This window comes from Porites lutea, chromosome 8, assembly GCF_958299795.1.
Source record: "Porites lutea chromosome 8, jaPorLute2.1, whole genome shotgun sequence".
Lineage (NCBI taxonomy): Eukaryota > Metazoa > Cnidaria > Anthozoa > Scleractinia > Poritidae > Porites > Porites lutea.
Genome location: NC_133208.1, coordinates 5,578,825 through 5,723,003, shown reverse-complemented (window position 1 = coordinate 5,723,003; position 144,179 = coordinate 5,578,825). Strand labels below are relative to the sequence as shown.

The following is a 144,179-nucleotide window of genomic DNA, read 5'->3' as shown; positions in this document are numbered from 1 at the left end:
CCGTTCAGGCTTTCACGGCCATTTTTCCTTCAATGGAACTGAGGTGTGCATGGGGCATGAAGGAGGGGGGGGGGGGGGGGGAGGTAGGGGAGGTTTTTATAAATTAATTTTCTTGGAAGTTCTTCTTTTCAGAAGCTAAAGAGAATTGAAGATATTTGTGGCAAAATTTGGTGAAAATTGGTTGTTATGGTTACGAAATATGACGTCAAAGTGACATAAGTTTCGGCCATTTCGCAACGAAAATACACGTTTTGCACACTTTTTATTGTGAAACAACAACAAAAAATACGAAATAGCCCCAACAACAGGAAATGTTTAATGATAATGCTCCAATGTGAGTAGTCTGCCTATCTGCTATTAATAGTGAATCTAATACGATTTACTCTCAAAACTCATTTCTCGGCAGATTTCAAGTATCGAGAACTAGAAAAAGTTGCTCCGAAGATTGAACTGACATATGACGACATAACCGAAGAAGGTATCCATCAGAAAAAACAACATCCACAGCAGAGGAGAAAAAAGGGAAAGGTAAAGCTCACCCTCGGAGTTGTGTCGAAATTAAGCCAACTTGCAAGAAAGAAAACTGCTCTAAATTTAGGAGGAAGGTTAGAATAACACAGCAAATGTGCAAGAAGACATGGATGGTAAAAAAATTAAAAAAGATTACAACCCATAATGCACCAAGATCGGAGAATTTGAGATATAATAATGGTTCGGAGCACAAATTTTAATGTCGCTGAAGGCCTTGATTTTGCCATTTACTAAGCAATTTCTTCACTGGTGTTTTGTCTCTCAAAGTCATCGACGATCGCATTGCCATTCCGATCAAGTCTAACATGAAAATGTTAATCGAGCGATGAAGGCAAGGAAATCTGCTGAAAATCTGTTCGGTTTCTTTTCTCTCTTTTAGCCAAAACCTTTTCCAGGTGACCATTTGAAACTTCTCCGACACCACAACACAATCGGCGGTTTCTACAATCACATATTAAACGCTCTAGGCTACCTCACAAATTGTGGAATGGACAACAGTATCTTCACCGGAAACAAAAACAAACAGGTTGATTATGGGGAATGGTCTGTGCACGGCCACACTCTGAAAGTGTACGACTACCATACAGCTGTGGAAGCCATTGAAAATATCATTGAGCAAGGCGAAGGTAGCTCTCCCTGTAACCCAGTTGCTTGGGACATCGGAAGTGCGATGGGATTATCGCACTACTTCCTGTTTAATTCAGTGGTCGAGGAGCGCGAAATTATTGTGGCCGCAACAGATGAAAATAGGGACACGTTGGTAATTAGATTTTTGATTGATTCATTTGATTATTCATATACTTGGACCAATTTTGGACCGCATTGACTAAATAGCCAAGACTTCAAGGGAGAGGATTCCACTCACTAGACTGTCTGTGGGGGGGGGGGGGGGGGGAGGGGGGAGAGGGGGAGGGTGTTTTCGATTAAACTGGTAAAGCATTGGAATAACACTGAACTGTTAGTGTTCAGTTGAACTGTTAGATATCCAGTGAGGACGAGGTTATCAAATGAAAAGAAGGGAGGAGTTCAGTACAAGAAAGCGGTTTGGTTAGACCCAAGAGCCACAATAGGACTATGGCTCTTGGTTAGACCTTATTCACCAGTAACAGCCATCTTTGAAAGCGCTTAAAAACTGATAAGATGAGAAACACATCACGTGGTTTCTCAATAGGTTGAACTCGTCCCTAGTCTTGGCTTGGAGCAAGGGTGGCGCAGTGGTGAGAGCACTCGCCTCCCACCAATGTGGCCAGGGTTCAAATCCCGGCGTCGATGCCATATGTGGGTTGAGTTTGTTGTTGGTTCTCTCCCTTGCTCCGAGAGGTTTTTCTCCGGGTACTCCGGTTTTCCCCTCTCCTCAAAAGCCAACATTTCCAAATTCCAATTCGATCAGGAATCAGGTAGACGAAGAACCACTATGTGGATGTGCTACCTGCAAATCGTTATTTTATTTAGTTTCCACTCCTCCAATTTTCTAAGGGTAAACAACATAGCAAAATTTGCAGACACAAGACAACCTGATCTGTGCATTTTTAAGGGGATTAACAAACTCGTAATATTGGCAGCTGTTATCATCTGTTTTCCTCCTGAGAAACCACGTGACATTGCTTTAATTTATCCCGTCATCAATCCTAGAGCGTGCGAAAAGATGGTGGCTGCCGTGAATAAGGTCTATAAGGGAATCCTTGTTTACATCTTATTTGCTTCATTTGAACATATGCTTTTCATTATCTGATGAGGCTAATTAGATGAAAAGGGAACTCTATTTGCGCACTTGAATTTCAAGGCGAGATCACATGGAAGAAGCTCATGTCGTGTTGCTGTCAGTGTCAAACTGTTACTCTTATAAATTCTTCAGGAATGTAGTGAAAGATTCTACTTCAACGGTTCCAAGATACCTTTTGACCCAGATGGCGTTTGGCCGATGGTTTCCAATCCCCGGATGTCTAAATACAAACCTGGCTCTAAAGCCTATCAACGGGCAGAGTCATTCAACAAGGTTTACACCAAGCTGATAAGAACTCTACATCACGTGCTGAATGGGCATCCCGAAGCACTCATTGATTCCATTGGCATTATGTACTCCGTGAATCTTCAACTAAAGAACCTTGTGCAGACGCCGATTGACGATAGTGGAGACCCTGAAGTAGGGCCAAATGCTGGTCCTACCTTTGACTTCACACCATAACTTACTGCATATCTTTATTGTGTATCCAATAACCCCCCAACTGCTAGACTTAAGCTTTGCGTTCACTCGGTGCCTGAGCACTGGCGCCATGGTAACAGCTGAAAATGGTATTGTGCTCACACCTATTGGGTAATATGTGAGGATGTGAGGGTGTAGATGTTAATGAACCAGTTATGCAAAACAGTTGATTGCCTCGGAACTAACAGAGAGCCTGTACACGAAGGGACCCGATGGGTCGGGTGTTTAAAATAGGATTGTGTTCACATTAGTGCCTGGTGAGTACCGCAGTCGGGTAACGTGCCCGCGCAACAAGTGTAAACGTATCCCAAGTTATGGCCAGACTATTTGTCAATCTTTCACTGAATTGTGAAAGAAATTCTATAGTGTAACCATCCAGTTGAAACCTCCTTGGCGGAACTCAATTGCAAGGTGTTATTTATTTCTTGTTTTTGTTTTTTTAAGAAGAAATAATATTTTTTTAACGTTGTTAAATGAGGAGTAGAAGAGTTATTCCTGAGATCACAGATTAAAAAGGCTAGATATGGCTATTTCAAGCAATTAGGACACGTACCTACCCAGCTATCACAGAATCAAGTGATTTATCAACTGCAAAAAACTACTTTAAACCTGTTTAACAGCACAAAAGAAATCCCGATAAGCGAACAAAGAGGACTAAGAGGAAAAATTAGGGAAGATTAACGGATTGCATTGCACTGCGTGGTTTATCTAACACCTGTAAACAAATTTACAGCTTCCAATTAAAAACTAATCCTCGGACTTACACGCAAAGTCATATTCTCACCGTGGTACAAGGGGCGGGGTTGATGGCACTCCTGCCTAGGGTTTTTGATATGTTGCAGTATTTCGAAAGGATTTTACCTTCAGTTGAAAGCCTTTGATCTTCTCTACAAGAAGAGGTAAATTTTATGCGTGGTCGCGCTGCTGGAGGCCTGTAACGTCACCAAGAATTAGAAATCAGGTAAAAAACGCCAGAATTGGTGTTTTTTTGTGCCTGCGAAGATAACACATTAATAAGTACTTTGCTTCATTTTAATCTTTTATAGGTGAAAGAAGTTGAAAAAAACATGCAATTCCACTAAAAAATGGCTTGACCACCTGGTACTTATGACGTTATATCTCGTAACCATAGAAACCGATCGTCACTTAACTTGTCTCAAAATGCGCGCAAGGGATAAACGAACAGCTACTGAAAATTTCAAGCGCTAACGTGTAATCGTCTTGAAAAAACTCAGAAAAACCTCAGGGGAGGGTGGCAACCTCAACCCCCCCCCCTTGCTTGTACGTCTCCATCCAAAGGTTAACAAGAAACCATCATCATCATCATCATCATCATCATCATCTTTATTTAAAAACACGGTAAATACATCAGGCATTAACAATTTAATATAACGCTACAACTTAAATACGAAACTATGTATACAGATTAATATTCTATAATTTAAAATATTGCTAACTATTAAGGAAAAGTAAACTAAATTAAAGCCTGTTTTACATGAATGCCGTGTCGGAATTAATTAAGAATCGTCGGAAATTAGTCAGAGATGTTGCTTGCCTAGCAGCTGAGGGTAGACTGTTCCAGAGGACTGCACCACTATAGGCAAAGCTATTTTTGTAATGGTTAGTACGCGGCAATGGTATTGCAAGCTTATTATCAGAATCGCGCAAATTGTAAGAAGTAATCACATCACTCCGTTGAATGAATTTCGAGGACAAATAATTCGGTGCGAGGCCGTTTAAGGACTTGTAGACCATCTCAGCCTTTAGTTTTTGACGTCGAGTTTCTAAATTGTCCCAGCCTAATTCTTTAAGCAGTTGGTTGGCGTCAGCATCATAACTAGAATGGGTAAGGACGCGGACAGCACGATTTTGAAGTCTCTGTAATTTGTCAGATAATGTTTTGGCACAGTTACCCCAAACAACACTACAATAGTCGAAGTGTGATTGGACTAACCCATGATAGATATTATGTAGAGTTGCAGGAGGAACACAGCGACTTATTCGTTTAATAGATCCAATACCAGAAGAGATTTTTTTAGATATAGCGTTGATATGATTACTCCATGTTAGATTTTCATCAATTAATACACCAAGAGACTTGGTAAAATCGACTCTGTTTAACTGAGTATTGTTTTCAGCACGGTTGCCAGTGTTTTGCACTTGAGTTATCCATCTATATGAGTGAATCCATCCAAACTCCCATGAACCACCAATGTCTAACTGAAAGATAGCAGGTCAGATATAAGCTTGCCACAGCAGACGGGACGCGGTACTTCGATATGTCACTTTTCGGTTGTTTCGGTGATTGTTTCGGTTTTGTTTCGTTTTAGTGTTTTCTGGTATAGTGTGAACAAAGGCTTGTAAAATTTTTCACCTAATTACAAGTAGGTTGGTTTTCAAATGGCCAAATCTCTGTGCTACACCCTCCCGGTCAACACTACATAATTTTCCTACCTAATTGGGGTCCCTAATTTCTTGGAGGAACAAAGATATTAGTTGACGCGACGGCGCGTGCGAAAAGACATTCTTCAATCCCCACAGGTCTTTTTGGTAGACCAATATAGCCTGCGCTACTCGCGACGCAATCTTTGAAGGAGTATTGCATGACAAGCCGAAAGTTAGATCCTCAACCGAGACTGGCTTGTTTGCCCTGCCTGACTGTGTGGACCTGCTATTAAACCGGGCGTTTTGATACGATTTTATGTTATTTTGGATAGCGGCCTGAACTACTAAAATGTTCATCCACAACATTTCCGAAGTGTTAAAGACGTGAAATCAGACGTTGACTCTGTCCAGAGTTTTGTGGACCATTCCGACGCTGACGCGGTAACGAACATTCGTTTCGATTTTCACATCCGATTGTTCAGTTCCGTACCGTTATTCGCGTTAATTCAGTTTGACTGATTATCCACTCATCATGCTTTTCAGACCTGTTGTTCGTTTCGGAAAATTTCCACTACAAAAACATCCGAAACGTCGTGGTCCATTTTAACTTTCCAACATGATTTACCAAAAACTTTGTGTAAAAGGTACAGATCCATGTTACTCGCTCTTTCTCAGAAAACACGGCGTGATTTTGCCTGCTTATTTTATTTGTTTGCCAAATTTGGATATCCTAAATCTGATAGGCCAATTAGTTTTCCGGGAACTGGCTCAGGAAGAGTTATTGTCCAGGGGCTCTTCCGTTATTCTTGGAAACATTCCTTGCAATTTGGACAGTTAATATTTTGTCACGATAAGTTCCTTACTGGGTTTTCGAGGGTTGTCCAACCATACAATAGGCAACCGAGTTTCTGAACGGAGTCGACCAGCAACATTCTTTACAATTCTCTATTTTCCAATTCCCCATAATACACTCTGTTTGCTCCCCAAATTTTGCATAAACCATTGTTTTTAAATGCTCCTGGGAGTATTGCATTTTCCCAAGAGCATTTTAAGACAATAAGTTATGCAAAATTTGGGGGGCAGACAGAGTGTATTATGGGGAATTGGAAAATAGTCAATGCAAGAAATCACTAACTCTTGACTCGCGGCATATCTTTCAACAGTATTCTCAATATCAATACGTTTTGCGCTTCACGTAACATGCAGAGAACGTGATGAGATTCGAGATTAAGCCGATACCTGTATCTGTCATCAGCTGCAGAAAGGGCGGGCGGGTCAGAGACAGGAATAGAGCCTTATATGGCACAGGAGGGCGCGAATAGGCGGAAATAAACCATTATTATTCGTGTTTATTCATTTTCTTTGTTTGTCTTCTAGGACGTGCTAGACATGCTGAATTTTAATATATCGAAAGTTGCCTATTAATTAGTTTCTTGCGAATCTGCCCATAGCGGAAAGAGCGAGTATCTGTACTTTACTCATTCAAAGGTAAGAAAATTGAAATAGATTTCCCTAGATAATTGCAACTCCTTAGCAGCAAATGAATGTAACTCGGCAATTGTAACTTTTTCGAAATCATTCTTTTATTATTCTTTCGTTTTCCACTCAACTTCCGTGAACTAGCTGGGCCGGGTGAGGTAGTTGATGAGATTATAATATACCATGCATGGAATTAAGGTGCAGCGCCGTTGAGATAAATTCTTATCCGAGCCTTAAATTTTCTATTCAGATTTGTAACTCACATGAATTTCAGTTGAGAAAAGATAGAAGTGCATTAATTTTAACGTTCGAGTTTCATCTAATATGTACATAATTGTCCGTTTTGTTAAAAACATTTCTCCCTTACGAAAACAAACATGTAGATCTCGAGGGTAGATTTAAAGAGACAGTGAAGAGACATAGAAAACGTTCTGAAATAGGCCTGCGAACTATTAGTTTCTAACTAGTAATAGTTGACACTACAGCTGCCACCGCTCTGTATATTGTCAGTTAATAGTATTCTTGCTCGTTGTGTAGCTCTTTGAAATATGCCGATTCATAATGAAGATGTTCACACATATTCCATACAATAGGTGAGATAAATACAGGAAATCAGTTTGGCCATGATATGTAATCTTTCTGCATGATCAGACGGTCAACTCAATTTCGCGTGAAACATAATTTTGCCTGAAACTCTGGCAAGTGAAAGGCTTTATCGTGACTATAACTAAAACAGGTTTGCTATTTGATTCACAATAACTTTCTTGCCGCGCTGGCGGCGCTATAAAGTATTTTGTCCCGCCAAGGCCAATTTGCATGTCTTGAAAATTGAAAATTAGCCATTTTTGCGGCGCTGTTAAATGTTTGATTTGCACCATCTGCCAATGAACTTTATATCTATTAATAGGTAAAAACCTCTAGTTTTTCGGGAAAGTAATAGCTATTCGCTAAATTTAGGTTCAAAAGCTTATTTCTGACGTTTGGACCTAGCTGAAAGCTCTAGACCAAATAGACGAAAAGATTTTGATCATCTGTAACTAAAAATTTAGAAAAACCCCTGTACGATTTCAGTGGCATATGATAAAACATGGACAGGACTGGACTGGTAAAACATGGAAAGGCTACTCTAAATTAGCAGTCCGTTTAATTTCTGTTTAGTGTTCTATTAGCCAACTTGACAGAAATACGCTTTGCCGCACGTTGACAAAAAAAAAAAGAACAACAGTTACCGGCAAAAAGTCTAAAACAAAAGGCCCAGCCTGTTGGCAGCCATTTCTTTGTACTCTGGCGGAAGGAATGGCAGGAGGTCAGAAGGCACTTGGCAAAGGTTGGATTGAAAGCCAGGAAAGGCTGTGTTGACACAGTAAAGGTTGACGTGGTAATAAGACACATCAGAAGAGATATGTTGTCGGCCATCTTTAAAATACTTGCGATGCGGTCTTGTGGTAACAACGAGGTCATCAGGCGCATGTGGTACCAGCCGTCCTGGTTTTAACGATTGCCCGCAGCCATAACACCGGGACACTCGAGCTGGTATCCAGAAATGGTAACCTGGCAAGGACAAAGATGCCTGGGGGTGGTTTTGGACGCTGTGGATAATTAAGATGCAAATTTTCGTGGTTCTGTGCAGGGAAACATGACGATGATTGAGCGGTAACTTCAGCACATGGATAATTGCAGAAATATTGCATGAAACCAGTGCCGTAGCCAGACCAAACGGCCAACCGAGGCAGGCGGGAGTTGCTAGGGGGGTTCGGGGGCATGCCCCCCCCCCCCCCCCCCGAGAAATTTTGAACTTTAGTCTCTCGGAAATGCGATTTGCAGCGTTTTCTGGGCCTTTCGGTAACTTTTTTTCGAGTTAATTTAAGTGGAATTTAAAAAGCAATAATCAGAAACAAGCTACATAATCTGGGTGACCGTTAACCTCGCCAATGGTTTTGATCAGTATTTGTTCAAAAAAAATTTGAGTTAACGTACGTAGCCCCTTGAGATCGATGATATGGTAATTTTTTCATAGTATATTGACTGAATTGCTGAATTCTTTGTAATATCATGATGCGTTAAAAATATCCGATGATCGCTTATGTAAAATAAAAATGATCGGCGAAATTCGTCAAAATTTTACCGAGGCGAGTGCCTCGGTTGGCCTCATACTAGCTACGGCGCTGGAAACATTGGGTGACAAAAGGAAGGGGCCACTGGAACATCACTGTACCTAAGTCATGTTTGTCATATTCAGATCCTATGAAACCAAGGAAAAAACCCTTTTCTTACTTGGTCATAAAGCCATGTTTTATTAATCCATGTTTTATCAATCCATGTTTTATTAATTCATGTTTTATTAATCCGCGTTTTATTAATCTATATTTTATCAATCCATGTTTTATTAATCCATGTTTTATCAATCCATGTTTTATTAATCCATGTTTTATCACTCCATGTTTTATCACTTCATGTTTCATTAATCCATGTCTTATTAATCCACGTTTTATTAATCCATGTTTTATCACTCCATGTTTTATTAATCCATGTTTTATTAATCCATGTTTTATTAAGCCATTTTTTATCACTCCATGTTTTATTAATCCATGTTTTATTAATCCGCGTTTTATTTATCCATATTTTATCAATCCATGTTTTATTAATCCACGTTTTATTAATCCATGTTTTATTAATCCATGTTTTATCACTCCATGTTTTATTAATCCATGTTTTATTAATCCGCGTTTTATTAATCCATGTTTTATCAATCCATGTTTTATTAATCCATGTTTTATCAATCCATGTTTTATCAATCCGTGTTTTATTAATCCATGTTTTATTAATCCATGTTTTATCACTCCATGTTTTATTAATCCATGTTTTATTTATCCATGTTTTATCAATCCATGTTTTATTAATTCATGTTTTATTTATCCATGTTTTATCAATCCATGTTTTATTAATCCATGTTTTATCACTCCATGTTTTATTAATCCATGTTTTATCACTCCATGTTTTATTAATCCACGTTTTATCACTCCATGTTTTATCAATCCATGTTTTATCAATCCATGTTTTATTAATTCATGTTTTATTAAACCATGTTTTATTAATCCATGTTTTATTAATCCATGTTTTATCAATCCATGTTTTATTAATCCATGTTTTATCAATCCATGTTTTATCAATCCATGTTTTATCGATCCATGTTTTATCAATCCATGTTTTATCGATCCATGTTTTATTAATCCATGTTTTATCAATCCAGTCCATGTTTTACCAATCCAGTCCAGTCCTGCCGATTTCAGTTTTTTTAAAAAGTCATGACCGTTTGTATCAACCTATATGCGAGCTTCTGCGATATTTTCAGCTCTAGCGTCAAGGATCTATCACAAGCAGATTTTGTCAAAAGTACGGCTTACCTAATTCATTTCTGCAGGGGTGTAGCGTGATCATTTTGGCAGGTACGCACACCGATCCATATTCGTAGAAAATAACGTTTTTGCATTCCTTTGATATATCTTTTGGCAGCTTGTTTACGATAGAACGTGACATTAAAAAAAGCTTTTAAAACGTTCTCCTTTGAGCTGGTACTGGAATGCTTACAAGCACAAGGCGAGGCGCCTCCCCTCAATAAACTTCCAAAGCGCTGAATACAGTCGAACCTCTGGTAAGCGACCACCCAAAATGCCAAGACTGAGTGGTCGCTCACGGGAGATGGCCGTTTACAAGAATCAAATCACAGGGGGTCTCTTCCGAGAAGAGACGACATCTGTAGTTCCATGTTGTCATTACAGTTTTTCGTATAATAAAGTAGCATAGTGGACACAGCGAACATAGAGATCAGAGAATACGTTGCGTGGTCCCTTACTACAGGTTAAAGACTACGAAAGATCATTAACCGCCAGGCCCAAAAAGTGGTCGCTGTCGCTTACAGGGTGTGGTCGTTTACTAGAGGTTCCAACTGTAAGGATTTGACCGGGGAAATTTTGGTGTTTTGGAATGGTAGTCGTTTACGGAAGGTGGTCGCACATGGAGGTTTGACTGTCAAAAAAAAAGAAAGATGACGGGAATGGCATCAGATGGCCCCACTTTTTTTGCAGAGCTTCTGATATTCTGCGATGTTGCGATTTCGCATAATTGACCTCAAGTCGCAACTTTTCGTGAAATATCGCACAATTCGTAAAAGAAATTGACAATTTGAGAAAACGTCTACTAAGTGGAAGTCCAACCTTCAGCAATTTAAAGAAACAAGAAGACACCCGAAGGCGTTTACGCGGGATGTGTTGGTGTAAGAAAGAATTACCGTTATGTTGAATGGCAATGTAAAATTGAGTAGTGTATGCAACAAATGTGTGCAGGAGAGACGGAGATGTTCTGTTAAGGACTAATACACTAGAAGATGAGTAACACACAAGGGTTCCTTTGCTACTCAAAACAAAACTTACATCAATATTACCACCATATATGTTAAGAGTATGGGGTAGTTCACTAAAATTTGCATTCCTTTACTAATGTCCTCAAAAAAGGCACTTCCACATTCAACAATAACATGTAATGTATCATACTTCCAATAACTACAGGGCTGCAAGGCTGTGCTCTAGGGAAGATTTCAGAGAGCCCTTCGGGCTCCCCTAGCATTTTTAGCTGGGGTGCCCGGGCCTCCAAGTTGGTCGCCCAAATTAATAACCAAGGAGCTGTTGGTTAATTATTTAAAATTAAACAAATTATTTTCTTAACCAGTCAAGCAGAATTTTGTGAAAATTTTTTCATGAAAAATCACATCCCTTTGACCTCCTGAGCGTGCGAAAAAAAAAACCCGCATGTTGTCATATGAAAGTAACTTTTCGTACCATGAGAAACATGGGCAACGCCGCCGAATATTTCATGTTTTTTAAATGGAAAGTAAGATTCTGGTCTGTTTATGTATTTTTTATAAAAAAGAAAATTGGGGTAAAAAAGAAGGGCACCATTCTTTTTACTAATCATTTTGATTTAAGTTGAAAAGAAAATTTGTTTATTAAGATTGACTGAGATCCCGTGGAGCTTTCCAGGAAAACTGTTATGATTTCAACGAAACCGCGGTCCCCCCCCGGGGGGTTACGTGGGGTATCTTTTGCTGCGTATGTGCCGCTGGCCTCTCAGAGCCCCTAGACCCCATATTAGTCACTCTTGGGCAAATATGTAATTTTTGCGATCCCAACTTAGTCACTTTCTATTTATTTATCTGCCTTATCAATCCTTTAAATAGGTCATCAAAAAATGAATTGACCCTTTTTTTTATAAATTGAATGAAGAACACTTTACTTTTCCCCTACAGTACAAATATCCTGGTACGTTTGCTAACCGTAAATATGAACAACTCTCTTACCCCAAAAATCCGAAAATGTGCGGCCCCATTCTAGTAACTCTTTTGAAAATGCAACCCCATTATAGTCAATCCAGTCGTGAAAATGCGACCCCATCCACCGGCATATCTCCCCATTAGCCTCTTATAAGGAAGTGCCCCCCCCCCCGCCCGCCCCAAAACTATTATCTCTTTTGAATAGATCATCTGGTTGTAAAGTCGTCGTTTAAGCGCATAAACGGAAGTATTTTCTTTCTATATTATCGGTGAAATGTTCAGGACAAATGTGGATTCGGTTAGCTTTCGCGTATTTATTTTTAGTACGTGATACGTAATGCCTTGTCACGACACGAGAGACAATGCGGGATTTTATAGATTTATACCCCCTTTATACCCGATTCTAGAACAATCACAATAATAGTCGTCTCTTTTCTTTTTTATACCTCGTATTTTACTGGAATAACAATCTTAGTTATTTTTTAGCCTCGCAGACACAGCAGTAAAAAAAGGTAAAAAATATTTAACTTACAGAAAAGACCAACTCCCGTGTTTATTCAGCGATTTTTCAAAATACAAAACTATTGTTTTGCGTCGCCGACCGTACTTTACGCCTGTCAGAGCAAAAGTAACAAGGAAAAATGTCAATGTTATCATGAAAAGCTGTTACTATCGAAAACTGTGCAGCTTGTCACGTTCATAGGCAAGGATTATGTTACATGTGAATTCACGTGAAACGACCTTTGAACATCAATACAACGCGTGCCCGCTGCCCGATTTAACAACATTTTCTTAAAGCTTTTTGATAGACATGCTACTTATTGCTACTTACAAGTCGACTTCAAGAGTTTCGTAGCGAGCTGAGCGTTCTTTTTGAGCCGTGAAGCCACCGAGCGAGCTACGATTTCGCAAGTAATAAATTCTAGACATTCTTAGCTGTTTGACTGTAAATCAACAGAAACAAGAAACCAACACCAGCAAGTCGCCCGGCTGGGCCGCCTAGACAATATTTTCAGTCGCCCAAGGCCAAGTCTTGCCGTGCGCCGTTTTAGATCTAGTGCACAGCCTTTACTCGTCGTCCTCCTAAAGCTACGCTGTAATCTTACTTTTCCCTTCTTTGCTGACTCAGTATCTCTTTTCTAATTGTGCAATCCAACCTGACTTGCACGTGATTCGAAGTTGCAGCCAATAAAAATCACACAATTTTTTCGGGACGGGCTCGGGATACGAGAAAGTTAAAAAAACAAGGCAATTTTTGACTCCCAAGACGCCGGGGAATGCGCTACCGAATTTTTAAGGCTGGCTGACTACGTCATCCCGCGTAATTACATCTGACCAGGTGGATACTATAGTTGAATTGGCTCCGGTTATTGTAGTCACACTGTAATAGGCCACTTCCGAGTTCCAAAAACCCTCACTTTCAAAATGAGGCCAAGAGCACAACTTTTCTTGGGAAAATGAGTTTTATTTGCATGCGAATGAAAAATCATTTCCGTATCAAAGGCTGAGCACTTAACCTCGTTTTGATACAGAGGTCTCGGAAATGGCCCATTGTTTGTGCGCGTAATTGTTCTTTCATATCCCAGCATTGAACAGGGAGGGGGGAGGGGAGAAAATATTTAGCAAGGATATTACCATATTTTTGAAGAATAAAATGAACTACTGCTGAACTTGAACAATCGTCCTAATTAATTTTGTCCGGGATCTTAGCTTATACACTATTCACTATACAAACGGTAGTACTTTTATGAACTCAACTGTGCGATTATTTTTAAACCTACCTTTCCAAGGCCTAAAATGTATCGTTCAATAAATGATAAAAAAGATGCATGTACACAGCTACCCGTTCCTACATTGAAATGCATTTGCGCCGTTTTGCTTTCAGGAAAACACAAAGGCAGGATGGCTCAATCCAATAGCGTCCTTTCTAAGATGTTAGAAGAATTAGAAGGAACACCGGAGCTTATCGACAATGCGGATAAAATTAAAAAGGATTACATTTCCCTCATCAGTCAAATCAAGGAAAAGAAGAACCTTGTCTGTTACAAGCTGTCTTGTGCATCGGGCTGCTTTCTTGATCCAGAGGAAGGGTATATCGTACTGGCAATAGAATTGGCAGGCTTATCCCTTTTGGTAACCGACATTCTAAAATTAAAAAGTGAAGTTCCAAAACATATGGTGCCGCAGATTGAAAGATTGGAGGAATGTTTAGACAAGGCCAAACATTTTCTTCAGGAAATGAGGATCAGATTGGAGCCACTTGATAAGGTTTAAAGTAATATTACTTTGTACATTACTATCTTATTAGTTACTGTACAGAAAACGAACGAATCAAGAACAAATATCAGCCATTGGTAAAATCCAACTGGTGATCTATTATCAATGCTGTGTTCTGGTAGGTTAAGCTACTACTAGGCTATATGTTATAGCCCACTAGTAGCGAAAAGCGACGGCTTTGAAAACCAAAATAGTGGCGGCTGAATCGCGTTTTGCTAGCTAAAGTTGTTTTGTCTCGATATTTTTGACCAACTGGTTGGATTTTAGTAAAACAATTATTCCTCTCGCCCTCATGGTCTCTGAGTCAATAGCCCATTCGGGCTTCAGCCTCATGAGCTATAGTCAGAGCCGATTCGGGCTCGAGGAATAATTGTTAATTATTATTCATTCAAAATATTTCGCAGTTTCTGATTGGCTCTAATCCCCCGGCTAATTCTTTTTAACCACCTGATGCTTACAATATGAGAGAGATTACAAGATGAGAGAAATATCCCATCGATTCGATGATACATTTGCGTGAAAACGAGGTTGATTGATGGTATATTCGTCTGGAAACGAGGTGGCTAGGGCAATAGTGAAATGAAACAAATGGCGTTCATAGCTATCCGAAGACGAAATAGCTGAATATTTTAGTAAAACTGAACAAAAAAACGGCAAGAATACGCAAATGATAAACACTTAATGACAGGTCCAGAGGGAAAAAGTTAATTTTGTTTCCCGAGGTGGAGCTGAAGGAAACACTGAGATGAAAGAGAAAAAAGAATAACTGTTTCCCACTAACTTAAATTTAAGTGATTTGTTATATACAGGAGCGAGGGATGATCTCATGTGTTTGGCTGTGACCGATTCATCACAGTGACTGCCAGTGTGACTTCGCATAACAACGGGCGAAAGCTTCGGGTTTGCAAGGGAAACCATATAGGCATTCGAATAAGAGAGGTTTGGGAATAAGATTAAAAGCTAGGCAAATATTGCTATCAGAGAAAGTAAGCTGGCTCGATGGGATTTTTCTCTGGCGTACGATCCCCGCCAAAATTCATGGTTTTGTATTTTAAATTGCTCATTTAAATTTTCAACTTCAAAACTTGATTTTACAGCTGAATTCAGTATTTTACACTCTTCCTTTAGAATTCACATCATTTGAAAACGTTTTTACACTTGTCTTTTAGCTTTTGAACCCAACTTTTTTATTTGACCTTGTTCGCTGTACATTTTCAACTCGACAAACAAATTTTTATACACTGCTACTTTTTATTAGTTTTGATGCCTGAACCAGTACCATACATTTGACTGAGATGCCAATTTTGCATTCGATACTCACTCGCCGCATTTTGCTAGTCACCGCGTCAAATTTCAGACTCAACGTCGTATATTTTCAACTCAACTTTTGAATTTTTGTTTACGCTTCAGTGATCATTGGTTGAGACAAAGGAAGTCTTTGTGGGGGACAGAGATGGCGACCTATCGACCTCCTCCCCCGGCTCTTTCCCTAGGCAACACACGACTTCCATCTAAAGCCAAATTACTGCTTGCTCTGTTAAAACGTAAAGCTTTTTAACTCAAAGATTTTCTTTTGTCCGTCAATGCAATGATTTCCGTCAATGTTTTGTCACGCCCAGATCGGTAGTGTTCTTTGCAGAATGTTAAATTCTCAAGGAGAGTGATTTATAGATCTAAATTTTATATATAGAAGCATGAATGTACAATATGGACAATATGCATTATGTAGTTTAAAAAAATATCCATACCTCCTCGCCACGACGGAGGGCTCTATTACTTTAGACCCCTCCACCCCTTGGAATTTGCTTTCCGGGGGCCTCTTGTCAGAATGCCACACCCCCAGGAATTTCTGTAATTTTCCAACTTGGTTAGGCACCCCTGGAAATAATATTTTCGCTGTTGTACACCATACTGCTATCCGGTTTTCCGACAGAACAACAAATATCACAAAATTCTGATGCTTTTTAGTTGGAGACTCCTGTTTCGTTTTAAAATTTTCGTTGTATTTCAGTTGCTGTAAGAGTTAATTTGTCAGGTACTAAACAGTGTGCAATACAATCAGCTGGACAAGCTTGGGATGTTTAGCTTGACCAGCAGTCTGCTACACGGCCGTTTTTAGTGTCGTCGGGGACTCCCCGACGACACTAACAACGGCTGTGTAGCAGAGTACTTGACCAACGGGTAGATTATGCTTTGGGGAGAGGGTTTTAATTTTGGTCTTTAATAGCAAATTTGATTTTGGCCGCTTATCTCACATTGCCAGTTCTCAGCGTCGCGTAGAATTCCGGGTCCATTGAGGTCAACAAAAAATTTCCCGTCCGCGTAGGGGTTAGTATTTTGCCGTTTTTAGCCGTGACACTTCTGAATGAAGCAAACGGAGAAATTTCATATATCCCATGATGCATCGCTTCATACTATATTATCAAGCTTCAGAACGCACGTGATCCTATCAGTTCAACAGGGACGCGACAGTTGATAAACGGTGGAAAGCGACTTCTTTTGCCGATTAAACCTACTGTACCTTTGCTGTGTCGATCTATTTACGATTGTCGTTTTACTATTCCCAGTATATCTCTTGTTAAGTCAAAGAGAGTGTTTTGGCCGCCGATTATTAGTTAACTAGCCTTACGATCGCAACGCAGTCCACACAGATCATGTTCTTGGAAGCTAGCGAGGAAGGTCTTTGCTTCAGTACGTCCTGTTTTAACGTGCGTTGATAAAGCTCTCCAAGGATTAACAAGTGATTTCCACGTACTTGTCTTGAAATAAATACATATTCTAGGTGTGAGATTTCTCTTCGTTGCTTGTTTGTGATCGCGGTGCTCATATAATGTCAGTTCAATAATTCATCGATGCACTATATCAACTGTACGGTGACCGCACATGCTTCTACTTCAACAAGCTCGGCTTATGCAGTCGAAAATTACCGAGACCGTAGTACAAAAGTAACGTCTATCGGAGATAAAATTCAAAGGGGGGCGGACAGCTTCAACAAACAATAAAAATAACAAAGACGTCTTTATATTTTTCATCACACAACACCAGCTAAGCATCATTGTCAAACTTAAACAGAAAAAAGCTTTATTAAGAAATGGCAAAATACATGTACAAAAACACCCACTTCTTCGCTACAATAGATCCTAAAAGAACTATCAAAATTTCTTTAAAGGTTTTATACGGCGGATGAGGTCCTACGGCATGCTATTCCATGACATTTGCTGCCCTGTATATCTCAAGTTCGCCACGCTCGGTAGCGACCGGAAGCCACCATGAGAAACCAATTTTACCTAAAATTATGAGACAAAAAAGCTTTAATACTATAAACCATTGAATTTAAAAAATCATCATACCCTCGCGAGCTAATATTTGTGTTTTGATCAGCGAAGAAAGAGCGAATTCAAGAAAAATGTCTTATCTTCGCAGGACTTAGCAAAAAGAAATTGAAACCTTCTACTTGCCTCTTAGCGGGAGGAAGGGACGAAAATGGGATATTTCAAAACGTTCAAACCCATAAAAATCTCGAGGTCGAAAGAGGTCGGAGCGTGGAACTTATATCAAGCACCCCTTGTTGGCCGATATAAATAATTTATTAGGGCAAAACCTTGCTAGAATAAATTGATAATTGAAAGTCATCTAACTAAATATTCACTTGCGAAGTTAAAACAGCATGGCTTAACAGGGTCGTAAACGAGAGCAATAATGCGTGAAATGACCATGGAAACATTTTACATTATCAATCACATACCAAAGATTAACAGGGCTCATTAACACATACCTTGGATGAGCTGCATCTTGAAATTCAGGTCGTTGAAAATCTCCCTCGAAACCATCGAAAGCTCTTTCAACCCCGGATTAGCCGCGAAGCATCATGGGATATGTGAAATTGCCCCCTTTGAACTTTGAATGAAGCATACATGAGGTAAAAACAATAAAACGGTCAAAGAGTACTGGAAACAAGTTTGAAAAATAAAAAAGATGGCCGCCGAAACGCGGAGAATTTTTTCTGGCTTTCAAAGACGTTTTCTGGAAATTTTCTTCGCGCTGGCTACCCCTCACGGGTTCATGTCAAATTCAAAGGAAAACAAAAAACCCAGTTTTTATCACAATCTTTGGTTTAAAAGACTGTGGTGGTTTTAAAGGCAGGCAAGAGATGTCACGATATCAGGTGGTACCGTTCGCGATTTCTGCAAACTTTGGTTGTAATCTTTCCGCGAAAGTCTACGCTGGTGAAAATCCACACAAAAATTGTGATTTTTTTGGTTGGTTTTTAGCACGAAAAACCCAGTGAAATTCGATAAGCTGGCATTAATCGAAGGTAAGATCTTGAATTTGATGTTTCTTGATATAAATATTCCGGTGGTACCCATTGAGATTTGGTTACGATTAACTCACAATCAGAGACAAAAAACTCCGAAAGTCGCTTCAGTCTTATTATTTCGCCATATTTTAAAGGCCAAATCGTGGCTCGAATGCGGCTCTAGCCTGTTAAATTCCCGGATGTGACCGGGCATTCTACGCGATGGGTCTTCTCCATTTGAAAGCCTTGGAGATATGTAAACAACAAAGACCCATGCCGGAGTTCAATACAGACGACCTCATTGCAGAAACCGCCGTAATCACATGTATTGTGTAGCCTGCGAGAGCATCTGGTTTTTTCGGCTCTAGTTTCTAGTTTCACCCGCGATAAGAGACGACCGGAAATACGTCTGCGGTTCGCAGGCTATGTATTGTACTATTTAGTGACATTTTGATCTTATTTTTAGCTTACCAAGAAATAATAAGCCCGGTGTTCTAAGCGCATTCACATTGTCCGTAGCCCTCGTTTTGCACCGTCGGAGTGTCCATGTTTTATAACGCAGTCCGCAGTGCGGTCATTAGGGAGTTTAAGATACGGGGACTACGGACTACGAACTACGGCTGGACGATCGTTGACATTTGTTTGTAGCACTGGGTTGAGTCGTGCAAATATAGAACGTTAAGATTCCACTACAGACGGTAGACTACGAGAGAAGAGGCGGAGAGGGAAACAAAACGCAAAGATTTTCTTGTTTTCATCACAGTTCACAAAAATGCAAGTCAGTTTTGCACGTGATCTCATCTTTACAACAATGAACAAATTCTTCCATACTTGAAGGAAGCAATTACGTACAAGTCGATTCGCGTACAAGTTGATTCGCCGACAAGTTTACTCCTTGTTCCATCACCGTATCTCGGGTGAAATTGGTAAACAAAGTTTTGGTTGCACAGGTTTTATTTTTTTCGCCCATGAATACTTATGTAAAATATTAAAGAAATAGACAGAAATAGTAATAGCTCATTTATTAGATTTAGAAGATGGACTTCTCCGACTACTGATCTGATGTAGTTTGAAGTATTGAAATGCCGAGTTTCGATTGTCTCGAAGATGTTTTCATTCAGCAAATGCGATTCAAAAACTCGCATAAACAAAGGTCACACAAGTAGAAAGACACACTAATCAGTTCGAACAAACATTGAAACTTTTCAAGTGTGAAGAGAAAGTAAATTACCTGCATGATTTCTCTTCTCCTCGGCCATCAATCTGAATTCTTCGTATAAACAGCTAAGCTTCTTTAAATATGAGCTTAGCTAGATAAAAATGTAGTCACAACGGTGGATTAAAAGCGTAAATCTGAGCAGAAATTAGACACAACTTACATAACTCGCTTTCCCCTCACTTAAAGCAGGTGAATTGAAAACTTTCTTACGAAAAGACGAGATTCTTGAATTACCGAGACGGCAAAATAGGAGCAAAATGTTCTCCGTAGTCCCGACTACGCGAAACAGCTCAACAACTCACCGTAGCCGCAGGACTACGCGGGAAAAATGAACAGTCACGTTGTTTTGATCATGCGCAGTAGCATGTTTAACCGTAGCTGTAGTCCGTAGTCGTAGTCCGTAGTCGGCGTATCTTAAACTCCCTATTATACTGACCAGGCTATTCTCCCTGAAAAATATTTCTCCTTCGAAATTTGTCACAAAAGCTCTATCATATCATTCGCATAATCTTAGAAAAACAAGCTGGAGTTTATCATTGCTTAAAGAACAATCTTGAGTAGCACAATGCAATTCTCCATAGTTGATGTAGCTTCATTTTGAGCTTCAGCGTGACTAAACATTACTGAAACATTGCAGGAAATCGTCGCATTCACGGACAAACGAAAATCTTTGAGTTATTCAGATCCAGAAGGCACTTTAGAGTAAATTACAGAACTTAAACCCTTCTTTAGCTACAATAAAGAGCTTTACGTTTCAACGGAGCAAGCAACATTTTCAAACATTTTGGCTTGAGCTAGAAGTCTTGTGTTGCCTACCGACTCCCTTTTTCAGAAAGCATGATGGACGAAAGAGCTGGGGGAGGAGGTCGATAGGGCGCCATCTGCGACCCCCACAAGACTTCTTTTGTCTCGACCAATGATCACTGAAGCGTAAACAAAAATTCAAGAGTTGAGTTGAAAATATACGACGTTGAGTTTGGAATTTGATGCGGTGACTGGCGAAATGCGGCAAGTTAGTATCGAGTGCAAAATTGGCATCTCAGTCAAATGTATGGTACTGGTTCAGGCATCAAAACTAATAAAAAGTAGCAGTGTATAAAAATTTGTTTGTCGAGTTGAAAATGTACAGCGAAAAAGGTCAAATAAAAAAGTTGAGTTCAAAAGCTAAAAGACAAGTGTAAAAACGTTTTCCAATGATGTGAATTCTAAAGGAAGAGTGTAAAATATTGAATTCAGCTGTAAAATCAAGTTTGAAGTTGAAAATTTAAATGAACAATTTAACATACAAACCATGAATTTTGGCGGGGATCGTACGCCATATTTTTCAGGGTCTCCTAAGTTTGAGCATAAAATATACGTCACAATTAACAAGGATTTGGAAAAATAACCACAGCTGTATATTCACAAGAACGTGGCCAACAGTTTTAATAAGTATTTCGCATCGGTTGGAACTTTAACAGCTCTTTAAGGCAATCAGTTAGCCAAGGACCAAAATCAAACGTGTATGCAATCCCCTAGCGTTACGTTCCTGCGCTGAGTGAGCAGTTTGAATTTCAGCCTGTATCAGCGAACGATGTGGCGAATGTTATCCTAAATTTGCCTTCTGATAAAGCACTTGGCTTCGTTTTACCAGCTACTTTGCATATAATCACATCCCTGATGAATAATTCCTTCAAATCTAATACGTTTGCACGTGTGTGGAAAATTGAAGAAGAAGTGACTTGTGTTCGTAAAGATGGTGATGCTGGAAACCCATGTAACAATCGGCCCATGTCACTTCTATTGGTATTATCCAAAGTAAACGAAAGGTTGGCTTACATACAATTCGTCACGTTCTTAGACAATAACAACAAGCTATCACAATTCCAAAGTGGCAATCGTAAATATCATTCCACTGAAACGGCTCTTCTGTCTGTTACTGATGACCTATAAAAGCTATAGTGAAAAGGAAATCTCAATATTGGTGTTGATGGACGTGTCAAAAGCCTTTGACAGTATAAACCACGACATAAAAACATTGTAGCCTTGGTGTGTCTCCACCAAAGCTGGAATGGTTCAACAGTTACCTAAAAGGAAGGTACCAGTAGGTTCGTATTGGGATGTGGTTTCGCAGTCTCTCCCAGTTGATTGTGGAGTTACACATGGGTCTATTCTTTGCCCCGTTGTGTTTACTGTTTGTACAGATGATAAATTAACTCTACCTAAATTTTGTCAAACTGCTACTGTTACGTTGATGATTCTAAACTTTACTTGAAATTTAAACCAAATATGGGCTATGTAACGCAGTCTCCGCCGTTAACTCTGATCTTAACGAAATCTGTAGGTGGTGTTGTCACAATTCACTGTTTATGAATCCAGATACAACTAAAATTCTTGTGATAGGCGTGCCGCAATTGCTACAACAGTTACCTGACTTTACAATAACACTTTGTGGCAAACGAATATTATCGACACCTAAAGCAAAGGATCTTGGAGTGTTTTTAGGTCATGATGCGCACATACGTATTTTTGTTGCTAGTTGTATGAATAAACTGATCCAGATCAAATCAATAGAATTAAGCATTTACTTGATAAGGAAACCCTTCTGTTAATCATTAATAGCTTTGTGTTTAGCAGGCTGTTATATTGCTCCTCACCCGTGCGAAATGATTCCCGTGAATTCTCGGGAAAAGGGTAAATCTCAAGAATAGAAAATAGAAAAAGTAGAAAAAATAAAAATAGAAAAAAATAGAAAAAGTTCAATTCAAGCCTTCCACCCTTCATAACTTTATTACTGGAAATAAATTGTGCTAGTTCTTTGAAAATTTAGGTAGTTACAATTAAATTAATTTCTGACATTCCTGAGAATTCTCGGGAACTTGTCAATGTTCCTGTTCCCGGGAATTGCCGAGAATTCCTAGGATCAAGAGTGAAACCATTTTATTCTCAGGAATTCCCGAGAGTTTTTAGCCTGTTTCTGTTCCAATATAATCCCGAGAATTCTCGAGAATTCTTAGGAATGTTGGTGCAAATTAACGCGAAAGAATTTTCCGGGAATTCCCGGGAATGATTCTCGGGAATTCTCGGGAAATCCTAGGATTTTCTTGAGAAATTTCGAGTCTGGAACAATACCACGGTGACTAACGTCCATAAACTTCAGCTTGTTCAAAATTTTGCCGCCAGGAGAGTATCTGGGACTCCGCAAATATGACCATACCTCTGCAAGTCTAAGATCACTTCGATGGCTAAATGTCTGCAAACAGACTTACAGTCAATGATGCAGTTATGATGCATAAATGTCTCAAAGGTCTGTCACCTAGCTACTTGTCAGATAAATTTTCAACTCGAGCTATTATCCATGATAGACAGACAAGATATAGAGATAGCCTCAATATTCCATCTTGTAGAATCAATGCTGGCCGATGCGCTTTTTAATACCGTGGTGTAAAAATATGGAATAATTTAAGTAAAGAATAAGGGGTGTCATAAATACTAAAGTTTTTTAAGAGACGTCTTATTAATAAACTGATTTGTAACTTGAACTAGGTTAGATGTTTTTTCTAAAATAATTAATTAAATAATTTATTTATTCCTCTCTTTAATTTATTCAATTTGTTTTTATATTAATTCTAAAAAGCCCTTTTTAGGGATGCTCAACAAAGTGTATGTATGTATGTAGATATAGATGACAATTTTTTTATGATCAGTGTGACAATGACATCGGAGTAGTCATAGCAACGAAATGACGCCTTTCAGGCTTATTTTATTTTCCTTTATTGGGAACTGTTCTTCCAAAATCGTTCACGAGAGCTTTTTTCTCTCCCTCTTTGATGTTAGTGAAATTCAAGCGAAACCTATAACAGCGTTATCAAGATATCTTGGGATGAATTTTTCATGGTTAGAAATACAGTAAAAATTGGACAATCTTGATGTTCGGCAGTTATATATAGTCTGTAGAGAAATTGAAGCTCTTTTGGAATGCAATCAGTTTTACCTTATGGTAGTTTCTATTTTTTAAAACAACGTGTGTGATGAAGATCATGGAGATATATAACTTTATTTTTAGCCGATTGCTAGAAAGAAGGATTTTCCATCGAGGAGCTCTTGTTAGCGGTTTTGCAAACGTTTCGGTCTACTTAAACATATAAGCCAATCATTTGAAAGCCGCGCAATAGATTAAAAAAGAAAACCGTGATTCTTTAGACTAGTCGTCGTTTATATGTCACCTTTGAGCGATTTGAGTTCTAAGATTATTGATATCTTGAGGTAGTAAAGTAAGGGCTACAAATCGCTAATTTTATTGTCGGAAATTTTGTGTTTACAAGTGAGCACTTCTCATTATTCAGGGGTATTGTCTTCAAGTTTCAGTTTCACTTGACAGCAGTAGGTAACAATCCATTTGAAATATGCAGAAATGTTAGCTACTGTTGTCCACGAAAATATGAAACTTGGAGAAATACGGCTGCAAGTATAATAGGTAATGGCGTCATTTCGTTGCTACGACAAATCCGATGTCATTGGAACCCTGATCGTAATAAATTTTCTTCTGTATCTAATACAGCTGTGGTGGTAATTTTTCATGCTCAAACTTGGAAGGTATAAATCCCTGTCGAGCCACCTTAATTTCAAAAGATTCTGAGTAGTATACTGCGCGCGAGGAAAAAGGTTTCTTGAAGTGATATGGTTTTCAAAGGCAGGAGTTCGAAATAACCGATAGAATCTTGTTGTAAGTAGCCTGGGACCAGGCTTCGCAGCAGGGGAAAAAGGTGAAAAAGAAAAATCTAGAGGGCGAAAAAAAATCGGCTCACTTCGCTCGCTGACCGGTAGTCGGGGAAAGGGAAAGGGCAATGGAAGCGGAGCCTTGAAACATGCCTTCGGATGCCACCGATCCGCCCTCCTGTCATTGATGTATGTCATTGCTGCGAAATGCAGCTTGAGCCTATAAGTGCTTTTGTAAAAAAAATGTTATAACTCGCCTGGATGAAATAGAGTGCAAAAAGATCTACTTCTCTTCCATCGACAAATCGAAATTTCTCCGTAAATATGCATAAACAAGTTACTATTTTTCTGACGATTCCTTTGAATTCTTAGACGCTCATTGCAACTTATTGGAGTTTTAAAAATATCAATTGTTACTCGAACCCTGCGGTCTTTTTGTTTTCTTTAGTTCTTTTGTTTCTTTGTAACGAGTTACCTTTATCTCTACAGTTACTAACTATTATTAAGAGCAGAAAATGGAACAGTCACAATCATTGCAGTTACTGTAGTAGGACGTAACCTACGTACGAGTGGTATAGTGGCTTGAAGATAGTGCTGGTTCTGGAGTTCGATGTAGTTGCAGTATATATTAGCACGAATTGAATCAATGCCACCTTTATACTTTTTTGAATCTTTGTAGTATGTGGAGGACTGCATTGATAAAGATGAGCCCATCAACGCAAATAAAGTGAAAAGAAAACTTAGAGTAATAATCAGTTCTCGGGATACTTGTAAAGATTTCTTGGAAAAAGCTGACAAGGCGATCAGTGACCTTAACCGCATGGCAGCGGGCAGATTGTTGCTTTGCTTAGGTAAGTTATATCCATATTTATTTACTTTTGGGATGTACAATCATTATACCGTTTATGAACACAATCCTTTCTTGAAAAGAATAAAGATTAGGCTGTTGGGACATAATATTAAAGAGAAATATTTTTCACCATTGACAATTTATTCTAATAAGTTGAATACAGATAAAGGTATTTGGATGGGTTTCATCAGGTAATTGTAATTTTCAACAGTTTATTAGTAATAAAGAATATTCCACTGTAATAATCTTCCTTTCTTGGTCAATTTTTTTCTTTTCTTTCATCTAATTCACAACCACAACCATTTTTCATTCACAACCTCAACCACTTAAAACAGACACCACCCAAGTTTTTCCCGACTATATTCTTCCAGTTTAGCTTCTTATTGTGCGAGCAAGCTGTCCGGCGCGCTCTGGCGGCGGGACGAAAAAGGATTTTGAATATCTGCATCGATTTTTTAGATGAAAACCTCCACAAAAGTGAGATTTGAAGTGTTAAAATGTGACAAGCATTCAAGTCTAGTATTTTCGATCCACGACACGTATTTGTGCAAGGTCAAAGCTCTGCCAGACAGAACGGCTTACCGTTCTCGCCAGGGCACAGACAACTAGAGTTGCTCTTGTAAAAGCATCTAAGAACAAAGCTAACCCGGCAACTGATGAAGTTCGTGTGGAGAACCGAAACCATCAGGGTCTTGCGGTCTCTTGCCTGATCAGAAAGGGCAATGCATGTGACAGAACAGTCGCAATTCAAAAGTTATTACCAAGCAATCATAATATTGCTTAATCAGCAATCTTGACTAAGTCACAATGCAGTTCTCCATAGTTGATGTAGCTTCAGTTTAAGGTGCAATCCATTCTTCGAAATTTGAATCTGAAATCACTATCCGAGAGAATTAAACATCCCGCAAAAAACACTAAAGAGCTGGGCCCAGCACGACAAAACATAACAGGAAACCATCTCATTCGCTGACAAAAGAAAATTGCCTTTAGTTATTCACATCCAGGAGGCACTTTGGAAAATAAATTAAACGACCTGAAACCCTAGTTATTTAGTCGCAAGAAAAGCTTTACGTTTCAAAACAGGTCAATGAAAATGCTCTTGCATTGGAGGGCAAATCTTGCCGACCAGAATAAACAACAACCACAGAACAATGCGTGTCACGTACCATCCATGACTTCTCAATATGAAACAAACCTTTGATCGACACACGTCAATATTGTTCGACTAACCAAGCCAATCAGGCGCTGCGTTCGCCGGCGAACGCAGGTTTTCAAACTCGAGGGGTTTGTCTGCAAGTGTTTCCTTCCTTCCTTCCCCTCCCCCTCCCCCTCTTCATTTTTTCGGCGCGCGTTTCATTTCTCGCGCAGCCAAAACCGAGAATTTCGTTCCTCGGTCTTTCTTTGCTTCGAGACCAAATGGAAACGCTTGCGACGCAGGCTATGGGTACCCCCATTAGCACCCTCACATAACAATCTGCACAATAATTAAAGAGGTGCAACTGTCGAAAAACTGAAAAACCTGAATGCCCTCCTGATGGTTACTGCTTGCAACATCCTCCCGACATGCGAACCGAAGAACTGTCCAAGCGTTCGAAACGATTTCTTTCATCCCGTGCAAGGTTAATGTTCTGCAATGTTCTTGCACAGCCTGTGATGGATTACGGTGCCTGCGTTTGGGGAGATAGCTTCATTGCTCATCTCAATACCATGCTCCGCCTTCAGGTGCTCGCTGCTACTGGGTGCTCCCTGGGACGCTCCTTCTACCGCTCTACTCAAGGATCTTAACATTCTCCCATTTCAAGAGCGAGTGACGAAACTAAAGGCAAAGATTGTTTTTAACGAATTAAATGATTTGCTGCTCAGTTACATTGCTGAGAAGTTTTAAAGATTCAGCGCAGTCCATTTCAGGCAGGAAACAAGAAACTGTGAAACTGTTAAAGTTACCTAGATTAAAACAGTCATACGGACAGCGCACATTTATGTTTAGTACTGCAAGCTTGTGTAACAGTCTACCTGAAGAGTTAAAAGACTGCCCTTCTTCGAAAACAAACTTAAGCATATTGGAATTTGTAAATTGTAATGGAAAATCTTTTTTTACTTAAAGGTCCATGTTCACCCTAGATGCATTGCGCGCCCTGTACTCCAGAAAAAAATATTTCGCGTAGTTGATATTCGCTACCTTCATTGTGTAGAGTCAATCTTTGTTAATCTTCATCAGTTCGCTAAATCTGGTTTAAAAGAAAGTCTAAACAGGTTCTTTTAGTATTTTTCTTTACTTTTTTGTGGATATTTTGGTTTGGTATCGTGCCTTTTTATTTCTGTGAGTGTTTGTTTCACTTCAGCACTTTCGATGGCGGCGCCATCGAAAGGTACGGTTGGAAGACCGCGTTGACGGGGGTCGCCGAAGTACATTCGTCTCCGTGAATCCGTCTTTTTAATCTCTGGAGAGATGGGAAAGAAGCTGTTGTCTGTAAATTCTACAGACAGCCTGTTTGCCGAGTTCTTTCTACATCGAATGTTCAATTATGAACAAAGGTCCCGTTGAAATTAGTTGAAAGCAAAATAAGCGAGTCAATCTTACATGAACAATGCTTTATTTAATTACTATGCAGCGAGTGATATCCTTAACGTAATCTTATCGTCTGGCGTATGACGATTAAAGCTCTAAAGTAGCAAAAACTATTATTAGCTAGCTATGCTAGTTATGCTAGTAACCTATACATTACTACTGTTAAAATACTAACTATAAATGGATCTGTCGGAACTGTTTCTCAAGACAAACTGACGCTCACAATAAAGAACAGAACTGTTTTAGTGCATGTGCGTTTTCGCTGATCGATCACTTCTTGAAAACGACATCCTATAATATACATAATCCTAGCTACCAGGCCCCAACGACCTTAGGGTGCGCCTGACTAGTTTACAAAGTAAAAAAAAAAAAAACGCGAACGAAACATTCTTAACATCCCAGTATCAACCTACGAATTCTCACAGATCTACAAAATGGCTAAAAGCAGAATCTAATACTAAGCTATTTACAAAATTTACAAGCACTACGCCCTAAGCCACGTGAGCTTTATGAGATCGCTTAAATGACGCAATGTCTTGTGATTCTCTGACTTTTGGAGGTAACGCATTCCGAAGTTTGCTGGCTAAAAATGTAAAGGATCGATGCATAAACTCCAGATAAAAGGGAGGTAGATCTAGCCTTGTGCTAAGCCCACGTAAGTTGTACCGTACATCCTTAAAATTAAAAAGTTCACGGATATAAGGTGCCCCCTTGTCATACAAACATCTGTATAACATAACTAAAGATTGAAATTGCCTACGTTTCACCAAGGACTTGATATCAGCCATCCTGAGGAGGAACTCATATGACACAGACTTCGAATAGCCTAATATAGTTCTTAATATAAAATAATCAGTTGTTTCTATTTTGGTAGTCTCCGTATTGCCCACTCCCAGTAAAAGGGGACTCAAGTACTCTAGGTGAGGAAGAACATAAGCCTTGTAGAGACGAACTAATACGTCCTTAGAAATGAACTTACGTATTCTCCGCAGAGCCGAAGCCTTTGCGCAGTCCTTATTCAGCTGTTCCCTTATGTGCGCTTTGTATGTGTAATCAAATGGTGACGAGTGAAATTAGGGAATAATTTCACGCGCGTTTTGTCCAAATTCTAGTAATTTCCCGATCCTTTAGGCGAGGGAAATTATAGGATTTGGACAAAACGCAAGTGAAATTATTCCGCCCTAATTTCACGAGTATACCATTTGATTACCTATTAATATCATGGGTGACGAATTACGTTAGCAATCTTGGATTTTTGACATGTTTATCCTGGATCACATCGATCGAGAACTCCTCTCTCTCAAATGTTTAGACCTTAAATTTGGCTTATAAAGTTCAGAATTTTTCAGACTTTTTCTGCAAAATACCTGTTAGAATCCTTCTTGATGTTCTCTTGTGTGTTCAGGTTTTCTAAAGCGTCTTTTTGTGCCCTGACATCTTCATTCACGGCATTTTAAAACTTCGTCGCCATCTTGACACTGAGACGTACGGAAGGGTTGCCATGGCAATTTTGTAATTTCACATGTAAATTTACAAATTAACGCTGGAATTTCGGGCCAAATTTAAGAAGTAATTCGTCACCTATGATATTAAAATGTTAATTTACTATCTAGGACCACTCCTAGGATTTTAAGTGTATCCTTCGTATGGACATTAGAATCATTAAGATAGAATTCGTGATGGTATGATGACGGACCAATAGCAATAGCTTGCGTTTTAGCGGCATCAAAATGTAAAAAAATTTATTCTGAACCATCTCGATAGCACACTCAGATCGGAATTGCAAACTGCAAAACCATTGGTGAGACATCAGAGGCGTATTGAGTGGTGTCGTCAGCATACAGCCTCAAAGACGTATTAGTAATAAAATAATTAAGATCATTAACTTACATATTAAACAAGAGTGGACCTAACGGGGACCCCTGCGGTACACCAATTTTTATGGTTCTCCACGTAGAATGTACACCATCAAGTTTAACCCTCTGTCTCCGTCCAATAAGATAAGCGATCATAATTTCCAGCGTATCATACGAGAAACCATATGCTTTCAATTTAGCTAGCAGAAGTGGGTGGCAAACAGAGTCAAATTATTTACTTAGGTCGATAGCCACTCCTGCAACGGCTTCTCTTCTGTCTAGACAGGCTCTCCAATCTTCAGTCAATTTCACTAGCGCCGTACAACACGAATGATCCTTGAGAAAGCCTGACAGATTCGGCGAGAGCCTCCAGTAAAAGGCTTGATAAATTTGATCGAACAACACCTTCTCATATAATTTCGACAAGGCAGTCAGAACAGAAACTAGTCGATAGCAGGTCTTATCTGTCGCACTTTCCTTCTTAAATACTGGAACAACATCGCCGCTTTTCCGAACCATCGGCCATTGTCGATTAGTAATAAAGCAATTGATCATACGAGTGATCTGTTCAGCAATAACAGGTGAGGATAAACGTAGCAACCTCTAAGATATTTTATCGCAACCAACAGCCTTGCGAGGGTCTAGAGTAACCAAAATTCTCCTTATGTAGCTGACATCAGCTGGGACACAGCGATTACAGCGACAAGACTGTTCGCAGTCCTGATTCGACGCTTTGCAAACACAACTTCTCGCTTATTTGTTCGAGAACACATACCTAAGCTTCCAAAGAATTAACACAAAATAAAAGATTGAGGAATCAAAACATTTCACGGGCGAATCGGGCTTTAGGAAAATCTCACCTGGTACTTAGACGTTTCGTAATTTTATGATCTTCACTGTGTTCATCGGACTCAACAAAGCATCCATACGCATTCACTACCAGTCTAGAAATCGATGTAAGTTATAATTTATTCAGGTTTTACTACAGTGCATGGTTTTGTCATGGTTTTTATATTTTTTATACCTTAGCTTTTCAAGCATGTAACGTCGACTGTCATCCGAAAGCTTTAATAAGCTATAAACTTCAGTGGTAATTTAAGCTGTTTCATTATTTTGTATCGCATGTCAACGGCCTTTGTTCGTTGAACACGGATTGAATATTCGATGGAATAACGAGACTTCGTGCATGACTACATACCTTCATTACTTGTGTCACGCATTACTGTTTCAATGTATCTTTGCCGGTGCCTAAAATACAAACGTCTTTCCTCGCATCGCTGATCGCTCCAGTAATATTGCAGGCTAATTGATCTAAGCAATTGCAAATAAAATTGTTGAATTAAATAATTATATGAGTCTTGTTTACTGTGTTGTTCAATCCAGTTTTAATGACCAGCAGTAAAAGGAATTCACCTTGTAGTACATATGAAAGCGGTTTCGCCTGCACTTTCTACTTCCGCTACTGCTAGTTTATTGTTATTATGTGTGGACTCTCAAAGATGCCAACAGATCCTCTCGTGTACAGTAGAAAGTACTCAGGAGTTGTAAACCGTTTGACAATGTTAGCAAAAATGTAATCTATGTTTCCAAGAATTTTTTTATATATATCGGGTTTTGCAAAAACAACTTCTTTACTCTGAACAAAGGAAACGAATTAGAAAGTTCATGCCCAAAGAAATAGGATTTAGAATAACGTAACGTAACGCAACCGTGTACGCTACCTAGCAACATTTGTTTATTGGTCGTTGGCCATGATCGCCAATTTAAAGTCAGCGGTAATTTGCCAACGTAGTTTATATAGTGATGTGAATGTCACGCGTGCTGTGATTGGTAGTTGCCCATGGTCATATTTAACAATCGAATAGATTCCATGCTGCCTGTGCGTTTGTTCAGTAATAGATCACAGATGACGTCAAAATGTGGTAAAAAAAAAAAAAAAGAAGTGGCACACTGGCCGCAGGCGATTGTGTCGCTGATGTTTTCTACTGTCCAGGAGGGCAGCCTGGATGCTTCGGAAAATAGCTTTTCACCTTGACGTCCATGATAAAACAAAATGGCCTCTCTATTGATGTGACACGTGATTCAGGGTCGACTTTCTTGGCTGAGCTCTCCGCAGGAACATTAAATGAAATTTGGTAGAATTCAAATAAAATTACTAAAAGTTTTAATAAATCTCCAGCTCAGCGCGATAAAACCAGACTCGGAAACAACTCACTGCCAACTTGCATTATATTCCCGAGCCGAATTCAAATAACTTCGTGCTGTCAACCAGACTGAGTTGCATTATCTGGTAACCTTGATTGAACCAAGGTGATGCAAATGCATATATTACGTAATTCAAAATGGCGCCGAAAATGCAGACGCACTACGAAGAAAACTTACTGAAAACCAAATTTTTTTAAAAATCAGCTGTCTTTCGAACTTCTAAAAACACAATTACGCCGCATACTCCCGAGTTTAAATCAATATCCAAATTTTGAATTATAGACTTTTCGTTTTTAAACCTTTGAAAAACCTTCGCTTTTCTCTTGCGCTGTATGAACTACAAAATGGTCCTGTTCACTTTGATCCCGATAGATTTTCTAGCCTACGTAATCCAATTTTTTCAAAACGCTTCTTTGACACAGTCTGGCAGTCTTGATCCTGACATTAATTTTAATGCAGATGAGACACCCTGCGACTATTTTATTGAAAATCAATTTAACAAAATGCTCAGACGCGAAAATTATTCTGATGCCGATTTCTCTCTCCTACATCTTAATATTCGTAGTCTTCCTCATAATTTAGTAAACCTGACTGACTATCTATCATGCTTAAAGTTAAAATTTTCTGTAATCGGAATTTCTGAGACCTGGCTAAACGATTCTTCTCAGTCGGTCGATATTAATGGTTTAAATTTCTTCACAAGTATAAGCAAAATAGAACTGCAGGTAGGGTAGGTCTTTATATTTCAAACGATCTAGAGTTCAAGCTTCGAGAAGATTTGTCCCTCCATAATGTTGATATTGTGGAATCGCTGTTCATTGAATTAATAAGACCTCAAGAAAAAAAATATAATTGTTGGTATTGTTTACAGACCGCCAAATCACAGTGTCTACAAACAATGAGTTGTTAGGTAATATCTCTAGAGAAAATTAAGAATTTGTTCATGCTTAGCGCGCGTATATCGAGTTATGGATGCACGCGGGAAGTTTGGAGAGCACGAAAGATGCGTAAGAGTTGCACGAGGCGATAGCCGAGTGCAACTCTAGCTTCTTGAGTGCTCTCCAAACTTCCCAAGTGCATCCATAACTCGATATACGCACAGCTAAAAGCATGAGCAAATTCTTTTATAACAAGGCTCACAATAATGCTTGCTTTTTGATTAACTGCAAAATTCTCGTAACGCGCGACACAATAACAAACGGTTCTATTGGCTGATTACGAACACGCCACAATCGTCTAGTTTGAATGAAAATATTCTTTCTGTAAAAGTGAGAAGAAAATTTGCTTCTTTATTCGTTAACGATCAATGGAAACTAAGCAGAAACAAAGGTAAAAGAGTCTTAAAGTTCACCTAAAGTTAAAACTACCATGTTCATAAGAAGTCGTGGAGTATGGTTTGGATTTGCTGAAAAGATGTTTACGTTTTGCTCGGCGAAATCCAGAAAACATGTTAGCGAAGACGACTGCCATCCTTCTTTAAACTTATATTCATTTACGAACATTGGCTGGTCATTACGGCTTCTTGAGAAAACCTGGCAGCAGTTGTTTTTGTGAGTAATAAATTTATGTCTTCTTGTGTAATTTGTGTTGTTATTACCATAGAAATTTTCCTGCTTCAGTCGAATTGTCCAGAGATAACAAAGTGCACAACAAATTTAAAAACAACAATAAAAACGGAAATTTTGCCTTTAAGTGCTGTTGATGACCAGTTGGTGTCTGTTCTGTTCCCAGTGAATGTCTTTCGGCCAAAATTTGCTGCAGCTGGTCTTCGACAAATTTGCGAACAGCGCGCAACTTGCGAGTTTTTTTTTAATTCGGCTTTATTTTTGCTGCTTGTTGGATCAGGACCTAAAAGGTCAATGCCGATAGAAAAATTGGGCAGTTCTTCGCTGGTTTCTTCCATATTTTAAAGAGAAGGAAAAGTGTACTACAGCTTGAAAGACGACAACTTTGCAGCCAGGTAAAAAAAAATGCTTACGTCATCTTATTTACGCACGGGCGTGCGTAAATAAAGATTTTGTTCATAGCGGCTCAATAGGACTTATATAGGGCAAGCACGCGCGCTATGTTATAACAAAATATGCTTCCTAATGGGGCACTTTAATATTAATTTAATTAACTACCAAAATCATCACCTCACAGGCCAATTCCTTGATGGAATGTACTCTAACATGTTTTTTCCTTTGATTACACGTCCCTCGAGAATTACTTCAAATACTGCTACATTAATAGATAATATTTTTGAGAACAAATTAAACGTTCGAGAAGCGGCCTATTATTTACTGACATTTCAGATCATCTACCCGTCTTCTCAATTCATTTAGATAACGTTAACACGTCGGTAAACCGATGTCGACAAGACCCCTTCTTTATTAGAGATAAGAATCCGAATAATATTCCTACTTTTGTTGAAAAACTAGAACTTGTTGATTGGTCTTCGATTAAAGCTTGTGATGAGCCAGATATTGCGTACAAACGCCTCCATGAAATGTATACAAAGATTTATAACGATTGCTTCCCTCTCGAGAATGCGACTAGAAAGCAGAGGCGCTTTAAAAACCGTGGTTAACGAAAGCTCTTCTTAAATCCATTAAAACAAAGAATAAAACAAAAAACATCTTCAAGTTCTAACAGTCGACAATTCTTCACTCTACAAAAGATACAAGAACAAATTGAATCACACCTTACGTTTGGCTAAGCGTCGGTATTATGAAAAGGAATTGGAAGATGCTAAATCAAATACACATGCGACCTGGAAAATTTCAAACGAAGTCTTAAATAGAAAAAAGCAAAGGCCTCAATTAAATACAATATTTAAGTCAGACGGTCAGGAGATTTCTGATACAGTGGAAGTAGCAAATAGGTTTTGCAGCTACTTCTCTAGTATTGATCCTAACCTCGCAAAGAAGATACAGCCTCCTCCTTCTTCACATAAAGATTTTTTATCTGGATCATTGCGAGAATCAATCTTTTTTAGCCCAACAACAGAGGATGAAATAATTACCATTGCTCAATCTTTTGCTTCCGGGAAAGCGGCTGGAAACGATAATATTCCAATGTGTATAATTAAGGAATCCATTCAAATCATTTCACCTCTAGCTCACATTATGAATTTATTGATCGCTCATGGCGTTGTACCAGATCTCGTGAAAATAGCTCGTGTGGTACCACTGTTTAAAGCTGATGACCAGTCACTATTCACCAACTATAGGTCTGTCTCGGTTCTACCAAGCTTTTCAAACTTTCTAGAGACAATGATCTATAATCGCCTGTATGATTATTTAACTAATTTAGATATTCTCTGTGATAACTAGTTCGGCTTCAGGAAAAACCACTCCACGACGCTTGCCTTGATTTGCATGAAAAAATTTCATCTGCTATTGATCGTGATGAATTTGCGGTTGGTGTCTTTTTAGATCTCTCGAAAGCTTCCAATACAGTCAATCATTCCATCTTATTTGATAAACTTGAACACTATAGCATACGTGGCTTGGCTCTGAAATGGATTATAAGCTATTTTTCCAACAGACTTCAATTTGTAGAATACAATGGTTATGTTTCGTCTCGTGCTAATATCATGTGTGGCGTTCCCCAAGGTTCAATACTAGGGCCTTTGTTTTTTCTGCTCTACATCAACGATTTAATCAACACGTCAACAATATTACAACTGATATTATTTGCCGATGATACAAACGTATTTGTATCTCACAAGGATAAAGACTGCTTGACTAATATACTGAACGCTGAGCTAAATAAGTTGTCAATATGGTTTAGAGCTAACAGGCTTTCATTAAACTTGAAAATTTATTGTATTTAAACCGTGTCAAAAGCGTACAAATCAAACTATTTAACTTTTAATTGATGGCCAAAAAATTGATCAGGTAAAAGAAACAGTTTTCTTGGGAGTAATCATGGATGAAAATTTAAATTGGAAATCTGAAATCTCACATGTCGCCAATAGTTTCTAAATGCAGAGGAATTCTTCCTAAATCCAGTTTCTATTTATCAACGAAAACTTTACGAACACTATATTTTTCTCTAGTCTATCCATACTTTTTTTTACTGCAACTTAGTTTGGGCCTCTACTTACAGAACTAACCTTATTCGTCTTGAGATTTTACAGAAACGAGTGATCAGAACTATATCTAAAACTACTTTCGATGCACATACTGATCTAATCTTTCAAAATCTTGGTCAACTAGGCTTATTCATGTACTCCTATCAAAAGCATACTCTACCTTAAAATTAATTTATCAAGGACCTAAATTTTACAACACCTTAAACACCGGCATCATCAATGCTTCCTCCCCTTTTTCCTTTAAAAGAGCACTTAAGACATTTATTTGTAATAATTATTAGTATACTCCAACAAAAATCTTGGGAAAAAGCCTTTTAATATTCAACATTTGTAAACTTCCGTAATATTGATTGTATTTTAATTTTCCACCTGATAATATTTTGTATCCGTCGCCGTAATTTTTATACCATCTTCGAAAAATTGTAATTAAGGAGGCCTAATTAAGCTTTATAGTTTCCTTTATGTCTCCTCAACATTTCTTCCTACACTTTTTTTTGGGACCTTTTTGTAATTGTAATCGTGTGGCAAATAAATAAATACAAATATATAATTGAGGCAGGCGAACTCAAAAGTCACAAAATATATACGTTGTGCCATTTGAGGTATCTGAATAAGGTCATTAAGGACCAATATACACCCTTTAACAGCTGCATCGAATCACATTACTCAGTGTTTAAGGAGCGAAAGATATTTATATCTTATGCTTCTAAACCTGGCACCTTTAGCCATAATAAAATACAAATCAAAGAAAGACTATCGTCAACTCGTGGGTACGTTGTTTAGAAAATAATCAAGTAGTTATCACCTCTGGTTTTCCCACAGTGAATTTTAGGAAATGATAGAAATTCAGATTATAAATATACTAACCTTGTTCTGGAAACACAATACTTTTCTTGCTGTTTATTGCACTTTAGTAACAGTTATTTAAGTATATATTTAAAAACAAAAAAACACAAAAAACAGCAAAACAAATAGACAAACAAGACAAAACAAAAAAGAAAAAAAAAAGGGAAGAAAGGAAAAAGAAGGTCCTTAGCAGAATTTGAACCCGGTACCTTCGGGCTGACACGACCTCACATAGCCACTACGCCATCGAGGATGGTCACGTGATTTAGCGAAAAGTCTCAGTTTTAATTCCTTTTCCATGGAACTTCCGCCGGCGAACGACCGGGGCAAACGATCGAGCCATACTTAACCGATTGAAAAAACGACTCGAAGCAATCGGATGAAATTAAGGCTAATTGAAACCAGGCTACTGACAGTAAAAAACAATGTAAACGCATTTCATACGCATTTCATGGCAATGAAAGAACATAAGCGATACAAAGCCGACACAAATCCTCCGCGAAGTAGGATGCAAAACATTAGCTTATGTTTTCTTATCTCGATTTCCGCTGTTATTTTAAAGGTAATGCTCAAACTCACATCCATTTCCCCCCGTGATCTTGGGGAGTCCTTAAGAAGAAGAAGAAGAAAACGAAGTGCCTTTATTTACCATACATTTCACCAGTCCGTATTTCATAGTCCGTATTTTATACCCAGTCCGCAGTCCGTAGTCCGCAGTCCGTGTTTTATACTGACCGCCATAAATTCATTCATACCCATAACCTACTACACTACTACAAGGTAGGAGATCAAGCCAGCGTCGAAGTTGAAGGAGTCGAGGAGAAAATGCTCATCTTCTCGTCAAGTTTAACGCCTGGACGGATCAAAGGCTTTTGAATCGTACTAATTTGAAAGATTCCTGCGTGTCTTAAATTTGGTAAGAGCTCTATCCTAACCGTGCTGTAGCGCACGATGCACGCTTTCAGCGAGGAATTTGATGCTACCGAACTTCGGCGAGCGCGTGCTTCTTTGGAAACGATAGATCTTCGCGCTCTCGAGTTCGGACCCGATTAATTACGAAGTGCGTCTACTACGAGTGAGCGAGTGACTCATTTGCATATCTCAGTCCCTGCAATAACTCGTGGTACGCTCGCGCCTACCCACGAGTTAAAAAGGGGGAAGAACCTATATAGCAGTCTCAAAGTATTTTTGTTGGACCTTCAGCAATGTCATTTCAAAAGGCAAAATCTCATTGGTTCCTAGTATAACTTACATTTACCGACCACTGACTTTTAAAAAATTGCTCAAAACCACCTAGAATTACGGGAACATAGCATGTTGGCCCCATCTTTTTATTGCAGTTTCCAATGTCAAATTTATGGTTGTCGTCCGTGGTGCCAAGTTTGAAAACAATCTGGATACTACATTCAGTATGCGTGATCACCCCTCAATTGCCAACACTTTAGCTTTACGTTGACGCTGCTTATCCATTCTTTCTTTTTTGTTTTCTACTAGGTTACAGTAGTTCCACAAATCCATCCTTTCTTTGTTTCCACCCATTTATTATTCTGTATCCATTCTCTTCCGCTACAGAAGAGCACCACTAACTGTTATTTGAATTCGTAGGATGTACCGTGGTAACAGTAGCAGCAGCAAGTGCATTATTGGCATACCTTGCAGGGGCGGCAGCGACTGGGGCTGCGACTGGGGCAGCAGCGACTGGGACTGCAGCGGCTGGGACGGGAGCGACTGGGGCAGCAGCAGCTGGGGCGACTGGGACTGCAGCAGCTGGGGCTGCAGCGGCTGGGGCGGCAGCGACTGGGGCAGCAGCAGCTGGGGCGACTGGGACTGCAGCAGCTGGGGCGGCAGCGGCTGGGGTGACAGCGACTGGGGCAGCAGCAACTGGGGCTGCAGCGGCTGGGGCGGCAGCGACGGGGGCAGCAGCAACTGGGGCAGCAGCAGCTGGGGCGACTGGGACTGCAGCAGCTGGGGCTGCAGCGGCTGGGGCGGCAGCGACTGGGGCAGCAGCAGCTGGGGCGACTGGGACTGCAGCAGCTGGGGCGGCAGCGGCTGGGGTGACAGCGACTGGGGCAGCAGCAACTGGGGCTGCAGCGGCTGGGGCGGCAGCAACGGGGGCAGCAGCAACTGGGGCAGCAGCAGCTGGGGCGACTGGGACTGCAGCAGCTGGGGCTGCAGCGGCTGGGGCGGCAGCGACTGGGGCAGCAGCAGCTGGGGCGACTGGGACTGCAGCAGCTGGGGCGGCAGCGGCTGGGGTGACAGCGACTGGGGCAGCAGCAACTGGGGCTGCAGCGGCTGGGGCGGCAGCGACGGGGGCAGCAGCAACTGGAGCTGCAGCGGCTGGGGTGACAGCGACTGGGGCAGCAGCAACTGGGGCTGCAGCGGCTGGGGCGGCAGTGACTGGGGCAGCAGCAACTGGAGTGGCAGCAACTGGGGTGGCAGCGACTGGGGCAGCAGCAACTGGGGCTGCAGCGGCTGGGGCGGCAGCGACTGGGGCAGCAGCAACTGGGGCTGTAACGGCTGGGGCAGCAGCGACTGGGGCAGCAGCAACTGGGGCTGCAGCCACTGGAGTGGCAGCGACTGGGGCAGCAGCAACTGGGGCTGTAGCGGCCGGGGCGGCAGCGACTGGGGCAGCAGCAACTGGGGCTACAGCGGCTGGGGTGGCAGCAACTGGGGCAGCAGCAACTGGGGCTGCAGCAGCTGGGGTGGCAGCGGCTGGGGCAGCAGCAACTGGTGCTGCAGCAGCTGGGGCAACAGCGACTGGGGCAGCAGCAACTGGGGCTGCAGCGGCTGGGGCGGCAGCGACTGGGGCAGCAGCAACTGGGGCTGCAGCAGCTGGGGCGGCAGCGGCTGGGGCGGCAGCAACTGGGGCGGCAGCAACTGGGGCTGCAGCGGCTGGGGCGGCAGCGACTGGGGCAGCAGCAACTGGGGCTGCAGCAGCTGGGGCGGCAGCGGCTGGGGCGGCAGCAACTGGGGCTGCAGCGGCTGGGGCGGCAGCGACTGGGGCTGCAGCAGCTGGGGCGGCAGCAACTGGCGCAGCAGCAACTGGGGCAGAGGCGGCTGGGGTGACAGCGACTGGGATTGCAGCAGCTGGGGTGGCAGTAGCTGGAACTATAGCTTGTTGTTACCTCTTTATCCGTTTTGCCAAATATGCTCATTGGTTCAACAAAGTCCAATGTGAATGTGAGAAGAAACTGAACTTCGTACGAGATAACCTCGACGAATTGAAAAGAAAAGTCAAAGTGGTTGAGGAAGAATTAGAGGATTCGGCGCAGTAACTCTCTATTTGAAATAAAACCCTGGAACTTTTTGTTGTTTAAGTAGTTACTGCTAAGAACTAATCACAATTAAGTTTAGCTAGTATTTACTAGTAATCTTCCATTTAAAAGATAATATTAGAAGTGCGTGTTTTTGCATCACCCATGAGATTGTAAAAAGTGCACTCCTCTGTAGTTGGTTACTTTAACCAAGGACAGCACCCTTTCCTATATTACAATATCCTTAGGTTATATATTTCTAATGAATCTTTCGAGTTCAGCACCACGAGAAAGCCAAGAATTTCTCTTTCCGGGAGTGAAAACAAATAGGGTTAAAACAAATGAGTGGGACTTCGGATGTTTAGCATTTACACAAACCACCCGGGTGGAAATCTTGTATGAGCAAAAACATAAAAATATAAAATATGATATGGTGGGAGAATTACAGCCCTTACAAAGTACATCCAAATCAGCTGAACAGACCAAAAAGAGCGGAAATGTTGATTCGCCTCAAATCACAGTCCATATTTTCCGAAGTTTTAATTCCTAAAACGGAATGGCGCGAATTGTGCCATTTGATTCTCCTACAGAAATTCCAGGTTTTCCCTGGTAAATGTTAAGTTTTCTCGTCTCCAATTCTTCCTCCCTGCATACACTTGTCAATCAGTTTTTAATCCTATTCAGTCCTGGCTACATTATGCTTCTTGAGACCGGGGGGGGGAAGCTATGACGGTCCCCTCCCTCTGTAACTTTAACCGCTTATGGTAGGGACATCAAAATTACTAAGTCAGAATAATTAATGTACTCTTCATTTTTAAACTCTAGGTGTAATTTGACTGACATCATGACCTAGTTTGACGTTACTATGACGTCTTATTGTTAAATGTACTGGCAGATCCCAATTTGTGTTTTGAACGATTACCTTTCTTAACTTTTGCTTGCATTTTAATTGCTGGCTGGTGCGTGTTTCCGGCGGTCTGTTATTATTACAAGCACTCCTTTGTTCACATATTCTTTAGCTAAGCTTTAAAAGGATATTTTCCATACGTCATGTTTATTACGTTAGCGTTGTTGTTATTGTCCATACTACTTTTCCAAGGTTATACATGACTTGTAACTCTATCACCTGGTTTACGACTTTTTGTAAGTTTTGATATTATGAAAAAACCCTTGCACGGCATCTGGTGCAACGGTTTTTTTCTCACACTGAAGAAGGGTCATAAACCTGAAACGTTTGTGTTTTTTAAAAAATATTTGACACTTGTGGGTATTTCTTTACCGATTATCACCTAATCAGCGATTGAAGTACAAGTGTCACGCATCCCATTCATTTCGGGACCTGGACTATATAGTTTTACGACTTTGATTAGCGTTTACCCCAACCCGAAATCAGTGGCACGCATCCGATACTTAACTTTCATTTGATCTTCGTTTCGATCTTTTACTGAAAACCTGTACATGTTCGTAACTTTTTTAGCTCTTTGTCTCATCCTATGAATTATTTCATTATATTTGCATAAAAATAAGTATGGATCACAGTATTGTATCTAATGCGCATGTGCATCAGTTGACAGTGTCACTTTATGAATAATAATAATAATAATAATAATAATAATAACCATTAGAGAGCTAAAAAGACAGCTTTTAAGTCGGGAAGAGTTAGCGGCAAAGCACGGGTAAATCAGAGGTTTGTAAGAGGCAGTACTTATAGTGTAAGAGAAAAAGAAGGACTGTGTGGCGGCTGGAAATATACGTGACAGAAAAGACTGCTTCAGAAGCTTGTATCATTTAGTTTTAATCTGTAAATAAATTGCTACTGAGCTCTCGTTTCGTTGTAGTACACGTTTTTTCCAGCGTGTCTGCTCCCTAGTAAGTCCTTCAAAGAGATGATCATCATCTGTCTCTACATCGCAACGTGTCCGAGACTGGTTGTTAGTTAAAATTGGTCTCTCTGGGGATATGCAAAATAGTTTTTGGACTTAACCCTCGGGCGTACACGCAAATTCATTCCCCCACCGTTGTACAAGGGGGGATGGACCCCCCCGCCCCTAGAGTTTTTGATATGTTGCAGTATTTGGAAACGATTCAGTCGAAAGCCTTTGATCTTCTTAACAAGATGAGGTATATTTTATGGGTGGTGGCGCTGCTAGAGGCCTGTGACGTCACCAACAGTGGTGGGAATCTTGGCCGCCATCTTGGATTTTACCAAGAATTAGAAATCAGGTTAAAACCTCGTGAAATGGTGATTTTTTTGTGCCTGTCATGAAAAATAACATTAATCAGCACTTTGTGTGATTTTAGCCGCAAGATTTAATTTTATTGTTGAAAGAAGTTGAAAAGACATGTATTTTCACCCAAATGGCTTGACCACCCGCTACTTATGAGGTCACATCTCGTAACCATAGAAACTGACCATGACTAAACTTGACTCAAAATGCGCGCGAGGGATAAACGGACAGTTACTGAAAACGTTAGGTGCTGATGTCTTACTCTCTAGGAAAAAACTCAGAAAAACCTTGGGGTAGTGAAAAAGGCCTATCAAACTTATTTTTCGGAAAAAAAAAAATAACTCCTCAACCGCGGGACAATCTTCGCTGTAGAGGTGTCGAAAGAGCCTATGAAAGTGGAAAATCGAACCTAGAACAGTCTATGAGTGCCGGGTATTACATCAAGTAATAGTACGTATTTCAAAGATTTATAGCTAGGATTCTTTAGAAAAGGAAAAAATGGAATACGACCACCTTATCTCAACTTATTGTAAAGACGTTTTGTTGAATTGCCGTTTTAAAACCATTTGGGCTTGTTTTGCGATCCTGTTTTAACCTTCATTAAAATTTGCCAAAGGACTAACGGCCGCACACAATCTTTGGCAATACTTTTAACTGGTGCTATTTATTTCTTTTTTAAAATATTTTTCAGTTTGTTTCTTGGGAAACAATAAGGAGTCAAAGGTTTATGAATAACAGTTACGAAACACCTATCAAGCTATCGCAGTAAACTGCAAAAACCTATGAACCGTAGAGCCAATCTCAGTTACGGAAAAAAGAGAAAAAACGAACAGTCAGAACTAAGCAAGAATATCAACGCCTTAGGGATTGCATGCATTTAGGTGAATTTGACTAATGATCGCCTTTTTTGTTGTTAATTAATTTTGCCCAATTTTTCATAAAAAAGTAACTTTCGAGAATTGTCTTTATTTGTTATTTTACTGTTTGTCAATAACATAAATCTGCAGCCACCATAGCTTCTAAATGTTGTCACAGATCCCAGCGACAAAATATCCCATCATCAATTCGTATCATCATGGAGAACTCAACAAAGACTATCTTTTAAGCATTTTTTCCCATTAGTTTTTAATAGTTTTTCATTATTTAACCCACCCTGGCGGTTTAAAATAGCAATAGTGAGCTTAAGCAATAATGACGATGACGGCAACGAGAGCGGCCAAAAAGCAATAGGTTCGGCAAAACCATAATTTTGCACGTGTATCACGCTGTTTTGTATATTCGATCGTTACTGTTGTTGCACGAATACGATGGTCAAACGATCCTAGTTTCACATTTTATTGAGGACATTAACACAAGACAACAGCTTTCCTTTTCCTTTTCTGAACTTAGAGACAGTTATTCGGAGTCAACTCCAGTAAAAGCTCCAAACAATTGACAAAATGAATGACGAAATGGAATAAGAGTAATGAAGTTTGAAGCTCGAATTCACTTTTCAACTGACGTTTTCGTTGCCGTTGGCGTTGTTGTTGCTTAAGCTCCCCTTTTCACAAAAAGACACTAATTAATCCTTAATCTTTCCATGGTCTCCAGTATCCCTTCATACGAGCAGTTATCCTCGCTAAACTCTCGGAAGGCTTGTTCTCGGGGGGTACAGCACTCTGTCTGTAGAACTCCACCCTGGTCATCAATGCCTCCACAATATCCGGGAACTGCTTGCTAAGGTCAACTATCTCATATGGATCGGCGGTAATGTTGTAAAGGCCCACATCAATAACTTTTTTGCAACAGTGTCCCTGGAGATAGAAATTGCAACAAAATTGAAAATTTGAATACTTAAAAGAGGTTTCAAAAATGGTTTAGAAAAGCTGCTTTATCTGCCATAACCCAAACTTGTCACAAAATCCACGACAAAATCATTTGCGACGCAACGACATTTTGTCCCCAGTATTTCTCTTTCATTCCACAGACATAATATTAAAGCTAGGTGGAAACGGACGCATCAACTCCCAACATAGTTGGATCAACTTTGTTGGGAGTTGTTGCGCCTGCGTTCGTGTTGTCAGTGTTGTGGAAATGGTGCAACAACTCCCAACATAGTTGGCCCATCACGGGTGTGGGTCTATCACGCGACTTCATTTAGTTACTATCTCCAAGGAGACCAAGTGTAATGCACGTGCATGGCCCCAACAATGTTGATGGAAGAGCTGTGCAAACGGATCAAGGCTTGGTTTTTATCTCACTCTGCTCAATTTACGAGAAAACAAAGACAAGCGACCATGTTGAAAACAACGAGGTATAGGCATCAAGGGTGCACAATTACCTTTTTTCCTTGTTCGGCTGGAATACTTCCAACCAACTCTGGTGGGATATACCTCTCTCTATCGGTTTGATTTAATATCAGCTTCATGTCTCCAACGCGAATTGCTGCCCATTGGTCGATAATGTTGTGTAGAATTTCCTTTCTTGGCGATGGAGCCCCTTCAGATATACTGCGCCAAATATTAAAGCCATCCAATTGTGGAATAGTTGCGTGAGTGCGTCTTTTTCCAAGAGATCGTTCTACAGTTATTCAGAAGAATAAAATACTGATTAAACTGAAAGAAAGTGAAGCTGAGGGTAAACATAAATCTGCAACCGTCCCGGGTTCGCCCCATGCAAAGAAAATCTAAGACAGTCTTCGATTCCGGATTCCACGCTGTGGATTCCAGGTACCGATTCCTGATTTTTTGTCAGTGGAGTTTGGATACCAGATTCCAATCCTTAACCGGTTTGACTGTTACCCGGAAAGTGGGATTTGCCAAACTTGGGGAGAGTAATGTAGGATTGGGAAAGTAAACGATATTTGTGATACCAATGACCGATATTTGAGACGCGGAAAAGCGAGATCAGGATCCCCTTTCCAGACCGTATTCAAAACGGCAAACTTGCACACTGAAACTGGACCTTTTGAAACTGCACTGTTAAGGATAAAATCCATGGACAAGATTTAGTCGTTTTGGAGGTGAGAGATTGTAAAAATAGACGCCTTTAGATTTTCAGTAAAACGAGAACGACTACAAGTAGGAGATTTTCTCAAGCGGATTTTCGGCTCGCAGTTGGTCAGAATTTCCAAAATAAGGTATCTGTGCAAAGATTCTACCAGAATTCGCTGCTTGCCAACTTCATTACTTAACCTAAAATCTATGTGGGTTCAGAATTGCATAATCCGCATAGTTCCATATTGTCCCCAACCTTAGCCAAAGATTCAAAAATACGCAACTGTTAGTTAACAAATTTACCTGCAAGATTAACGAGAGTCGGATACCAGTCAGTTACATGAAGTAGTTCCTTGCACTTGACCCCAGTCTTTTGAAAAATCGTTCCATGGACTAGACCAACTCCCCTGACCCCTCCCTCCCACAAGTCTGTTTTCTGTCCCCGGAGGGGCCAGTTGTATCCACCTTTATCAAGATTGCCTCCATTATCAGTAGTTATAATCGTCAAGGTTTCGTTCCATAGACTGAAATCAAAGCAAAAAAGTACGTACAACCTTTTCATAATAAGTGTTGTTTAGGGGACTATGTCAAGCTATCTGCTATCTTTCTAAAAAGCTAAAACAACAAACGAAATTTCAATCACAGAATGAAATTGAACCCTACTAGATGCAAGGAGATGCTAATTAATTTTATGAGTAATCATAATTGCGTTCGACGTTAGGAGAACGCTTCGTAATCTTTGGGGATCCTGTGGTCGATGGGATACCTGTGCATGCCAGGCGTGAAGATTCGAGATTTTTGGTTACTTGGACGGGCGATGTTCAAAATCTGCGCCATTTTGAATAATTATTAAGCGCGCGCACGAATTTTAAGCCCAATAGCCGGCCAAAGAAATTGCGGGCTCACCTGGTGGACATGCGCACACAACTATTTTTATGCGCAAGCAACTATACCTCGTGCGAGTGCGCACGCAACTATACCTCGTGCGAGTGCAAGCTGCTCGTGCGTCCGTGTCGCCTCCGTGGATATCTTTGGATTATTCGGTAAGTTCATTTATTTTTCTCAAACTTCATGCGATGTTTCTTAAAAAGTTCATCGCTTCAACTTGTCAAAGCCTTACCAGGAAACTTTTTAGTACTCCAAGAGCATGTAGAAAGCCCGATGTCGGCGTTGTCCGAACTACAACAAACCGAAGACCTTCGCTGCTCTCCTGCTTTGAATTGATGTCCTCGAATTTGCCGAACAACAAAGCAAATCAACCGATAACTCTGACACAAAGTTGTCTCAAAGCAAATCTACCAAGCCATTGTGCTTTGACCCATAGCGGTCACAAATACAAACCAAACAAACCGAGTCATTGTACTCGGTGGCCATTGCGCCAAATGACCCGTTGTGGTCACAAAGCAAATAAACCGAGTCATTCTGCTCGATGGCCATTGCGCCAAATGAAAAGTGACAAAAGTCAAATGGTTACCGGGCTGATAAGTGGTGATTGTAGTTCACAAGATCATGATAAGGCTTTGACAAGTTATTCTTCTGAGAAAATTGAAAATCATAGTGTAACTATTTCTGAAAATGTTGAAGTTCGTAAGAAAAGAGTGAATTGTCAGAGGAAAAGGGACAGGGAACCATCTCGCGTTCCTGTTAAAATAATTCTAAAGGCACTAAGTAATACGAAGTCTAGGAATAGAATCAAGTCTTTTGTAAGACAACATCTTCCAGACAGTTCTTTTATCACTAATTTATGTAGAAATTACATATACATCCTTATTTTTTTTTTTTTTCAACAGACAAGACAGAGATCTAATATGGCTTCAGGTATGTATCTCCCGGTCATACTTAAATATTATGGTTATACGTTCCTTTCTTCTATTAAACTAATGCTTCTTGTTTTAAAATCATTTTATAACCTTACCTGCTCTATATGCTCTCATTAATAAAACATATTATTTTGAACATCTAGGTATTAGATGTACACTGTTTCCTATCACTTTTGTCACCCTTTAATGTTCTCATGTAGTTATATGATACAATTTATTTTTCCCACACCTCTTGCATGTTGGTGGCGAACTTTGGCCAAAATATCACTGTTATTTGTACTAAAAATAATCTTAATTACAGTAATTAATGAGTGGTGAACTGCTCCTGTTTTGCTAAATTTTAACACTTCCCCTTCTATTAAGCCCTTCCTTTCTATTTAGCCCCCCCCCCCCCCCCCCCCCCAATGCGCCTTAAAACAATAAGCCCCCTGTGGGCTTAATAGAGGATTTACAGTACATGAAACAAGGAGACTAATATTTACACATATGTTTTTTTCAAATAACACAAGCTACCTTATGCAGTAATCCCATCCATGCCAAATTTATTACATTAATCTAAATATCTTTTTACCTCCTCCTACAGAAAAACAAGACATAACTTGCTTTGTGCATAATGTCTCACCAGTAAAAAAATCTGGACCAACAAGCTACTTTAACTGCCACCTTCAGACAGAGAAAGATCTCATTGGCAGTGTATGCTTTGCAACTGAAAAGAAGGAAACTCTTGATGCAATGGCCGCACAAAGATCACCGGTTAAAATTTCAAATTTTAACATCAGCAATAAGTATGGACGAAGTGATGTAGTAATAAACAGGAACACAACCATCACTTCAACAACAGCTGATTTTCCATACAAAGCACAAGATGATGTCACATCAATTGCATCCTTGTCAAAAGTAGCACCACAACAGCTAGTGTCAATAAAAGGAAAGATATCACATCTAAGTGCGACCAAAACTATAGTCATCCAAGATTCTCCTGTCAAAAAACAGGAAGGCTATATAGTTGATCCATCTGGTTACATAAAAGTTATTTTCTGGGGTGAGCATGTTGACAGCGTCACACCACAGTCCACCTATTTCTTCAACAACTTGAGAATGAAAGTATCTCAGAATCAAAGATACTTGAACACACCAAAACAAGATAATTTATACACCATCAAGGACGCTGAACCCTTTAAACAAACATTACCTGAAGTCAGTGACATCTCAACAACAACAGAAACCATTGGAGAAATACTAGGAATAAGCAGTGTCACCAAATACAACTGTTGTTGTTCATGTTCAAAAAAAGTTACAATCAAGGGAAAAATTGCAGTCTGCGATAACTGCAAAGTAACACAAAAGGCAACCAGCTGCAGTGTAAAGTGGACACTCAAGATCCATATCCAAAACTCCAAACAACCACTGCAGAAGCTTCAGCTACAGGTTTATCAAGAAGCAGTGCCAAAGTTGTTTTCAATTTGTCACTTAATTGCAAATGAAACAACAGAGGAGGAAATCACAGAGGCTGTCTTAAACCTAGACACAGTTAAAGTATGCTTTGACACGCAAACGCGAAAACTTGTGGACATTGAAAAAATTGCCATTTAACATGTTTTGTTGCATTTTCCTTTGTAACAAACCAATCTCTAGTAACTATTTAAGTTACTAATAATTCATGCTATGAGATACAAACACTAAAACTTTTAGATATCGCAAAAACTTTTATAGCACTTAATTTTTGAATTTCATATTAAACTTTCTTGAAACTATTCCATTTACTATTATTCATGTTACTGTTAGAAAAATTAGTGTCGCTCATTTAGTATCTAAACTACATTGTAAATGAGTAGATTCTCATGTTTTAATTATTGCATTTTACCTTGTGACTAATCGAGTTAGTATCATCCAGGGCCCAGTTGTTCAAAAGACGATTACTGCTAACCCACGATTAAAGCTTAATCAAAGATTTAATCTCTTTTGTTTAAAAAGATTTCAAAAGCTAATTATAAGCTGCACATGAAGTCAAATCGAAAAATAAAACTAAAGAGCAAGAATCCTTAAGAAAATCTCTTTTGGTTATTAATTTAACTGGAATAAAAATTGACGCTAACCCTGGGTTTGCTTAATCGCGCTTTGAACAACCCGGCCCTGGTTACTGTTAAGATAAGAAAAATAGTTAAACAATGCTATGACACACAAACACGAAATATTTAGACATGGAAAAAAATCTAAGTTTCATAGCATTTTGAACTTCATCACAGCTTCATGTTCCAGTTCTTGTTATAAAATTTAGTCTATCTCTTTCAGTTTTTCAAGATACTGAGTAGATTGACATGTTTTTTTACATTTTCTCTTGCAACTAACCAATCCCATGCAACTATTCAAGTTACTATTCATGTTACTATTAAAATTTTTTTGTTAAACTATGGTATGACATGCAAACACCAGAACTTTTAAACATTGCAAAAAGTTTCATAGCATTACCAACTTCATAACTTTCTTGAAACTATTCAATTTACTATTATTCATGTTACCGTTACAAAAATTAGTCTCACTCATTTAGTATCTGAACTACATTGTAAATGAGTAGATTGACATGTTTTAATTATTGCATTTTACCTTGTGACTAATCGAGTTAGTATCATCCAGGTTACTGTTAAGTTAAGAAAAATTGTTAAACAATGCTATGACACACAGACACGAAACGTTTAGACATGGAAAAATCTAATTTTCATAGCATTTTGAACTTCATCATAGCCTCATGTTGTTGTTATAAAATCTACTCTATCATTTTCAGTTTTTCAAGATACTGAGTAGACTAACATGTTTTGTTACATTTTCCCTTGCAACTAACCAATCCCTTGTAACTATTCAAGTTACTATCATTCATGTTACTGTTACAAAAGTTAGTCTCCCACAATCAGTATCTAAACTACATTGTAACTAAGTAGATAAACATCTTTGGTTACATATTTGGGTTTCACTATTAAAGTTGCTATTGTTCATGTTGCTCTTTAAATACTTCGTCTTTCTCATTTAATCTCTCAACTAATTTCCTCCTCTGTTTTTGTATGATTTTAGCTAAATTCATTGAACTTCGAACGCACTTATTAATCTTTGATTACTACTAGTTTTATTGTGAATCCTATGGTAATTGGTAGTAACACAATTGAGATGGCCATGACATATAAGTTACTAGGCGTTTATGTAAGCAATGACCTGAAATGGAACCATCATGTAGAAGTTATAGTGCAAAAGGAAAACAGGAGGCTTTATTCTTTAAGGGTCGTTAAGCAATGTGGTGCACCTCCAGCTTCACTGGCTAAGGTTTATACAACCATTGTTCGTCCTGTTCTAGAATATGCTGCCCCTGTCTGGCAAAATATACCAGATTTTCTACCTTATAAGATTGAGAGCATTCAGAGAAGTTTGGGCATAATTATAATCTTAGATCTGGCATTAGCCGCTCCACGCGTCCTACCTGTAGGACCAAGCGCACGCAAGAGTTTGTCACGCATAAGTATACCTAGTGGCTTGTACAATTATATTTTCTAGTATTTATTGGATTTATTGTATTATATTTTAGTATTATATGTTTTGTAAATAGCTCTGTAATTCAGCCATTCTGTATATTGCTGCAATGAGTCTTAATAAAAAGTCAGTCAATTTCGCGACGCTATCACTGGTTTCCCCACGAATTGACGTTTGAGGAGCAGTGACGGAAGAAATTCCATACTGATGACGTCATACTGATGACGCGTTACTACCCATGCAAATCTGGGTAGTGCTTCTAATTGGTCGTGCCGCGTGAGAAATTTGCTTGAACCAATCAGAAGCACTTCCCTGATCTGGGTAGTAACACGCCATCAGTATGGAATTTCTTCGCTCGTTTCTCAGAAGTCATTACAGTCATTTAACGGAAAAACCAGTGGTGACGTCGCTAATTGCGGCTGTCTTTTCATTGTTTTCTAATTGAAGACTATGTTCAGGCATCGAGATTGTCTTCTGTCGACTGTTGCTACGGATGGCAAGAATAGACGTGGACTGGAACTTGAAAATGTTGAACCAAATTTTCATGTTTATCTGATGCTATTCCGCCCTAACACCAAACATTACCAGGCCTTTCGAGAACCGGGTCCCTGGTTATAGCCCGGAATGAATTTTGCAGCTTTTTGTTTTCCGCAGAATTGCAAACTTTAGCTCAGTACACTTCGTAAGAGAATGACGATGGCTATCAAGTTTTCCAGCCACTCTGGTTCCTGCGCGCGCAGTAAAACCTTGTCCTTGTAGGCGACTTTGCCTTAGAATATGAAAAGTCTCTATTAACGAACTTGTACCGTTGACGACTCACCCAGCCTCTTTCATAGCTTCTGTGACGTTTCCTATCGCTTCGTCCATAATGTCGACCATGCCAGCATGAGTTCGCCTCGCCTTGTTGCGAATTCCTCGATACTTCTCTTCGTATTTTAGATCAACGCTTAATGGTCCATGCACACTTTGAAATGGAAGGTATAAAAACAAGGGTTTGGATGTATTGTGCGATAGGATCACTCTTCTTGCTTGCTGTTTAATAGAAAAAGAAACCAAGTCATAAACTGATTTGGAAATGTTCTTTTAACTTGATTTTCGCTTATATTTCGAAGCCAACAGGACGGTTTCTTAGAAACTCCTAAGAGTTTCGTGGGTAAACAAATTACTGACCAGTTTCTATGTGAAATACTTCTGCCATCGAGATTCATCCCCAAGCATTTCTTGATCACCAATACTGGCGCAAAAAGAACAGACGAGTTTGTCAAGGTTTTTTTTATATACAGCTATTTCGAGAACGGTTGTCGGAAAAAATGTGCACGCGACAATCCCGAAACGTTATATGGGATATGTTCAATACACTGTTGCTTTCCTTTAGCACTCGCAGACATACGTCCATGGCATCTCCTGCCATTCATTCAAATTTCTTTGAAAAACAGTGCACTCAAAACCACCCACAATACCTTTCGGAGTTGTCGCGTGCACTTTATCCGACGACCTTTCTCGAAATAGCTGTATATATCAGTAGGGAACTGTAGGGCACGCTATCGTCATATATTTATGCATAAAGACAACCTGAGTACAACGAGCTTGCATTGCGTTCGGTCTGGATGCGAACTCAGACAATAGAGAACTTTAGATTCCAGGACGAGAACGACTACGAGTACGAGATTTAACGAAAAGTTTTTTCGCCTATCCTCAAAAAATAGACACCCCGGAAAGCTTCAGTTTTATTTTTTTTTTCGTTAGAAAAGATAGCACTGCGGCTATATTGAAGGAGGTTAAGCCCTCTCTTGATCGTAAAATGATAAATCTTCTACCATTTGACAACCTAGTTTTCTGATTGCGACATTCTCGCTAAAACTCGTAGTAGAATGACGACGGCTACCAAGTCTTCCCGCCAAAATGACGCTGGTTCACGCGCGCGCACTACTTAGTATTGAGGAAATTTCGTTCTCGTAGTCGTACTAGCTTTTATAATTCAACTCCAGCTCGTCATAGAATCTAAAGCACTCTAATTGTTTTAGGCCTCGCAAAAATTGAGCCTTACAGCCCTCGCCTTGGAGGGAGATAGGACACTAAACCGGTGACTACGGTCAAATTTTCATGGAGGAAAAGTCATATTATTGGGTTCTACTGTATTTTGGTAATGAGTACTATTTAACAATCTCAGGAGCCCATAACCTGAGGCGAGCAACTTCCATGTACTCGTGTCACGGCGTTTTTATGGACCAGTTTATTTTGAGAACGGTTTTGCTGGGAATTCAGGATATCTTTTAAGTCCCACAAAGCAATCGACAAAACCTACAGACTTAAAAATGATAATTTTTGCCTTTTAATGACGTTGCGTATTCCTTTTGGTATCTTGTTCTTCGAATGTTCATAGACGTGGCGGAGACTCCATTTTCGCAGTAAAAAGTGCCCTACGCAGTAAAAAGTGTCTTAAAATAAACTGGTCCGTAAAAAAGCCTTTGCATAGGCCTAGTATGGGAGTTGCTGTCTCCGAGTTATAAGCTCCTGACAATCTGGAAGTCTGTAAGTACCTCAGCGTACAGCGTTGCCGAATAAACTCCACTCTTATCTCTTACGGGTTTTTTGTTGTCAAGCAAATCAAGGATTCCCTCATTTTCATGGCTGTAGTAATCTTCATATCCACCGTAAAAACCGTAAAAGGAGTCGAAGCCACGGTATAACGGGGTGTAAGGCCAACGAAAGAAGCCAAGGTGCCATTTGCCAATAATGTGCGTAGAATATCCTGGAATGAAAAGATAATTTACAGGGGCAATTGGTTAGCCTGAGATCAGAAAACAGCTGAAATTTCGCGACATCACCGGTGGTTTCCTCGCGAAATGATGTCGAGTTGAAATTCCATACTGATGACGTGTCACTACCTTTACCCGATCTGGGTAGTGCTTCTGATTGGTTGAAGCCAATTTCTCTCCAGGCACAACCAATCAGAAGTGTTACCCAGATCTGGGTTTTGAGACGTCATCAGTATGGAATTTCTGCGCTCGTTTCTCATACGTCATTTCGCGGGGAATCCAGTTGGTGGCATGGCGAATTTTATCGGCCGTTTTTTTTTTTCAGGCTAACAGTTGGTTAGTATACGTTAAATAAATTTTACACCATTCCAGTATAGTATATTTCAGTATTCTCTCTACCAGGCAGAGTCGCAGTCCTAGCTATAAGATAATATTAAACAAAGATCAATAAAGCAAAAAAGATACAGTCGAATCTCTTTTGTAATTACAACGTTGTATACACTGTGGAGGGAAGAGGGGTGGGTGTTAGTTATTGTAGGATACTGTACCGGGGGTGGAGAGCAGGCTAATTTCCCGCTCAACGGCTGTGATCGAGGCTAAGTATTCTTTCAGTTCCATAGCTTGTAGAACTGATAACGGTTGTGGGATCTTTTTATTTGCTTGAGAACGTTGTTTCTACAGAGTAATTATAGTCTTACCTGCTTCTTTGAGTTTCTGTAGCAAAGTAGTAAACCTAAGGGGCAGTCCGTATGGCTGGTCATGAGTTATGTATCCCTTTTGCATGCCTAATAATGAAAAAAAATAATAATAATGAGTGTTTGGACCTGAAAAAGTACATGTAGACCTACATTTAGCGTGCATTTACAACGGTTCAGTTCAATTCACCGACTTCACATGACCAACTTATCAACAGACTCTTCCGAGTGAAACTTATCCAGCGGGCCCCATCGAAGTAATCTGAGTAATGAACTACCAACGGAATTTGAAGAGACTGTTTCTGATTAATTAATGCAAGAGTGCTAGTCTTGTCGAGCACACTTACGAATGCTTCCATATTTAAGCATAGTTGCTTTACAGAAGAAGAAACAGAAAACGAATAGACCTTGTCACGGTTTTCAACGCCATCTTGACGAGTAGGCAAACAGGTGAGAATTTACAGTGTTTGTATGAGAATCTAATGTCGATTACTTTCCGTAGAACCGCTGGTCTGAAAAAAATATGAATTGTAAACTAAAGCTTCACTACTAAGGATTCTATTGGAAAAAACTGAGGGCGTTGCATGCGTTAGATACCTAGAACCACTTTTTGTAAATCTTCTATACATTTGTCTGTAAGAAAGTCCCGGGAAAAATTACCGACAAATATATGGAAAATCTAAAGCAAGCCTCTGGAGAAATTTAAGCACAGGTAAGCCCCCCAAATTTTTTAGTGCAATCCTTTGCTTTGTAGCTTCTTTTACAATTCAGTTTTTTTACGGAAACTATTCGACGTTAAATTCTCATACAAACGCTGTACTCGGCAGTGCCTGTAATTTCTCACTCGTTTGCCTACTGTCAGTCATGGCGTCAAAAACCGTGACAAAGTCTTTTGAGTACTTTAATTACTTTTGGTGTGACTATATTCTTGCTCTTCGCTTTTATATTGATGCTACTGATTTTATCTCGCGTTTTTATCATATTCATATGACCTCTACTAGACAATTATATAGTGCAATTCAATATGTTAATGACATAATCATGGGGCAAGCAAATGAAAAAATGAAATTAACCTGTTTACTTGAGACCATATTTCACGACGTTTTTACAGGGCACTGTTTAATTTTCCCGTCAGAAATTCTTAGATGTAAGAAATGCGGACTGTTTTTTAACTTGAAAACGGGCCGTTAATGGTAATGTACCGAGTTTCTGGTAGGTTCTGGTAGGCTTAAGGTGATTCCCTGGTTTTGCTCTGCGCATCTCTTACTGCGCATAACAAGATGGCCTCCGTAAAAAAGAGCATGTGAAGTAACATTATTAAAATGAAGTTGACCGAAGAGAAACGCTATTGCAATTTTTGCTTGCGGGTGTTTCTTGCCGAGTTGAGACTCCATGTGGTGGAAATGTACGTAACGTAAGCAGTACGTGTGTTGCTGAGTTCGATTTCCTCACGGAGAACCTCGATAGTGGATGTTTAATTTGTGCTTATTCACTTTAATTTTCATTTAAACGCTTTCTTTATCACATTGTGTCCTAAATGTAATATCTCGATGTAAATTCTGTAAAAACGGATTTTTTAATACTTTCTCCCCCCTTTCGCATACATTCTATTTTGAAACTCGCCCCAGTCCTCTCTCAAAAATCAAGGAAAATGCATTTGGTGCGCACTTTCTACAGCTCTACAGCAAAAACGAGTACGGTGACTCCCATTTTTTATTTCATGATTTTAATAAGGACAGTGCTTCCTTTCGGTGAGAAAGAAATTGGCACAAATCTATGTTCAGTTTTTTGGCAATTTTACTAAATTGTAGTGATTGAGCTATCACGTGTCGAATAGCGCGTGTCCAATTTAATTCTACTTTGCAGCGTAAAGTAAAAACAAGGGCATTAAAAGGCATTTTTCTGGTACGTAAGTGGATAAACAATACGTTAAAGTTAAATTCTGTGCGATACCACATACATCATTGAAAAAATCTTTCCTTTTTGTCTAGTTTTGGGCTGCGTGCGGTTTTTTGTCAAAGGGTCCAAAATGGCCGTATTTGTCAGCATTGTGACGTCAAAACGAGCACGGTGACCCCCACTTTTTATTACCTTTTTATCATCTTCTTGACTTGTTACACCAGTGTACTAAGTTTCATCTACAATCTATTTTAGGTTCTTTTACTAGGGAATCACCTTAAATACATAACTATGCAAAAATTTTGAACATTATGGCTGGGGCCGGGAAGACATGGCAATACGTTCAGCTGTACGTTCTCAATTGCCCTTTATAACGTAGGTAACTCAATTCATGGCGACCTTGCCACTATCTTTATTGTATCCCACTATTAGGAGTAAAACGGATACAAATCCAACAACGCGGACGGTAGAGAGAACGCCAAAAAAATAATAGGTTTTATCAGCAAAACAAGAACTTTGCACGTGCACCACGCCACTTTTGTACATTTCTCTCTGCCCGTTTTTGCACGACTACGACGTGAACATGCCTAATTTCGCCGCGTTTTATGGACGACGGCGAACATAACGAGAACGGCAAGAAATTAAAAGCAATCAACTTTGCACATGCATCACACGCTTTTTTGTACATTTCTCTGCCGTCGTTACATGACTATACAACGTGAGACTGCCTAATTTCACGTTTTGTCAAAGATGGAAAAACAAGACAACAACTTTCTTTTCCTTTTCCTGAACTTTGAATGTTATCCAGGAAGATCCTAGAAGGCGGATCATCCTGCTAGCGACATTATGTTTCACGCTGTATTCAGTAGTGTTAGTAACGGGTTGTACTTGTTCCTAGCTATAGTATTAGGGACTTCCTAGTACTAGGGTCTTCGTAGCTAAAAGGCAGGAAGATCCTAGTTCTAGGAAATTGCTACCACCATGTACACTGCTTTCGCAAGGAAGATCCTTAGGGACAGACCTGAGAGAAATGGCGGGGGGTCGTCGTTCAGTGGGTAATCACGGCGATAAGGGCCAACCATTTCGTTTGGCTTCGTTATATTTACTAAGAGCTGATAATTCTGTAATCAGGTGATAATTCGTAATTGTAAAACGCCCAGTAAAGAGAGAAGACTTAGCACCACAGGGATCAAAATTGCTGCATGTAAACCCAATGAGAAGTTTTTCCGCCCTTTAGGATCTTCCTCCCTCCATGTTAACAGTCCCTGAGTCTATAAGCAAGTATTTCCTTTGATTATCACTGGAGTTTTGAAATTAAATAAGAATGGCCTCTACGTACGTCAGCTGCTTTGGAGTCTTAGTTTTGGACTCTTTCATCCTCGGAGACCCAGGGGCAGTCAGTCGGGCCGGGAGAAAAGGCGCGACGAAAGTTTTCAAGCACAGGCGGAAGAGCCCCTGGGTACCGACTCTCACAGGGCCATTTCCAAACGGTGAAGCGAATGCTGGCTCCTGATTGGGCACAAAAAATGCTTTGTATTATTGTGCGCAATCGGCGAACAGCATCTCCTGAGTTCTTTTCGTGAATTCGTACACGACGGCTATCGACTCGATTACGGCTTGTCTGGCTCATGTACCAAAGAAATGAACGCAGTCGGGAAACTTTCAGTTTGATATAAACTCTCCGGCATCATTTCAGAATACTGTCAACCTGAAAACTAAAGACGCTTTTCCACAAATACAAGCTTGAGCTTACAACAGGTATTCATGCTTGCATCCATCACGCCTTCGTAAATATTAGGGAGTTTAAGATACCACGATAGCTGACAGCCACGAAAACGTCGCATGAAAAGTGAATTCACATTTTTTCAGTCTCTATCGTGATTATTCCAACCCTCGCTTACTTTGTCAAATGCAACCGAACTCTTCTGGAGCTGAATTTCTATCGACCATATCCAAGTTCATAAAGAGAAATATAATTTTGTCATTGCTTGCTTACGTCCTTCACAAAACGTGAAATTATATAGGCATTTTCACGCGGTATTCGTGCAGTGACGGCAAAGAAATGTACAAAAAAGCGTGATGCACGTGCAAAGTTGTTTTTTTGCCTTATCAAGCTATTCCTTTTTTTACTTTCTCGTCGCCGCAGCATCTTACACTTGATATTATTTACGATACGTTGTGATCCGTCAGAAACAGAATTTTCTCAGTGCAAATTGAATCGCTCCTGCTGATAGCATCCGAAACGTTTTTCGACTCATCTGTAGTTCCTTCGTTTCTTGTTTGGAAACTTGGTGAACGAACCGAGCAACTGTGGCGAGATAATAGCTGTCGTGTATGAACTTACGAAAAGAACTCAGGAGAAACTGTTGTGCCGATTGGGCACAATAATACAAAGCATTTTTTGAGCCCAATCAGGAGCCATCATTCGCTTGACCGTTTGGAAATGGTCCGGTGAGAGTCGGTACCCAGGGGCTTTTCCGCTTGTGCTTGAAAACTTTCGTCGCGCCTTTTCTCCCGGCCTGACTGACTGCCCCTGGGTCTCCGAGGATGGGACTTTTTGAAACCATGGTAATTTCTAATTTGAGAAACAATCCCTCCCCACTCTCGCACAATGCAACGTTTTTTTTACCTCTCTATAATCATTTTAATATTCACGGTATTTTTAAGTTTTGTTTTAACTTTTTGACTGATCTATTTTGAAACTGACGCAAGGCAAACAAATTTACTTACTCTGTTAACGTTCCTTTTTTGCCGTTCTCGGACAACCATTTGAGCGGATTTAAATTTAAGAAATTTTTTGGAATCCGCGATATTATTATTTCCGAATATTAGAGATCCCCGTAGAAATTTCATGTCACACAGAAAAGCAAAAAATTTGAATATCCGTCGTACTAATATTAATTAAGGTCTGGTATAATGGATAAAGATTGCTGCTCTTTCCTCTTTCATCTTTCAAATAGTTTTTCATCATTGTGCCCTCCTGTTTTAGAGATGGAAAAGTTCCTTGAAAACTTTTTATGTTTATTTCGCATTGCTCAAAAAATTCAGAGAAGGAAGAGATAATTCTTGACAAATCCAAAATAATGATACCGGGCCTCGCCACAAGTATAGTTGATGGGCACACGAGAGACAACAATGGTCTGTTATCTAAAAACTTATATATTGATTTGATTTAAATGCACTTAGTCGCATCCAGCTTTTGGAGGAGCAAATGTCTCACTTCGATAATGACTAGAAACATAAGCATTTTTCATAACGTTAAAAAAACTTTTGGTCAACATTTTTTCTGACAACGTACGTCAATTACCCTTTTCTTCATGGTCACTAAACTCATGGCGACTCAATTTGCTCATGTTGCAAGCAAACAATAGGAATTTAGAGGTTCAACTGGCCGAATGAAAACCAGTTAGCGATTTAAGAACTCATAAAAGAGGGAGTTTTGAGAGCTACCTAGAAGAACCCTAGCGAAATGAAGCAGTGCATGGCGATACTATTGAGAGCCAGCGCCCTTGAACTAGCTCTCAGTCAAAATAGATTATTTAAAGTTAGAAAACTTTGAGTTTTAACCTTACTGATTTGAGTGACTGATAAGCAAGTATGTTCTGTGATCGCGACTGGCGTCGGTTTTGAAATTAAAATGAGAATTACTTAAGTTCCTCACCTCAGCTAAATTTATTAAACTACCAACACAATACTCAATGTATATTTACCTGTGTGTATGGGGTACATCCCGGAAAGAAGAGCTGCTCTGGTTGGCGTACAAAGAGGTTGTACATAGTAATTATCCAGTATTACTCCTTTAGAAGCAAGGTGATCTATGTTCGGGGTGTTGATCTGTGGGTTGTGAAACCCTACATCGCTCCACCCTAAGTCATCCACAACTATCAGCAAAATATGAAAAGGAGCAGCAGCAGCTGGACGGACGGATATGATGAGCATGAGATATAAAACTTCAAAACATCTCGAATTCATTTTCTCCTTGCTTGTGATTTTGCTTTTGCTTATTCTGCTGATTGTGGTTTTGCTTAAATTGCTAAAGATTTGTGTGTATCAACTAACGAGAACTGAACAATATTGATCTGATATACTTAATTGGATGCAACCAATGCGTGTTAGTCACGTGTCTTGTGTGCTTACAATTTTTCAGAGGAAAAGAGCAAATATCCTTGAGAACATCACATGAACATCACATGATCTACTGAGGTGGGAAAAAGCTCTGCTGTCTATCAAGAAAATTAGCTAAATGATTGTCAAATATGATACTCTCATGTATGTGTGTTAAGGCTTGACTCAGCCATGAATTTACTGTCTAGTATGGAAATTTTGCGAATCATCTGGTAGCAGAAAGATCGAGCGCATCCAAGAGCGTCCCCTGCGCGCAGTGTAAAAATCAACTGAAACATGCAAGGGACTCCTCACTAGCGCCAAGCTGCCTTTTTTGGCAAAAGTAAATAAGTATTATTATAACCTGTAAGCTAACTGAAGGAGAATGCGAGTTTTTCAATACTATATAAACTTCCGCTTTATAAGCCCTGCGCTTATACAACTTCGTAAGCGGTTTTAGGTCTTTAAACCGGACTAAAAAAAAGCGCGATTTCAAAACAAGTTACATAGCAGTGCTGACTCAAATAGTTTTTGAATTGATACCCCTTTTTAAAGCTCATTCACAACGTCGTAAAAAGTCGAATACAAACTAGAGTGGTGGTGGGGGGGGGGGGGGGGAGGGTGGGGGGGCTTATAATGGGACGCATTTTTTTATTTGCTGGTCGATGGGCCTATGATTGGGGGGCCCATTGAATTCTGCAAAGCTTATCGTGCTACTTGAAAATTAACCTTCCAAGACAATAACGCGACAGGTGTAGACAGCTGTTTCGCCATTCTTGTGGCTCATCAGTACGGTGAAATAAACAGCGAGGCTCTGCTGAAAAATAAAGCGCACTCTGGTTTAGAGCCGCTCTGACATTTAACTCCAAGGCTCACAGAATCACGCCATCTCACGTGTCTCCGAGAGGACAAGAGTCCAAGTGTCGCGATGATGTCTCGCAAAGAAACTATAAGATGGACAAAACCACAAAGTCAATCTATAACTGGGGTGCTTGTAGGCGGAAGTTTACAATAGGCCATTTTAAAGTTGTGGGCTTAGTGTCCTAGTCTTTGAGCGAACGTCAGGCTGAGGTTGACCTTGTTTTGATACAAACCTCCTTTAAATTCCAATTCAAAAATACCAGTCAGCCTCAGAACAAGGTGATTTACATGATAAAGCAGCAACAAGATCAACACCTACTCCCACTACGTCTCTACCTCGTCACGTGCTCTTAAGGTTTTCTGTTGACCAGATATTAGCTTCTAATAGATCACAGCCTCAAGTTTATGTCTTTCAGCTAACAACCCTGGTTAAAATTCTTGAGGTATTAATGTAATAGCTCGCCAAATGAGGTGTTTTGCCTCCCTCCCCCCCCTCCCCCATGCAGTGTTGACGTTATGCATTCAAGTTTGTTTTAATAAATTCAACACTGCTTGGGGGAGAGGTGAACAAAAGAATTAGCCTCTAGCTTATATCAACATTCCCAAGCTTTATTAAGAGGTAGAACACGAGTTAATCAAGCAAAGTGGGTCCTCGCACCTAATTTCCCCAAGTGTACCAAGGTGTTTTGACTAGGTTTGTTGTCCTTGAAAGTCGCATGGTTCGTCCCTTCAGTTAAATATAGATTTGTGGATTTTTTTTTGCAATGGTTCCAAGTTTACTGTCTGAAGTAAATTATAAGTGCTAACAAGATCGCTCTTAGCTCAGTCTAAATCTATATGCTAGTTTTTTTAATCCTTATTCAATCCGCCCTGGCTGTGTACACTAGCACTTCAATCCACTAAAAAAACCAGTGAATCCTCAATCTTTCCATGGTCCCCAGTGTCCCTTCCGACGAGCCGTTTTCCTCGCTTTACTCTCGGAAGGCTTTTTCTCGGGGGGTACAACACCCTGTCTATAGTACTCTACCCTAGTCATCAATGCCTCCACAATATCCGGGAACTTGTTACGAAGGTTTTCCATCTCATATGGATCGGCGGTAATGTTGTAAAGGCCCACATCAATAAATTTTTTGCAACAGTTGCCCTGGAGGTAGAAATTGCAAGAAAAGTGACTTTCTGAATACTTAAATGGTTTTTAGTGTTTTTAGTGGTGGTATAAAAGAAAGAAAGGAAGTGCTTGAGTGTCGCCCTACGCAAGAAAATCTGGACTTTGCTTCTGGAGTCCGGAATCCTGGGCTTTGGAATCCGTATAACGATTGAAATCCGGAATCCAAGTTCCACTGACAAGGAATCCGTAATCCAGTATCTCGAATCCCGAATCCCGAATCCCGAATCCCGAATCCCGAATCCCGAATTCAAGATTGTTGTAGGCTCGACTTCCGCTGTTCGGTGGGGGGTGGGGGGAGTGCGGGCTCATTTTCAGAATTGCGGCTTGTAATCGAGCCTTAGGGGGCTTTCCACTTTTCAGAACTGACCGGCCAGACCATTCCCGTCAGATCAGTCAAATCCTGAATAGTATGCACCAAAGGAGATCATAATTTTTCAGCAAAAACTCTTGGAAAAAGCCTAATTCATTATTAAACTTACTGTTCCGGCAATGGTCCGGCCGGCCAGTTCTGATAAATGGAAAGTGCCCTAAAAATATTGCCAGCTTGGATTCCCTTACATATAGGGTACGGTGAATTTGAATACTGAAATGGGTTTTAGTTTCAAGAAATGGTTTAGATAAATAGAACATGGTGCTTGTTTCTGTCACCGGAATAAAAGAAAACTCATATCTACAATAACCGAAACTCTTCGCAGAATCGGCGCCAAACTCTTTCATTAAATAGTGTCGCAGCCCGAGGAGCGTGCAGGAACCAACAACCTATCCAGCCCCTACCGGGGGAGAGATAGAGGGGACCAGGGGCCCGTTTCTCGAAAGTCCCGGTAACTTTACGGGCCCGAAATCAAATATTCAAATCGAAATATAAGAATAAGAGCGCGGGTCCTGACTAGCAAACTACTCCATTTTTTTTCATTAACTGACAGTTTTATCGTGTTGTATGCAAAACTATTGAAACCTCGATCTTTAATGTAAACGGAGACAGCTTACCGGGCCCGTTAATTATCGGGACTTTCGAGAAACGGGCCCCAGATTGTTTTGTTTCTGCTAAATGTAGAGCGTTTACACTCATGATCACGAGGCCAGCAGCTATGCAAATTTATTGTGACTAACGAAAGTAAACGTTACTTATTAGAAAAGAGTTACACGAGATGCAAATTTTAAACTAAATTCTAACAGTACAAACTGCCACCAAATTGATTGAAACATAAAAAGTAATTGCTCAAACATTAAAAGAAGGGGTTTAGAACACAGCAAAGACAAAATTAGGCAGAGATGGACAAGCTTGAAGAAGATTAAAAAGGATTGAAATTGCGGTGGGTTAACTTGGCAGTCTTAAAAAGTGTATTTTTTTCGGTTGGTTTAACATTTGGTATAATGTTTGGGAACTGTATTAGTTGGAAAAGATATAGAATCTGTCATTTTGTGGCTTGCAAGTAATTTTTTTTGTTAAGTTTAATGGCCCCTAAGGCCTGGTTTAAACAAGCGCATAAGCAAAAGTGTAAGCACAAGGACATGGGTGTAAGCAAGTGAAAACTACTATGACCAAGACCTCATACGAACATATAATATATTGATTTAGCCAGGGCTAAAAGCGAAGCTCTCAATAATATTTATAGTTTGTTCAAACAAAATATAAAATCGTGTAATGCTAAGCGGCAAAGGCAACACCGGAGAACGGTGAAAAAACAACAGTAGGTCTATTTAGAAAAAAGCAACTTTGCACGTGCAGCACACTTTTTTGGTACATTTTATTGCCGTTGTTTTGCACGACTTCAACGTGAAACTTCAAGAAACTTTTTTATGGAGGAAATGTCGTACGTGTTCTCGTTCACTTTTTTTTTCACTGTCGCTCATTTTCTCATGTGCTTTTAGCTCCGCTAAAAAGCAATATGGCGGACGCTTCGTCCGCCATCTTGGTTATCGTCGGGTTGAGGAGAGCTGGTATTGAGAATTGAGCCAAATATGCCATTCTGCGCGTGCGTATGTCCTTATGCTTAAGCTTATACGCTAGTGAAAACCAGGCTAAAAGGTTGCGTAATTGGCTAAATTAACAATGAATTAGGCAACTGTTACACAATGCAGCCCCTTTAAACTCTCAACTAAAAAGAAATTTTATAATAACCTTTTTTCGTTGCCCAGCTGGAATACTTCCAACCAACTCTGGTGGGATATACCTCTTCCTATCGGTTTGATTTAATATCAACTTCATGTCTCCAACACGAATTGCTGCCTTATGGTCACCAATGTCATGCACAATCTCCCTTCGTGGCGATGGATCCCCTTCGGATAAACTGCGCCAAATGTTAAAGCCATCCAACTGTCGAATAGCAGCGTCAGTGCGTCTTTGGTCAAGAGATCGATCTGGTAGTCATTAATTAAGGAGAACAAAATAAGACCATCCTGGGTTAAGACAGCATGGAGCTTAATGTAAGTTCAATGAAGAGGAAAATATCTCAAACAGGCAAAACACCCTTCAACATTCTCAAAAACTTGAATTTTATAGATCTTTTAAAACCGATCATACCACCTCTAATTACTTACACTTAACAAGAGGAACAGCTCGGTGAAGGGCTTTAGTAAAACTACGAATAAGTAATCACAAACTAATGATAGAATTGGGTAGATACATGCAATCAAACTATAATATACGAAGGATAATACGCAGTGCCCTTTTTGAACTTGGTTTTCCATAAGATTAGCAATCTAATAGAAGACCAAGTTTTCTTTCTTTTTCGCTGTCCTACATACGCTATGATTAGGAATGATTTTTGCAATAAAATCAAGACTCTGATTCCAAATATTACCCAGTTACCTTATATGTAAACGTTATGATCAATGAACTGATTGAACTGATGAACTCCTCTAATTACTTTATCAATATACAATTCATAAGATATATTTCAGCTTGCTTTGATGTTCGTGACAAATTATTACCAAAGTAACGTAGCTTTTGCAATACGGTACTTGTACGGTCATGCAAATATGAGCCGTTGTTGTTGCTGCTGGAACTAAAGCGAAATCGTTTTTGAGCGACGCTCGTCAACCAGACGTGTGCCCTTTTCTCTCCTTAAATTTGTGTTTCCTTTTAATAAGTTAAAGTAATTATCTTTCTTGGTCTTATACGACCATGTTTTTCAGGCAGCAGTTAATATGGCTCTCGCGTGTGGCAAAATCAGGGAAAACATCCCATTTTCTTTGACAAAAAATTCTCGGGAAAAAAGTTTAAGTGGCAATTGCACAGTTTTATTCACCTTCTGTCCTTCGGGTTTGTTTATATATATTTGTTTTAGCTTTCTATTTATCTGCGAATTGGAGCACAGTTAGTTGCGTCCCTCAATGTCCTTGAATGGAAGTTAACAAAGTTTTTAATTTACCTGTAAGATTAACAAGGGTCGGATACCAGTCAGTGACATGAAGGAGCTCCTTGCACTTAACCCCAGTCTTTTGAAGCATCCTTCCATGAACTAGACCAACTCCCCTGACCCCTCCCTCCCAGAGGCTGCCTTTCTGTCCCCGGAGGGGCCAGTTGTATCCACCTTGACCAGGATCGCCTCCATTATCAGTAGTTACAATCGTCAAGGTGTCGTTCCATAGACTGAAACGAAAGCAAAGAAGTAAAACCTTTTCATAAGAAGTGTTGTTTGGAGGACTATGTCAAGCTATTTGCTATCTTTTTAAAAAGGTAAGACACACCATCACTGGTTTCCCCGCAAAGTGGCGCCCGAGGAGTGACGGAAGAAATTCCATACTGATGACGCGTTACTACCTATGCAAATCTGGGTAGTGCTTCTAATTGCTCGTGCCTCTTGGGAAATTTGCCTCAACCAATCAGAAGCACTACCCAGACCTGGGTAGTGCTTCTGATTGGTCGTGTTGCGTGAGAAACTTACCTCAACCAATCAGACTGAAGCAATTCCCTGATCTGGGTAGTAACACGTCGTCAGTATGGAATTTATTCGCTCGTTTCTCAGACGTCATTTGTCGGCTGTCTTTTCACTCCGCGTCAATTGTTTTGTTATTGAAGACTATGTTTAGGCATTGAGATTTTTTTTTTTTTTGTCGTCACGTTTAATTTTCCCGCCACCCTGGTTCACGCGCGCGCATTACTTGGTATAGAGAAAACCTCGCCCTCGTAGGCGTCTTTGCCTTAGAATGTGAAAAGTCTCTTTTAACGAACTTATACCGTTGACGACTCACCCAGCCTCTTTCATAGCTTCTGTGACGTTTCCTATCGCTTCGTCCAAAATATCGACCATACCAGCATAAGTTCGCCTCCTTTTGTTGCGAATTCCTCGGTACTTCTGTTCGTATTTTAGATCAACACTTAATGGTCCATGCACACTTTGAAATGGAAGGTATAAAAACAAGGGTTTGGATGCATTGTGGGATAGGATCACTCTCCTTGCTTGCTGTTTAATAGAAAAAGAAACTCAAGTCATAAACTGATTTGGAAATTATGTTCTCTTAGGTCGATTTTCGCTCGCACTTTGAAGCTAACATTACGGGTTCTTAAAACCTCTTAAGGGTTTCGTGCGTAAAGAAATTACTGACCAGTTTCTACGAGAAATGCTTCTGCCATGGAGATTCCTCGCAAAGCATTTCTTGACCACCAAAACTGCCGCAAAAAGAACTGAACGAGTTTGTCAAGTGTTTTTTTTTAATGTAAGTAGGGAACTGTAGGGCACACTATCGTCATATTTATGTATACAGCTATTTCAAGAAAGGTTGTCGGAAAAAAAATGTGCACGCGACCTCCGGAAAGGTAATATGGGATATGATCAATACACCGTTCCTAACGACTGTAGCTGTCGAACCTACTTTTGTTGCCTTCCTTTAGCACATGCAAACAAATGTCCCTGGCCTCCCTTGCCATTCCTTTAAATTTCTTTGAAGAACAGTGCACTTAAAAACCACCCACAATACCTTTCGGGATTGACGCTTGTACTTTTCCGAAATAGCTGTAAAGACAACCCGAGATTACACCGCGCTTGCATTGAGTTCAGGCTGGACGCGAACTCAGACAATCTTTTCAGTAAACCTTTCAAAAGTTGAGCCCTACAGCCATCGCCTTGGGGGAAGATACGACACTAAACCGCTGTATAAGGTCAAATTTTTATGGAAAAAAAAAGTTATATTATTGGGTTCCACTGTATTTTGGTAATCAGTACTATTTTACAATCTGGATCCGGAAGATCTGTGAGTACCTCAGCGTACAGCGTTGCCGAATAAACTCCACGCTTATTTCGTACGGGTTTCTTGTTGTCATGCAAATCAAGGATTCCGTCATGTTCATGGCTGTAGTAACCTTGAGCTCCACCGTAAAAACCGTAAAAGGAGTCGAAGCCACGGTATAACGGGGTGTAAGGCCAACGAAAGAAGCCAAGGTGCCATTTGCCAATAATGTGAGTAGAATATCCTGGAATGAAAAAATAATTTGCAGGAGCAATTGGTTAGCCTGAGATTAGAAAACGGCTGAAATTTCGCGACATCACCGGTGGTTTCCTAGGGAAATCATGACGTCGAGGGATGGCAAACGAGCCACAAAAATTCCATACTGATAACGTGTCACTGCCCTTACCTGGGTAGCCAGCTTCTAATTGGTTTAAGCAAATTTCTCTCGAGGCACGACCAATTGGAAGCACTATTGGCCAGATCTGGGTAGTGACGCGTCATCAGTATGGAATTTCTGCGCTGGTTTCTCTGATGTCACTTCGCGGGAAATCCAGTGGTAACGTTGCGAAATGTCGGCCGTTTGTTGGTTAGAAATGTGTTAAATGAATTTTATATTATTTCAGAATTCGTATCCAGAAACGAGTGGGCTCTCTACCAGACAGCAGAATCTCAGTCCTAGCTATAAGAAAATATAAAACAAAGATCAATAAAGCGAAAAAGATAGAGTAGAATCTTTTTGGCTTTACAACGTACACATTGTAAAGGGAAGAGGAGGGGAGATGGCTAGCTATTGTAGGGTACTGTACCTGGGGTGGAGAGAAGGCTCATTTCCCGCTCAGCGGCTGTAATAGAGGCTATGCTTCCACTTCCATAGCTTATCGACTTGAACTTAAGGGTCGAATCTTTTTATTTGTCTGAGAGCGTTTATACTAATTAGTTCTTATTAACCGAGCGGAAGGTCTGTATGGGAGAATCTTGACCGAGGTCGCCAGTACAGACCGAACGCAGTGAGGTCTGTACCAGCGTCTGAGGACAAGATTCTCCCATACAGACCGACCTAGCTCGGTTTAAATAATAACATGTTTATTATATGGCCAAACAAGAAAGCAAAGGAACAAAAAAATTAATTTCGATTTCATCTTTGCTCGTAGCTTCCTCGGCAGGACTCAAATTTGCCAACGTTTGCTCGTTTTCTTTACCTACTTCCTTGTGAAGGTCCACTGATTCTTCCATTTTGTATTATTAACAGGAACAAGCCAATTTTTTCATATACTTTGCTCATTCTCTTTTTTTCTTGTTTGTAACTTTTTCAGGACAACTGTTACAACAAGATCGGTCTACATGCCGGTCTAGATGGGAAAATCTAGACCGCGGTCAAGATCGATTTTAGCCAATCAAATTCTTGAATTTGTTTGTTTCCAGTCCTTTTGAGACATGGCCATATAATGATACAGAGTAATTATAGACTTACCTGCTTCTTTGAGTTTCTGTGACAAGGTAGTAAATCTAAGAGGCAGTCCGTATGGCTGCTTTTGATGTAAGACTCCCTTTTGCATGCCTAATATCAGGAGCAATAATTGAAAAAAACAGTCTAATTCAGGACCTTTTTATATGACGTAAACCAGACGTCACTGTGTTGTTTTATTTTTTGGCAGAATCTCATAGGGTTAAAAAAAAATAATGAGTGTTTGGACCTGAAAACGTACCGTAGACCAACATCAGTTAGCATTGCATTTGCAACGGTTCAGTTCAACTCACCGACTTCACAAGTCCAACTTACTAACAAACTCTTCCGAGTGAAACTTATCGGGAGGCCCTCTCGAAGTAGTGAACCACCAACGAAATTTGAAGAGAGTGTTTAATTTCTGATTAACGCAATAGTGCTAGGATATTTCGAATGCCTCCATATTTCAGTAAGCTTTAGTTGCTTTACAGAAGAAGAAACAGAAAACGAGTTGAGTTAATTAATTAGCTTTGTGTGACTATATTCTTGGTCTTTGCTTTTGTATTGATGTTACTGATTATATCTCGCTTTTTTATCATATTATGACCTCTACTATACAATTTTATACTGCAATGCAATATGTTAAGGTCATGGGGCAAGCATCGTTTGCAGATATTGATGCATTTAGACTCTAGTTATTTCGATGTACGTGACCTTTGATAACTGTGATTTCTTGTGTAGCTTACTCATTTGAACTTTTTTGGACCAAAAAAAAATTTGCTCAAGGTTACGGGTCTAGTTGAAATGAAAATGGCTTTCACTGACCTACGCCGAGCTAAATTAATGCATGGGTGGGGGAGGGGGGTACACTTTATAAAGCTTTGTAAGGGAAGGCTCTAACCCAATGACTGCTGTGAAACGTTAGAATGCTTATGATTGTATTTTCTTATTTCATTAAATTTTCAATAGATTAAGTAAGCCATTATATAATCTCGCCACTGCTAACAGAGTTGTTTAGATTGTAACAGGAAATATCGTGGGATAAGATAATTAAAATTAATCAATGTTGTATTTAATCGGGTATTACTAGCTTAACCGCACATAAGGATTAGCACCACAATTGTCACGTAAACCCACGCTTAAGGGGAGTTGAAATTAGTGCCCACGAATCGATGTTAAACGTGAGCAAAGAGCTTAGACCCCATTTGATTATTGTGACCACGCCGGAATTACGCTTCTGGGTGTGGACTTCCTTAGCTAATATACGCAGCATTTTTGGAAAGTTTAGTTAGATTGACTGAAATCGATCGTAGAACGGAAGGTGTAATGTTGAATTGTAAAGAATAAAGTCAGATTTGTACGAAAGTATACAGTCTCTCTATCGCAAGTGGGAAAATTCTGCGAAAAGGACGTACCAACTCCTTACCCTTTTGACGGAAAAGGTACCTCTTTCGTGTACCTTCTATTAACAAAATGGTATCCCTTTAACATACCAAGAATAGCACATTGCACCGCTTTTAACTGCTGCAAATGTACTGACGAATAAATCACAAAACGAGAACGTTTTCTCGACGTCTTCTGTTGTGTTCTTCTCCTTTTGGTCTCCTCTACAGACCGAAATGACACTCCCTACCCTTTCATATACCTGAAACCTAAAAAGTGAACCCATTTCCGGTGGAGTCTCCCCGTATGGGTCATTACAGAGAGTACCCCCGGGAAGGTATTAAACTACTAAGCACCAATCTCGCTTTATTCGTTTACCTGTGTGTATAGGGTACAATCCCGTAAGAAGAGCGGCTCTGGTTGGCGTACAAATAGGTTGTACATAGTAATTATCCAGTATTACTCCTTCAGAGGCAAGGTGATCTAGGTTCGGAGTGTTGATCTGTGGGTTGTGAAACCCTACGTCGCTCCACCCTAAGTCATCCACAACTATCAGCAAAATATGTAAAGGAGTAGCAACAGCTGGACGGACAGATATGATGAGCATGAAAGTAATAACTTCAAAACATCTCGAATTCATTTTGAGGAAAGCTCCTTGCTTGTGGCTCTAGTTTTGGTGGTGGAAGATAAGTCACTGTATCTCAAACCACACTGTATGAAGATTTGATTGGGATCAGGAGGACTACGTGATATAATTCACTTTGACTCTGAAGATGACTACCGCACAGGTTGTCGAAACGTCAGTCACTGTAAACAACAGCACTCCTATTCAGGATTACGTTCACCCGGACGATCAAACTCAATTTACTTTTGAAATGACTCCTGGGTTCAAACCTTTCACAGTTTTACTGTATGAAGAGTTATTAAGGAGAAATGAACGATACTGATACCGACTTAATTGGCTGTAATTGTAGCCAATGCGTGTTTTTCACGTGTCTAGTGTACTCAAATTCCCTTGAAAACGTTACATGATATATTGATTTGGGTAAGAGGACTACTGTCTATCAAGATATGATGTAAAGTACTCAAGACACCCAGTTTCCTAAAGGTCGCACTAAGAAAATTCAGCTAAAACCTTGGGGATGCTGTACAAACGTCATAAAGATTTTGAGCCAGGTTTTGTCTTCACAGTAACTGCTTATTTAATTTATTCTTTAGACAAATTTTGGGGAAAGTTAGCGAGACTTGGTTGGAATTAGCCTGCGAGCAAGCTCTCCTATTTGGGCCAGCGACGCAAGCCGCGCGAGAACGCGCGAGTGAGCGGCAAAGCCTCCCCCCGCTTTCGTGTCTCCTCTCGCATGCCTTTCTTTCGTCTACTTTTCACGAAAGGCCCAAATGGACCAAATGGAGAGCTTGCTCGCAGGCTAGGTTGGAATTACAGTGAAACCTTTATTAAGCGGACGCGGACACTAAAATAAATCGTATTTGGCTAATTTCTATAGTTAAAAAAAACCTCTATTAAGCGGACACCGGACTGAATTGACAAGAGTATAATAGTATTGGTGTACTTCCATGAAATGAAATACATTTAGCTGTCAATAAACTGTAGATTAGACCGATATCCGGCAGTATAATTGTCATCCCCGATCAAATTCCACCTACAAGTCTTGCGCAAAGTACTGCACAGCTTCCTTAGCTTCTTTAGTTTCCTCAAGCATATGGAACTTAATCAATCGTTGAATGTTAATCGTTAACAGACATCGCGCAATTTTTACCGACTTCCATTATTAAAGCAGACACTTGGGAAGGTCCCGAAGAGGTCCGCTTAATAAAGGTTTCACTGTACTAGACTTGTTCTGCTCGCCGGGTGCTCACGGTGTTTGTCTCTCTAGGCAAAATTTTACTTGGCTAGCCCTGTTGTATTCAGTTTTTCTCGCGCGGCGGTGTGGTTCAAGACTCAAAAATTAAAATCAAAATGTAATTCAAAATACCCACTCTCTTTAATTTCCTTATTAAATAACGTTTTCTAAATATGCGTTACAAATTTTGCTTCAAGATCGATGATAATGTAGCCTGCGTAGCTGGCGGTATTGTGTGGGTGCGAGATTTTAAAAAAGTTTTGGCGGCGGAGCCGTGTTCCAAAAAAAAGGATTAGGGACGAGGCGGTTGCCGTTGTAATATAGTCGAGTGAGATTTGACGGCGGAGCCGTCACGAGCGGCGAAGCCGCGAGAAATACCGCCTGCCAGAGAACCATGATTTTTCGAATGCCGCCCACTTTTGTCACGTTAGCTGATCCCAATTAAATCAGCCAATCAAAGCGAAACCTGCAAATTGAAACTTCCGATTATTTTCGCGCGAGACAGTTTAGAAATAAGCGTTGACAGGCTAAACACGACTCCAAAGCTCGTGACAATGTGAAACGTGACCTTGTGAGTTTGCTTGAACAGAGGTTTTTTTTTTATTTTCTCGGCTCTCGCTCGAAGGTTACTAGCACTACACAGTGCATGTATCATTCTAAACTTTGACTGAGTAAATCTTTTTTTGCAACACTAGGCTGAACATTAAAAGGTCATGAAGCTGGTTTGTTACATGCATACTGAGTAACCATTTCCGGTGGTTTATTCTTCTGTAGGTGTTCCTGATAGGATTTGATCTCAGATGCAGTTGTAAAGTGTTTTAATTTTCTTTGACCTTTGTTTCTTACGGCTAAATTAAGACAATTCCAGCGCTGTGAAGTTTAAAGACGCCATTTCGGCAATTTGGTCATCAATTATGCTCTTTCTAAAGCGGAAATCACAATCACTTTGCATGTACGTCTTCTCCAGTTTGCCATCTGCTCCCTAAATTGGGAAATATACGCGAAGGCTCATCTAACATGATTGACATATGTATGGCCCTCGACCAATCCGTTTCCCCGCACACTGGTGTGCGGACCATTCAAAATACCGGGGTTTTCTGGCAGGCGGTATTTCAACCGCCTCGTCCCTAATCCTTTTTTTTGGAACACGGCTCCGCCGCCAAAACTTTTTTAAAATCTCGCACCCACACAATACCGCCAGCTACGCAGGCTAATGATAATGATGATGATGATGATGATGATAACGATGACGATGACGATGACGATGACGATGACGATGACGATGATGATGATGATGATGATGATGATGATGATGATGATGATGATGATGATGATAATGATGACGGTTCAGGTGATGATGAGTATGTTAATGATGATGATGACGACGACCATCATGATCATGATGTATAATAAGAAGGAAATGTGTAATTCCATCCCAAATAGTCTGTATAACGACGAAGGTCAAAACGATCGATATAATGATGTTAAATTATAATCAATAATAAATAAGGAACAACCCATACATATTCGATATCATAGAGAGTTATTTTAAATGCCATATAATGCATGCCCACCGGTGGCTTCTGTATTGGATCTAGTAGCTTTGCCCTGTTGATATCACTAAATATCAACAATTATCCCATTGAGACTAAGCATGATATGAAAAATTATGATAGGTAACCGTGGTGTTATCAGCTGAAACATGGCAGCTTCTGTTATCTGACGCCATTTGTACAATATTTTCTCATCTCTAGACTATTGCCTTTGATCGTCAACCTATACAAAATATATTGAGCGAATGACAGGGGGTGGGGGTGGGGTGTCTGTGTTAGTTTAGCCTTTTGCTAATTTTAAACCGAGGAGGGCTGGGTACGAGTCCGTGTATCATGGGAGAAACAATACGTGACGCAGATAGTCAGAAAAAGTACACCGAACTTTGCAAAATTCTTAAGTTTGGTATTAATCAGGCCAATATTTACTAAGAGATGTATGGATTGCCGGATCTCTTTTTGAATGGCTTTAACTCGTTTAATATAGGCCCGATAAAAACCAAACTTGAGGGTTTTGTAAACCTCGGTTTCATCTTTCTGGTATCGTATTGTTTTTCCCAGAATAAACGGACTCCAGTCTCAATCGGTTTAAAATAAGGCAAGGAAACTGAGGTTAACCCAATAGGAACATTGGGCGTACATCTGCTGCAATGGCATCTATATCGAAAATTTCATTTTAATTAAGGTTCTGAATATTCCAGTTCCTTGTGAGAAGTCCATGCCAGATAGGTGTTCCAAAACAGTGACACAACATTGACGACTAAAACTCGTAAATGGGCTGGAAACAAGTAAAAGTTCAGAAACTGCACGGCGGGCCAGATCTTGTAGTTAACGACCATGTTGGGGTAAAATTCCTCGTATATTTTGTCGCTGATCTGTTTTATAGTCCGACGTTCCACGATTCCTACAGCGCCATAAAATAGCACGAGAAAGACTGGTGCTAGTATACTCTGATCAACTGTCATTTTGCGCATGGCATTTCCAGGGCTTCTATGGGAGAATCGTTGGTCTAGTGCTGCGTACCATACGTGGAATATAGGACCAATCACCACAGTTCCAACGGCTGCCATTCGAGCTGTTCTTATGACGTCGTGTTCTCGTAGGGGAACTTTTTCCACGCATTGTTGTGCAATGAAATCGCCCGCACCAAGGAGAGCTCCTGACAGAAAAAAAAAAATTAAAGGTCGTTATTATGTATAATTCAGCGCCTAATTGTAAGGGCACTTTTTATGTGCCTTGAAAGTGGTGAGTGTGCGCCTTCCCTCCTCTCCCAGGTGGGGGCGGGGTGGGTTTTTTCTTCATACAAATTGGCCACCTGCGGCTATCGACTACTACCAAACGTTCATAACGGTTTTCTATGGAACTCGATCTGCAGTTTTACTAACAAGTCAGTGTGTTAAATGATCTGTGAAGACGTATGTTTTTTTTTAGTGAAATGCCATTAAAATTGCTTTCGCATGACATCGGCCAAATATAGTTAGGGCCCAATGACGCACCCCTTTGATTGAGAACGATTGTTTTTTTCTGGCCACGCTTTAGCAAATAATCCAATCCGATAATTAAAGGGACAGTGTCCCGATTATGCGCACGCGCAAGTGTCATCTGTTTTTTCTTCAAAAGACAATAGAACTGTCAAATTGACTCGACAAGATTTCCTTCCGGACCGCACCGCCGACAGAGATTTGTCGTTTATATTCTCAAGTAATGTTTTAGACTTTCGAAGAAGTCTTCTAAGTCTTTCGTATTATATAAAAATTTGGCTCGCGGTTCGAAGACTCATGGCGACTTTATCGCTAGCTGGGCCGCCTCGCGACCCGAAAATCTCGTTCCGCTCGCTTTAAAAGCATATTTTCTAACTTGAAACTCGTGTCAGAGGTCAATCGTTCCAAGTCCAGTAATATCTGCCTGATTTGCTCGCGTTCTAGCCTCAAACGTTTGAAAGACATAAATAAAAATGTAATCTCCGGGTGTAATCTCAACGCTATGAATCATCACAAAGGTTAGTCAAAAATGATATTATGATCTCATGTCACTATTTTTTCAAAACATGTAGCGCCTGTTTGCTCGATTTTGTCGGCCGTAGGGAGATTCATTTAAAAGTCAACTAACGCGTCGTTGCAAAACATTCTGCTTCACGAAGCTCCCCTCCACAAGATCTCCTCAGTCACATCAATGTCTCAACAGATTCTTTCTTACACTCTTTATTGTTGCTGTTTAATTTCTGCGTATTCCTTTCACAATTATCTGAGCTTGTATGGAAGCTAGCAGAAGAAATAAGCCTTCAATCGGCATCAAAGTGCTTCCAATCTTTTGGTCCTCCGGCCAACGGCAATAAAAGTAACGCTAAAAAATCCAGATTTTGCCCAAATCGAAACTTAACAGGAACAATTTATCATTGATCTATAATCCTGAGAAGTTTTAGTGTCGTATTGAACCCGGCCAAGCGCGATGCAAACGGATTTTTCAAGATTCTCTTACTCTCCTCGCATCTTTTGATTTCGCGACATCCTGTCCAAAAATCAAAGTTTGGTGCATGCGCAGTGCCGGGATACTGTTCCTTTAATAGCGTCCGCTTACTCGCAGGCAGAAGTTTCCACTGCATTAAATTGACCTTTTACGAATTCACTCCGCTGCGGTGAAGGTTTATCATGATCATTGGTCTGTTTCGTCATTTTTCGCGTGGATAGAAGTCGTTAAACACTAAAGCAGAGTGAGCATCAACTCGTGTGAACTGTGTGCAGTACTGTGCTTAGCAATATATGGTCGCCATGGTATTTGCATATTTTACGACAGCCGTAATTATTCACAGCTTTGTTTACAACTGTGCAGGTCAAAGTACGTAGGAAACCTTTAGAGAATCATCGGTCGAAAAATTCTTTGAAATATCGATTCATTAATTGTAATGAACACTCTTTTACCGATCGAGAGATCAATCGAAGCGCGAATAACATGTACCCATAATTATGAGTACATGTTCTGCCGACATTTAAAAATGTCAGCAGAACAGAGCGCGAATTTCCCATATTTTTGTTTTTCGGAAAAATCAGCTTTTATGGAAACGTAATTGGAAATTATGGATTTATCATTTTATACTGAAAGATCATCAAACAAGAGTAGAGTGTAAAGGTTAACTCGATAAGAACAACTGCGTGAATAGGATCGCTCAAACCTGTCGAAATGAGTTGTGTTTTCCACGGGTGATTCTCTAAACATCGCATGTACCACTTCCAAGCACGACGAGGCAACCTCATGGTGATCATTTTCTTGCATCGGCTGGGCTGTGAAAAAATAGCTTGGACAGGGTTTTTTACGTCTACCGTCTCTTGCAATCTCTTGCGCAAATACACTGTATATTCCTGTCAGACATCTTGAGTGTTGAGTGACGTTATAAACATCGTAGTTCTAATATTTGCATCACAATGAATATTGATTCTTTCTTTGTAGGGGCCTGAATATTTTTGTCATGGGTGATAAATAATACGGTCGGATTTTAAAGGTTGAAAGTTAAACATCGAAAAAGATACATCTTATTTTCGTTTTAAAAAGGTTTCAAAATGGTCAGAAAAGCCAGGCAGGCCCGACCTCCTTCCCTGTAGTTAAAATTTAATAACTTGTTAGATCATAAGAGAATTTTCTAGACCCGATTCTTTCAACTGTTTCAAGGAATGTGTTTTTTACGATCTCTCTCTTTGGGATGATAAAAATAAGTGTCATAAAAGACCCAGAATCTTGTAAATAGATACAATAATAAAAAGTCACGCGCCAGTCACGCTTCAGGTGTGTGACCGCCCAGCCACCGCCCCCTTTTTCGAGAAGGAGGTAGGCCTGGGTAAAACAGCAGAAAGTTATTCCTTCGCACGGAAGCCGGCCGGGAAAGGTATGGGAAGTTGCTGTCTGTTTCTTGGATATTTTTGTCGTCTGGTGAAATAAGCACGGGAGAAAGAGTAGCTAATTGTTATGGCATTAAAATTGCCCAAGTCAAAAGTAAGTCTTTGTTCTATAAGTCCCAGAACACGCTGTTAAACAGTTATCGAATGTAAAGTTCTTGTTCATGTTCGAACTTCGATATACATGTATAAAGTCTTGTGTTTCATCTGTTTGATTAGACCTCTGTTTTTAATTTTTTACCTTTTTAACCGTGTTAAGGGCTTAAAACTTTTAGAAGACGTCAAGTGATTAGTCGTGTTTAATTTCTTGTTATTTGTGCCCATCTTCATGCTGATTTGAATTACAATAACTGTAAGTCTAACAATGCACATGTCCAATGTCGTAGAAACTTAAAACACATGAAACTCGCAGAAATCTTTAGGCCAACGCACAGCAATCCTGCAGTTACTAAAACTAAACTTACCTTACACTTTGGTATTTTTTCATTGCCCTCACGAATTCGATTACGCCGCGAGTTTGCGTAAACTTTCACTGACCAGAAAATGAATTTGTATTGCCTTTAACCATTTGCTCGAAAGGTAAGCTCAAGCTTTGCGGAATGGTTGTTGAGTTCGTTTCTCTTTAAGCCCCGATATTCACATACAAATTCCCCATTCTTAATTACATCATATCTGCAGAGAATGAGATTAGAGTTTTAAAGGATCATATCATATTAATTCTCATAACTTATATTCCCTTGATTATGTGTATATTTGCTACTTGTTGTTGTTAGGAGAAAATCAATGTTAGTCACTTTTGGGACTCAGCGCATTAATTGGAGCTACTAGTATACATGAAGTGTTAGTTTGATATGCTCATCATGAAACAGGTTATAATCTTGGAGAAGATTGTTAAGAAAAATGGACATTGCCATTGCATGTCCAGGTTCAAGATATAAAGCTCTTTAAAGCTCTGGCAGCTACAAATACTCCTCCCTTCCCCCCCCCCCCCCCCCTACAAAAACGATGTGGGGAGAGAGGAGGTGCCATAGTGGTGCCAAATCCACGTTTGGTAAGAAAGTGCAACATTCTTAACACTTTTTGTCCAAGACTGTGGCTTGCTGATGTAGGACACATACCTGTCCAGCCCATACAGGGGAGTACTCTCCCTCCCTCGGTCTACTGCCAACTGATAGGGCCTTCTACTGCACTCTGTTAAGATTTTAGGGAATTAAGTCACTGCTGCTTATTCCACTATTGACAGCCCTGCTATGACTTAAATAAGTTTTTTTTTTCTCTTTCATTTTAGGTAGAACTTCATGTACACCTTGATGGTGCTCTAAGAATACAGACAATCATCGACTTGGCAAAGTACGAAAATGTATAATACAAATTAATGTACCCCTAATTAGCCAAAGATTAAGGTTTGTGTGGTAGTATTCTTCATATTGTGGACCATATTTTCCACTTCTCAAGCGGGAAATGAACAGGCAAAAAAATTGAGAGCTAAGAAACAAAGACGAATTTGTACACTAAAGTCGTGTAATTTATAGTATTGGCTAAGAGAGTGAGACTTGTAAAATGTTCTTTTTAAATTGTGGATTTCTTTTCAATGTGAACCGAGGCAAACTAGGTTATTGCAGGCCTTTAAACCCCTTTTTTTAGCTTTCTACCCTCCCTTTTATACAAAGTTTATTTAATTTCTTGAAAACCATGCATTTCTAAGTCTGTGCGTTAAACGCAATTTCAGCCTTGTTTTATTCAGAAAAGTCCTATAAATATTGAGACTTAAGGCTAAAAATTATTGTTATGCTTTCTTTTTCAGGGAAAAGCAAATACCTCTACCTTCTTATGATGAGAATGGCCTTAGACAGTATGTGTCTGTCAGTTTGGATAAACCATCCTCTCTTCGAGGCTTTCTAAGCTGTTTCCGTGTATTTGTACCCGTGATAATGTAAGTATACTAATTTTAAACTGAAACAGAGAAGATCCATGGTTAACTCATCAAATAATGGTTTTCCACCATAATTTTTTATTAACTGAATCATTGAATTAATTAAATGATAGTCTTGCTCTCAAGTGACAAGTTGCCATGGCAACAGTGTAACCTGTTAAAAGTTCTGTGATTTTTTAATCCCTTCCCTGGTTATTCCAACTTTTGGCACACTTAGGAGAATTATAGAGAGAATCAACTGAGGCCTGTACTAGGTTTGCACCAAATTTTATGATAAAATATGTTCACCTCAAACTGTTATATGAACCTGGTTTCAAGAGTTTCCCTACATTAAAACTTTAGAGCTCACGAGTTGGTCAAGGTCATATTTCTCAAGTAATATGGTTTTGATATCTCTTTATATCAAGCACCGTAACAAAGGAAAGGTGGGGCATTAATTTGTAAATACCCAAATTAGGGCCACAGCAGTTACTTGATATCTGCGGTCATGAAATTATTTTCTGTTAGGGGGGGCATTTATTCGAGGGCGGTGGTTATTCGAATAGGGGCTGCTTAATCGATCATTTATAGTAGTTTTGGTTGCATTACCAATGAGATATTTTCCAGTTCCAAAAACTCTCACTTTCAAAACAAAGCTAAGAAAAAACCTTTCTTGTAATAATGAGTTTCATCTGAGTGCATGGGAATAAAAAATGATATCAATGGCTTTCACTTAGCCTTGCTTTGAAAAAAAACGCCTTGGGTAACTTAAAGTGACCCATTGATGATCCTTTTTAAGAAGTATGCCATGCATTGAGTGTATTACCTGTAATTGCGGGTGACAAGAGGAGCCCACAATCCTAATCTCCAGGGCTGAGTTGTTCGAAGGCCGATTAGCGCTTAACCCGGGTTTCTTTATCTGGTGTTCAAAAGTATTTTCTGGAATAATTCTCTCTGTTATTTTTAGAGCTTCCAATCATCAACTTGTGGACAAAAAGAATTAAAACTGAACTGCTCTTTGAGCTTTCAAATCTGAATTCAAATCTCGCACCAACCCTGGGTTATCTTAACCCAGCTATGAACAACTCGGCCCAGGTTGTTATTACGCATGCGTCGCATGTATGTAAGCCAGCATTCGTTTGGACTTCCACTAAGAATGAATGGAATGCACAGAACGCATTTTGATCACGCGCTTTTGGACCTTTTATCACTCGAAATCTCATCACGCGAATTTGATCACGCGTGTTTTGACCATCTGTCACGTGAAACTTTTGATCCTCGATCGTTTTCGCCCGCACTCCGTAACCTTTGGTTATCATCATCATCATCATCATTTATTAGCCTTTTTGTTACAGCACATTTTACAGGATACAGCAGGTTGTTAGGCGAGGAGACCTCAAGAAACCACCAGGCTTATATAGAGATGCCACCTCCACATCACAATATTATAAGAAATAAGGGCTGCGAAGAAGTGCGACTAAACTAATTCAGTTACTATTTCAATAAAACCTCTAGCACTAAGGCGGACCACTTAAAGATGCGTCTGCACTGCTTCGCATTATTACTAGTAATTATGTGATATTACCTTGATATGATTTTTCTCATTTTAGAGATGATGTTGTTGCACTTGAAAGAATAGCGCACGAATTCTGTGAAGACCAAGCATCCAGCGGTGTACTGTACTGTGAAGTGCGATACTGCCCGCATCTTCTGTGCACAGCGCATAATAGTATGATGAATGGGAGACCAGATGATGAAGATAATGAGGTCCCTAATATGCTGCTTAAGAAAGGAGTTTCTCCACGAGATGTAGTGCAAGCTGTTTGCAGAGGACTGCACAGAGGAGAGAGGGACTTTGGTGTCAAAGTTAGGTCCATACTTTGCTGCATGAGACCGGAGCCTGGTAATAATATGTTTACCTTCTATTGGCCACTGTGGGTGGAAAAGCGTTATGATTGGTCGATGGTATTCAAGGCAACCATGAGCCAGTCATGAGTAACTCTTGTCCATTCAAGCGATCCCAAAATTGTTGCACCGCAAAAAGCTTGAGCCCATTCGCCTTATAGCCTTCTGGAGTGTTGGTCTGTTCTGTGGGTCTGTGTTGTGTCGAAATGCACTATGGGACTTCCTTTGGAGCGTGTTTGGCCGACTTTCCCTTGTGATTTTGTAATAAAGGGCTTTAGATTTTAAGACGAGGACGACTACGAGTTCGAGATTTCCTCAATACCAAGTAGCGCGCGCGTGAACCAGTGTCATTTTGGCGGGAAAACGTGGTAGGCTAGCCGTCGTCATTCTACTACGAGTTTTGGCGACAATGTCGTGGTAGCGGAAACGAGTTATAAAAAAAGTGTTGGAGGTCTCATCATTTTGCGGCTGAGAGATTGCTTAACCTCCTTGTCAATAAAGACAAAAGTGCTTGTTTTTTTTGGTGAAAAAGAAGTACAATGAAGCTTTCCGGGGTGTCTATTGTTTAAGTCAAATCTCGTACTCGTAGTCGCTCTCGTCCTAGAATCTTAAGGTCTCTAATAGCTTAGACTAAGAGTAGTCCCCATTTTTGCTCAGGGATAGTAGAGCAAGAGAAACGCGATTGCGCGTAAAAATCGCCCCACGCGAGAAAGGGGAGACAGGGTCTCCCCTTTCTCGCGTGGGGTGATTTTCGTGCGCGCTCGCGTTTCGCTCGCTCTACTATCCCTTAGGAAAAATTGAGGACCACTCGTAGTCTCCTAATAGCTAAAAAAGGGACGTCAGCGTCCTCCAGAACTGTCTCATACTGCGTTTTGACTCAACATGTATCTATCCCCCCTTTTTCCCTAAGATCGTCCAGATTGAGCGCTTTGCGTTACGGGTGGCCATCTTGGATGAGTGTCAAAACTACCTGGGTGGGGGGACAGTTTGGGACGAAGCTAGAAAGGTCTATTCTTTTAACCTCCCTCCCCCCACCGCTTTAAACCTCGACGCCCGCTCCCCTCGGTACATATGATACCAAGATGGCCGCCAGTAACGGTAAGCCTTTGTATCCAGCCTTATGGGCAACTTACATTGTACGCGCAAATTGTCCAATATCCTAGTACAGTCGAACATCCATGTGCGACCACCTGTCCCAAGCGACCATGATCCAAAATACCTTTTTTTTTTTCAGTCGAAGCTTTACAGCTGGAACCTCTCGTAAACGACCACCTCCCGAAAGTGACCTCAACCTCGACCACGACCTTGTACTGTCCTGAAAAACTCAAAAACTAGCGCCTGTTTCTGCGGGCTAACGGGCCCAAGTTCTACGGCAAAAGGGCCGACTCATTTTCATTGTTCATCCAAAATATTTATTTCTCCGTCTCCGATTGGCTGGTATTTTGTGGCTAAGTGCTATTTCGATCTAACGCTGGCCCTAAACGTTTTTTTTTTTTTTCTTACGAGCGCCAATAGTCTTATGAAAAAAATGAAAATAGGGGTCATGTGTGACGCCGCGGAAAATTGACTGTACTGAGAGAGGACAGTTGAAAGTAGAAGCAGATCTAGAATTATAAATGTCGGTTTCTGTTGCTTATGTATTTTCAATGCTTGAAATCCTCTTTTTAGAGTGGTCATTAGAAATTCTTTCCTTATGCAAAGAATTTTCAAGCGATGGTGTCGTAGGAATTGACTTGGCCGGAGACGAAATACTTGGAGAGATTCCAGCGATGAAAGGACATATTAATGCTTTTAAGGTATGTTGTAAGTTAAAGCCCTGTATATACCTTTTACGACGCATGGTTGCTATTTCCCACACTGAGAAATACATACTCTGCAATGCGCTGGTTTAGCTTTACCAGAGCGTGTTATTTGGAAAAATCAGGGACCCATAATGGTGGGGACGGGACGCGGGACGATTGGCAACGACGATTTCTGCGTTTACGATGTTTCGTTAAAAGTTGATGCCGTGTAACGTGGATACGCGAATTAATTATTAACACCCCATGGTCCTAGAGAATTATGACATATGTTTTGTATAATAATGTTGCTATTTTCATATAGGAGGCCAGACAGCTGAAAATTCACAGAACAGTCCACGCGGGAGAAGCTGCCCCGGCTGCTAGCGTCAAAGAAGTAAGACACAACAAAAGGTTCCTAGGCCTACAGTTACCATTTTAGGCAAATACAAAACAAAAGAAGGCCGCTAGACCACTTGAAATCCTTTGCAGCTGGGTGTCATGTGACCTGTCTCATGTAAAAGTATCTTATAGTGCGATTTTCGTATGACCTTGAAATGAAAACGCGCGAACAAAATAGAAACAACAAACGAACGGAAAGAGAGCGATTTGATTGGTTTATCGAACGGATACAAACGCGCGTGGCTTTTGATTGGTTAAGAGAACGCTCGGGTGAAAAAACTTCATGCTCGAGAACTTTCTAGAAATCTCACGATACTTCGCTTTGACGTCATACTGCAACACGATTGGCCAATCGAACAATGCCTTCTCCATATTAGGTTTTTTTTGGCGGGAAAACGAAGAGTGCATGTTTTGATCTTTTCATCCATTGGCTAATAAAACAAATAACGAACACTTTCTCATACGAAAATCGCTCTGACACCCCTAAAAATACTAGCTTTTGAGGCCCTGTCCACACAAATCCGGAAATTTGTTGAGAGTCCTTTACTGTTTTCCTGGTTGGTTTTGCCATTTTAAAGGACTTTTTCCACCTGTTTGGCGCGAAATTCACCGGTCGAAAATTCTACCGTTGACGTCATGACAATTGACCAATAGGATAGTGAGAGATATTTGAGGCCGCTCCCGGCAAAGTATGCACTGGGGCTCGCTTCACTCACTTTTAAGAACGTATGAGAGGTCGGACTTATAGTAAGTCTAAAACTCTTAGTCTTATGACGCCTCAGTTAAAGAGTTATTACATCTTGCATCAAAATCGCATTTTGCGTCAACGTTTCTACGTTTTGTATCAGTTATTTCCTTTCGTGGCGAAAAACGTTATTCTTGCTTTTGAATATTATCTGGACGAAATGAGTGACCTGCAACTGGGCGGTAATGCGCGCTTAATGCGGCTTTATCTGTTTTTAGCTTCTAACAGTTGCTGTATTCTTTACTTTTTTTTCCTTTTTCTTCTAAGGCGTTAGATATTCTTCATGCGGAGAGAATAGGCCATGGGTACCATGTTTTAGAAGATGACATGCTTTACAGAAGAATAATCGATGAAAACATTCATTTGGAGGCAAGTTAACAATTCACAGTGTGCCTTCCTGAAAGCTTGTCCGTATCTTATATCGCGATGATGTCGAAAGAACGCGAACTTTTCGTCTTTTCGCCGCCCCAGCCGTCGCGGTAAATTTATTTTAAACTCCCTATCAACGCTGGCGACGGTAACGACGACGGAAATAAAAGCAATGGGTTTAGCCTTAGCAAAACGACAACTTTTCACGCGCTTTACGCGAGAAGATAGAAAATCAAAGTTTGGGTTTTTTAAACTTTTCATCTGACTTGTAATTTTGAAACAAACTTTGAACTACAAGGAGTGATACTTTCATAGACATTAAGAAGTAATGTCTTCACTAACGTTGAGTTTTTTATAGTGAGTAATTGAGTAATCTCTCTCTTTCTCATTGACAGGCCTGTCCAACCTCCAGTATATTGACTGGTGCGGTCAAACCTTGCTTCAGTACACACCCTTTAAGAAGGTACGTACTTAGGGGTTTGAGAAAATGAGGGGTGGGGGAGCAGGGAGGGAGGAGATGAGGGGAAGTGGAGTGCATATCATCATCTCTATATGGGGCTCTAGATCTAGACTAGGACGGAAATTATAGGCGAGAAGGGAAAGGTTCGAGTCCATGCGCATTCTTAACTAGAGAAGGAAACGGAGTCATAATGAGAGATACACAGCGCTGTGATCTAGGGAAAACATAATTATGTTCCGATTATCCCTTGCAACTCCAGGGCTTACGATCCATTGAAAACCTAATTTTAAGAGTCGAAAAGCAAAAGAAAAAAAACCAACCACAAAGCTTAGGAACAAGCATTGCATCTTCTGCTTCTGCATACCACCCCGATAATCTGATTTTCACACAGATCGTAAGTTAAGGATCGAGTCGTAAGAAAACGGAAACGTTCGGATTCCGATTCCTTCGAGCTTTCGACTGGACTTACAACTCCGAGGTTTGATTTCAATAGGTTTTAGGGGCTCTTACGACTCCCCTTTCTGTTGTAAGTGAAAGGTAGCCCTAAAAGCGCAACCTTGCACCATGATTCGGCTGTAAACCTGCCGAGGGTTACGTTGCTGGAGTACTGATATTAGACAGCTTTAGATTTAGGGACGAGAACGAGAGTACGAGTACAAGATGTAACTTAAAATTTTTGCAGGTGTTCTAACAAAATAAATACACCCTGGAAAGCTTTATGTTACTTTTTTTCACCAAAAAAGTTAGCGCGGTTATTTACACTGAAGAAGGTTAAGCCCTCTCCCGAAACCAAAATGACAAAACTTCTTACAGTTCATAACCTATTCCCACCACTACGACATTCTCGCTGAGACTCGTAGTAGAATGACGACGGCTATCACGTTTTCCCCGCAAAATGACGCTGTTTCACGCGCGAGCAATACTCAGTATTGAGAAAATCTCGTACTCGTAGTCGCCCTCGTCTCAGAATCTAAAGCTCTCTGTTATTCCATGCGATTCGACTTTAAGTGCCTTTCCTTACAGTGTTATTCGCCGTAAATTGTGGTTTTGTTCACTGTGGGAAGGGTCATTGTACTTCCTCATTCCAAAAACTACATGGGGAATGGGTACAAGCTTTCGGTGCAACGGTTTCTAGGATATCGTTTGGGCGTACAATAGTTACTTATGACTGGTTCATGGTTGCCTTGAATACCATCGACCAATCATAACGCTTGTCCACCCTAAACGACTATCCCAGAAATCACTGCAACCAAAGCTTGTACCCATTCTCCCTAGAGTTGAAGAAACGAGGGAGAAACTGGATGAAGTTTACTTTCGCAAAGACTTCCGGGACTAAAACAAAACTGAATGCAGGGCTGGCACTACGGCAAAGGGCTGATTTATTATAGGCCAATATTTCGGCTCACAAAATTAACCTTCCTCAGGGTCAGAGCTATACCGAGAGAAGATATATTTAACGACTCCTAAAATTTGAATTTAATATTCACTTAAGTGGTTAATAATAATTGTCGTTTTTTATGCCATGAATATCTCACTCATTTTGTTTGTGTTTTTGAAGGTTCGCACAAGACAGGGTGAACTTTTCTCTGAATTCAGACGATCCTCTTGTATGTCATACCACTAAAGATCTTGAGGAAAAGATAGCTATTAATAAAATTGGACTGAGTCCTGCAGAAATAACGCGCGCGGTAAGTCTTGCTTTATTTTGGTATTTCACAAAAATTTTGCAAAATTGGACGTTTCTAAAAGAACTAGAATGAGTTCAGGATACGTTGAATTTTAAATCTAAGTTTTGGCTCGTTTGTTGAAGGCACTGTTGCCTTCTAGGCCAAATAAAACTTAATTATTAACACATTGGACTAGAACGCGCAATACCATTTCAACTAGAGGATGGTACTGGTCAGTGGCGGTTCCTGGCCTTCAGATAAGGGGGGCCGTCACCCAGATCCTGTGATAAGGGGTGGGGGAAGCGCTCTTCAAAATTTTTTTTTCGACCTTTCGGGCCTCAGTTTGGTCTAAAAATAAGGGGGGCCCGGCGCCCCCGGGCCCCTCCCCTGCATCCTCCACCACTGGTAAAGAGAGTTACAACTGACTCTTGTTGGATAATAAACCTATATCCACACTTGGTGCACGAGCACTAGTGCCTGGGTACCGGCACAAAATGGTGTTGTGTTCACACCTTGATTACCTGATTGTGTAATTGGGTACATTATTTGCTTCATTTCGTCTGAGTTGTCCTCAGTCGTCTCTATCTACATTTGGATGCACGAACGGAACGCGTTCCTGCATCCGTCGGAACGGAACGCGTCGGAACGCGTTCCCTCGCGTGTGCGCGAGGGGTGATTAAGGTGAACTAAAGGGAGATACTCCCATCACCCCTCGCGTTTTTGACCTTGTTCCTCTCGTAAATATTGATATAGACTGTTTACAGATCCCTGTTTTTTTCGTAAGATCGTCACGATCGAGCTCCTACCGGTACGGGCGGCCATCTTGGTTTCATATCGATTTGACACTCATCCAAGACGGCCGCCAGCAAAACAAAAAGCCTTTGATCTCGACGATCTTACGGAAAAATAGGGGACTGTGAACAATCTAATATTGACAGGAGACTAAGAGAAGACTGGGAATGAGTCAGTCATTTCGCGCTGTCAGACGCCATTTTGAAACGTGAGCGTGACAGGAAGCGATGGGTATGCAAAGCCCAACATTTTAGTCTTAGCTGCTTTGCCCACTGGGGTACAAAAAATCGAATATTAAATACAATAAATTTTGCCCATTCAGATCAATGCGCAGCCTTTAAGGGAAATAGTTCACCCAAACTTAAAGCGAAGGAAAAAAAAGGAGCAAAACTGTCCTCCCCTTTTAACCTAAATATCCCAACGCATGCGAGGCATAAGGTGTTGCTTAATGCAAGACATTCTTATGAGGGGGTCTCAGCAGCTGATCATATCCTAGCTTAAGTTCCAGAATATTAATCCATGGGTACTCAATTCTGCAGGCGCTAGTCAAATTTAATCATAGGGTGCCTTAGAAGTTATTTTTCTTTCTGTATTTTTTCAGACATTTAACGCCGCAAGGGCCTCCTTTCTTCCCGAGAATGAAAAACAAGAACTTATCGACCAACTCAAATTAGTACATGGAATTTAGTAACTGTTTTATAGAATCTAGGTGGTGTAAATTGGTATATTTTTTCTGAGATAACTAGCGAGCGAAACAGGCGAACATCCTCATAATTCGCGTTCCGCGATAGCAAAATATTGTACCGGTCATTGAAAAGAAACTAAAGTTCCTGCTGATCTCAAAAATACTGGTGACAATCAGAGAAAGATTAGGGAGGGTGGAAAGTTCGATCTGTGGGGCTTTCGTCGACAACTTACTCTGTCAAGCGCGGTCAAACAAGAGAATTAATTTTGCAGAAGCAAAGCAAATTACTTCAATGCTAAGGTTACAAGTTAATTGCACTATTCAAAGTATGATATATATTGAATACGCTGTTAATTTACTGAATGGTGAATGAAATACCACTAAGTCCCACTTTGACCGTGATGGACCTTCCCTGCCCCTCTTCCCGCCTTCCAAATGATTCCGGTTCCGCCTACAACATGTCCCACAGATTCGCGCACGGTAATACTAAAGGTTTCGTGTATTATATCTCAAAAGAGCGCGCTCGCGTAAGCGTTATAGTAAGCATGAAGCGCGAGCATTTCTTTGAAAATTTTATAATGTAATAGTTTCAAATTGTGTCAGATTGGAGAATGACTGTTTCATGTAATACATCTATACTATCCAGCTAATGGGGTTTTCGTTTTTTTAACAAAAAAGTCAAAACAAATTGTCGCCACAGTATAAACTGACCTTGATGAAATATTTGTAAAATTTGATTATTATTTTTATGAAATCAGTGTGTCTTTATTGAAAATGTACATTGGTAGCAACAGAACAATGGAATGAACATATAATAATACTCATTTGTATAATAGATTTTGTGAAATCTCTCAACCGCGTGGTTTGATTAGACAGATGATTCTGGAAACAATTCTGCTTAGACCAGCAAAAAAGAAATGAATTTGAGTTAAGCCACGTAACACGTTGTATAGTGATACCTTCTAGCACGAAGGAAAATGAAATGGTGATTTTCGCTCTCGAGTTCAAAAAAGCAACGCGACAAAGGTGGCGACAGTGCGCGCATGTCTAACGTCTATGTTAACTTTACGCTATATGCGGATAGCTTCTCATGTGGACGTGAAAAATACCCCGGTATAGCAGTAACACCGGCCTGTTCACACTGCGCCGAAGGGTGCCATAGAAACATAATCCAATATGTGACAATCCACTTTCAAGATGGGTGCGGCTCAGCTTCGCTCCGCCGCAAAAATCCCCTCCGAAATCTCTGTTCTAAAGTGTGAACAGAAGCCATATCAGGTATGGTTGTCGTACCGGTCTAAGAGTCATCCCGTATAGTGAAGACAGTCTTAAAACTGTGATTTGTTCTGTTGTAAAGCACGCAGGAACTGGCTAGAGCACGAAAGACGTGTCGAGGGAAACACGAGACGTGGTTTTCTTTAATGCTTTTCAACAGAACAGAACACAGTCAGGACTTCTTTAGCTGTTTTATGATTTAAGAATCCGTTAAGTTCCCTACGCATTACTTCACTCTTTTTCAACCGGTCAGTATTGTATTTTAAAAACAGGGAAAAGGAATAGAGTTCATATTTATGGCGGTTTTAATTGGTTTTATTTGTTTAATTAAAATATATATTAGACATTTCTGCTACTAAATAATCAATCAACATCGATTCGTCATAGAGTACCCTTGGGCCACTTGCAATGTTTTTGAGCAATTGCGACGGCAGTGAATACTTCACTTATAAAGAGATTGGCATTCTTTTAAGCTTATTCCCAATTATTTGGACTCGCCCAATTTGCCAAATGTAGGGAAATTTTCCTGGAAATGAATTCTTAGAAAAATGGTAATAATAAAAAAATGCGTTATTTAAATTTCCCAATGTGCGGTTGGCTGGCTCCAGATTTACCAAACCGTCATCAGCTTAGACGACTTCAAGAATTGTGTTCCTTACAACAACAGGCCATTGCAAAGGAACTATACTTAACATTGTTTAATACGTCTTAGAAAAGTGTAAACGTTATAACAAAACGATGGATCATACCTTTTCCAGTTATGATTCTAGCTCCGGCCCCCTGCTGTCAGAGCTAGGATGAGACAAACCTTTCCACACGCAGATTTAAGCTCGTCGCTATAGAAATGTTCAAGGTGTACAATAATGTGGCACTCAATACCTGTGCCAAACATTTTTGAAAATGAGGTTCACCTTTGATTACTAGCTACGGGCCCTTCTTCTCGATTTCAATTCCCTCTTCCCAAAACTAATTATGGCAAAAAACATTTTGGCTATAGGAGCGTATTTGTTTGGAACAAATTGCCCGAGGATTTGCGTGAATGCAAATCAATGAACTTATTTAAATCTAAATTGGACCGCTTGCTTCCCAGCTTCTTTGATTCCTTATTATAATCATAGTTTAGAATATTTTATCAAAGGTTAATAGCCAGATAGATATATACATATTTTTAACAAGGCTTTTATGTATATCAGCTTTGGCTGATAAAACTACCGTGTCTAAATAAAACATCTATCTATCCATGGCCTATACATCTATCTATCCATTGGTTTTACATCTTTCTGGCTTAATTCTCTGCAATATTCTTGCAGTTTGAGAACAATAGGATTTCCAGAAGGCCAGTAGTCATAAGCAAAAAGCACGCTCACGTTTTAATTGTCATAATTAAAACCAAAGTTCTTTAACAAGGGTGGTTTCAAACTGAGGTGCTTGTTTAAATTTGCGGGCATTTTCTATTGATTCCATGTCGCTGACTCTTTTGATAACTTTGGTCAGGAGGTTAACGAGGTGGTCGTGAGCAACATGTTCTCGGAAAACTTTCACAAGTACGCGAACAAAATTACTTCCTAGGTTGGGATATCTATATGACACGTATCCCTCAACTGTTGAGTACGCAGTTAGGAAATCTGTTTGCCCAGCCATCCTCTCTGGTGAAGGACTTTTCGATAGATCAATTGGCGAATCAGGGCAGGGAGAAGGCATTTGAACAGAGGGCGAACCACATGCATTAGTCACGACATTAACCCCTTCGTCCTCTTTATCCCCTCTGCATGCTTGGACAAAAAGGAGCTTTGGTTTTCCCCTTAGTGTTGCACAGCTGGCGTTGGAAAGCATGTCTTTTATTGTCTGGATTGGCAACGGAACACCATCAGAGCCAAATACTTCGCCACTCCTTCCATGACTCATGAGCCAGAGCACAAAACAATCGTAGTCACTGTGGTCCTTTCCGTATGCAAAAAAATCTACCTCGTTCAACATCTCGTTTTTGGTACGATTCTGACTAATGTGTACTTCAAATCCCAGAGCGCTGAACATTTCTTTAACTTGATGGACATCTTCCTCTGAGCCGTGACGTGGTGCTTGTCTGCCATGTTCAGTATTGTCTTGAAACATCTTGTTATTAATTATCAGTACAATCCCTCTTGGAAGAGCAGTCATTTTGTAGACAAAGTCTGTTCCAGGGTGGTGACCTGGGCGAACGGCTACGTAAAAAAAAAGAATGTTCATTAAAATTGATGATCCAAAACAGGGAGCGAAGCAGGGCACGTTTCCTGGTTGCCGACCGGTTTTGGACCGCAGACGAATTCTGGTTCCCTATACTAGACTAAACTTCCCAAATCCCTCCTATCCTAGAGTAGCTTTTAGGCTGAGTTACGTCAATTTAAACTTGCCGATTTGGTTTTTTATATTTTTGAGTGGCAATTCCCGGTTTCCCTAGTCTAGACTAAAATCTTCAACCAATTGATCAGCTTCCTGGAAAATGATACCCTATTCTAGACCCAAGGTCTCTGACTTGTATACCCTATCCCAAAGTAAACTGCTTGAAAACCATACCCTTTACAGCGGGATATGCCTGTATAGCCCGTATATGGTAGTAATGTACTTGTTTTTAGGGGAGCAGTTTTATATCACCAAGGCAAGTTATACATGGTGAAGACGATCTTAAAGAGCAATTTCCGAGGATTTTGGTGAAATGAAAGTAATTTCTGGTGGTTACAGAAAGTTTTTCCTCACCTTTGATTGGAAACCATTTTTCCAGTCCTGGAACATTTTTAGTTTTATTCTCGAAGCTCTTTCTGCAGATGTCGATTTGCCCGTCTTGCAGAATTTTGAGAAGGCACAAACAATCATCGTGCCTACATGCCACTTTGCCGTGGCTATCACAAATGCTGTACTCCCCAGGGCAGTCGGGACATGCGACGCACCAGTTATATTCCAAACTGGTCAAGTAGGGCCACTCATCCAACAAAGAAGTCATTGTCTGTTTTAGAAATCTCCACACGAGAGCAGCCATTTCTTCAATTTCTGTCAGTGGAGGCCCTTGACCCTGCGGTGTTTTAAAAGGACGTAGGAGAAACTTGATGAAGCTTTTCATGCGAACACAGATTAGCTGGTGGCGGAAATCCTTTGACAGCATTGTAAACTTAGCTACCCCATCAAAGAGGCAGGGTTCTTCCTTGAATTCAATTTTGGAACACCAACTGATACAACGCGATACAAGTTGCGTAAAAAGCCCGTGTGGAACAAATCCAGATGGAAACTGAAGATATAAGGGGCATGGGTCTGTCAGCGCCGGTTTCAAATGGCATTGTCCAGATGGTAAACGTAGTTGCGCTGGAACAAAGTACTTCACATCATGTATAGGAAATGCATACTTAGCAATCAAACCAAACTGTTCCATCAAGTGTAAGATGTTTTCTTTGGCAAAACTTTCCTGACAAAATTTGGAAAACACATGATCGACGATTTCCATTGAGAGAACACCTGTTTTCTCCATTGTTTCCCACAGTTGGGAATGTTTGGATTTCTGTGAAAATGGAACAAATATGTTACCACAAAAAAAAACATAGACGTGGTGTTCTTAAATTTAAAACGCTCTCCAATCGTGCGCATCCTCAAAATATTAATTAAAAACACCTTTTTATCTGCTGTTTGAAATATTGTACCTTTAAATGACCTCAAGTAAGCTCATCTTGGAGGAAGCAGCGTAGGCGCCCTTGCCCGAAGAAATTACACAATGCACTAACGCTTTGGTGTTGTAAACGGGATACAAAAGTACTTACATCGTATGAAAAAACAAAAACGTTTACAAGTCTCACGCGTAATGAAATAGTAAGAATTCAAGTTATTTTCAGTGAAACCTTGCATAGTCTCTACGGTCAATAACGAGTCTATTTGATCTGGTAAAATGAGAAACTCACTTTGAAAGTTCATTCCTCTCGTGGCGTCGTCCGTTCTGTTCACAATGTTTCATAAGAGTGCTCAATGTGGATTTTAGTGAGGCTATACAATCTACTCTGTCACATCGTGTTACGAGGATAAGTTTCCAGTATTGAACTTATCACTTTATCAAAAATGTATAGAGATCTCAGTTTCCCAGCTCACAATGGACGCCACGAAACAGAATCAATGAAGGTACTGGGATAAAGAGTGAATAACATGTAGGTATCGACACCATGCACGCATCTAGATTTGACATATGCGCATTTAGACTGACATTTGAAAACGACTGTCGTCGTTTCAGTACTCTTTGGTTTGACTTTCTTTTTGTGTTTTAGTCTTTTCTTCAGGGCTGCTTCCCAAAGAACAGAGCGTTTTTTGAGGGATCCCGTCCCCCTTACCCCGTAAGCCTGTGGCGAATAAGCTGTGTGGTAACGAATTTCTGCGATGTTGCATAATTTCAATGTATTTCTAACCCACCGTAACCACGTTCATAACAATAAATACCACGAAAATCATCACTTATCCTAAAAGTTTTACTTTTTAATTACCATATCGTTGAAATGACGGATGGTTATAAGTTTCCTGAAAATGTCAATCAGCCATTGTGGTTGCAGTATAACTGTGTTTCGGTGTTTGACAATGTTGCCAAGGTCATGATAAAATTCCAGCATGGTGTCCATCTCCTTCTCGTCTTCGATGAAGCAAAAGTTCCGAACATAGGTTCGTAGATCATTTAGGTCTATGTAATGCATGTTCGCTGCAACCAAGTGTTTAATGACCTTCTCAAAATTAAACCATCTGCAGAATAAACGAAGTTATGACAGAAAAAGGTAAGAACGGTAGGCGCCAGAAATATATACGCTAAGGTTATTTTTGAGTCGTAATAACGTCAGTTTGACTTGTCCATCGGTTAGGTGTAGCTTAAAATTTAACGGCAATCTGAATGAAATTGAGACAATATAACACACATCATGAAGGTCATTACCGTACATAAATTTTAAAAGGTGCACATGGTTGAAAAGTTTTTTAAATACGATGTAACTTACACAAGAGACAGGGGTAGTGGGACGAGCACGGGTAAAGGTTTGGCGAAAATTCAAAGATGTTCAAAGAAGCCTTTTTTAAAGTGACGATTTTGACAAAAATGGCGAACATGGTGACATTGGCGTCAAATGAAAATTTTAACTACAATTCCAAGGGGGGCGGGGCTCGAAAAGAGAAGATTTGGCAAAAAAGGTTAAACGAAAATTGTTACTACTTGTCCCCTTGAAAAGAAGCTTGCGAGCAAGCTCTCCGGGGCGCTCTAGCGGCGGGACGCGAAAAGGAAGGACAGCTTGCAATTAAGTCTCTGGAATTTTAATGTCTGCATCGAAATAGTCGATGCACTGATTGGTGCATATGACATTAATAATGTCATCACCCTTTGCGCAGTGTTTTTCAATGTTTGTTTACATTCGCGATCGTTTCCGCTTCCCGCTGATAGGCGGAAATCTGACAGCTTAGTTGAAGGGGAGCCACAGGGGAATTGGCGGCAGGATTCAAATTCCAGAGACGTAGTTGCAAGCTCTCCTTCCTTTCCCTGTCCAGCCGCCAGAGCGCCCCGGAGAGCTTGCTCGCAGGCTACTTCAAAAATTGGCGTCTGACGAATTTTGCGAAAATGGTGATTTGACGAAAAATTGCCTAGTAACTGGTTTAAAGAGAATTCTCATTACATGTCCAAAGATCAGGGCCCTTGAATTTGACGAAAATGACGAATATGGTGGAAATGGTGATTTGGCAATAGTTGGTCAAAGGTTTAACGAAAATTCTAGTCACGTTTCCAAAGGGGCCTCTTGAAAACTGGCGATTCTAACGGAAATTGCGAGGCATAGAAGATCTCCCGACTCATAGCAAAGAGGGATGGGAGTGAGGGGAAAACTTTTTTCCGAAGAGAGGTAACCACCGATGGTGAAAGCAAAAGGGAGCGAATGCGGGAATGCATGCTCCTTTTTACGAACACTCCCTTAGGACGAAGTAAAAGATTGGCTTTTGAAAGAGAGGCTACATTGATGGAGTCGGAAGACCAACCTTGTAGACCAAAAAGGCATATTGTATCGACATAAATAACATTATTCCTTAACATAATGTTTGGTTTTCGTCAAAATAGCCCTTCGTAACCTTCCAGCAATTTTTTTTTTTTTTGCCAGACTCGACTTTTTTGTCGTTGCTGGCTGGTTTTCACTATTCATGCCATTTTTGTCATAATCGCTTATCTTCAAGGGATCACATTTGGCATCCAAACCTAATATTTGTCAGATTCGCCACTTTCATCGACGTTTCTACTTAACAAGAATACCTTTTGTAATCTCATTTACATTTTCGCCAGCCAAAATCGCCAGATTCAACATTTCGCCACTGCGTGCATTTCTGGACATAAATGTGTATCTCAGAGATATGAGACTAGCAGCCATTTGATGTAAAAAGGCGGTTTCTCGTCCAAGTCGGCTCAATATTTTTCAAACTGGTTGTAACGTTCAAGATCATCCAAGAAGAAAAAGTACTCAAAACTTTCACAGCCTGGAATTGTGATATTATAACACAGGATGAAACTGCTTTAGAGTAATGTTTTATGGCAAAACTTACCGAAGAGGCAACTCCTCTCCCATGTATGGCTCCTGCTTTAGCACCTCCATTATTTTGTCTTTGAGATCGACGAGCTGCTTTTCGTCTGAACCTGACTTGTTAGAAATTGCAAAGAAAGGACGAATCACTTGCTTTGCAAAGCTTTTTCCTGAAATCGCTTTTTGGATCTGGGATTCAATGTCCTTGATATTACTTTTATATGGTTCATCAGCATGCGTTCCTACAATGAATACCGGAGGACGCAGGTATTCCAGCTCCCTCTCTTTCTTTGTATCAGCGTTCTTTTGTTTTGAACACATAGTACTTACTGAAGCAAGCCATGACATGAGGTTGTCTAAATTTGTCTCAGAATATGCGTTTCTTAGAGGTACTTCGCGACCTCCTTGTTTAAAAGAGGGTTGTGCCTCCGCTTCAAGTGGCTTGTTCAAATTGTAGACCAACAGATAAATTGCTCTTTTCGTCAAAAACACAGGATATGAAGCATAATAAAGACGTTGCCCTGCAAAGTCCCATAGGTCTAGCGTCGTGTGATGTTTAGTTTCTTTCGCATCTTTTTTCAGATTTAATCCCTTTAAATGCTGAACAAGTATTTCTGTGAAGTCTTCTGGGGGACGGGCTGGATCAATCTTCAAATCGGGTACGGGAATTGTCGGTTCTGTTGTCATTATTTCTGTTACGTCTTCTGGAGGAGAGGCTCCTTCGATATTCACGTCGGGTATGCCATTCGTAGGCTCTTCAATCACGTTTTCCAAATTTTTAGGTATGTGAGAATGAAATCCAGCTCCTTCGGTGTCTTGCTTCTTTTTTTGTATGGAAATATTCTAAACATATGAAGAAAGAATTACTAGGAAGGGGAAAAGGGTAAATAAAACATTTGGCAAAACTATCATGCTAGTTGTTAAAAGAGCTACTTTCCTATAGTACAGACGTAAATGCAGTGAAAGGAACCGGCAGAATGTCATTTGCATGAATTAAAACTTGGACAGTTATGTTACCGTCTAGTGATTCTAGGTTTAATACGTACTCCTTCCTTGAAAAAAAGAAATAACCAATCATCTATGAAAAAATAGTTAAAAACCTGAAACTCTTCAACCGGTTATAATAAACAACCTAAAATAGCACCCGACGACAGTTTAGTAGTAAAAATACTGATTACAATCATGAGATAAAGAAAAAAGGTGATGACATCATCGGCGTTAACGTATTCTATTTCCACTGTCAAAAACGGCCTCAACGGTGTGCCCTATACTACTATCTAGACCCTACTGTATTACTGTTCATTAGTCAAATATGATAGATAATTTTAGTTTTTTTTGACAGCGTTTGCCAGCATATTGGTATTGTTAATTTCGGAAATTTTGGCAAAATTAGCGAAGAGTTATTGATGGAGTGAGTGTCCTTCAAGTGTGAAGTTTTATAGATCAGGCTTCTTACTTCCATTATTTTAGGGTAGACACTTAGTAAACAGGCCCCAGTAGTTCAAATAAAGGTGGATTAAGCTATTCACTAGATAATTCTCCAGAGAATGACACAATTGCTTAACCTAATACTTATTTAACTGGATAATGATCAATCCAGTTGATAGTGCTATCCAAAGATTGAACAACAGGGGCCAATGCGAACTACGTTAATAAGCTAAACTAGTTTTTGCGGGGTGATGGTAAGGACATTTTGCTAACCCTATTCTCTAGATCTTGTCCTTCCTGGTTCGCGTTGATTTTCTGTTCCTGAAGTTCTGCTGCAACCATCTTTGCAAGCTTGTTGACAAAATGAGAGACATCGAGCTTTTTACTGCTGATCTTCCAATTCGTTGCGTGATCGACGTCAAATTCAAATACTGATGGGTCAACTTCTACCTCGTGTGTACTCTCTTCTTCTGGGTCAAATGGCAGGCCAAGCAGATGTTTTTTTAAACTCGTCTTTCCCGCTCCATCTTGGCCGATGAGCATGATTCGACCATGATACACCTTTACCTTTCCATTCTTCAAAGCATTTTCGTAAGCACGTTTCGCCTCAGGTCCTCGAGCTATGATTTCACTTGGTACTATTGGAAACAAAACGAAAAAAACTGAGACAAAGAAGGAAATGGCTAAAAATATCATTGCCGCTTTAGAATGTAGTTGGGTATCAATAAGTGTTCTTGAACTGCTATTCGCATCGTAGTTGTAGCTAGTGCAAGTTTTAATCGTTTTAGTAGCTATTTTTGCCCTTTAGAGAAGAAAGACGGCAACATCAGCGCGGAATTAGTACGAACGTGGAGCTTCTCTACGCAAAAGTAATTTATCTCCTTGTGCTCTTTTGCCCGCAAGCGCACTGAAGCAAAAACACTTTAATGTGGCTAGTTTGTGTTCTTTAGGGAGACACCTCTTTATGGAGCTGTGTCACCGGTGGGGCATGCGCGAGCCAATGACAACGAAGTTGAGAAAGGTGGCCCAAAGTTTTCAAGTTCTGTCAGAGATTTTGGAAGGCTGTTTTTATCTATTTAAATCTCAGCCATCGTTTGATAGTTAGCGAAGTTTTGTATTAAGAATCGTTCTATGGTGATTACAGAAGACGTTTTTTGCTTTATTTTGGAAATTTTTTGCTCTTGGATTTTTTTTCTACATGGATTTACAGTGTCCTCTTATCAGCGGCCTTTCCGCTCGCAGAATTGTGGCTATTCCACAGTGATTGATTGAATCTTAGCTGGAATTTTCCTTATAGTTCACAAAACGTTTTTGCTGAGTTGTTTTAAAGGGTGCTGGCTCTTGAATTTTTTTTTTGTGTGCTCAAAGTATGTGAACATATAATGAAACGGTTATCGAGTTGGTGGCGGCTGATTTTACGATTAAACGATTACAACAGCATGGCCATGAGTTTCGTGACCAAACTAATCTTCTGGCGAAAGAAACGTTAAAGAATTCGGCTATATTCCTTTTTGTATTTTATCTTGATTCACGGTAACGATAAACACGACCGTTTACTGGTCCAGCTTGTTCCAACGGACTTAGAAAGGCATAAGTACGAGTAACATCCTGTGACTGCCATGTTTTTGAACTGTTTTTAATGTGTTCAAGCATATTTTTGGAAAGCAGCGGAGTCTACGTTTCTTTTTTATTCACGGGCTGCTTACAGTGGAGTCGTAAACCTGTGGTACTTGGTTCTGTTTTTCTTAAGGTCGCAGTGATTCGTCACGATCGAACAATTTTGTGCGCCGATCAAAGTGTGTTTCTCTGAGATCAAAACAAAGACATCAAAAACCGCATCTCTGATTCTGTCAGCACCTAAATTATAAAATCAGTAGCGACAGACAAGTGTAACTGTTAATGATTTGAAACAGTCTTGGTCTTTATCTTTGGTCTAGAGTCTTTTGTAGTCTTTGCTCGAGTGAGGTCATTGCATGAGGCGATAGATAGACAGGCATCTTAAATGACTGATTGGCGCGTTAGAGTTTGTTGATCAAAGTGTTCGCCAAATCCCCAGGAGCAGGGGAGAACAGTATTCAAAGTTCGGTAGCACATAGGCTTTGTATAAGGTGATCATCACATTTGGAGGAACTAATTAATCGCTTTATTTTGTGCAAAGCCGTAATTTTAGCATATTATGCTTTTTTAGCATAATGTCCACAAGAGGCATATAAGACAGGTCCTTGTCCAAACTGACGCCAAGAATTTTAAGAGCAGGCTCAATGCCAGTGAATCAGATCTGCTTCTCAACTGATAAGCGGTATGTGAACTGCCTAGAGTCATTGCTTGAGCCTAGCCTCTTGGCTGCATTGACTTGAAGATGGTTAAGGGAGAACCGTTGGGGCCTAACAGGCTGCCTTGAGGAACTCCACACCGAAAAGGAAGCCACTCAGAAGAACCCCCATTGTATTTCACTCTTTGGAAAAGGCCGGTGAAATACTAATGCATGAATGAGCCTAATCAAGAGAGAATGAGCTAGCTCTTTATCTCTTGGCCTAATGACAGAGTCCTGACAGCCATATACTCGTGACTTGGCAAGTAATTGACTATGGCATTTTGAGTCAGATGCTTTTGATAAATCAACTGCAATCACCCCTACATCCTTTTTCAAGTCCAGGGCTTGGCGCCAGTCTTCCGTTAGTTTGAGTAAGGCAGTACCACATGAATGTCCGCGAAGAAAACCAGACATATTTTTCGAGAATAGAGATGTGAAATGACACATTTTCAGCTGTTCGGAAACCTTAGGGAATGATTGATAAGACACTATTGGGGAGATAATTGGACTTGAATGTTTCATCCTCTTTCTTGTAGACAGGTGTCACATTAGAAAGTTTCCATTGACTAGGCCACACACATGAGGTGATACAGTGATTAAATAGCTTTGTAAGAGGCCCGGAAATAACAGGGGCTGAAAGCTTAAGCAATTTTGGCGATAATCCATCTGGGCCATCAGATTTCATCGTGTTCAAATTAGCAAGACATTCAGCAACACGAGGTATACTGAGTGGCTCGAATGAAAAGTCGATCTTGCGCGTGCTATTCTTGATGGCTAAGACTCTAGGGTAATTAATAAAGTCATCCAAAGAGAGTTCTAGAACACACTCGTCAATTGAAGGTGTTAAGAAATATTTGTTGAACAGTGCTATCATATTTATTGCATTGGACCTTTCGTTGCAAAACATGAAGCTATTAAACTATGCTTAAAACAAATGTTTTAGCAACAAATTTCGTTACCTGTTCTTTCACTTGAAGATCTTTCCTTTTCTTATGTACCGACGATTTAGATAAGGCAATAGCCGACGTCACTGGAACATTCGATGGTATGGAGGAAATAAGTGCGGAACTAAGAGAGGGCATTTTAAATTATATTCAAAGGACACTGCATGAAAGGAGAGACATAATGATACTGGCGGTCTTGCCGACAGGCCAGATAGAAAATCACTGCCGTTCCAGTTATACTACCTGGCATATGTGGTCGGCAGCCAAAACACTAGCCTGCGTAGCAAGCGTTTCCTCGCGAGGTTCGTCTAGAAACAGTAGAAAGCTGGGAAAAGAGCAAAAAAAAAAATGAATGACGGGGGAGGGGGAGGGGAAAGAAGGAACCGCTTGCCCGCAAACCCCACGATTTTGAAAAACTGCGTTCGCCCACGAACGCAGCTTCTGATTGGCGCGGTGCGGGTAGTGTTGATTACGTAGCATTCGAAACATCAATCAAACCAGGTATGCTTTGTTTTCGTGCGTCACAGATCTGGTCTCATCTGGTTTGTGGTCGCAGATTACAAATGCTTTGGACTGATATTTATTTGAATTGTGTTTGTGCGAAGGTTTATGAGATCAGAGTCTTCAAAGTATAATTGGAGATCGAGCAGTGGAGACTAGGAAACGCCAATTTATTGAGAATGACGGCGTGCGGATCTGACTGGAAAAAATGGACTGTTTGTTGGAGATAACATCAACATAAATCAGAACATCGGTACTCGACACTAGCTAAAACCACCGTGGACAAGTGACTTATCAACTTTTTGAAATGGAAAGATTCTTTTTGTTTATTGGAAATTTAGCGGCATCTATTGTAGAGAACGTTTCGACACAGGCTGAAGAGCAACCGCTCTGCAAAACTTATACCCGACGGAGTGAATTGTTCCGGACAAATCATTTTTGACGTGCCGACAAGGTTTCAGACGAGATAAAGCCACACAAAAAAAAACAAGAAATTCCGCAGCAATCGCTCATAGTTTTGACTTTCTTTTATCGAAACTTTTTTTTATTACAGTTCTTGCAATCGCCTGCAACGTGTTCTATTAGAGAACGAAGTAATTTTACAAATCTGATAATCCAGGGGTAATCTGTTCGTTATACTTCTATTTTGACGAGCTGTCAATTTACAAATTAACCGAACCGTGAAATATCAAGGGGCGTTTTCCAGAATCATTGGGTTTGCGGGCAAGCGTTTCCTCTACTCCCCTCCTCCTCCCCCTTCAACCTTTTTTTGTTTCCTCTCTAACTTTCGCCAATAACTTGATTGGAAACGCTTGCGCTTGCTAATGATGCTTGTTCCAACGAGTTTTTCTCCTGCGGGTAGATTATGACTGAGCTAATGTGCATTATTTTTGTCGCTTGTTTTATAGGTCGAGACAGGCATTGATTTTCTGCGGTTTATTTCTGGTCGGAATGATTCGCCCTCTGACGCGAGTCAAAAACATTAATTGTTTTTCTTTGTTCTCTTTTAAAACGTAAACTTCTTCCTTTAGGCTAAGTAAACTTTTTGGTTGTTAATAATTTTCTCCAAATTGCCTCCTGTATCTGAATAACAAAAAGTGATTTACTTTTGTCCTTGTATGTGAAGGTTTCCTGCATTGTTTTGTCACGCAGGGTCTAGCTCGTTAGTAGATTTTGCAGGATGTTAAATTCTCCTTGGTGAATTTAAGATCCAAATTTCGAAGAATGGATGGCAGCTGAAACTGAAGCTACATTAATTATGGAGAACTGCACTATGAAAAGATTAGTAATGATTTTTAATCTCCACCTTGTTTTCCTAAAGTGAATGTGACTCTTGGATAGAGCGCGTCGTTCCTCAACAGTCTCGCGACCGCCGGTTTGATTGACAGATTAAAGACAAGATTAAGGTCCATCTAGCATGGTAAATCAAGGCGCTCTGCGCCAGAGGTTTTTTCTCCCGGCTTCACCGCCCGTGTCTTCGGCCTTTGGCCGACAAAACGAAGCTCCCCCACGCACGCGAGAAAAAAACCTCTGGTACCCAGGGTAGCTCTCTCGTAAACCTGGTGAAATACATTCAAGTATCCCCAGATGGCAACAGAATTTACCATGTTAACCCTTTTCAGACCGGACGAGAACTTTTGAGGTCTCGCAAGAAGAACAAATGTTTTAAAAACAAATTTCGTTACCTGTTCTTTCACTTGAAAATCTTTCCTCTTCTGCTGCCTGATTTAAGGTTTGATCATCATTTTCTTGACATGGCGCTAAGGTCAGTTGGCCGGGATCTCCTTCTTGCAAATTTGTCAGGCTCTGGCTTTCTGTTGAACCTGGTGAAATACATTCAAGTATCCCCAGATGGCAACAGAATTTACCATGTTAACCCTTTTCAGACCGGACGAGAACTTTTGAGGTCTCGCAAGAAGAACAAATGTTTTAAAAACAAATTTCGTTACCTGTTCTTTCACTTGAAAATCTTTCCTCTTCTGCTGCCTGATTTAAGGTTCGATCATCATTTTCTTGACATGGCGCTAAGGTCAGTTGGCCAGGATCTTGTTCTTGCAAATTTGTCAGGTTCTGGCTTTCTGGTGAACCTGGTGAAATACATTCAAGTATCCCCAGATGGCAACAGAATTTACCATGTTAACCCTTTTCAGACCGGACGAGAACTTTTGAGGTCTCGCAAGAAGAACAAATGTTTTAAAAACAAATTTCGTTACCTGTTCTTTCACTTGAAAATCTTTCCTCTTCTGCTGCCTGATTTAAGGTTTGATCATCATTTTCTTGACATGGCGCTAAGGTCAGTTGGCCGGGATCTCCTTCTTGCAAATTTGTCAGGCTCTGGCTTTCTGTTGAACCTGGTGAAATACATTCAAGTATCCCCAGATGGCAACAGAATTTACCATGTTAACCCTTTTCAGACCGGACGAGAACTTTTGAGGTCTCCCAAGAAGAACAAATGTTTTAAAAACAAATTTCATTACCTGTTCTTTCACTTGAAGATCTTTCCTCTTCTGCTGCCTGATTTAAGGTTTGATCATCATTTTCTTGACATGGTTCTAAGGTCAGTTGGCCGGGATCTTGTTCTTGCAAATTTGTCACGCTCTGGCTCTCGGGTAAAACTGGTGAAATACAAGTACACCCAGATGGCAACAGAATTAAACATGTGAAAATGAAATGATCATCATGTCACGAACGTGGGACAAGGAAAAAATCTGATTCCCCGACAGGATTCGAACCTATAACGTCCCAAACACCGGGCGGGCGCTCTATTCACTTGAGCTACGGAGAAGCAACCTTTATTGAAATAAGTGTATGGTCTCGCTCTCCATGAGTTCTTCCTCGCTCAAGTGGATAGACCGCCCGCGCGATGTTTGGGAGGTCATAGGTTCGATTTCTGTCAGGGACTCAGATTTTTTTATTGTCCCACCCACGCTCGTGACATCCTGATCATTTCATTTTCACATTTGTTTCACCGAGCTTAAAAATTTACCATGTTTCATTCTTTCACCAGAATTAACCATGTTAACCCTTTTCAGACCGGACGAGGACTTTTGAGGTCCAGCAATAACAGGGGCTGGACAATTTTGGCCATAATCCATCTGGGCCAGCAGATTTCATAGTGTTCAAATTAGCAAGAGATAACAGCAACACAAGATATACTGACTGGGTCGAATGAAAGGACACTTCTGTGATTCGTAAAGTCATCCAAAGAGAGTTTTAAAACACACTCGTCAGTTGAAGGTGTTGAGAAATATTTGTTGAACAGTGCTATCATATTTATTGCATCGAACCTTTCGTTGCAAAACATGAACATGCTGTATTAAACTATGCTTAAACAGAACAAATGTGTTAAAAACAAATTTCGTTACCTGTTCTTTCACTTGAAAATCTTTGCTCTTCTGCTGCTTGATTTAAGGTTTGATCATCATTTTCTTGACATGGCGCTAAGGTCAGTTGGCCGGGATTTCCTTCTTGCAAATTTGTCAGGCTCTGGCTCTTTGGTGAACCTGGTGAAATACAAGTACACCCAGATGGCAACAGAATTTACCATGAGGTCTCCCAAAACTATGATCGCCAAATTGAGCGAAGTTTCCTAAAATTTAACTAAGAATATTTTCTAGTCGTCGTGAGGTTACCATGGCAACCAAGTTTTGACAGCCATTTTCTATAACAATTGTACTTTACTTACTTATTTCATATTAATTAATTCAGCTTTATCTTATGACGTTTATTATAACTGTCAATGTCATCCGGGCTTGTGAAAATTTTGAGGGAAAAACATGAGTTTAAAATGACCTAAATGGCAGATGCTGGTTCAATTATCAACAGTATAAACATTCTCTCTGAATTTTATAACTTGCAGATTGTTCTGCTTCCTTTACAAGCATCGTTTTATGCACAGATCAAATTCCTTGATTTTATCCAACACATTATTTTGGCTTGCCTTATATTCAGTTTGCTTCTAAACCTGGGTAATGAAGTCTAAAACTTGCACCGTATTTAAAGCTGTGACTTGTCATGTATTACGTGATGATTCCATGATGTCATCATCTGTTAAACATGTTGTGCATATACTACTCATTACCAGTCATACACTCACACTTGGCTTACTTCCGATGCCCTCTACGCCTACAATATAATTGTGCGGGTCCTGGGAACTTGTTAGGGGTCACGTGACCCCTGTCGTGTTGTTCTGTTCGTCCGGACCATGTGCTCGTTGACTCTTTGTGTTCTTTGAAAGTATTTAAGCCTTTATTCGCTCGATACACTACATTTTTGGCAACGAGGAACGTGTTCGGATGCCCACTGCAAGGTAGACAAAGGAAGGGAAGTCCACATGAATCATGCCTACGTTTGGGAAGTTGGACGAGTACAACGAAACTGAAGATTGGCGCCATTACATCGAGCGTGTAAAACATTTCTTCGAAGCGAATGAAATCACAGATCCTGGCAAGAGGAAATTCATTTTTTCTGGTTTGTGTGGGAGCGAAAACCTATAAACTTGTGCGAAATTTGGTTGCCCCACAAGATCCAAAGGATAAAAGCGATGAGGATTTAGCAAAACTGCTCCAAGACCATTCATGTCTAAACCTTCGGCTATTGTTCAGCGATTCAAGTTTAACACCCGCTCCCAACAACCAGGTGAGACCACTTCAATGTTTTTCGCTGAATTAAGGCACCTGTCAGAACACTGTGAATTCGGAATTACGTTAAATGAGATGCTTCGTGATCGACTAGTGTGTGGTGTTCGTGATATCAGAATATAGCGCCGATTATTAGCTGAACCCAAATTAAGACGATTGAAGCGGGCACTTGATCTAGCTCTCGCCATTGTAGCAGCAGATAAGAATGCTTCAGAGATACAGAAGGCAGACGGTCAGGGAGGGGATGCTTCTGTCAACAAAGTAGACGTCAAAGTTAATAAGGGAAGCGAATTTAGTTAGAAATTAGTTGGAAGTCAAACATTTACTGAGTTAGATTTAAGCCATACCTATGAACAGATGCTTGTGGATGAGAACTCTAAGGAATTTTTAACGATTAACACGCAGAATGGCCTGTATAGGTATAACCGTCTTCCTTACGGGGTAGCCTCAGCACCTGGTATTTTTCATAGAACCATGGAGGGTTTTCTTCAAGGAATCCCTTCAACGGGAGTTCTGTTAGATAACATCCTTATTATAGGCCCCAGTACTGAAGAGCATTTAGACAACATCGAGAAGGTTTTGAGATGTCTCTCGGAAGCTGGTCTACGACTTAAGGCAGTAAAGTGTCAATTCATGAAGCCAGTTTTGGAGTGCCTGGGACACCGAGTTGATACAGAGGGGTTTCATCCTGTCGAAACAAAAGTGAAGGCCATTCAAGAGGCCCCAGCACCGAAAAACCCCACTGAGCCGAAGTCGTTCCTTGGTGTGCTTAACTTCTATGGGAAGTTCATACCTAACCTGTCGTCTACTCTGGAACCACTACATAGTTCGCTAAGGAAAGATGTTGTTTAGAAGTGGGAGGTGGAACAGCAAGAAGCATTTGATAAAGCCAAAACCCAGCTTCAATCATTAGACGTACTAGTACATTATGATCCCGAGAAAGAGCTAGTGGTATCCTGTGATGCCTGTGGGGAGTTAAAAGAAGGATCAGAGAGACCTGTGGCATACCCCTCGCGTTCACTCTTTAAGGCAGAAAGGGACTACGGTCACTTAGATAAAGAAGCACTAGATGTAGTTTTTGCTGTGAAAAAGTTCCACCAATTTCTTTATGGTCGCAATTTTAAGATTTACACAGATCATAAACCACTTTTCGGGCTGGTACACCCCGAAAAAGCCACGCCTTTAATGGCCTCAAGCAGGATGCAGAGGTAGGCATTGACTTTGCTAGCTTATGAGTATGAAATGCTGTATCGCCCAGGAAATGAGAATGGTAACGCGGATGAACTCAGCTGTCTACCCGTTTTGCATGTCCCGGGGTCCACACTCGTCCCAGGGGACGTGGTACACCTCCTAGAAACTATCAAGACCAGCCCAGTAGATGCTACTAAGATAAAATTGTGGACAGCCCACGATCCAGTGCTTTCCCAAGTTCTACAGCTTGTTCTTCAAGGATGGCCTTCAGAGGTACAAGAAGAAGCCCTGAAGCCCTATTTTATTAGAAGAGAAGAATTGAGTGTACATGCTGGCTGCCTCTTGCGGGGAGCTCTGGTCATAGTAAACCCCTCAAGGGAGAAAAGAGATCTTGAACATATTTCAAGATACTCACCCGCGAATAGTCAAAATGAAGAGTTTAGCCAGGAGCTATGTTTGGTGGCCAAAAATGGACACAAATTTAGAAAAGAAGGTGAAAAGTTGTGCTACTTGTCAGAGTCACCAAAGGACCCCTCCCTGTTTGCCATTACACCCTTGGGAATGGCCGGGCTGCCCTTGGTCGCGAGTGCACGTAGATTATGTCGGTCCTTTTATGAGAAAGATGTTCTTGTTGATCATTGACGTCCATTCCAAGTGGATGGATATCCACTGTGTGAACTCTGCCACCTCCGATGTGACCATAGACAAGATGAGGTCAACTTTCGCTTCATATGGTTTACCAGAGATTGTAGTGTCCAATAGTGGCTCCAATTTTGTGTGCAGTGAATTTAAGTCATTTTTGCAATTAATGGCATCAAGCACATTACCTCTGCACCTTACCACCCAATTACAAATGGTCTGGTGTAGCGAGCGGTACAGACTTTTAAGCAAGGGATGAAGAAACGGTGGGGACGAAGTCTTAGGTCTCACCTCGATCTGCTGCGACCGGATGTAGCGACAACGGTGCATTTGGCTCAGTCTAGACAAAAGAAACAGCATGATCAGCATAGCCGAACTCACGGAGTGAAGCTTGGTGACGCCGTGAGTGTCCGAAACTACTCCATGGGGTCGAAGTAACTATCATCCAGGAAACCCGACCTCTGTCTGCTCGATTCGAACTAGAAGATGGAATGGTAGTTCGGAGACATCATGAACAATTAATTTCTCGTACTACAGAGCCTCTTTGCACCAGTCTAACAGCTCAAAGGGCAGGCCATAGCAAAGTGGGAAGTGTTGTTCCGGAGGTTGCAGTACCCGATGTGAATAGCCTTGAAGTAACCTGTGGGCAGTTGGAGTCACCCACTACACCCGAAGACCCAAGCTTAGTCCCTGCCACCCCGGTCCGGCGATATACAGTAAGGGACCGAAGACCACCACAGTGTTTTTACTGATCAGTCCGGAATATCCCTAAATTTAAGGACAGGGCCAACTGGTCACGCGACACTTTTCAACCAATGAGAGGGCGCGCTTGTGTTTATCAACAAACAAATCAAAACATCGCCCCAGTGATCAAAAATTTTCAAAACAACGGACGGAGTCGGACAGAATTAAAGATGAGCTTACAGTACTCGTCTAAGTTTCACATTTAATATTTCAAAGAAAACATTTTATGTAAGAGAATAAGAGCATTAATCATTGTAAGGAACGAATCATTGGGGTGTTCTAACTGATTCCGGACCGATCGCGCAGGTCGTGGCTTCACTGGCATGGCTTGCAAGATTTTTGATAGAAGCAAACTAGTCCCGTGAAAAATAGCTTTAGAGAGAGCGTGAAAATTTGTTGAGATCGTACAAAACAGGATTGGTACTACCTATTAACTTCTACAGGACAAGAATCAAAGAATCAGTCATCATAACAAGAATAGAAAGTAGTTCAAAATTATTAATTTTTCTTGTTTGTGTTTTGTGTTGTTTCGTGTTGACTTTACGCATCTGGTGCTTTCTTTGTTTGCTGTAGTACCTGCAATGTTTTAATTTTATCCCAGATAATCAGTGCATGTTCAATGAGTAGCGAAATACATCATTTACAATTGAGATTTGCCTTGTTTCTTTTATTGTTTTTTAACGGTGGATGAACATTTGGAGAATGCAACAACATTAAATCTTTCCAGATTAGTGAATTTCAGAAACAAAGCGGTTAGTATCTACGTTGCGCTTATGATCTTCAAATTTCATCCCCGCAAATTCGGCAAAGTGAGGCGAAATGTTGGACGTGAATATCCATAAGACTAATAAAGTTGTTTTGGCCTTGAAAAGAAAAAAGGCAAAGGCTCGTACTAATGGGGAAAAAAGTAATAACACGGCTCTGTGAGAAACCCGGGAGTGAAAAACGTACGTGTTTTGGACCTCGGAATTCAAAAATCGTCTACCAAAATTCTAGGTTGTCTACCATCCCCACATTCAACATGATAAAAGTTAATCGATAGGACAATCGAGGAAAAATATCTAGAACTTCGTAAAAAATCTGTGAATCGAAAAAATAATAGACACTTGTTCACCTAGCTTGAAAACCGACAAAAATCTCGCCTATACATCGCGTTGTTTAAAGGATAAAAGAAGAAATAAGCCACAAAATGTGCTGAATATTTCACGAGACACTTCCAATATCGCTTCCGATACGCTGTCCACTTAAAAAAATTGTGTATGCCTCATGAAAAGTCTTTAAAATATGCCTGAGAGCCTCGAAACGATGACTGATTCTGTCCGCCTCCGTCCGTTGTTTTGAAAATTTTTGATCACTGGGGCGATGTTTTGATTTGTTTGTTGATAAACACAAGCGCGCCCTCTCATTGGTTGAAAAGTGTCGCGTGACCAGTTGGCCCTGTCCTTAAATTTAGGGATATTCCGGACTGCTGATGGACCCCTCCTGCCCCGATGAACATTTAGTTTAAGTCGAGATACCACATACTGTTTAGGAACTTGAAGGGGAGGAATGTGCGGTCCTGACAATTTGTTAGGGGTCACGTGACCCCTGTCTTGTTGTTCTGTTCGTCCGAACCATGTGCTTGTTGACTCGTGTTCCTTGAAAGTATTTAATCCGTTTAGTCGCTCGATACACTACAATAATGATGAAGCTCACTGTAACATGGGTACTTGGATTAATTTTTGCTGGGTATGTGCCGCTGGACTCTCAGAGGCCCCTACTCCATTATAGTCTATTCTGTGACCAATTATAGACCCCATCTTTGTCACTTTTGGGCAAATGCAATTTTTTTGATCCCAGCTTAGTCACTTTCTATTATTGTATCTACCTTATCAATCCTTTAAATAGGTCATCTTAAAAAGAATTGACCCATTTTTAAAACTGAATGAAGAACGCTTTACTTTTCACCTACAATACAACCATTCTGGTGCTTTTGTTAACCGTAAATGTCAAGAATACCTCAAAAATTAAAAATGTGCGACCCCATTAATGCAACTCAATTACAGTCAATCTAGTCGTAAAAAGGAAACCCCATCCAGGGGCACTTCCCCATTAGCCTCTTATACGGAATTACCCCCACCTTCCCTTCAGCGGGAAATACACGTCCAGACAATTTCCAGCAACATAGGCCACGGAAAAAACAACAATCATTTAGAGAAAAGTATTCCGCTTACTTAAATTTTGTAAGGAAACTTTTTATTTATAAATTGATGGGCCGAAAACACAATAAACGTATAGTTAAACTGGAACTGTTTACCCTTAGCAGTACCTGGACATGACTCGTGTTCATCTTGACATAACATGTTCATCGTTTCTGTTGGCCATCTGTCAGGTTTACGGTTTGCATATGACAAAGCTAGAACAGCGTACGCTTCCTCTTCCGCATCTTCATCCTTCTCTTCTTTAGCAATTTCGAGCTCTTTGAGCCCGAAATTTATGCTTTTTTCGTACTCTCCCAGACATTTATATGACCATGCAAGAATTTTACACGCTATTCTTTCTTCTTGCCTACATCCAACACGAGCAGCCTCAAGGTACCATAGTTTGGCGTTTTTTATGCTTTCCAGGTATTCCTCTTTTCGGTAGTATTCTAGTGCCTTGCTTTTTGCGGATTGCCATTCCATTTTCGTTAACTTTTTGAGGCCGCTATTATGTGGTCCTTTTTAGCCTTTTCGATCGGTTCGAATGATCCGGCCTATCGAAATGAAGAGGTTTTTGATGTTACTCTAGTGCGAATGCTTTAGCCCACATGTCAAATTGTGGCGTGGGAAAACATTTTATGGTCAGAATTAGTTCAATCAAATATTTGTACACAGTTTAAAAATCCTTTTGTTCTGCAGCAACTTTTTGAGCCCTTACATTTTCTCTAAATTCAACTTGCTTAATAAGGACACCTTTCAATACAGACACTGTGTATGACCCCCTCAGGGTTTGTATTAACGGGGTTTGACTGTAATGAGAAAGGTCAAAACAAATACTAAGACTAAAGCGAATAAGATATCCGTATAAAATATAAAAAAGACTAACTACAGTCAAACCCTGTAAATAAGGACACTTTAAGGTGGCTAAACACAGTTTTGGCAGTTTGTGAGTATACGTCATTTGCCAAATCATGGGAAGAGAAAGGTTGCAGCTCACAAGCTGAAACTTGGCAAGTAAAAAATATACTGATGAAAGATTTTGATTGAGTTTCCATGATAACATGAACTCTTGCTCAGTTTACATAAAATTCGCTCATTAGATTTTCCTATAAAGTTGCACAGAGCTTACTATAATCAATCGTTACCATTTGAAACTTATTTGACCAAAAACTTATTTTTTTCTGGTGTGAAAACAAGGCTAAGGTGATCCGTCGACCGTGTGACTCTACATCCGGGAACTTGAATAAGACGAGTGTGAGAGAAAAGTCCAGAGGTGTTTATCTGGCAATAGGCTGGGTTTTTCCGAGTTATTCGATGATATTTCGCTTATGTTAAACTTGAGAAGATTATGCGTGGTTGTGGATAGTCTTATCAGTGCCGCGAAAGTGTGTGATTGTGTGATATCCGCACGGTGTTGACAGGTATGTGCTCGCGTGGGTGAACTGCGGTTTGGCCAAAATATGAAATGCCAGCCATTAATATTGTTTCGTCGGTGTTTAGCTTAGCTGATTGTACCTTGGAAAAGCAACTCTTGACTCAGGAAAATTGGATCTAGGTCTAGTTTCAGCGGGCTCTAATGGCAGTGAACCATAGACCGATTTTTGAAGATAAGAATGTGATAATTTGTGCACTACGTTTCATTCAGTTTGTAGTCTATTCCATGCGGAATCCAGTTTATTTGTCTAATTTAAAACACGGGCCGTCACGCGAGTTACCGCTGACCGCCCGCAAAACTGTGTTCAACCACCTTAAACGGGTTTAATTTAGAGAAGTGTCTACATGAAGGTGTCCGTAAAGTGAGCTTTGTCTGTATAAACAGAAAGTAAACAAATAAATATTTCAGGGCGAATAAAAATTATGAAGCGGCGGCTCAATTTCCACCTACGTCAGGAGAGTAGGATACCTAGAACAAAATAATTTTTTTCCCCACAAGTAAATCTCCAGGTTTTCTAGTATCTTAACCCCCTACGTTAAATTATTGTCACGTGACATGTCTCGGGATTAAAATTAAAAATGAAGGAAATTGCGGGATGAAATTCGATTGCCTTGTCAAATAGATTCCTGTTTAAATGGAGGTGGGGAACCCCAGGTAGGTGAGGTAACCCGCCTGTCCATATAATCTCTCGTTTTAATTTGATCACGTCACAGTACATGATAGGTGGGGTGACCCGCCAAAGCGGGTAGCCCAGTCTGCCAGATCGGGTAACCCTCTCCAACCGCGGTCAAATTTTGCCATGTAAACGTTCAAGGTGGGATTACCCGCCTAGCCGGGGTCTGATTCGTGAAACATCAAATTCGTGCAAAATTTAGTTTGGCGGTGGTTTTGCATCATTATTAAAGGTAACAATAGAAAGTAACAGCAGTGAAAGTTGCAGCAAGAGCAGCAACGTGAGTGTAGAAGAGCATATATTAATCACCAAAACAAGTGGTTTCCCAGCATTTTTCTTGTTTACGTGGTTAGCGACCATTCAATAATCTTGAGAAAGTACATCCCAGGATGGCGGGGTTGTAAGATTACATGTGAAGGAGGGTTATTTTTCTACCCCACCTGTCACCTCACCTACCTGGGGTTCCCCACCTCCAAGTAAACAGGCCCTTAATCCTTTTAATCAAGAACTTCACGCTATCACTAAATGTGCAGTCCGATTTCCCTGCCGGCCAAAGTGTTTACTTGACCAGTATGTAAAATTATTTCTTCTCATCTCTTGCATTTGTTCGATGGTAATATTATTCACATCACACTTGATAATGGAGTCATGGGACCCAGATACGTCGTGTTATATATAAATCCAATGCAAAGATGGTTATGGTCTCAAGCGAGACTGGTCGGGCTAATTAACTTGGTGATAGAGAGTAAACATACCTTTCTCTCTACGTTTGGAATGAATGTACGCGTAGTTTAAAATTAAAGTTTTAAACAATTCAAGATTAAATTCGGACATTTTATGAAGTTTTCTCCCATAACTTTCTTGATGACGTGCAATGAGCAGCCATTTGAAACGTTAAGTGTTAGAATTTTTCTTTATATAAATGAGAAAAATGTTATTGCTTCATTTCTTTTTTAAACCCGCCCACCAATTTGTCAGTTATTTAAGATTTTGTAAAAATGATTACATGACATATCAGGTGACTTATTAATACAATAAATAAATAAGGACGCTAAGTTCATAATCCATAATCTGCGCCGAAGTTATAGCCTATAAATCATTTTTCCACAGGTAAATCCATGTATTTTAGTAAACTACTTTAGGTATACATGAGTTAACGGTGTAAGTTTGTCCCGCTCTCGTGTTAATACACACGCGTTAATTCAGTCAGGGGAGGTTTTGCCTTTTATCTTTGGCCATGTAACACTGCTTCGACGCAATCGAGACAACAGCCGATAAATGTTTCTCCGTGAAAACAAAATAATTATGTGGCTGAGTCAGAGAGCGGAATGCGATTTTGCGGTTGGACGCCCCGCTGAGTTTGACGACATCAAATGCCATTCAGTCCTCCTGCCCGGAGGCCTCGCACTGACGCGGAAAACGTTTTATTTTATGCATATATAAAAACGAAAGGACTAAGTTTAAGGAACTAGTCGATGACTATGTTATTACATGAGACAAATCATATGATAAAGCAAAAAAATGGCATAGGAAATCGGTTTTGAGCCCACAGAATTCTTCACAGAAACTGTGAACGTACTTTAATGATGGTAATAATAATAATAATAATAAATAATAATAATAATAATAATAGCGGTTCTTGTTACGCATTTTGCGTACGCCTCAGTGCGTTTACAAAAATGTCTTAAAATGTTACATGAAATTATGTTTATTCATCTGAAATTGTTATTAATAACAGTAAATAATAATGATAGAGAAACTTGTTCTGATTCTCTAAATGCTTTTAACTTAAAATTACCGAACTGACTGAAAACATTTCGTGAGCCGCAATAAAGAGCCACTTAAAACCAACAAAATATGTCTATGTGTTTGAAACTGTGAGCACGTAGCCGTTAAATGCATGTGCGTGGCGTAAGCGCTATGGATCAATTAATTGCACGTTAGCACGGTTGGCCAGTGATTAGAAATCGAAAGATATCTGGCAACCACTAACGCAAAAATGGTAGAAGGGTGCTCTTATCTTGTTTGTTTAATGTTTAAGCATTGCTGGGAAAGAAGAGTTATTTTCAACTTGATCAGTTGGATCTGATTAGTTGCTGTTTAATCCCTTGAATAACAAATAGTTTATCTTAGGTTTAAGTAAATATACATACCAGTAACTCGACGAACGACCATACTTCTTTGGCTACGAGATGGGCATAAACCTGTTGACTTTATTTACACGAGGTAAAAGCTTGGAAACTTACAACACGCATACAGGACGACACTAAACATAGTTCCGGAAAAGTTGGAAGTTAGTGCGCAATCGCTAACCACCACACGTATGAGTATTGTACGTTAGAAGCACTATGTAATTCATATTAGAAACCTCATTTCGGGTACTTTGGTACTGTACATGTACTCGTGTGTGGCTCAAATCTGCTGCTAATTTTAACTGAAAGTTAAGCTGTTAATATTTGCCCGGCAGCACTTTGTAAACCCCTGGGGCGGGGAAATTTCTCGACATTGTTTTAAGTTCAAAGGAAACAGGCGGATAAATTAAAAGTTTTGTAAACTCGCGGTAGGGACGATATCCTGAGAACTGGGAACGGATTTGCACGTGACGTGTCAGAATGGAGCGGGGGGGGGGGAACTGCCATATATGGGCTATATAGGTATGTGCCGCTGTGAAGGGTATGGTTTTCAAGCAGTTTACTCTAGGACAGGGTATATAAATCAGAGCGTTTGGTTCTAGAATAGGGTATCATTTTTCAGGAAACTGATCAGTTGAAGATTTTATCTAGACTAGGGAAACAGCTACTCTAGGATAGGGGGATTTGGGGAGTTTGCTCTAGTATAGGGTAGCAAAATTTAGCTGAACTAGCTTTGGTATAGTTTAAGGGTTCCAGGGTCCCAGCGGCACATCCCCACCCAGAAATTCCTAAAGTACCCCCCCCCCCCTCCAGGGAATTGAGTCCAAGGCCCGTTTCAGACGCCGAACTTTTCATGAGCCTGAACCTAACTCGAATTAAGGCCGACCCAAGCTATTTAGACCGCCTGAATTGATTCTGACGCCGATCTTAATTCTAGCCGAACTAAATTCAAAAAAAGAAAAATGCTCATTTTGGTGAAACTGCTTGCAAAATACGTTGTTATAATTTATGCATTAAGTTCGGCGTCTGAATCAAAGTCGTTCCAAAGTCGTTCCACAGTCGAAATTCCCGGCCGGGCCAGGCGTGAAGAACGGCTGAGCCCGTTCCAAATCGAACAAGAATCGCCAAAAGGCGATTTTAACTGGGCTGCCAATTTTCGTGGGGTATGGGGGCCAGGCTTGTCGCTTACCATTGCGTGACGTAGCATCTCATGTGAAAGTTAAACAGTTACTCATTTGAACATTGCACCCCTTTGGAAGACGTTCGTAACAAGAAAAATGAGCACCATTTTTAAGTCGGGGCTGTATACGTACTATCTTTTTAAACTCCACCATTATAAATAAATATAAGTAAGCAGGAAACAATAAGCGTTATTTTCACGCACCCCTCCCCCAATCCCTCTGCTCGCCAAAATATAGAGTGACTAATTTGACCTAACCGGAAATTCCAAAAATTATTGTCGTTACGGGTCAAATCGCTGTTGATAAAAGCAGTATATTTCTCAATTCTGGTTCTTAAAACTAACAAAGCAAATTAAATATAGGTTTTGTTCTTGTCTGATATTGCCTTATAAAGCCTTTCTAACTGTCCTAGTGAATATATATATATATATATAAATTTTTCTTGACGTGGTGATCTACAATGAGCACATTCAACAGAACATTCCTTCCTGTAAGGAATGACTTTTCACTACGTAGACTGCAAAAGTCTCGCTCGCTTCGCGCGCGTAAGACTCTTACGTCACACTTTACCGATTTCTTTACTGATTTTGAGAAAACAATCGACCGTTTTGCAGTCTATTTCACACGCTGAGCAAAAATCGCAATAAGATAAAAAGATTCATCACCCGTCACGTTTTAAACGATTTAAACTTCAAAGTAAAGAAAGAAACTTAAAAGCGACCCATCCTACCATTTTGAAAATGGCACTGATGATAAAAAGTGCCGATGACAGCTTGAAAGAAATCTTTATTCAATGGGTGTACACACACACACATGCACACACTCTAGTCACAGACACAGAGAGATTTGCAATCACGTTTTGAAAGGGGAAAAAATTATCCAAAGGTTTCAACTTCAACAAATAGTGAAGAAAAATCCCACAAGTTGTACTCATCGTGGAATCTTTTAAAGAAGACGATAAAAAGCGCAGTACGCTAACTTCAAACACATCTTCATTTAATGGGTCGGTACTTCATGTAAACCTTACGTATAATGTCCTGAGACACTAAGGCCTCACATGTCAAAGTTGTGACGGATAAAATACTCTTACACTAATTATAGTTAGTTACCGTCGTCAATGTAGTTGTGTATTATTGTACTTGCTATAGTTAATATAGCTGTGTAGTTAATGAATGTAGTTGTTCCAGTTAATGTAGTCCTGTAGTTATTGTAGTTCCTGTAGTTCCTGTAGTTCTTGTAGTTGCTGAAGTTGTTGTATATCACTAGGGATATGTGTTTCCCAGGTAGGGGAACACATATCACTAGGAAAATGTGTTTCCCAGGTAGGGGAATACATATCATTAGGGATATGTGTTTCCCAGGTAGGGGAACACATATCACTAGGGATATGTGTTTTCCAGGTAGGGGAACATATATCAATAGGGGTATGTGTTTCCCCAATAGGGGAACACATTTCACCAAGGATTTGTGCTTCCCAGGTAAGGGAACACATATCACGAGTGAAATGTGTTGACCAGGCAGGGGAACTATTATCACTATGGATATGTGTTTTCCAGGTAGTGCAGAGAAAACTGGCTTTATTTATTTGCATTCGAAGCGAAATGTTCGTTTTGTTATGTGAACGTCCACTTTCTATGTAAGTGGTCAAGAAACGGTCGCGGAAGACTATTACGGCATCTGGAGCTCGTTTATCGGTAGGCTCGGTAACTTTTCGGGTCGGAATCTAATTTTGAAATCAAGACCTGTTAAATAGTAGGTAATACATTTCCTTGCTCACAAAACGGTTAATTTTTCTTCGTCAATGTAAATTTTCATTGTATCATTTTCAAATTATTGAACCTTAGATCTTGAATGCAAACACAGTAAACATGAAACAACTTTTCGGGCCCGAAAAGTTATCGTGACCTTCGTGAAACGGTTCCCCTGATGCGAAGTGGACGATCATCAAATTCATCCCATAATCCCCCGCGCTCCCCTCGTTTGTATTAATAGGGAGCTTTAGCATCGACGACGGCAACGGCAGCGAAAACGTCAATTTTAAAATGAATTCCCGTTTTTTCAATCTTTGTCGCGTTTATTCCAATTTGCTAAAGATAGCAAGTGTAGGCGAATTTCCCTGGAGTTGATTTCTTTAGGACCGCACTCAAGTTTAGAGAGAGAAAAAGAGATTAGTCGCCGCTTGTTTAGGTCCTCCATAAAACTTGCAGTTAGGCATTTTTACTTCGTAGTCGTGCAAGGACGGTAAAGAAATGTACAAAAAAGCGTGATGCACGTGCAAAGTTGTTGTTTTGCGTAATAAACCCATTGCTTTTCTGACGTCCCGGTTGCCGTCGCCGTCGCCGTCGTCGTTGCTAAAGCTCCCTAATAGGATACTGGGAGACAACGGGGACGAGATAGGGGTTAAGGGGTAGATACCTAGCGGGTCAATTCAGCTTTCTGGAAAACTGTCCACCTACCCCTCCCCTAAGCCATCATTTTGCCCTAAGTGAGAAGTAAGTGTTAATGTTAGCTTAGAAGAGGGGTAGGTGGACAGTTTCCCAAAAACCTAAATTGATCCTATTTAGCCAGGTCATGCTTTCTGCGAGCAGTGCCTCCTTTTGTTTTCTCTTCATCGAGGAGGGGGAAAGGACGCTCTGCCTGAATGGCGTCAAGCCAAGACTTCTGGACTAGTCTTGTTCTCTCTTGTCAAACTAGTTTTTTCCAGTGCGAGCATCCGTCTGTTTATAGACCGATCAAAACTGAGCCCGCTGTACTAAGCACACAGCTATAAGGCATGAGTTCGAGACTGTATCCTAGCAACGTGTAACATGTGCTCAACAAAGATCTTACGCGCAGAGTCTTTTTCGAGTACGCCAAATCGAGCAATCAAAGGAAAGACTTTTTTTGGCAGGGTGTGTTGGTTAACAACAAGAACAACTTTATCAATACACACTACCTACATTTAGCTAATTAGCTCTTCCAGGCAGGCAGTGTGGGTACTCTACATACGTGAACTGGCACATTTTAAGACATTTTCTTAACTATTATCCGGGTCCCAGCTGATAACAGAGAAACAGCTTCACCAAGAGGTAAGGGCTCTGATACATAGCCTCCTCCCTCCTCCATTAATCGAGAGTAAAATTAATTCTGATTGGGTTGTCTGCATCTGTTGTGATTGGACAGGCTGATTTCTGACTTTTGACTCTTCTGTCGATATCTTTTTTTTCAGGCATGATTGCTGTATATTGGCCAATATCCGGCCTTTTTGACCTCAAACACCTGATAAATAACGCATACAGGTGCAAAACCAGCTTAATAACTAAGCGTTCCCGGCTCGGTCAATCCTGGACTCTATTTTTATTTAAACAATAGTATAAGAACGTAACAATACACTAATAATAACTTAAATATTTGGGCAGGGACACCGCAACAGCTAAAGCCAATTACTGCGGACCCAAAAAATAAAAAGATATAAAAGTAGCAATTTAAATCACATGCAGCAGATAATTTCTTGGTCTAAAAACCTGGCTGTGTTACATTTCAAGCAAATGCTTTTGAAGCTCCTTGGAGAGTCCGGGCCATAGTTTATTGCTAGAGCCCGCGCGAGTAATAACTGTAAAGAACAGATTTAAAGTTCTCAAAAGTAACATTATTTATGCCCCATGCTCGTTCTCCCAATCATTAACTAATAGTTAGGCCAAGTACATTGCTGTGGCTGGGCTCCGTTTGCTGTAATGAGATGCACTACACAACACTAAAATATGCCATATTTTGGCCACCTGAGGGGCCGTTTGTTCTTTAACAAGATTTCCAGAAAATACAAGGCAGAAACTAATAATCCAATTACAGCAAAGGTGAGGGCAAAAACCGCCAAAGCCCTGATCGAACGTGAGAGACAGGGCAGCCCCACCCGCAGCCAAATAAATGTACTCGGCCCGTACCTGTAACATTAACGAGGAGATAAACTGTAACTAATAGTATACTAGAACACCCCTGTGGCCCTTGCACACTTGTTTGGGTGATGTAAACAAATTAACTCAACATTGTACTACAAGGTCGCCCATGCAAACGTGGTAGTAGGTAAAAAAGTAACTTCTACTTAGCTGCACCATGTCAGCCACTGGTCAACTAACCCATGCACAATTGCTCAGTGCTGACTCTTAGAAAATTTTAGGCGTCTTACACAATACACTGCACTTGAAATGCAATGTCGAAAGGTTGGCCCCTGCACAACCGTTTCTCACCACCTAAGCACTGGGTACAAAAATTTAGAGTTAAAAACTGTAAAGAACAGATTTAAAGTTCTCAAAAGTAACATTATCTAGGTCAGGTCTAGTAATAAGCAGGTTCCAGATTCTAGTGGTTCTCATGAAAAAAAGATTTCTGAAAGGTAGAAGTCCTACATTTTTTAGGCCCAAAAGATTGAGAGCTCGTTAGGGATATAAGGGTCCTTCGCGCGCATTCGTGCCTGAAGGTAACAACAGACGGATCTAAGTGAATCATATTATGCGTAGCCTTGTAAAAGTATGCTAGATCTAGTAACTCGTGCCAGTAGCAAAGAGGAAGAGTCCACCCTTTCCTAGGTTTCGTGCTGACAACGGGGTGAGGGTTTGTCAAAGACCTTAATACGAACATAACAGGGCCAGATCCAAGTGTCACTTTGCACAACTGTCCGTATTAAAAATGCAGGAATTGTTAATTGGAAGTTTGTCCGTATGGAAAAGTTTGACTGTACTTGTGTCAGCGATGACAAATATATATGGGTAAACTATCCACCATTAAGCTGGCAATCTTCCCTTTTTTCAGGTCGGTCATAGTGCTACAAGGCACGAAGAAGCTGAAACTCACCAAGATCCTGGCAACAACAAGAAAAAAAACGCAAACCTCGCTGTAGAAGATTTAATTGGTTTTCAGAGTCATATCGAGTCTCATGCATCAATCACTCTGGTTAATTTGAGTAATTACAGTGTCAACTCACTTTACGTTGACGTCACTTAAGACGTCGTTTAAATTACCATAAAGGCTGGACTCCGGTGTTCCGGGCTGGAATAAAGTTGCAGAACTGTAAACAATAAATTAAAAAGATTCCTTTGGAGTGTGTTAAGAGAGATTTAGAATCACTTGTTTACAACAAACGGCAGATTCACGTTGACAATTTTTCAAATAAGGAATTGAACAAATAAAAACTGTACTAAAGAATTCTCATGGATGAGTTGACATGAAGTTAAAATAAACAATAAACGATAAGTAAACCGAAACCTTGGTCACATGTTACAAATTGACGTTTGCCGTTTGCGGTAAACGTGATTATGAATCTCTTGATCACCTTGCAGGCTACACAGGGAAAGTTTCCTAATCTTACATTTTGTCCAGATTATCGTTCTCGTTCATTTTTTGGTAAAGTTCGAGGTGACGTAAAGTGATAACCTAACACCTCCAGATAAGGTTATCTACTCCCTGTATGGCATTTTCTTAGCTCTTCTTTGTGTGTTCCCCAAGTAATCCAGAAAACGAATCGGCCGCGCGGAAAAGCGAGGCCTAGGGACTAGTCAACGACTAAGTATAATTTTTGTTCAAAGTGACTGATGGGTTTTCTCGCTGAGGATTATGACAAATTACCGTGAATTGAAACAATACTACACTGAGTATCAACAAATTAAGTTAGTAAATTCCCCGTTAAACGGGACTGATCTAGGGGAAGGGTGCAGGGGATGCGTACCCCCACCCCCCTCCCCCGAGATGACCTGCGGCTTTCTAATGCAACTGGTATTTTGCAAAATACAGTCAAACCTCTTTAATACGGACACCAAAGTGACAGAACTAAGTGTCCGCTTTACAAAGGTGTCCGTATTATAGAGGTGTCCGTAAGGAGAGGCTAGACTATATGCAGATTTGTATTCTCAGCAGTTCACATTATGTTATGGCCTAGTCAAAAGCCTTCTTTGAGATAATAGAGATAGAGATAGTTTCCCTTGTGATGACTGTAATACCTAGGGGAAATAAAAAACGAAGGCTATGCAAAATTTGGAAGCAAACAAGGTGGATTATGGAAGAAATGCAAATTGGGAGTGAGCCTTTTATATGACGTCACGGCGGCCATATCAGTGTTCCAAACAATGAAAACGCGCCATGTTAGTTGTACTAAAAAAGCCCTTGTGAGTGGAACACTTTTTTTTTATGTAAAAGCTTCCTTTTTTCCCAATAAATTAGCATAGATGCTGGCCACGTGACTGAAAACGTTCCATTAGCCATTTTGAAGTTGCGTGCGAGACCGGGTCGGGGGTATCTCGAATTGCACTTTGGAACTGTTTTGGGAGACGACTGCGTCATCTCGCAACGCGATTGCGTCCCATAAAACATCCCCAGAATACAATTCGACGCAAAACACAACCTTAAAATGGCCAAAAGGCTCTCCCAGAATCCTTCAGGGTTGGCATTTTAAATCACGCCATCGTGAAAATGGCCAATCAGGTCCGGTTTTATTATTATTATCGTTATCATCATCATTTTTATTATTTAATCCATCCCTGAGAAAGGAACAATCAAATTTAATCAGCTACAAGGACAACCGTACGTTTATTTAAAAACTAAGGTGGGAGTTGTCAATTTGCCCTTATAAACCGTTGAATTCTGTTGCTTACATTGATTTTTATCGCCGCTCCCTAGTTTTGCTTGGTTGTTTAACAGTTGCAAGAGGCCCCTTATTATATGTGTTCCACATGCCCTGCAATTTAAGGTGGTAATTTTTTGTTTATAAGAGCGACGCCAAGTGTAAAGAACGCAAGAGGCGTCGTAGCCTAACAGAGTCGAGACCATTTTTCTTGGCCCTCAAGGCATCACCTGTGTAACAGAATTTGGGTACGCACCACGATTGTACTGTTAAAAATGCCATTGCCGATTTGTCAATCACTTTGATAGGAAACTCGAAACGCACTTCCAACTTTCCCCGTTGGAGGCCCAGAAATAGGATATCAGTAGAGGAGGCCCAGACAATGTGTGTGTGTAGCCGATTGTTATTTTAGAGTAGATGTGCTGGATTTACCGTTTGCTTCACCTATAACGATATATCGCTAAGTGTGTATGTGAATCAATGTTAAATAAACGTTAAAACCTTACCTGTGGTCCTTTTGTCTCAAAAGCGGTTTTTTGAGAGATTTTGAAGGATTTTGTTAAGGGAGAACTCAAAATCCTTCAAAATCGCTCAAAAAACCGCTTTTAAGGCAAAAGGACGACGATATACCACAGGTAAGGTAATTCAACGCTTATTTAACATTGATTTATATACATACTTAGCGACATATCGTTATAGGTGAAGCAAACGGTAAATCCAGCACATTTACGATAAAAAAAATCGGTTACTCACACATTGTGTAACACATACATACATACATGTTTTATACATTTTGAGTCTTATACAATAAATAGTATATCAACTATTTCCAAATAACTTAAATTACAAACAAAAAATTCCTAATCATATATGGCTAATAAGTAATTAATTAATTTAATTAATTAAGTCCTAGAGTATTCACTTTTCGCCGTCTTCCCCTTTCCTTTTTTTAAAGCATTCGAGTATGTTTTGCTATTAGTTTGTGGTATTTTAGCATTTTCGCTAGGAGGGTTTATTAGAAACATGTCTAACTAGAAAGACTTCATCGCGGCGGCTATTGGAGGAAATTGCTCCCTTGAACGATTTTGGAAGAACAGTTCCCAGTGCCGAGAAATACGTTTGCAAGTAAAATTGGTAACGGCGTCATTTCGTTGCCATGACAACTCCGATGTCATTGTATTCCTGATCAGAGCAAATTTTCATCATTATCTAGAACAGAAGCGGTGGTAATTCTTCCATATCTCTTGTTAATGGTGACGTAGTTTATGCTCAAACTTGGGAGGTATTGACCCCGAAAACCCTTTCGAGCTACTTTAAAAAATGAAACATGCTTTGAACGTTGCCTTGCAACCACCACGGGACTTGTTCAATTCCCAAAGCCTCTGTTTTAAAGCGAGACTAACTGCAATGCTATATTGATATGAAAAAGACTTCTTATTTTCAGGAGCCCATGACTCCTGTTATTATCCAGGAGTAGAATGACACACGCACTGCATGTATTGGAGTATTCTAGCACGGACCGGTTATCATCCGTGGTTTCTCATTTAATTGCAAATGTGGCTTCGCGGTGGAATAAAAAACGTCAATGACCCAGTTAAACTCCCAGTGTTTTAGAAATATTTTTGGATCGAAGTTAAAGCACAAGTCAACGTTTTAAAATAGCGGCTCAGTAGAATAGATGTTGAGTGATCAGTATGGACCCTTTAAGATTTTGGGATACATTGTCCGGACTGTCAGGGCTCTAAGAATTCTTCGATCATCCATTCCCATTGTTCATTTTAATAGGTATCTTCAAGTTGAAAAGGAAACATAAAAAAATGATTTTCGGTGTATGATTTACTCTATGAAAAGGTTGAAGAAAGTTAAAAATCATGGGCTAATATTGTTGTTTGTCGATTTTCAGTATCAATGGAATAAATCTATTGGCGGAAAGGTACACTTTTATCTCTTTTTAAATCGGGAAAAAAATGAAAATGAAACAGGCATTTTACTTTTCCACTTTCCAACTTTCAAAAAACGTTTAACGACCTTAATTTATACGTTCGGTTGTGGGTAACGTGAAAAAAAATATGATCCCAAGTGGCATCTTTAGGACACGCTATTCGCACGTATTCGCACTTGATGTGTATTTTGATTATTTCTCCTATTTAACGTTTTGCACGTTTACTGGCCAATAGTTATAGCTAGAATTTTACAACAATTTTACTGAAATGCATTGGCTCTTCATAGCTAGATCCTACTTAGCCGTCTTGGCTTGGGATGCCTGTGTAGCAACATGCCATTTTTAATTTTTTTTTTTGATACATGGGATAAGAAAAAATTAAATAACAAACTTTAAATGTAAAGGAGGCTTTTACACCTCTGTTCGCTCCTTAGTTTTGGCAACCCCAAGGCAGCCCCTCACCTTCTCACCTCACCCCTCCCCCGGCAGTTCCCCAAGTTTTGACCGAGTGGAGCTTGGGACCAGAGAAACCAAGATGGCGCCTGATTTCTAATTCTAATCGAATGCGCAAGGATTCTGCAAAAACGCAGCTTGATCTTTCAGTTAAGTGGTTTATCAACTTCTGGATCGTTTAACTGTGATAAAAAGAAAGTATTTTATTTTGAACAAAAAGGATCAAGACTGTGTACAAACCCCAGTCAATGACATCAATGATCAGAATGATCTTGCACTGGATGGAGAATTTTGATCAAAGCACAGGTATGATGTAACGGCTTAAGCTTACAAGGAAATTTTAAAGCTAACGAAACTACATAGTAGTTGCTCAGTTAATAATTTTAAATTAGGTAGGATTGCTTGGGTTAAGAGGGGTCAGCAAGGGATCGGTGGGTAGTCAAAATGTTTTGTGTTGGTGTAAAGTCACGTGCCCAATTTCCTAGCTAGTGCTGGCAGAAATGGAAAGCTACAGAGTGGTTTATTTTTTCTCCATTTTTGTATGGGCTTTATCCTGTTACCCCTAACAGTAACCAGAATCTAATTTTTCTTCATGATAGCCCTTCGTTAAGAGTCAATTTCTAGAAAAGACCCTGCCACATGTTTCAACTTTTACTATGGATCTGTTAGTAAGGTCTGTCGACGCATTAATGAACAAAATACAAATTAGAGCAGAGAAGTTGATACATCTCTGCTTTAATTTGTATTTTGTTTCCATTTTTTCCATTCACCAATATTCTCTCATTGGCCACCTCTCATTCTCCCCTCTTGTTCCCTTTTTCTGTTTGCCCCCATTACTGTTACTACAGTGGAAGCTGTCTAGGGACATTCTAGGGACGGGAAGAGGGTTTCCGTTTCTGGAGCTGGCCGCTTACAAGAAAAGTTCTCAGTATGGGAGCTTGCTTAACTACAAATAAACACTGAAACATTGCAAAAAAACTTTTAAGTCTAGTGTTTGGCTATGTTACTGGTCAGAATAAACTTCACATTAAAATTTTTTAACCTAGGTTGATTCTCAATTTCCTTTGTATTCTAACCCCAATTCATGAATAATCAGAGCTAGGAGAAAGGAAATTGAGAATCAACCTATTAGTAGGTTTAAAAATTTTAACCTGGGTTTAATTTTCACCTGTAACAGCTATACTGTTATTCTGACTCTGTTGTAATTCAGTCACAAGCATAAAAATTCAAGTGGTGTGTTGAGGGGTAACTGGGTGTGGGTACCGTAAAATTCCAAAAATAAGCCACGGGGCTTATATTTTTCTAAGGCCCTTTTTGGGGGAATTATTTTTGGAGGGGCTTATATTCAGAGGGGCTTATCTAAGGATGGAAATTTGCATTTCAAAATCGATTGGGCTAGTCTTATATTTGGAAGTAAATTTACCGTTTTTGCTTTGTTTTACTTTCTATAAATCTCAAGCTTTGAAAAAGAAACGAAATGGTCTAAATAGAACAGAAGAATGTGAATGACAGCTTCCCGCCATCTGGCAAGTTCATGAAATTTTGCTTGAACGTGATTTTTTTTCAGATGGAAGCTGGCGTAATTCAGGGAAATGAAATGTTGGTTTAGAAAATTTCTTCAAATTTAATTGATGGTTTGGGGGATGCTTTCTGTGTTTTGTTACACTGGTAGAAAATGGCAATTCAGTTCAGAAAAAAAAATCAGTGTACACCTGCATTTTTAAATGAAAATTGATGTGTACTACAAGCCTCATAATTATGTATTATTAAAAATACATCATTACAAAGGAATTTTACGTGCCGAGCAAGTGACTGGAACAAGTAATTCAAATGAAACATAACAGGGTTAAGAATCCCAACTAGCGGGAGGCAAACCAGCTGGCTATTTACAAGGAAAGTCGAGAATTTGAACTCGGGACTACTGTGAATAAATCCAGCTATAGCGGTTAGGATGGGACTTGAACTTGGGGCCTCTGATCGGAATTCTAAGTCCAGGGCTCTAACCACTCCGCAACGTTACCTCCTAATGCCTCCTAGTCACATGGCTGTGCATGACTCCTTTATTTTCATTTCCTTAAATGACTTTTTGTTTTGTTGCAGTCATGAGTCTCCAGTGTAATGGACTGACACCTAACAGTTGTTACCCAGAAGAGTAACCCAAAAAAGGCAGAACCAAAATGTAAGTTTTATATTGCACTCTTCATTACAGTTATTCTTCATACATTGTAATAATTATTTCTTGGGTATTTTTTGTAATGGTTTCAGGGGCATAGCAACCTGTACAGGTACTCATGTACTATAAAGTAACTAAAAAGAATGAACGTAGAGGAATGATATATAGTAAAATAACAAAAACAGTACAATAATGATAAAGACAAGCAAATAAATATGCCTAAAAGGGCTAAGCTGACTGGGGAGACTACAATGACTAGGATGACTAGAGTGAAAAAGGTAAATAGGAAGACTAGAATGACTATGGTGACAAGGGTGATGAGGATCACTCAGGTGACCTGAGAGACTAGGGTGATAAGGGTGACTGGTAATAAGGATTTCTAGGGTGACTTAGTTGACTAGGTTAATAAGGGTGACTAGGGTAACAAGGATCACTATGATGACTTAGGTGGCTAGGGTGACTTGGTTGAGTAGGGTGACTTTGGTGACTTGGGTGACTAGGGTGACTTGAGTGACTTGGGTAACGAGGGTGACTTGGGTGACTAGGTGACTTAGGTGTCTTAGGTGAGTAGAGTGATAAAGATCACTAGGGTTAGGATGAATAGGATGACTGCCCAGGATCACAAGCATCACCGAGATGACTAGGGATGACAGAGATGACTAGGGATCACTAGTGATGACTAAGGATGACAAAAATGACTTGAATGACTGGACTGAATAGGGCTGACTAAAGATGACTGGGATGACTGGGATGAGTAGGGATCACTAGGGATCACTAGGGACGACTGCGAGCACTCAGGATGACTAGGATGACTGAGATGACTAGGGATGACCCGGATGACTAACGCATCCCTAGTCATTGCTAGTCATCCCTAGGCGTCCCTAGTTATCCCTAGTCATCCCTAGTCATCCCTAGTCATCCCAGTCATCTCTAGTCGTCCCTACCCATCCCTAGTACTCCCACTCATCCCTAGTCATCCCTTTTCATCCCTAGTCATCCCTAGTCATTCCTTGTCATCTCTAGTCATCCTAGTCATCCCTAGTCATCCCTAATCATCCCTAGTAATCCCTAGTCATCCCTAGTCATCCCTAGTCATCCTCATCATCCCTAGTCATCCCTCATCATCCCTAGTCATTCTTAGTCATCCGTAGTCATCCCTCGTCATCCCTAGTCATCACTACTCATCCTAGTCATCTCTACTCATTCCTAGTCATCCTTAGTCATCCCTAGTCATCCCTAGTCATCCCTAGGCATCCTTAGTCTTCCCTAGTCATCCCTAGTCATCCCTAGTCATCCCTCGTCATCCTTAATCATCCTAGTTAACCCTTAAGTCATTCCTACTCATCCCTAGTCATCCCTAGTCATCCCTAGTCATCCTTAGTCATCCTTCGTCATGCATAGTGATCCTAGTCATCCCTAGTTATCCCTAGTCATCCCTAGTCATCCCTAGTCATCCTAGTCATCCCTAGTCATCCCTTGTCTTCCCTAGTCATCCCTAGTCATCCCTTGTCATCCCTAGTCATCTCTAGTCATCCTTAATCTTCCCTAGTCATCCCTAGTCATCCTAGTCATCCCTAATTATCCCTGGTCATCCCTAGTCATCCCTAGTCATCTCTAGATATCCCTAGTAATCCCTAGTCATCCCTAGTCATCCTAAGTCATCCCTAGTCATCCCTAGTCATCCCTAGTAATACCCTAGTCATCCCTAGTCATCCCTAGTCATCGCTAGTCATCCCTAGTCATCTCTAGTCATCCCTAGCCCTCCCCCATCATCCCTAGTCATCCTAGTCATCCCTAGTCATCCCTAGTCATCCCTAGTCATCCTAGTCGTCCCTAGTCATCCCTAGTCATCTCTAGTCATCCTAGTCTTACCTAGTTATCCCTAGTCTTCCCTAGTCATCTCTAGGCATCCCTAGTCATCCTAGTCATCCCTAGTCATCATTAGTCATCCCTCCTCGTCCTTAGTCATCCTAGTTATCCCTAGTCATTCCTAGTCATCCCTAGTTATCCTAGTCATCCCTAGTCATCCTTAGTCATCCCTAGTCATCCCTAGTCATCCTTAGTCATCCCTCGTCATGCTTAGTGATCCTAGTCATCCCTAGTTATCCCTAGTCATCCCTAGTCATCCTAGTCATCCCTAGTCATCCCTAGTCTTCCCTAGTCGTCCCTAGTCATCCCTTGTCATCCCTAGTCATATCTAGTCATTCTTAATCTTCCCTAGTCATCCCTAGACATCCCTAGTCATCTCTAGTTATCCCTAGTAGTCCCTTGTCATCTCTAGGTCATCCTAAGTCATCCGTAGTCATCCCTAGTCATCCCTAGTAATACCCTAGTCATCCCTAGTCATCCCTAGTCATCGCTAGTCATCCCAAGTCATCCTTAGTCATCACTAATCATCCTAGTCGTCCCTAGTCTTCCCTAGTCATCTTTAGTCATCCTAGTCATTCCTAGTCATCCCTCGTCATCCCTAGTCATCCCAGTCTTCCCTAGTTATCCCTAGTCATCCCTAGTCATCCCTAGTCATCCTAGTCGTCCCTAGTCATCCCTAGTCATCTCTAGTCATCCTAGTCTTACCTAGTTATCCCTAGTCTTCCCTAGTCATCTCTAGGGATCCCTAGTCATCCTAGTCATCCCTAGTCATCATTAGTCATCCCTCCTCATCCTTAGTCATCCTAGTTATCCCTAGTCATTCCTAGTCATCCCTAGTTATCCTAGTCATCCCTAGTCATCCTTAGTCATCCCTAGTCATCCCTAGTCATCCTTAGTCATCCCTCGTCATGCTTAGTGATCCTAGTCATCCCTAGTTATCCCTAGTCATCCCTAGTCATCCTAGTCATCCCTAGTCATCCCTAGTCTTCCCTAGTCGTCCCTAGTCATCCCTTGTCATCCCTAGTCATAGCTAGTCATTCTTAATCTTCCCTAGTCATCCCTAGTCATCCCTAGTCATCTCTAGTTATCCCTAGTAGTCCCTAGTCATCCCTAGGTCATCCTAAGTCATCCGTAGTCATCCCTAGTCATCCCTAGTAATACCCTAGTCATCCCTAGTCATCCCTAGTCATCGCTAGTCATCCCAAGTCATCCTTAGTCATCACTAATCATCCTAGTCGTCCCTAGTCTTCCCTAGTCATCTTTAGTCATCCTAGTCATTCCTAGTCATCCCTCGTCATCCCTAGTCATCCCAGTCTTCCCTAGTTATCCCTAGTCACCTCTAGTCATCCCTAGTATTCCTAGTCATCCCTAGTCTTCCCTAGTCATCCCTCGTCATCCTTAGTCATCCTAGTTATCCCTAGTCATTCCTACTCATCCCGGGTCCTCCTAGTCATCTCTAGTCATTCCTAGTCATCCTTAGTCTTTCCTAGTCATCCCTTGTCATCCCAAGTCATCCTTAGTCATCCTTAGTCATTCCTAGTCATCCCTAGTCATCCCTAGTCATCCCTCGTCATCCTTAGTCATCCTAGTTATCCCTAGTCATTCCTACTCATCCCGGGTCCTCCTAGTCTTCCCTAGTCATCCCTAGTCATCCTTAGTCATCCCTAGTCATCCCTAGTCATTGCTTGTCATTTCTAGTCTTCCCTAGTCATCCCTAGTCATCCTTAGTCTTCCCTAGTCATCCCTAGTCATCTTAGTTATTGCTAGTCATCCCTAGTTATCCCTAGTCATCCGTCGTCATCCCTAGTGATCCCTAGTGATCCCTCGTCATCCTTAGTCATCCCTTGTCATCCCTAGTCATCCCTAGTCATCTTAGTCATCTCTAGTCGTCCTAGTCATCCCTAGTCATTCTAGTCATCGCTAGTCATCCTAGTCATCCCTAGTCATCCTTAGTTATCCCTAGTCATCCCTAGTTATCCCTAGTGATTCATCGTCATCCCTCGTCATCCTTTGTCATTCTTAGTCTTCCCTAGTTTTTCCTAGTCATCCCTAGTCATCCTTGTCATCCCTAGTCATCTCTAGTTATCCCTAGTCATCCCCAGTCATCCCTAGTCATCCTAGTCATCCCTCGTGATTCCTAATTACTTCTATTCATCCCTCGTGATTCCTAATTACTTCTATTCATCCCTCGTCATTCCTGGTCATCCTAGTCATCTGTAGTCATCCTAGTGATCCCTAGTCATCCTAGTGATCCCTAGTCATCCTAGTCATCCCTAGTCATCTCTAGTCATCTCTAGTCATTCCTAGTCATCCTTAGTCTTCCCTTGTCATTCCTTGTCATCTCTTGTCATCTTTGTCATCCCTAGTCATCCCTCGTCATCCTAGTGATCTCTGGTCATTTCTAGTCATCCCTAGTTATTCCTTGTGATCTCTAGTCATCTCATCTCTTATCTTCCTAGTCACCCAAGTCACCCTGAGTTGACTAGGATGACTATGGTGACTAGGGTGACTTGGGTGACTAGGAAGATTATTATGACTAGGGTGACTAGGATGACTTTGGAGACTAGAGTGAGTTGGGTGACTAGGGTGACTTGGGTGACTAGGGTGAGTTGAGTGGATTATTATGACTAGGGTGACTAGGATGACTTTGGTGACTAGAGTGAGTTGGGTGACTAGGGTGACTTGAGTGACTAGGGTGACTAGGATGACTATGGTGACTTGCGTGATGAGGGTGACTTGGGTGACTTGTGCGACTTGGGTGACTAGGGTGACTTGGGTGACTAGGATGACTAGGGTGACTAAGGGTGACTTGGGTGACTAGGATGACTTTAAACTCGGATGACTAGGCTGACTGTTTTTAGTTTTATCATGATGAGGAGTTGACTCAGATGACTAGGGTGACTAATATAATTTTGTTGACTGAAACGACTAAGATGACTTTGATGAATGGGGTGACTGTGATGTGTAGCATGACTAGAGTACTGGGTACTAGGTTGAGTTTGTTGATTAGGATGATTAGGATGACTGAGATGACTTGGATGACTTAAATATAATATGACTAGGATGCTTGGGATGACTAGGATAACTAGAATGACTGGTAGTACTCTGATGACTAGTATGAGTAGTATAACATGGAGTGCTAAGATGACTGGGATGACAATGATAACTGTGTTGACTGGGATAACTGTGATGACCAGAATAACTAAGGTGACTTACATAACTATGTCGACTGGGACAACTGGGATAATCAGAATAACTAGGATGACAGTTGGACTCCTGGGATGGCTTGGATGATGAGGATGACTGGAATAACTAGGATGATTGGGATGATTGAATGAACAACAATATTAATTTGTCGATTTAGCCTACTAATCAGGGACATCTAATAATATTAATAAAATCTATTTAAGGTTAAGATTACATTTGATAATATTAACAATGAATATTTACAATGTAAATAAGATTAAATAAATTATGTATAAAATAACATTAATAGCATTAAAAAAGTATAAAATCTTATTAGCTCTCTTAGCGAGAGCTAAAAGTAGCAAATAGAGTCTCAAGTATTTCACAGGTAACAATTGGAATATTTGTTAGGATGACATGGGTAAGATAACTGATTACTAGGATGACTTGTATGACTAGGATTACTGGATGACTGAGATTACTAGGATGACTGAATTGAATTTGATGTGTGGTGTGATTTGAATGTTGGATACTAGGACGAGTTGGCTGATTAGGATTAATAGAATTACTGGGATGGCTAGGATGACTAGGATGACTGTGATGACTAGGAAGACAAGGATGACATTGATGTCTGGGATGACTATGATGACTAGTATACTGGTATTAGGGATTACTATGTTGACTAGGATGACCTGGATGATTGTGATGACTTTGATGACTATAATTACATTGATGACTGAGATGATTGGGATGTCTGGGGTGAATAGGATGACTGGGATGACTGTGATTACTGTGATGGCTGAAATGACTGGGATAACTAGGATGAGTGGGGTGAGCAGGGTGAGAAGGGTGACTAACACGACTAGGATAAAATTAATTGAATGACTATACAATGACTGAAATAACTTGGATGACAAGGACAACTATTATTACCGCGATCACTGGGATAACTGTGATGACTAGGGTGATTGGGATGACAAGGATGACTGATTACTAGTACTAGGATGACTGGGATAATTAGAATGACTAGTATAACTGGGATGACTGAGATGAATTGAATGACAAGGATGACTGGGACAACTGGGATGGCTAGGATGGCTGGGGCGACTGTGGTGACTGGGGTGACTAAAATGCAGTAGGTGAAGTAATAATAATAGTAATAATGATAATAATGACTTTAATACAGAATCCACAAAGTGGCTCTTCGCCTGTACACTAAAAGCTATCAAAACTAATATGCTAGAAATTTACAAATGCGCTAATAGTTAAATTCTATGGGAATAGTTAAAAAAAAAAAAAAAAAAAACAATAAATCAATAAATCAATAAACTAAAAAATAAAAATTAAATTAAATTAAATTAAATTGAATGTCTATGTGTCATTGAAGTAGAGTTGAATCCGGAGCATTATAACAATGGCATTAAAATTGATTTGCAATATATAGCCAGTTTAGTGTCACTAGGTCAGACTCATTAGCGTATTTCCTTAACACAAACCCGCACATGCACAATTGCGCGAATGTAGGGTGCTTATGTTAGTCTAAAACAATTTGTTAAACAAGATGGTAGTTTGTTGATGCAATATAAATTGATGACAACCAATTTATGATTTTTACATGTCATTTCATATACAGTTTAATAACGTGTCAACTTGCAACATAACCTCTCCTTTAATCAAGAAACCTGAAATAGATTTCAGGCTTTAACGCTGTGGGGAGAGGGGTGTGGAAAATTGTGCATACCTCTTTCTTCAAAAATCCTTGCTATGCCCCTGTGTTTTATTGCTGAAGGGTTTTAATGTTTATTACCATACTTGAGACAAGGGTTAATTCTCTACCATAGAGTTAATAGTGTAAGAACAAGCATTGTTTGGGTTTAGTCATTAGACATAAAGCAGATATTATACATGATATCCAAACATCTATAAGTGGGTTTAAGAAATGAGTGAAAGCCATTAATTTTTAAGCTATTGTGCCATTAAACGGGACATTATCACATTTAATTCATGACATTATTTCGAAAGACCAGTTTTCAAGCTCATTTATTGTCAAAGTGTTCTCACTTCTTAAATCTAAATGGTTGATGTTCTCCATGTAGGAAATGTTACTATGCTTTATATCATGTCATAAGTTGTTTATATAGAATGCAAGGAGTGTTGAGATTTTTATCAAGAAGTAGGTTTATGTGCTGATAGAAATGGTTTGTTTATTTTTTCAGGCAGAAAAAAGACAACAAATGCGCCAAACTGGTCAAAGGTTAATAGAAATGGACTACATTCTTTGGAGGAGAGTCAGGATTTAGAGGACAGCAGCGACATGGTCTAGGAATTACAACTGATTTGGTATGTAATGTATGCTGTTAGGAATACTGTGTTACTGATAGTTACCCTAACTTCATAAAAGAGACTTGGTTTTAGACTCCCAGCCTGGGACATCACTGAGGGCGCTTTCCATTTGTAAGAACTGACTGTCCTGATTGTTCCCGTCCCGATGAGAATTTTCACTTTTAGTCAAAACTATTAGGTCAGACATATCCTAAATAGTATGCACAGAGGAGTTTTATCAGCAAACAATTTCTTGATAAAGGCCTATTTCATTGTCAAAATGACCAGTCCAGCCATGGTCCAGCTGGCAGACTTTTGGAAAGCGCCCTGAGTGTGGGGTTTATAGCTGGCTCAGGGCTTTTCTCTGATGAGGAAGTGGACATTTGCAGTGGTTATAATCACCCAGCTGTTGTTGTCCAGCCATTTTTTATTAGTAATCGATTAATTAATGTTTCTTGAAATAGTGCTCACAAACCAAGGTAAAGCTGTTGTCAGATCACAAAATTTAAAATATACTAAAGTATAGAAAGTCAATGTTGCAGGCAAATCTTTTTGTTAAAATCGACCATGAATTTTGAAAAGAAGCAGTTAAGACGTCCGTTCATTTATTCTGGTAGGAATCATTTTTGCTGAAAGATGGATCCATATTATAGGTAGGGAGACTATAACTCTTCCTTTCCACCTGACAGTCAAATTTACCTGTATTATCTCTGGCCATTTAACAGAAATCTCCCATTAATTTTGGTGATGTTCTGGAAGATTCTTTGCCCATCACAAGTTGGATATCAAAAATCTTTTCTTCAGTTAAAGGGATGACATCTCAAGAAACAGAAGGATCATGGTCTCCCATTGTTGATTTCAGGCATTTCAGGTATCTTTTTTTTGTTCTTTCTTGAAAACGTTTTAAACCGGGATAAGACTAGTACATTTTGTTTAGGATTTTTCCAGAGGTACACACAATTTTTCACATCCCATGGTCTTTCTTCTTTAACAAATCAAATCTTCTTCAGGTTCCTTCATTAAAGATGAAGTCATTCCACTCATCCTACCCATCCAACTTTTTTCCAATCATCCTATTCATCCTAGTCATTCAAGCCAACCCAGTCGTCCCAGTAATTTTAGTCATCCAAGTCACCCTTGTCGCTCCTGCCATCCCAGTGACCCCACCAAGAATTCCTAGGAGTACCCCCATCAGGCATTCATCCCAACCACCCCAGTCATCCTAGTCATCCTAGTCATCCCAGTCATTCCAGTCATCCTAGTCATCCTAGTTATCCCTGTCATTTTAGGTATCCCTGTCATCACAGTTATCCCAGTCACCCTAGTCATCTCAGTTATCTCATCAACCCATTCATCCTAGTCACCCCAGTAAGTCATCTTTTCCTTTTCATCACAATCAACCTTGTCACCTCTGTAATCACAGTAAACCAAGTTATTCAAAAGAGGAATCATTGTTTACAACATTTGCTCATTAGCACTGGCTCATCATCTAATGATCTCTGAAAATTTGAGCCTGATATACCAAATAGTTACCGAGACATTATCTTTGAAATACCCCAAAATTTACGAAGAATGTGCGAACTCATTAACGTTTTGCCACCCAGTAATTTTGCAGTTTTTTAATTGATTCTATTTTCTTTGTTACTGATTACAAAGAGCTGAAACTTGCACAAACTGCACAAAAGAACCAGCTCTTTTAACTGTTGAACCTTCTATGGGCTAATCGTATGCTAATGAGCAAAAATGTAAACACTGACATGACGATGAATCTGCCGACATGTATTCATGCTAGTCCTGTCAGCTATCCCAGTTGTCTTCTTCATGCCAGTCATCCTAGGCATCCATGTCATCCCAGTCATCTTAGTCATCCAAGTCATGTCTTAATTAGTTATCCTATTCATCCTAATCATGCAAGTGATTCCAGTTATCCCAATCAACCTAGTTATCCCAGTCATCTCATTCATATTCATCCCATTTATCGTCATCATGCAGGTCATCCAAACCATGCCAGTCATCCCAATTATCTTACTCATCATATTCATCCTAATCATGCAAACCATTCCAGTCATCCAAATAATCCCAGTTATCCCAATCAACCTAGTCATCCCAGTCATCTCAATCATCTTAGTCATCCCAGTCATCTCGTTATTAGTTATCCTATTCATCCCAATCATGTAAGTCATTCCAGTCATCCAAATCATCCCAGTCATCCCAATCATCTTAGTCATCCAAGTCATCTCGTAATTAGTCGTCATGCAAACCACTCCAGTCATCCAAATCATCCGTCATCTTTATCATCCAAACCATCTAAGTCATCTCATTATTAGTCATCCTATTCATCCTAAGCATGGAAATCATTCCAGTCATCCAAATTGTCCCAGTCATCCAAGTCATCTCATTAATATTCATCCTATTCATCCGAATCATCCTAGTCACCCATGTTATTGTAGTCATCCCCTTCATCCCAGTCATTCTTATCATCTCAGCTTTCCCAGTAACCCTAATCATCCAAGTCATCCTAGTATCCCACTCATCCCATTCATCCTAATTTTCTTAGTAACCCCAGTCATCCCAGTCATCCTATGCATTCCCTTCATTCTAGTCATCCTATTCATCCCAGTCATACCAGACACCCTTGTCTTCTCAGTTATCTCATCATCCTATTCATCCCTGTTTTTCTAGTTATCCCTGTCATCACAGTCATCTCAATTACCTAGCTAAGTCATTCTAATCATCCAAGCCACTCCCGTCATCCTTTTCACCCCAGTTACCTAGTCAACCCAGTCCTCCTAGTCATCCCAGTAATCCTAGTCTGAATCCCAGTCATTGCAGTTTCTCCAGTCATCAGAATTATCCCAGTCACCCTAGTAATCCTCAGGGCTTGCATGCACCTTGAAAGTCCTTGAAAATTGCAGTCAGTGCTGGAAAGTCCTTATTTTTCAGTGCTAACTTTATCCAACCCAGATTCTCAAGTGCCTAACAGGAGCAAACATAGAAAGTCCTTCTGGATAAAAATTAAAATTGGAGTAATGTTGTGGAAGAACTAAAAAAAGACAGACTCAGTCTGAAAAATGGGAAATGTGTCCTTGAATGTTCTTGAAATATCCTTAAATTTTTTGTTCAGAAAAGGGTACAATCCCTGCAACCTTGTCATCAGGGTAATTCTAGCTATCCCTGTCATCCCAGTCATCTCAGTCACCCCTGTCATCCTAGTCACCCTGTTATCCTAATTCATCCCTGTCATCCTGGTTATCTCAGTTATCCCAGTAACCCTAGTCATCCAATTCATCCTAGTATCCCACTCATTCCACTCACCCTCATCATCTCATGCACTCACCCCAGTTATCCCAGTCATCCTACTCATCCTATTCATCCAGTGATACCAGACACCCTAGTCATCTCAGTTTTCTCATCTCCGCAGTTATCCTAGTCATCCCAGTCACCCCTGTAAACATAGTCATCCCAGTAATCAAAGTCATTCCAGTAATCAAAGTCATCCCTGTAATACTAGTCATCCTTTTGATCCTAGTCATGCTAGTCATGCTAAATAGTCATTCCAGCCACCCTAGTCATCCCTCTTATCCCAATCATCCCAGTTACCCTAGTCATCACAGTTATTCTACCTAGTTTCCTTTTCATCCCAGTTATTCTTTTCATCCCAGTAGCATCAGTCATCCCAGTCATCCTGGTTATCTCAGACATTTCAGTCACCAAAGTCATCCTAATCATCCTAGTCACCCTAGTCTTCCCAGTCATCTGCGTCACCCCAGTTAAGCCAGTCCTCCTAGTCATTCCAGTCATCCAGATCATCCCAGCCATCCTAATCATCCCAGTCGTCTTAGTCATCCGATTATCCTAGTCATCACAGTTTTTCTAGTTATCCCTGTTATCACAATTATCCCAGTCACCTAAGTCATCCCAGTCCTCCTGATCGTCTCAGTAATCTTAGTCCTTCTAGTCATTTTATTCAGTTAACCAGATCATCCCAGTCATCCAAGCCATCCTAGTTATCCTAGTCATCACAATCATCCCATTCACCCTCGGCATCCTAATCATCCCAGTCATCCCAGTTACCCCACTCATCCCAGTATCCCTAGTCATCCCAGTCACCCCAGTCATCTTAATCATCTCATTCATCCCAGTCACTGCAGTCATCTTTGTCATTCCATTTATTCCAGTCATTCAAGTCACCCTCGTTACCTCTTTAGTCATCTTGGTCATTGCAGCCAGTCTTGTAGTCTTTTTGGGGGATGCACATGTGTACAATGTGTACAGGTAGCTACACCCCTCCTATGCAGTCGTTTACAATATTTTGTCACTCAACCTTAGACATAAAACTTTTGGTACATCCCTTGCTTAATTCTGTTCCTATGAATATCTACAAGCCAAAAGTCAGCCACGAGTCACAAATAAGTTAACAATTGAGTGAAAGTTAATCTTATTCTTTTCTCAGGCTGAAAAGAACAGCAGATTTGGCAAACTGGTTAGCGATTCATCAATAGCTCAATACAGGAGTTCAAAAGCCAACAGTGAAGAGGCTGGTATCACTAGAGGATGAGTCAACTCATTATTAATACCTAGTTTACTATTTATATAATCATATAATTGATTACTTACAGTTACAGCCAGTACCCTGCCTCAACACAGGTACTGGGTTTTAGAATATTTCTGACCCAGCCCGGGAGGTCATTGAATGCGGGGTACAGCTGGCCCGGGGTTTTCCTCCTAGGAGCAAGTGGACGTACGGGGAGGTTTTTCACCCAGCTGTTGTTCCACAACCCCCATTCAACAGCAATAGGCAAATTCATTTAGCTTGGCAGTGAAAAAAAAAACACCAAAAACAAAAACCAAAAACCGAAGAATAATGACTTTTTCAACAAATAGGACTTCATGCATTGTTCAAAGCAGGTCCATGGTATTCCCAACGGGAGTGAATTGATTCACTTGCAATATTTTTTTTTTCTTTTGAATTCTACCCATAGTTTAATGCTTTCCAAATTCAAAGAAAACCGAGTGTTATTTATCCAATCAAAATTCAGTCACCGTAGGATCTTCAGTACATTTCAGCTGTAGAGCAGAATGCTGAATATGTAGTGAGTTCAAATTTTAATTAGGAATTCTGTGATTCACTGTTGGAGTGAATACTTAAGGTATCTGTATTTCAAGAGTATTGATATATGATACAGTGTGTGTGCCACCATATTTGTACAAATAAGTGTCACAGAAAATTTTATCAACAGTTTCTTTATTTTTTTAAGTAAATGAGTCATCATCCAGTTCAATTTAGCAATTAACTGGACAGAGACTTATCAATTAGGCAAAGTTTTCCTAAATTAAGCAATTTTTTTTCAAACTGGATTATTTTGTTCGAAAAAAATTCATATTTAGACAAAATTTGAAAAAAATCTGGAGGCTTATTTGTACTACTTAAAAATTAAGTTCAAACCCAAGATTCTGATGAGTAGTACATTCATCATTCAATTTTACAAAGGAGATTCACCTCAGGGAAGAAAAGGAAAAAGGGTCCATTCTTGCAGGACAATAGTCAATGAAACTCTGTAGCCAAGAATAATCACATTAATTAGTGATTATAAATGACATTTCCTTAGGATTTGGCAATTTTATCAAAGATGAAAGACGGTATTTCATCTGCTAACAAGAGACAGAGAAATTCTTTCAAAAAATAACTTAAGACCACTTTGGTCTGGTAAACAATAGCAAAACTGAGCTGAACTAGTTTTGGTACGGGCTAAGGGTTCGTGGTCCTAGTGACACATCCCCACCCAAAAATTCATAAAGTACCACCCTCGGGTTTAGTGCTTCAATGCTCAAAGGAAATCTTGCTAAAATAATAGTGATCATGATATTATTACAGTATTTAATATTAAGTTATAGTTGTTGGGTGGGTAAGGTTACATATTTTATAGATCATTACATACCTTAAACCGTAAAAGCTCAATTAAGCCCCCATCAGCCTTTCAAGGAGGGTTGCAGGATAAAGAGGTGGGGGAGGGGGGCACACTATTAGGGGCGGGGGGAGAAAGGATTTTTTATCTCGATAGGGAAGGGGAAATTAGGGAAAAGGTGGTCTTTTTGATCAATAATCTTGCACAAACTGGGAAAATCTACTTGCATTGGTTTGATAGAAATCAGTTCCTCACAGTTCCTGCAAAAGGAATGGCTTTCAAGGTAAGTTGTGGAGGATGTAATAAATACTAAGGGTATCAGGTTAAAAATCCAGTCATAAAGATTTAGAAGCTGCGATCAGTGATAGGTAGGGGGAGGGGGGGGGGGGGTTGGCTGGGGCTTATAGAGCTTTTGCCGCATATACAGTTGTAACATTGTGCTGCCAGTGTAGGTGGGAGTGGCCTTGTTTTCCGCGTAATTGTCTGGAACTACCAGTCAAAATACATCAGCTATTCACTGACTTTCATTTTCCTAGAACAGCGGGAAGCACAATGTTGCCTGTATCTTTAGAGGCATGGGAAGCATTACAACCTTATCACAGCAAACATTAATCACACAGGCAGAATATTTTAACTTTCCTTTAATTTTATTCCTTTTGTTGAAGTTCACCACACACTCAATTCTTTTCATAGGTCAGCCTTTTACTGCAACTCGTCTTCATTATAGGAGTTGTTGTGCTTCCTGTCTTATCTTAACACAGTGGACCTATGATTTTTTGAACCTCCTATGAAAATGGAAATTGGTTTTAGAAAACTAGGAGTTCAAAGAATTAGGGAGATATTAAGCTTTGTTTTGGGCTTTAGGCTTTCTCGCCATTTTCTGTTTGAGAATACCCAAGGCGAAATATAAAAAGTATAGTGACTTCAGGGGAAGGAAAACAAGTTTTAATTGGAATTATCAAGAGGTTCAAAGGACCAGGATTCCACTTATACAGTGTTAGTGTACATTTAATTTTAGAGTTAAACAGTCTTCAGCAAGCTCATTAGCACAATATTAGCTCTAAACCTCCTAAGTGATATATGACCTCAGTCAGGGACTATACAGGCTGCAAGAAATAGTAGCACAATACAGGTATACATCTTTAAATTTTCAGGACAACATCATCGCAATACAGATAACCTAAGACCTATAATATAATCATATGGGTAGAATGTAGACAACTTGACCATAAAACTTATGATGATCTTCCATTAAGGGAAAAGATAAGCTTGAGCTTTGTCAGCCAAGGCATCTATCTGGCTATCACTGGCCAGGAAGCTATAGCTGGAATTGCATCTACATTTACACGCTACACAGCACAGTATGGATAGGAATAACAAAGCAATTAACCACAGTGACCTTAATCCTTGAAGTCCCAGTTTCACTGTCACAAATTCTCCTTACTGTTTTTTCTTACCTCTCTTATGGTACTAGTAAGGAGAATGTATGTAAGTATCAAGTAGGCATAGTTTCATTTTTTTATTGTTAATAAGTTGATGATTGATTTTGGTCTCTGTTGGCACTTCAAAGTAAGGTCGGTGCACTAAGGATTTTGCCATCTTCAGGTTAATTAATAAAGGAACTCATAAGCAACTGGAAATTCTTAAGAAACAGTGAGCCTGGGAAAAATCTTAGGAAAATTAGGATCTTAAGTATTATAACACAAAGTAGATTATTCATAAGCTTACTTGAAGGTTACGTCTAAGGCAATCTCCAGTCTGCCTCTGCTTAAATTTTTTTTCTAGGCAACTTCAAGTAGTAAGAATTTTTTTCCAAGTTGCTAATTTTTTTTTCAACTAAAACAATTTTTTATTAACTATTGAGAACTTATACTTTTACACAGGTTTCACAGACTGCAGACTATTGATTGCATTTATATTTTATTTAAATATATTAATTTTCTTGTGTTACATTTGCTCTCTGGAAATTTTTTTTTCAATTTCCATAGGTTTTCAAAAAGTCTGGCATGTTAGTTGTAGGAGTTTACTCCTTGGCATTCTTTTTCTTTCCATTTTCCTGCACATAATCAAAGCATTAGTTGAATACAGGTTTACATTACGAGTTCACTTGTAGCACCAAGAAATATCTAGTTTTGTTTAATATGCTAATGAGCTTGCATTAGTTATCTTAATATTATTAATTTTTTGTTAGGCTTGCTTTAGCTAAGCCTTTGAAAACAGCTGACGTTTCCAGATGCTACCACTTGTTTTCCCGCAAAGTGATGACTCATGATATGTCACTAGTCATATCCGGGTATGGCCTCTGATTGGTTGAAACACATTATCCTTCTGGCACGACCAATCAGAAGCACTACCCAGATCTGGGTAGTGACACATCATTAGTATAGAATTCCTTCACCTATTCTTCATTTTTGAGTCATTTCATGAGGAAACCAGTGGTGTCGTCAAGAATTGCTGGTTGTTTTCTTAGGCCATTAGCATTTCATTATTTTTTTAAGTTCTTATTTAATTTCAGACCTCAGGTGGCACACACACCAGTTTAGGAGCCCATCACTTGGGAAAGGTCATGTTTGAATCTAGCCAACCTCGTCCCTGCTGGACTGTGGAAGCTCTGCCTCTGAGAAGGTGTGAATTCTGATGTCCTCTGAGATATTCCGACTGAGAAATCCTGGGAAACTTTGTCTGATCCTGTAATTCATGCTGGGGGCAGTTGGACACTTGGAAGATTTGGCCGTTTGTTTCCAAGTGGGGAGGACAGCGTGAAGGAAGGTGAGAGTTTGCTTCCCATGTTCTTAGAGTTTCATTCATTTTGTTATAATACCACACCTTTTTTTAAAAAAATTTTAATAGATAACCATTTCGATCAAGAAAGTTGCTTGTCTGCAAACAATATGTCTGGGAATGTTTCACTGTTGAGGATGAAAAACGGGGGTGCAAGAACGTGCTCCCCGGCTCACGTAGTAGGTGTGTCGACGGATGATTCGAGGGCAGAGAACTGAGCACTGAATGGCATTGGTCTGGCTTGGGTGGATTTTCACAAATGACATCAAATTGAGCTGATAGTCACTAAGAATCTCTCTAATGGGGACAACTGGTCAAGGATTTCTCTTCTAAACCTAAAGCTTTTGATTTCCTAACAATAAATAGCTCTCCAAAGTATTATACAAAACAAAAATAGCATATAAATCATTTCCATAATTGCCAAATTTTGTGCTGATATTTTTTACTACCTCAAAATTTAACTAAAACCGTAAAAACGAAACAACGCTCATAAATAGGTCCAAATTTAATTCATTTCCATCTTTTTCCTACCTGATTAGCTGGAAATTTAACTAAAACCATAAAAAGAAAACAACGCTCATAAATAGATCCAAATTTATTTCATTTTCATCTTTTTCCTACGTCAGATCATAAACACATTTATCAAAGCTAAGTTTAGGTGACATCAACATCTGGTTTTTTTTTTACCTGCTGTTTTTTGGTCAACTGAAAACAACAGGCAAACAAACATGGCTGTTGATGTTAGACTAATAATATCAGCTTTAGATACTAAACCATTTTCGAATTAAGGAAATACTTGATTAATCAGACCGCTGTGGTAATCTGCTCTATATCCTTATTTTAAGAAGGACGTAGAATAGATTTCCTTGGGCTGTGTGAAAAATCAGGTTAAATTAACCGAAATTTCGGATAGCCTTATGTAACCAGCCAGAATAAACATTTTTGCTAAGTCTTAACTTTTCACGCTGTAAAGCAATTTCTCGGTGGTGACTTCAATTGATGCTTTAAATTAGGGTTTCGGATATAGGTCT

At 40.1% G+C, this 144,179-nt stretch overlaps 6 protein-coding genes across 6 annotated transcripts in view; 3 read left to right on the top strand and 3 right to left on the bottom strand.

Moving 5' to 3' along the window:
* LOC140945131 (uncharacterized) overlaps positions 1-2,716 on the top strand; it is an 11,487-nt gene extending 8,771 nt beyond the window's left edge. Inside the window, exons 6-8 of the mRNA XM_073394194.1 lie at positions 407-528; positions 911-1,313; positions 2,379-2,716. Coding sequence (XP_073250295.1) covers positions 407-528; positions 911-1,313; positions 2,379-2,716 — 863 coding nt within the window. The remainder of the gene's footprint in view (positions 1-406; positions 529-910; positions 1,314-2,378) is intronic.
* Positions 2,717-43,869: 41,153 nt separating this feature from the next.
* Positions 43,870-70,737, bottom strand: LOC140945130 (arylsulfatase B-like). Its single transcript, XM_073394193.1, has 7 exons — positions 70,476-70,737; positions 68,742-68,828; positions 53,153-53,364; positions 51,433-51,644; positions 45,580-45,800; positions 44,622-44,860; positions 43,870-44,094 (listed from the first exon to the last, which is right to left on the bottom strand). The coding sequence occupies exons 1-7, from the start codon at positions 70,735-70,737 to the stop codon at positions 43,870-43,872; spliced, it is 1,458 nt and encodes a 485-aa protein (XP_073250294.1).
* LOC140946532 (uncharacterized) lies at positions 45,983-48,689 on the top strand. Its single transcript, XM_073395661.1, has 3 exons — positions 45,983-46,319; positions 47,067-47,094; positions 47,680-48,689. The coding sequence occupies exons 1-3, from the start codon at positions 46,212-46,214 to the stop codon at positions 48,687-48,689; spliced, it is 1,146 nt and encodes a 381-aa protein (XP_073251762.1). The 5' UTR covers positions 45,983-46,211.
* Positions 70,738-74,186: 3,449 nt separating the features above from the next.
* Positions 74,187-76,757, bottom strand: LOC140945129 (mitochondrial inner membrane protein Mpv17-like). The gene is made up of 2 exons (XM_073394192.1): positions 76,676-76,757; positions 74,187-74,665 (listed from the first exon to the last, which is right to left on the bottom strand). The coding sequence occupies exons 1-2, from the start codon at positions 76,755-76,757 to the stop codon at positions 74,187-74,189; spliced, it is 561 nt and encodes a 186-aa protein (XP_073250293.1).
* A 597-nt stretch (positions 76,758-77,354) lies between these two features.
* Positions 77,355-89,034, top strand: LOC140946291 (adenosine deaminase-like). Its single transcript, XM_073395382.1, has 10 exons — positions 77,355-77,490; positions 78,682-78,743; positions 79,198-79,326; positions 80,916-81,208; positions 82,879-83,006; positions 83,314-83,385; positions 84,403-84,504; positions 84,900-84,967; positions 86,523-86,652; positions 88,025-89,034. Exons 1-10 carry the CDS (start codon positions 77,464-77,466, stop codon positions 88,109-88,111), a joined length of 1,098 nt encoding a protein of 365 aa, XP_073251483.1. The 5' UTR covers positions 77,355-77,463; the 3' UTR covers positions 88,112-89,034.
* Positions 89,035-90,657: 1,623 nt separating this feature from the next.
* On the bottom strand, positions 90,658-97,918 carry LOC140945128 (uncharacterized). Its single transcript, XM_073394190.1, has 5 exons — positions 97,627-97,918; positions 95,948-96,768; positions 93,874-94,123; positions 92,117-92,909; positions 90,658-91,584 (listed from the first exon to the last, which is right to left on the bottom strand). Exons 1-5 carry the CDS (start codon positions 97,894-97,896, stop codon positions 90,767-90,769), a joined length of 2,952 nt encoding a protein of 983 aa, XP_073250291.1. The 5' UTR covers positions 97,897-97,918; the 3' UTR covers positions 90,658-90,766.
* Positions 97,919-144,179: the final 46,261 nt, after the last annotated feature.

What these genes read in the sequence shown, in the direction of transcription:
- LOC140946532 (XM_073395661.1), top strand. Translation starts at nt 46,212, where the DNA reads ATGCGCAAGCAACTATACCTCGTGCGAGTGCGCACGCAACTATACCTC. An exon ending in GGATATCTTTGGATTATTCG is followed by an intron (nt 46,320 to 47,066) that starts GTAAGTTCATTT and finishes TTTTTTCAACAG; the next exon opens with ACAAGACAGAGATCTAATAT. An exon ending in GAGATCTAATATGGCTTCAG is followed by an intron (nt 47,095 to 47,679) that starts GTATGTATCTCC and finishes CTCCTCCTACAG; the next exon opens with AAAAACAAGACATAACTTGC.
- LOC140945130 (XM_073394193.1), bottom strand. Translation starts at nt 70,737, where the DNA reads ATGAATTCGAGATGTTTTGAAGTTATTACTTTCATGCTCATCATATCT. An exon ending in CGGCAACGCTGTACGCTGAG is followed by an intron (nt 51,645 to 53,152) that starts GTACTTACAGAC and finishes TCTATTAAACAG; the next exon opens with CAAGCAAGAAGAGTGATCCT. An exon ending in CAGCCGAACAAGGAAAAAAG is followed by an intron (nt 44,095 to 44,621) that starts GTAATTGTGCAC and finishes TTCTATCTCCAG; the next exon opens with GGACACTGTTGCAAAAAAGT.
- LOC140945129 (XM_073394192.1), bottom strand. Translation starts at nt 76,757, where the DNA reads ATGAGGTTGCCTCGTCGTGCTTGGAAGTGGTACATGCGATGTTTAGAG. An exon ending in AACACAACTCATTTCGACAG is followed by an intron (nt 74,666 to 76,675) that starts GTTTGAGCGATC and finishes TTTTTCTGTCAG; the next exon opens with GAGCTCTCCTTGGTGCGGGC.
- LOC140946291 (XM_073395382.1), top strand. Translation starts at nt 77,464, where the DNA reads ATGGCATTAAAATTGCCCAAGTCAAAA. An exon ending in GACATATTAATGCTTTTAAG is followed by an intron (nt 83,007 to 83,313) that starts GTATGTTGTAAG and finishes ATTTTCATATAG; the next exon opens with GAGGCCAGACAGCTGAAAAT. An exon ending in AGTACACACCCTTTAAGAAG is followed by an intron (nt 84,968 to 86,522) that starts GTACGTACTTAG and finishes GTGTTTTTGAAG; the next exon opens with GTTCGCACAAGACAGGGTGA.
- LOC140945128 (XM_073394190.1), bottom strand. Translation starts at nt 97,896, where the DNA reads ATGCTCATCGGCCAAGATGGAGCGGGAAAGACGAGTTTAAAAAAACAT. An exon ending in GGAGAGGAGTTGCCTCTTCG is followed by an intron (nt 94,124 to 95,947) that starts GTAAGTTTTGCC and finishes TTTATTCTGCAG; the next exon opens with ATGGTTTAATTTTGAGAAGG. An exon ending in TCCGTCATTTCAACGATATG is followed by an intron (nt 92,910 to 93,873) that starts GTAATTAAAAAG and finishes CCATTTTCACAG; the next exon opens with AAATCCAAACATTCCCAACT.